The 136,353-nt window shown below is 32.5% G+C and overlaps 13 protein-coding genes and 1 pseudogene across 21 annotated transcripts; 12 read left to right on the top strand and 2 right to left on the bottom strand.

Annotated features, from left to right (window-relative positions):
• Positions 1–4,980: 4,980 nt before the first annotated feature.
• On the top strand, positions 4,981–8,881 carry LOC114711705 (transcription factor JUNGBRUNNEN 1-like). The gene is made up of 3 exons (XM_028896125.1): positions 4,981–5,289; positions 6,112–6,405; positions 8,785–8,881. Coding segments are annotated over exons 1-3 (576 nt in total). The 5' UTR covers positions 4,981–5,009; the 3' UTR covers positions 8,787–8,881.
• Positions 8,882–10,066: 1,185 nt separating this feature from the next.
• On the bottom strand, positions 10,067–14,653 carry LOC114711700 (switch-associated protein 70). Of its 2 annotated transcripts, none has more exons than XM_028896120.1 (10): positions 14,494–14,653; positions 14,306–14,413; positions 13,656–13,717; positions 13,480–13,563; positions 13,328–13,359; positions 13,135–13,216; positions 12,388–12,616; positions 11,575–11,802; positions 11,151–11,443; positions 10,067–10,679 (listed from the first exon to the last, which is right to left on the bottom strand). In XM_028896120.1, exons 1-10 carry the CDS (start codon positions 14,515–14,517, stop codon positions 10,340–10,342), a joined length of 1,482 nt encoding a protein of 493 aa, XP_028751953.1. In that variant the 5' UTR covers positions 14,518–14,653; the 3' UTR covers positions 10,067–10,339. The 2 variants fall into 2 exon arrangements, with proteins under 2 accessions (XP_028751953.1, XP_028751954.1); XM_028896121.1 differs by having other exon boundaries at positions 14,306–14,417; positions 14,498–14,653.
• Positions 14,654–18,615: 3,962 nt separating this feature from the next.
• On the top strand, positions 18,616–29,321 carry LOC114711699 (anaphase-promoting complex subunit 5). Of its 2 annotated transcripts, none has more exons than XM_028896119.1 (20): positions 18,616–18,951; positions 19,393–19,552; positions 19,712–19,833; positions 20,967–21,216; positions 21,916–22,048; positions 22,148–22,226; positions 22,316–22,401; positions 23,460–23,586; positions 23,701–23,733; positions 24,512–24,760; positions 25,495–25,572; positions 25,674–25,936; positions 26,084–26,143; positions 26,273–26,340; positions 26,651–26,756; positions 26,848–26,989; positions 27,297–27,395; positions 27,642–27,906; positions 28,478–28,545; positions 28,851–29,321. In XM_028896119.1, the coding sequence occupies exons 1-20, from the start codon at positions 18,781–18,783 to the stop codon at positions 29,004–29,006; spliced, it is 2,715 nt and encodes a 904-aa protein (XP_028751952.1). In that variant the 5' UTR covers positions 18,616–18,780; the 3' UTR covers positions 29,007–29,321. The 2 variants fall into 2 exon arrangements, with proteins under 2 accessions (XP_028751952.1, XP_028751951.1); XM_028896118.1 differs by having other exon boundaries at positions 21,871–22,048.
• A 5,817-nt stretch (positions 29,322–35,138) lies between these two features.
• LOC114711701 (aspartyl protease family protein 2-like) lies at positions 35,139–37,323 on the top strand. The gene has a single exon (XM_028896122.1). It carries the CDS (start codon positions 35,479–35,481, stop codon positions 37,126–37,128), a length of 1,650 nt encoding a protein of 549 aa, XP_028751955.1. The 5' UTR covers positions 35,139–35,478; the 3' UTR covers positions 37,129–37,323.
• An 8,536-nt stretch (positions 37,324–45,859) lies between these two features.
• Positions 45,860–47,984, top strand: LOC114711703 (cytochrome b561 domain-containing protein At2g30890-like). The gene is made up of 4 exons (XM_028896124.1): positions 45,860–46,175; positions 46,371–46,532; positions 47,036–47,184; positions 47,306–47,984. Exons 1-4 carry the CDS (start codon positions 46,041–46,043, stop codon positions 47,619–47,621), a joined length of 762 nt encoding a protein of 253 aa, XP_028751957.1. The 5' UTR covers positions 45,860–46,040; the 3' UTR covers positions 47,622–47,984.
• Positions 47,985–48,734: 750 nt separating this feature from the next.
• Positions 48,735–50,844, bottom strand: LOC114711706 (uncharacterized). The gene is made up of 3 exons (XM_028896126.1): positions 50,640–50,844; positions 49,906–49,977; positions 48,735–49,093 (listed from the first exon to the last, which is right to left on the bottom strand). Exons 1-3 carry the CDS (start codon positions 50,815–50,817, stop codon positions 48,798–48,800), a joined length of 546 nt encoding a protein of 181 aa, XP_028751959.1. The 5' UTR covers positions 50,818–50,844; the 3' UTR covers positions 48,735–48,797.
• Positions 50,845–54,774: 3,930 nt separating this feature from the next.
• LOC114711656 (dehydrodolichyl diphosphate synthase 2-like) lies at positions 54,775–56,934 on the top strand. The gene is made up of 3 exons (XM_028896075.1): positions 54,775–55,191; positions 56,190–56,257; positions 56,461–56,934. Exons 1-3 carry the CDS (start codon positions 54,775–54,777, stop codon positions 56,906–56,908), a joined length of 933 nt encoding a protein of 310 aa, XP_028751908.1. The 3' UTR covers positions 56,909–56,934.
• Positions 56,935–58,167: 1,233 nt separating this feature from the next.
• Positions 58,168–60,401, top strand: LOC114711655 (dehydrodolichyl diphosphate synthase 2-like; annotated as a pseudogene).
• Positions 60,402–63,388: 2,987 nt separating this feature from the next.
• On the top strand, positions 63,389–87,108 carry LOC114711702 (dehydrodolichyl diphosphate synthase 2-like). The gene is made up of 3 exons (XM_028896123.1): positions 63,389–63,807; positions 66,272–66,339; positions 86,611–87,108. The coding sequence occupies exons 1-3, from the start codon at positions 63,391–63,393 to the stop codon at positions 87,053–87,055; spliced, it is 930 nt and encodes a 309-aa protein (XP_028751956.1). The 5' UTR covers positions 63,389–63,390; the 3' UTR covers positions 87,056–87,108.
• Positions 87,109–88,800: 1,692 nt separating this feature from the next.
• On the top strand, positions 88,801–91,297 carry LOC114711617 (dehydrodolichyl diphosphate synthase 2-like). The gene is made up of 3 exons (XM_028896040.1): positions 88,801–89,226; positions 90,344–90,411; positions 90,853–91,297. Exons 1-3 carry the CDS (start codon positions 88,801–88,803, stop codon positions 91,295–91,297), a joined length of 939 nt encoding a protein of 312 aa, XP_028751873.1.
• Positions 91,298–92,802: 1,505 nt separating this feature from the next.
• On the top strand, positions 92,803–95,627 carry LOC114711714 (GDSL esterase/lipase At4g10955-like). The gene is made up of 2 exons (XM_028896139.1): positions 92,803–92,981; positions 94,476–95,627. Exons 1-2 carry the CDS (start codon positions 92,836–92,838, stop codon positions 95,542–95,544), a joined length of 1,215 nt encoding a protein of 404 aa, XP_028751972.1. The 5' UTR covers positions 92,803–92,835; the 3' UTR covers positions 95,545–95,627.
• Positions 95,628–102,874: 7,247 nt separating this feature from the next.
• LOC114711687 (callose synthase 7) lies at positions 102,875–122,675 on the top strand. The gene is made up of 42 exons (XM_028896104.1): positions 102,875–103,189; positions 103,510–103,610; positions 103,879–103,991; positions 104,126–104,213; positions 104,312–104,422; positions 104,535–104,696; positions 105,511–105,597; positions 105,710–105,822; positions 106,019–106,142; positions 106,652–106,786; positions 106,879–106,955; positions 107,059–107,146; positions 107,781–107,906; positions 107,999–108,116; positions 108,242–108,573; positions 108,680–108,732; positions 109,343–109,403; positions 111,159–111,243; positions 111,331–111,380; positions 111,499–111,585; positions 111,835–111,939; positions 112,318–112,412; positions 112,498–112,579; positions 112,676–112,839; positions 113,156–113,279; positions 113,696–113,799; positions 113,898–114,018; positions 114,103–114,254; positions 114,698–114,807; positions 114,889–115,011; positions 115,096–115,164; positions 115,264–115,450; positions 115,543–115,654; positions 116,429–116,551; positions 116,635–116,753; positions 117,371–117,454; positions 118,355–118,467; positions 118,542–118,771; positions 120,098–120,895; positions 120,985–121,035; positions 121,612–121,797; positions 122,347–122,675. Exons 1-42 carry the CDS (start codon positions 102,976–102,978, stop codon positions 122,590–122,592), a joined length of 5,823 nt encoding a protein of 1,940 aa, XP_028751937.1. The 5' UTR covers positions 102,875–102,975; the 3' UTR covers positions 122,593–122,675.
• A 2,406-nt stretch (positions 122,676–125,081) lies between these two features.
• LOC114711720 (uncharacterized) lies at positions 125,082–127,751 on the top strand. Of its 7 annotated transcripts, none has more exons than XM_028896152.1 (4): positions 125,095–125,158; positions 125,264–125,365; positions 126,144–126,214; positions 127,025–127,751. In XM_028896152.1, exons 3-4 carry the CDS (start codon positions 126,186–126,188, stop codon positions 127,560–127,562), a joined length of 567 nt encoding a protein of 188 aa, XP_028751985.1. In that variant the 5' UTR covers positions 125,095–125,158; positions 125,264–125,365; positions 126,144–126,185; the 3' UTR covers positions 127,563–127,751. The 7 variants fall into 7 exon arrangements, with proteins under 7 accessions (XP_028751984.1, XP_028751985.1, XP_028751986.1 ...); XM_028896153.1 differs by lacking the exon at positions 125,264–125,365 and adding an exon at positions 125,744–125,830 and having other exon boundaries at positions 125,099–125,158; XM_028896148.1 differs by lacking the exon at positions 125,264–125,365 and adding an exon at positions 125,744–125,886 and having other exon boundaries at positions 125,099–125,158.
• A 5,771-nt stretch (positions 127,752–133,522) lies between these two features.
• Positions 133,523–136,028, top strand: LOC114711719 (WRKY transcription factor 71-like). The gene is made up of 3 exons (XM_028896145.1): positions 133,523–134,001; positions 134,508–134,657; positions 135,163–136,028. The coding sequence occupies exons 1-3, from the start codon at positions 133,577–133,579 to the stop codon at positions 135,587–135,589; spliced, it is 1,002 nt and encodes a 333-aa protein (XP_028751978.1). The 5' UTR covers positions 133,523–133,576; the 3' UTR covers positions 135,590–136,028.
• The last annotated feature ends 325 nt before the right edge of the window (positions 136,029–136,353 follow it).

Here is a 136,353-nt window from a genome sequence, read left to right as displayed (position 1 = left end):
ATAATAAAATTTCTTGTTTTTTTCTTTTCTAACATGAGTTAATTTCTCACAATATGATTAATTAATATTTAAATATTTTTAAGGAAAAGTGTTAAACATTTAACGCTTTGAATATGATTCCTTTAGATAAAAGGATACATGTGTTTAGTGTGAAGAAATCAATTTCATTTTTCGGCCTGAGCATGAACAATTTTATCCGCTTGCCTCTTCTGATGATAAGAGAGGGTTAGCTTTTTCTTGAAAAAGAATAATTTTGAAATTTTAGTTAAAAAAATAACAGTAGTTGAGAATGAAATGAAAAAGACTTAATTTTCTTTAAGTGAAATCAAGAATTCCAACCTTGTTGAAAAAAAATTTGCTGGGATAGGAGAGTGCTGTGAATTAGATTTGATAATGATCAACGGCGGATAAAAAAGATAATGATCAAATTTAATTTAACCCAACAACATGTTAAAAAAAAGGGGGGGCAAATGCAAAGTTCTTTTGTTTGTCTTAAAGTTCAGTTCACGCAAGAAAAGGAGAAAATATGTCTGGCAGGACTTTTTTTTATTTGTAAAAAAATTTCTTTTATACACTAATTATATGAAGTCAAATAATAACATCACACATTACTCATAATATTTTCAAATCTCAAATTCAAATCAAATCAATTAGTGTCATAATATGAAGCCGCCACATAAGAATCAACCGCTTTTTTATTAATTTAAAAAAAAAAGTGATGTGTTCTGGCACACGTACGCTTTAGAATTTAAACGCCAATACTCAAAGGAAAAATCTAATTAATATCCTTACGAAGCACGAACAATGGAAATTGTTAGTCTATAAAATATTAAATTAATGATCTTTTCACATCTTATGTTCATCATTCAACAATCATTCATCCTTAACTACTCCTCCGGTCCTTATTATAAGACCCCATTTGACTTTTTATTTCGTCCTAATTATAAGACCCCAATCTATTTTTTCTCTTATATTTATGCATTTTTTCCAAGATAATCCTTCTAATAATGATAGTTTTAGCCAATATACTTAATTAGCAAGGATATTTTAGGAATGACAGCACTTATTTATTATAAATAACCAACTTAACTTACTTCCTTAATCTCCTCAAATAAGTCAATTGAGTCTTATAATTAGGACCGGAGAAGTATAACAACATTTATATTAATTATATGAATTATATATATATATCCGTCTCTTGACCTCGAATCCCATATACGAAAAAGAAAAATGGATCCTGATCTTCAAAATTAAAATTATTAATCACATGAATAATCTTTAATTTCCCTTATTGGGAAGGGGACAAAGAATGGAATTTATTGTGCAATTGTTGTTGAGCAAAGTTGAATATTCTCTCCGTTCTCACCAAAGATTCTTATACATTAATCACACCAAGGAAAGGAAACAAATGGAAAAAGAAAAAAGATTTTCAAAGCTACTTTGTCAGTTTCACATTCAAGAACTGGCCTTACTCACAGAATAAAAATTGAAAAAAATACTACTACCTCTGATCCTTAATATAAGACCTCATTTAGTTTTTATTTTAGTTCTAAATATAAAATCTTAATTCATTTTGTCTCTCATATTTATTTATTTATTTTTAAAGATAGTCTTTTTAATAATAATAGTTTTAGCCAATAAATTTGATTAGTAAGAATATCTTAGAAAAAACAACACATATTTATTGTAAATAACTAATTTAACTTATTTTCTTAATCTACTCAAATTATTAATTAATTTTTATATTTAGAACCCAAGGTAGTATAAGTAATGAAATGTCAATATGAAATATAAATATAAAACATGGGATTAACAATATTTACAAATTGTAAAAAAAAACGACTAATCTCAAACTCTATTAAATATATTGAATCCACTCTTATTTAATTTATTATTATTTATACACTGGTCCTTGATATTATACTTCAGTTATTTGTTGAAACTAATGAAATTACACAGAGGTTTGAATTTAGTGTCCCAACAATAAAGCCGTATTTTGTGAAGTTCTTGTAACTTAATGACGCCAAACGCTTCTTTTATTTTTTATTTTTGGTTTAACCGTTAGATTGTGAGTACGAATCTTCTGCAAATACGTACAATAAATGCATGAATTATAATTAAAAAAAAAAGATAATAAACTCTTATTTCAGATACTAATTAGGCGTTAATAATTGCGGACGTTGAAGACATAAGAACTTGAAAATGATTACATATAATATAGTTTGGTCTAATTATATAATTATTGGCATGAATTAACGATTTTCTATTGATTAAATTAGATACCTTTGAAATGTTTGTGTATCTCGTTGATGTTTGAAAATGTGCTTTCACATTTCTTCTTCTCATTCGATTCACATGTATATTCAAAAGTTAGTGCCCACTCAGAAAGACTTTCTTAGGGTTTTGGCTGTGAAACTCAATATTTTCAAAAATTCCAATATATCATAATTATTACTCTTTCGGTCCTTAATATACGATCTAATTGTTAAATTAATTTTTGTCCTAAATATAAGACCTATTTCTCATATTTATTATTTTTTTCTAAATTACCCCTATTGATACTCCCTCAACCATAATCAAGTAAAAGAATGAGAGAGAGAATATTAAGAAAGATGATTATGGTGTTTTAGGAAAAACATATCATATTTCTTATAATTAACTAATTTACCTAACTTTTTTAATATAATCAAATTAGTTAAATATGTCTTATATTAAAGACTAAAAATATATTTTTTATAAATACAAAAAATTTCAATGTCGGTAATTATTGGCTTCTTACCTTCCATCCTCAATCAAGCCTTCATTTCATAATTAGGTCAGAAACATGTCATAAAGCTAAGCTAAAAAGTAAACTTGTCAGGTTTTCTAAGAAAATATAGTCTGGTTTTGATCCCTTACGAATTAAGAAATTGAACTTTTTATTTTAGGTATATCTGATACACAACAATTCATTTTTGAAATAGTGTTGACTTCGGCTAATTAATGACATGCTTTTTTATATTAATTATATATGTTTTTATATGTATTGTAAATATATTTTGTATATACACTTGTCAATAAACAATGACAGATCCAAAATAGAAGTCATGAGAGAGCCAATATTTTTGAAATATCTATTAATTTTAAATTTTATTAAGTATAAATTAATATAAAATTTTTAACCAAATAAGTGAAATTCAAATATTTTTATTTTCAATTGACGGCAATTCTTTCAATATGATTTTTTTTATATAAGATTCGCAACATTGATAATATTTGAAGAAAATTAAGTTTCTTATACTCAAGTAAGATCAAAACCATATTTTTAAAAGTATTTTTACAGTATACGAGGTAAATATATAAAAGAGTTTGTCTTGATTTACGAAAAAGTGCTTCTAAAAAGTTGTTATTGGGGTATTCAAACACCCCTTCAATCCATCCACCATTGTATTAATGAAAACACTGAGACATGCTCAAAATAATTATGGTCAATATTTTATGTAAAATAGACATGTTCTTTTTTCATATATTATAGTAAATTTAAACAATAAATCATATTGTTTATTATTTACAAATATTGCGGTTCCTTTTCTAAATTTTGTGCAAAGCATACGACTTACACAAGTTTTAAATTTGATTATTGAAAAATTAAACTAAAATCAATTATTTGGAAGAGATCAAATTAAACTCACTCATATATTTAAGAGCGGCCAAAGCAGAATTTATCCACAAAAAAAGTACAATTACTATACTATTCCGGTTCTAAATATAAGACACTATAAAATGGGTTTTATATTTAAGATAAAAGGAAGTATATGATGTTCCCACAAATATTACATATGGTGGGAAAACTACACTTTTTTAAAATTTAAAAAGTCAACATATATTACTTCTGATCTTTGATATAAAAGCTTGTTTGACTTTTATTTTAATCCTAAATATAAAATCTCAATCCATTTTGTCTCTCATATTTATCCAACTTTTTCAAGATAATTCTTATAATAATAGTAGTTCTGGCCAAAACGCTTTATTAGTAAGAATATTTCTGAAATGACAATATTTATTTATTACAAATAACTAACTTATATAACTAATTTTTTAAATTTACTCAAATTAGTCAACTAGCTCTTATATTAAGGACTAGAAGTAAAAAGGCAAAACGATTTATTAGTAAGAATATTTCTGAAATGACAACATTTATTTATTACAAATAACTAACTTAACTAATTTTTAAATTTACTCAAATTAGTCAACTAGCTCTTATATTAAGTACCAGAAGTAATAGTTTGGCAAGGACTTGAGGCCATGAGAGGGAAAATTTTTTTTTCCCTATGATTATCAACTAGAACAATTAATGGTATGGGTTTGAAATTTGTGCGGCCATAAAGAAAGCATTGAAATGTTAAAAAAAAAAAAAAAAAGGACACGATGAAACAAATATTCTCCGATGTAAATAGGAGTTGTATGGGACAATAAGTATAATGTTACATTGACGATCAAAATTAATTAAAAATGAAAACACGAACAATTATAGTATAAGAGCTAGTTGAAAGATTTAATTTTAAGATTTCAATTTATTTTGTCTCTTATATGTATTTATTTTTCTTCAAAGTAATACTCATGGTGATATGTACGATATGTTAAATAGTTTTCATCTTAATGCATATAATTAACAGATGTATTTTAGAGAAGACAATACGTATTTATTATACAAATAACTAATTTAACTAATTTGTTAATATTTATAAATTAGTTAGTAGTCATCAACCACTGGATATTAATAATGATGATGTGGTGACAAATTTAGTCAACGAGAGTTTTAGGTAAGAGAAGTATTCAAGCATAACGATGTCACAATCGAAATTTTTGACTTGACTGCAGGAGGAGGAGCCACAAGTCATGGAATGACGCTCGGATATTTTTCAATTATATATTATTTTAGTTTGAGACTCCACTCTGAAAGTGTCTTTTAAAGAGGAGAGAATACATACAATCACAGAAGAAGCTCAGAAGAAGAAGAGGGGAAAAAAATGGAGGATGAAAGCAGTAATATTATTAATACTGATAAGGTAGTGATGAATAAGAACAACATGATGAGATCATTAGAAGAAGATATTGAAGATCATCAGGGAGAAGAAGAGGAAGACGATGATGATGATGAGAGAAGGATGCTTCCTGGGTTCAGATTCCATCCAACAGATGAAGAACTGGTAGGGTTTTACCTGAGAAGGAAGGTCCAGAAGAAGCCCCTTCGTATCGAACTCATCAAACAAATTGATATCTACAAGTACGATCCCTGGGATCTCCCAAGTAAGTTCACTTGTTATCTCCTTTCTTCTTCACAAATAATTCATTCCAATTTCTATCTCTCGCTCATCTGTTCCTCTAATCATGGAAATATCTCCGCCAGATCCTTCGAACTTGAAGTTTTTTAACCTCTGTCGTCTGTGTGAATATATACATATATATAGAGAGAGAGAAAGATCAGAGAGATATCTCCATGAAATATTTAGAACTCAAAGCTTTTCAAGTTCTGGGTGTGTGTATTTTTTATAAACCCATGTGATCAAGGTTAGATTCGAGCATTGTCAGACTATAACTGTGAAAGATCTCCCAAAGGCTTTTTCTGCATGTACTCAAACTCGAACCAGAACTTGAAACTTTCTACTCAGAGATAGAGAGAGAGAGATCCAAAAATGATCTCCATGAAATCGTTAAAACTTAAATTACAATTATATACGATCCCTGCTGGGATCTTCCAAATAATAATTAACACCTCTTTCTTCATTTCCATATCCCAAGTTCCATTTATTTTGTGTGTGTGTGTGTGTGTGAATAATTTGCAGAAGCAGTCCAGCTAACAGATTAATAAACAAGTACAGAACCTTAATTTCATCAAATCCTTAAAACTAGCTTGAACAGATCAATATATACTATGTAGTTGTAATGATTATGCAAGACTTTTTTGTATTATGTCTTGTGTAAAGGAAGTAAGGAACCCTAGCTAACTGAATTATCATCTCACGTATGTATATATTAATATTAATTAGAATTGAGGAGATCATCAATTGAGAAGTAATTAACGTGAAATGGTTTGTTTGGATGGTGGGATATGGTATGACGAATGAGCAGAGGCAAGCGGGAGCGTGGGGGAGAAGGAATGGTATTTCTTCTGCAAGAGAGGGAGGAAGTACAGGAACAGCATCAGGCCAAACAGGGTTACGGGGTCAGGCTTCTGGAAAGCCACGGGAATTGACAAGTCCATTTACGATAATGCCCTCACTCACTGCATTGGCCTCAAGAAGTCCCTCGTCTATTACAAGGGCAGTGCTGGCAAAGGAACCAAGACTGATTGGATGATGCACGAGTTCGCCTCCCTCCTAATAACCACCCTACTACCCCACCACCAGTCATCTTCAAGAAGCTGTAAGTTCCCTTCCCTTCTCCTCTTTGATTAGCTCTCTTTTATGTATGTGTGAAGTTACATGTATAGCCCTAGTCATCTACAAGAAATTAACTACATTATTATGCATTCCCATGCATAATCCCATGAAGGGACGGAGAGAGAGAGAGAGAAAATGAAATAGACTTGGCCTTTATGCACGAGACATAGATATAAAAAATGAAAAACTTGTTCCCTAGTTTTTCACTTCACTTTCAGTTGAAATAATACTAGGGTAAAAGGTGTAACTTTACCTCCGATCTTATTTCTCAGGTTTACCAATACCTCAATCTTTTTAGTGGTGTAATTTTATATGATATTTTTTTTGCGGTCTAATTTTACCTATGATCTCATGTTTTTAGGTGCAATTTTATCCCTGATCTTTGAGTGCCAAAAAAAAAAAGATAAGTAAATTAAATTGTATAGCTAAAAAAATAAGGTATTGAGTGCACATGAGAAATAAGATCGGGGTAAATTTGTACCTTTATCCATAATACCATGCAGTGAATACTGTTGATATTGTTATTTAATAGTGTGGCCAAGAAAATTTTTTTCAAGAAGCTCCATAGAATGTCCTAATTGTTATGAAGTAAATTTTTATAGTGTTGTGTATAAGGGTGCCTTGAGTGTACTTTAGAATGTTTTAAATTGAATAATTTATATTCATGCATTCTTATATTAAAATAAAGAAGAAAAATATAGTTGTGTGTGAAATTCATCTTCTTTGTTTTGATACTGAGGAAACCATGCAAACAACAGGAAAACTAACTAGAAGCCTTTGCCATAGGCAAGTCTCCATCTGAACACAAAACATTTTCTTTCTAGCTATGCCTTTTCTGATATTATATAAATATTTATATATGTATAGTTGTTGAAAATTTGAAGCAAATAATTTCTTACCACTGAGTTTTAATTTGCAGAAAACTAAATTTCTTATTTGGATGATGTTTGTGTACCGAAAATCCTCCTGTTGAATTTTCTTCTCTTTGAAAACTCTATATAAAATAACTGAAAGTAAGCCCATCTAGAACCATTTATTTGTATAGAGTACAAACATTTATTTTTTTAAAAAAAAGAAAAAACATAAATTCAAATGATGACAATCGGAAAGATTTTGGGTCAGAAACACGTTATATACAAGTGACTTTTTTTTTGGGTCCAAAATATTACAATTGACTTTAATTAGAGTTAATTTACATTATATATTATAGGTCAAAACCATGCTTATGATTCATTATACTTGTAGACAGCAAACTATTATCTGATTATATAAGAATTATGTTTTCGGTTTGAGATTTTTTTTTTTTAAAAGCAAGTATTGATTATATCTAAAAATTTGTATTAGCTAGGACTTATATTTAGAGACCAAGAAAAATCAAGATCGATATTTAAGAAGGCGAAATACATAAAAGATTTATGCATAAACAACTTTTTAGCATTCATCAATTTAAGATCTGAGTAATACCTCTTTTCATTAACATAAGAGTGTGCATGTGTGGGTATTTATGTAGAGTCTTCATTAGAATTTTGAATCGGAACTTTCTTTTTCCATAGCTTCTACAGAGTTTTTTTCATAGCTTCTAGAGATAATGAATGAAATAATTTTCAATTTAGTTGACAGTGCTTACCAACCGTCCATTTTGTATTTTTATAGTTTAAGCTGCAATAAATTTCGCCGATTTTGATGATTTTTTTTTTTTGGGGTTATAGCAATTCAAATTAATAAAAAGTCATCAATATTTGGTTTCCAAGTCAACTCTGTTGAATACTCACACTCTCAATGAATTTTAGTGCTATGTGCACAGATGTAACTTTCAACATATACCAGCTTTTCTCTGAATGGTCCACTCCCTTAATTTCTTGTCGGTGATTGCATCAAAATGGTGCTTTCATGTCTTTATAGAAGTCTGTTTATTGAAAATATATTTTTTTATTTTATATTTTCTATGTAGAATCTTCTAAAAAGATATAAAATAGATCATTTGAATCTTGCTAAAATAACATATTTTATTTTCATTTTTAAAGCCTACTTATTTTTTTAAATAAAGAATAAATTACATACTCCTCCAGTCCTAGATGTAAAGCCCATTTTGTAGTATAAATTACATTACAAAATAGGTCTTATATTTAAGGCCCGAGAAATACTATGACTTGGATATAGTGGGAACGGCTTTGGCCATTTAAACATGAGATCTCAAATTTGAGTTTATATGAATGCCAAAAATGCCTTTGAGAGAATAACTGACATTGTCCGGATCTAGCCTACTCAAATAATCATATTAAAAAAAAACTATTCTGATCATATTTCCTGATTTAGTTTAATTATTTAGACTAATACCAATTTTTCGTTAATGCGTTTGCAGGAGGTTTGGACACTTTGTAGAATATTCAAACGAATCCCGTCCTACAGAAAATATACACCAACTTCCAGAGATACAAAAACAGCAACAAAGACGGATTCAAGCAATCCTAAAACATTAGAATTCGACAAATACGACTTCAACAACAACAACATGCCTTACAGCTCCACTTGTTTCAGATCATCATCAACAGACTCTATTACTCATCATCTTGAAAGGAAATTACCAGTTCTTGATGAAAGAAGCCACTTTTTTCTGGGTCAGTTTGCTGCTTATCATCATCAAGCTCCTTCGTCAATGGTCACTAATAGTTATTATAACCACAGCTTTTTGAATCCTCATCATCAGAATATGGAAGATGTGCTTGCTAATGGTAATTGGGATGAACTCAGATCTGTCATTCAGTTTGCTTCTGATCATTCCACTGATTGTACATGATGAAAATAGATCGATCATATATAGATCGGATTTGGATTTTGTGAGGTCTTTGGATTTTTAGTTTAATCCTGTTGAGAAAATGATGATTAGTCAAAATCTTTTCAGCAAGATTATATTAAAAACCAATAGGTTGCACTAAATTCATATGTTACTGTTGCTCCTGAAATATTATTGATTTTTTAGTTTGATCCTCTTAAGCGTAAGTAACCCTTTTATTTAAATATTCTCTCGATGATTTTTTTTTTTGGTGGTTTCAATCATTTTTGTGAATAGATGGAGGGACAAGAATGATTGGAAAAGAAAAATTTGAATGATTAAAAGGAGAACTTAGACTTTAGAGGATCATTTTGAAATTTTAATTTTTTTTCAGGAGCATATATATAGAGCTTACCCTTGACATGTTTATGTGTAACTTGATCTATTCATTGGTTTTTTAACTTTCAGAGCATTATGACATACACAGAGATATGAATGTATCTCCCAGCCTGCATCTTTTCTAGGGCTGAAGTGAGAAAGTACTTTGACAAAATATGTTGTAGTCGTTATTCCTAGACTTACTATTTTGAATATTATTAAGTGTGTCTTTCACTAGCTAACTATTCCTTTTCATTATGTTTAGTGCATGTCCTTTCTTTTTTTTTTATTATATGTAAATCTTCATTAGTTTGTCGCAAGATAGTATCAAAATGTACTACTGACATATTGGCGGGTAAATTTTCCTTAGCACAAGTGATCTTAGATTCTACTCACACAAGAGTAGTCTTCCCAAAACTAAAGTACGTTTAAATTAAGGGCATTTTAATAAATATAGACCAAAATTTTATCTACAGTCAAGGCCCTGCAATAATTTGATGATTTTAAGCTGACATTGGAGTAAATTATTTATTTCCCACAAGCCTCTGGGAACGAACTTGCTGGGTTAGATCAAACTTTACACATCACTGTGGAAGTTTACAAGAGGCCAGCTCGTTGTATGGTAGAAAAGATACCCTTCGCCAGGGCAGGCCATATTAGGGAACCAGGAAAATGAAATCAAATAAGTTTACATTCACATACAAATAAAATGGTATAATTACAATTCCCCCCGGGAGAAAAATTCTATATGGCCAAAGATTTGGGATCAGGGCTGATGGAAAGAGTTTGATCCTTGTTCGTGATGATCAGAGCCAGGTTGACTAACCACCGGAATATCCAAGCTGTTTCCTACAGCTTCAGACGATACTTCCCTTACATCAGCTACCCTTGCCTCAGTTGCCTGAATATCGCTCCATTCGTTGTCTCCGACTGGTCGGACGTTCACCTGATCTGTTGCCATGTGAACTACACTCTCTGCAGGGACAGGAACTGCTCTGGAAACACTTAAGCAAGCTTTATCCACATTCTCTTCTGTTTGATCAACATGCTTCATGTCTGAGCAAGACTCTGTCTTCTCAAAAACTTGAGTTGTATCAATGTGTTGTCTGTTAACAACAAAAATTATCTGCTTCATTAGCATTAAAAAAAAAGCCCGCTCAATGAATCAATAGATGACAGTATGACACACTTAAGTATAGCTGTTCTTTTTTGGGTCCCAGCTTCACTCCGAGACCATTTGATCTGTTACAGGAAAATGAATCTTCGAAAATTTGGTAGTGCTTATTATTATATTCTCGTAATCATTGTCTGTCAATGTCTGTCAATGATTTGTTTTCTATCCTTAAAAGTATCCTTTGATTAATTCATTTCATTGTTTATTTTATTCTTCTTTTTATTTTATTTTATTATTTTGTGTACTGAACGGGCTATCGCTGTAATGCCTGACATACAGTACTACAAGTTTGGTTAATTAACTCACTTCAGAAGGGAAATATTGGCCCATAGTCGCAACTTGATGAGAAACTAAACTTAGTTAAGGAAAGTATAAGCAAGTGCCAAAGATTGAGATATCGAACCTTTGAAGTTGTGCTTTTAACATGTTGACATAAGCAAGAAGCTCCTGCTTCTCTTTTACGGTTTCTGATTCTCTCTGCACAGCTTCCTTTATCCTAGCTTCAGCATTTGACTCGGCAACCCTAACCTTCTCTTCTGCCCTTACAACAGAAGCTTCTAAGATCACATCATGCTCTCGAGCTTTCCCCAACTCAGAGCGCCACATATTTGCTTCCCGAATAGCTTCATCTCTCTGATTGATTAATTGCTCTCTTTCCTTGCTCAAGCTCATAATCTTTTCTTCAGACTCTTTCAGCTATAAAAAGGATTTAAGGCAAATGAACAAGAGAAATGTCACAGCAAGTTATACCCACTGCTACAGCTTGGATATCACGGTTCATCATATTTTACTCAAAATCTTCAAATTGATCGAGAACAGTAACATACCTTCTGCGCATACACCTCCTGATGCTTCTCTGAATCCTTTTTCAAACGCTCAATTTCAGCAAATGCGATTCTCCGCTGCTCATCCATAGTATAAGCAGCTGATGCTGCTGCCCCGGCAGCTTCAGCAGTCTCAGTCAGTTTCTCTGATATATCATTTATTGTTGAATCACGGGCACGGAGGTCTCGAGCCAAATTCTGTAGCTCCTCATCCTTAACTCTCAGTGTTTCCTGGAAGAAAAGGTTCTGCTGTTAGAACCAAATCCGACAAAATAAAAAACGATAAAGGCACAAGAAGAATTTGGAGGGCATGGGTTAAGTGTGACCACTGGATTTGTAGCGTATCAATACTTCAAAAAAGTTTGTTAATTTTTTAATGTTTAACCAAACCTACTAGCATATAAAAAGCAAAAATATTTATTCTTGTCTGTTGTTCAAGTTCTTCCATTACTAGCATCGTGCGATAATAATTCTTCCCTCTATGCATATGAAAGATTTTGAAAGGACCAGCGAAGATAGAACTTCAGAGGGGTGAAGCCCTCATAATCTCACAAAAGTCAAAGCAGTCAACGAATAATTAAGGAACAAAAAATAAGGAAGGCTCCTACAAACAAAATCCGAGGAACCCAATAGAACAAAAATTGACCAGAAAAAGAGGGGACCCAGGAAAAGGCCTGCTCCAACCCTGCCAGACTGAGTTAAGTAGCAGAATAGACCAGAAGAAGACAGAACTAACAAGGATTCGACCATACTTGAATGCTAAACTGTCCATCGGACAGAGATAAAAGATAACAGGACTAGACTGTAGTACTGTACCTTCATAATTGTCATATCATCCAAAGGACCGTCAGGAGTCTTATTTGTTATCATCCCCAGAGCATTTCGCAGAGAAACCTGCATTGCTGATTCAATTTCTTTGGAACTCTCCATGGCTGTTGAATTGGCTGCAGCAACAACTGTTGCAACAGTTCCTAATTTTGCAGAACCGTTGCCACTTAAGGAATTCACAGCCTCCTTATGGGCTTTTAGAACCAACTGAGTTGCACTAGTAATAAAATCATCAAACACTCATAAACTAATGGAATTTCCAAGGACAGAATAAAATTACCAGTGTAAAAATCATAGCAGCAATGCTATTTATAGTGAATGTTGGGCATTGAAGGGATAACAACAACAAAATGTAGGTGTAGCAAAGATGAGAATGTTAAGATGGATGGGTGGTTATACAAGTAAAGAAAAAATCCCAAATGATTATACATGAGAAAAAATTGGTGTAACAACTATTGTAAAAAAAAAAATAGTAGAAAATTGATTAAAGTAGTGTAGACATGTGCAAAGAAGGATGCAAGAGGCACCAATGAGGAGTTAAGCAGATGGACTCTAGTCTTATTGAACAAGATCTCATAGTGAATGATATTTCTGATTCTACTTAGCAGGATAGGGCTTATTACTGTTGTTGTTGTGTGAAAAACTAAAAATTAGACTCAACTATTATATATTCAATAGATACTAATATTGTTGGGAAAAAGGATGTGGGGAAGCAAGTGGGGCTAGAAAACTTACTGCAAAGTTGACACCCAAGCTCTAGCTGCGCCAGGAGTCTCCGCACAGAGAAAATAATCGTTTTTCTGCGGTGTCCCAATATCTAAAGAAGATAGTTAAGATAAATGCAAGCAGAGTTGTCTCCGATAGACACCTATGAATTGATAAATCAAAGCGCTAAAAAATAGTGGGGGCAGTAGACAAACTAGGATACAGATACAACATCCATCATACTTTGGCAGTCCACTGTAACACACAGAAAGATGGCAATTCAATTTTAATGAGCATAAAGAGCCAGCTTCGTCCATTGGAAACTTGTAACAGAAAATTAATCATAACAAGCTTGCCTAACAACACCATTCTTACTGGAAATTCACAGGAGATACAGTAATTGTGCTATTTGCATCAAATATTATGGTCCCCTTTATAGTTGGTTCATTCCTCCTTGTCCTACATAAAGAGAAATAACAAAGAAGATTAGTAGCCAAAGAGTCTCTCCCACAAAATGAGAACTCAAAAGGAAGAAATGATAAATAACATACTTGTACTCCATCCTCCCCGTTGTCGGGTCCAAGATTACCCAACGCTCATTCCATTTTCTTAGCTGTAAACACAAAACCATTTTCATGAGCTAGCAAAAAGGAATCTAATTAAAGAGGAAAGAGCTTGCCATTCTCGGAAAGCCTCAACAATAACATATTAAGAGTTTAGGACATTCTTCTAAAGAAAATAGCACATGCTATCAAAAAAATAACCAACCAATTGTCAGGTGATAAAAGAAAAACTTGGGGGGAGTCAGAAATGGGATGCTAATAGAATTGGGGAGACAAGATAAACTTGTGATAAAGCAAGTCCTGATCTTTTGCCCAGAATGAAAAAGATGAAATTGTGTTAAAATTAACCGCAAGAAGCTGCTTCCTTGATCCAAAGAACTTTCTGGTCAACGTCCAGTTGGGATGGAGATGCGGATAAATTTTTACAGATTTCTTTAAATTTTGGTTCCAAATTTCATGATGTTCCCTCACATCTTAAAGACTTATTGAATGCAGCAAACTTATAATTCGAATAGTCCAGGGAGATTTCCCCCCAGAAAATCGAATAATTCCCGAGTCAAGAATTATTAATTCTATACGCAATCGATAAAACTCGAACAATACTCATAAACACAGAGACTACATGAGAATCGAATTACAGTTTCAGATCGCTTGAGAAGTGGCCCCTGCAGCAAAGTTCTGCCAGAACCAGAAGCTAACTGCCTCTTGATCTTCTCCAAGCTCTTCTCTGTATCCGCGGCCACTGTCTGAAACATTGCAATTCAGCTGAATATTACAACCTGCAAAATACCAACGCACGCGGAGAGATGAGGGAGGGATGACTAACCGCGGAAGCACCATTGGAAGCCATGAGGGTGGATCCAGAGCTGTCGTAAACTGAAGCAAAAGGGTTTTGGGTGATATTTGTAATTTGTAAAGATTTGCTTCTCTTTCTGGATTGAAGAAGAATTAAATTAAAATAAAAAATAAATAAAGGGGACCGGTAGGTACGTTCACTGGACTTGCAGTTATTGAACAAAAACAGAATTTTCATTTTTTGTCACCAAAACGAAATCATTTCTCTCATTGATACGACTATGAAGTTTTGTTTTCTTCCCTGTAGTGAAATCTAGTGATTTTCACGAGGGTTTCCAATTCCCATCCACGTCCGTCCACACCAGGCATTGGATTGGGCCTGAGCTCGCTCCGATGTCCCCCCTTACATGACATATAACATGACAAACAAGAACAATCATGATGATAATAATTTATGTATGTGCAAAAAAATAATGTTTATAATATATCATTATTTTTAAAATTTAAAATGATATAATATTAGAATTAGCCAAGATATCACTGGAAACTTAAAAATAATTGCAAACTTAAAAATAGTTCATATTTAACATTTTTTTAATATTAAGATATTCTTAAATAATTTTTTTAATATAATCTTTAGAGTCAACAAAATTAGCCCATATGGACTCAGGCAGATAACCTTGTTTACATCAAATTCAGATATTTCCTCAACTCCTGGGCTATTGATTGGGCTTAGGGCCTACCCATAAGCTCACATTACACTAGTGCATGATCCCATTTCTGGCTCTCTCATTATCATGGGGTATGATGAGCTTACTAGCCTAGGGATTGAAATAGGCCACCTAGTCTAGGTTTTAGCTAATAAGTTTGGTCTATAATAAATATCTAAAACATAAGTCTGCATATAGGCTTTTTGTGGGCTTGAGCTTGAGTTTTCAAAGGCATATAGACACTTTTTTAGGTTTAAGTTTAAGACTTCAAATGGCTTGATAAGGCTGAAACTAGTTTAAAAGCCTATTTAAAATATAGGTATTTAAATAAACTTAAAAATCCATGTTTTTAAGTTTATATATAACCCTTCAAACTTATTTAAAAACATGTTATGTCTTGAAAGTCTATAATTCATTCTCACTTGAAATACAAGAGTCTATCAAGAAAAAGAAAAGAATGTATAGTGACAATAGTTGTTGGATCAAATACGAATGAAAAAAATAAATAGGTATATTTTATAAAATTAATTAAACACAACAAGTGGCATATAAAATTGCATTTTACCTCTTTTGGTTTACGTGCATAAATTGTAACAAAGTCTTCTTTATGAGATTATTGCATTTCATTTACACACCATTAAAATAAACTTACAACGACTATTATACTTTAACAAACAACAAAATTAAGGGAGAGGAAGTGAGCTAACATTGTCACCGAAAATAAAAAAATAGATGCAAATAATTGATGAGTAGAAGGGGGCTAATCTTATGTAGGAATGTTGTGATGTGAAACTCATGATCAAACCAAAGTTTGTAATTTTATAAGGAATTTATAAAATTGATTTATGTCATACTCCTCTTATTCTATTTATAAGTCACTTCCAACATGTTTCATACAAATCAAGGAAAATCTTAAACTTTATTAACTCTAATTTAAAATGCAACAACTTTTCAACTTTATGCTTATTTAATACTCCTCCGGTCCTTATTATAAGACCCCATTTAACTTTTTATTTGGTCCTAATTATAAGACCCCAATCCATTTTTTCTCTTATATTTATGCATTTTTTTCCAAGATAATCCTTCTAATAATGATAGTTTTAGCCAATATACTTAATTAGCAAGGATATTTTAGGAATGACAACACTTATTTATTATAAATAACCAACTTAACTTACTTTCTTAATCTCCTCAAATAAGTCAATTGGGTCTTATAATTAGGACCGGAGGAGTATATATTATATATTTGTCAAAAAAGTTAACATAATAATAAATGAAGGAAAAAATTGCACATTCATACAAAAAATTTCTTTCAATGTCCCGTAAATAGGATAAAAAGTGTTTTCTCTCTTTATCTTATAAATAGGATTAGAGGAATATATAATAATGCAATTTAAAAAAATAAATGGATAAGTCAGGCTTGTAGGCTTATAGACTAGGCTTTTGTAAAAATAAAATGGAAATAGCCATGAATATAAGTTCTTATTTATTAAATAAATTAGGCTAGGCTTTATGCAGGTATATGTCATGGACCCTTGATAGGGGCATATTCTGCTTCCATCCCAAATGAGTTTATGCTAGTGGCTCTGCTTACAACACTATAACGGAGAAGAGAATAGAATCCATGTTAGATATTCTTATTTCTTAAATATTTGAATACAAGGTCTCCTTCCGAATGTGATCTGCATTTATGCAATTGTAACATACTACTTCCGATTATTAATATATGACCTTGTTTGATTTTTATTTTGGTTCTAAATATAAGACCCTAATCCACTTTGTCTCTTATATTTATATATATATATTTTCTAAAGTAGCCCTTCTGATAATGATAGTTTAGTTAATACACTTGATTAGTAAGGATATTTTAGGAAAGACAACATCTATTTAGGACAAATAACTAACTCAACTTACTTCCTTAATCTCCTCAAATGAGTCAACTGGCTCTTATAATTAGGACGGGAGGTAATGTTATTCTACCCAATTTATCATGTGGGATGAGATGATAAACTTCAAATATCCCAATATTCTATTTTCTTTTCTTATTTATATGAGTAAATATTAATAGTTTGGAGTTACGAAAGTATTAAATCTACTTTTTTCCACTCACAAAAAAAATTTCATACTATTAAGCTATAACATCATTGACCTAAGATTCTAAACACTAAAAATGAGAGATAAGGATTGTGATTGAGATTGAAAAAAATTATTAAAAAAGTATTTAGTATAGGAAATTATTTGTTATTTAAAATTGGACAAACATGCAAATGTGAGATTGGAGAATATCATAGGAAGAGGTGGTATTTTCGAATTCTACCTATATGAGTTTGCTTAGTCTCGTATAATAAATAATTACTTATACTAAATACTTTTTTAAAGATTTTTCTGAATCTTAGTCACAATCTTGGTCTCTAATACTCCTCCGGTCCTTATTATAAGACCCAATTTGACTTTTTATTTGGTCCTAATTATAAGATCCAATCCATTTTCTCTTTTATATTTATGCATTTTTTTCCAAGATAATCCTTCTAATAATGATAGTTTTAGCTAATATACTTAATTAGCAAGGATATTTTAGGAATAACAACACTTATTTATTATAAATAACCAACTTAACTTACTTCCTTAATCTCCTCAAATAAGTCAATTGGGTCTTATAATTAGGACCGGAGGAGTATAAGACCTTTCTAAAAAGGTTGATTATCCTTCCATGCTTGACTTTGATTTCAAACAATTGAAATGAGATGCTTGGAGTCTCTTGGTTCACCCTCACCCAAGAAAAAACTGGCACACTTCACACACACACATGTATGATAATTGATTTGCGAGGTATGAGTTCATCAAAGACTTGATAGTCAACCTTATTCGTACTACTTGAGAAAGCAAATTAACCTCGATCAAAACAAATTTTCTTTTGTCAAAATAGGGTTAATACAAATGGAAAAGAATGTGGAAAATGCCTCACGGTCTTAACCTATAGGTATGGCTTTGAATCCTCATGAAATTGTTAAAACATTGCTTGATTGTTATTCTTCCCTGAAGAAATCATTTAGTGCCCGTGATCAATTTAGTTCCTCTTTTTTGTAAAATGAAAAATATTGGTTTCTTTTAATTTTTAATCATCTATAAAAATAAAATAAAATATGTGATGCTTAATTTATTTTCTTATTAGGGAGTTGTTAAGCCCAAGTCAAACTGAAATATATCTCCCTTCTTAACTAAAAAATAAAAACCATGTTGAGAGAGGTGTTCATATTTAGTACCGGATAGTATCTCGAATAGAATTACTTTTAAGAAGATATGAGAAGTGCCCATATTTAATACCGAATAGTGTCTCGAATAGAATTGTTTTTTAAGATAGCTATGCTTCAGTAAAAATAAATAAATAAAAGCCCGGTCTCTCTGGCCAAATAGTTCATTTTTCTTCTCCCACTTTTGCAAAAGAGAAGACCTCCCTGCTCAGTTCCAGGCAAGCCGGACGAACTTTGCCAACCAGACCGTAGGAAAGAACACCGGACGAAGTCGTAATAGTTGAAGTGCAATCGACTAAACATTTTGTGCATAGAGAGAGCGACCACAAGATATATTAGTAGAAAGTGTTACTGATAATGGCTGGCATTTTCAAACAGCCAAGTGCGTTTGCAATCACACCGCACAAAGTTTCAGTTTGCATACTCCTTAAGATCTATGCTCCACCAGGACAAATATCGGTCCCCTTTGCTTTCTCTTCCGTTGCTCAGCACAACCGGCTTGGGTTGTTCTTGTTGGCCCTCACCAAGGTGCGCCTTTGCATCATAAAGTTTCATTCTTCTTCGCTTTTGAGTTATGGGAAAGTGTAGAAAGGGTAATGCATTTGAATTTGGAGATATTTAGCAGTTCTAGTCGGGAGTCAAAGGGTGGTTTTAGTGTAATGAAAGAAATTCCGAAATTCTCAGCTTCTGGAAAGAGAAGTGTGGGTTTTGATTGGTACAAATGTTGATTTTGGCTTCCCCCTGCCATTGTTACCCTGAAATATCAAGGTGGGATACCAGAGATAAGTGTGTTATTCATTTGTTTAACTTTTAACTGGTTGTTAAAAACTATGAGCTATCTTGGGAGAAAATGAAATGAAATAGGTGTGTCTTGTATAAAATCCTTTGTTGGGTTGTAAATTGCCTTAATGTTTACCAGTCAAATATTTTTATGTGTGCTTGTTGCGTGAAAGTATTGTTACATTGCAGTCATGCGATGATATCTTGGAGCCGAAATTGGATGAACTCATTCATCAATTAAGGGTGGTTGGTGGCCTCTCAAATCATTGGTTTATTGACCATTTGACAAGTAGATTATCGTCTTTGTTATCACCTGATGATTTGTTTAACTTCTTTACAGAAATGAGAGGTTAGTTGATTTGCGCAATTGTCATCAGCCTTCACCTTCTTTACACATTTTGTTTATTGTGCTCCCTCCTTTAATGTTGTTTTACTTATGTACCTGTCATGATTGCTGATTTAATAGTTTGACTTTTTTATTTTTTGATTTTATTTTATTTCTGTTCAGGAATACTTGCAGGTCCTGATTCAGGTGTTGTTGAGGACGACCAGGTGATATTGGACCTAAACAGTAACCTGGGGATATTTCTTCGACGTTGTGTACTGGCATTCAATTTGCTATCTTTTGAGGTATGATATTTTCGTACTTCCTGTGGGTTGAAGCAAACATGGTTGGTTTGTTTGAATGTTCACTTTTTGTAATTTTGCCAGCAGTTGAAGGTAAGCATAGGATACTATTAAAAGGGTTGAAGGTCGTATATTAGTATAAGTAGGTGGTTTGGATGTATTCTGGATGTTAATGTTAAAGTAACCTTTTTACGTGCCTCATCTCTAAACAAGTAAAGATTATGTTGGCATAATTAATATTCATGGGGTGATGACATTTTCTTTTGGCAGGAATTTTTCTATTTGGAATTTTGCATTTAAATTTTGTTCTCTGGTGGACTTAATTTTTTTCCTGCAACTTGGAAGCAATTCTCTCAATCAATGTTCCTAAGCAAGTCTCCCTCCCTCCATGCCTTCTTTCTGTATTTCCTTTGATGCGTTAAAAAGTGACCTTTCTTCTTTAGAGTAAAATTTTACATTCCCAGTAGGCTTCCTTAATTTCTCTTCGTTTTTCCCTTTTCCTCTTTGTGAAAGATATCTCCATTTTTCACTCTCTTCGTTATCCACACTTGCAGGTGCACATACAATGTAGCTCTCAAGTATTTTCTTAACATCAGATAAGAAAATTGCATGAGACAGATAAAGCTGAATTTGTTGATCTTCTGTTTCTTGGCAAATGGGATTGTGAACCATCACATTTCTGTATCTGCTTGCCAAGTTTTTAATTGTGGACCATGTGTTGCTTATTTCTCATATACATTGAGTGGCATAGATCACCTTGATTATCCTTCTGAAATGGGGTAGAGTGGGGAAGACAGAGGTGGTATAGTAAACTGTCTACAGGGGTTTCAGTTATCTATCTCTTGGAATTAGGATGATAGGGTATTCCAGAACGAGCAATATTCTTAATAAACTTCCTTCTTATTACAGTGGGAAGAATAGATTGGAGTGTGCAGAGAGTTAGACAGAACTTGAAAGAAATCATCAAACAATTACTTTTTCTTTGCATATTCTATAAATTACATTTTCTTTTTGCAAAGTAGACATTTTGAACCTTCTATATTCTGTGCCTCCTTACCTTGCTGTCACTAAATAAAATTTTCTTATAGATGAATTTTCTTATTATGTGCTTATTTGTTTTGGTTTTGAATATTCAGGGTGTATGCCATCTTTTAACAAACATTGAGATATATCGTAAAGAAGCACCATCAAGCTGTCCTCCTTATGAGCAACCTTGTTTAGATGACTCTAGTAGCAATATTGAGACATGTTCAGAATATGAGAACATGGACCTGGAGAACTTTGTGTATGAGAAGGTTTCAGAAGAAATTGAGGCAAGAAAGGAGGCTAGTGAAAAAGTTCCATTTCATCTTCATGCACCAAAAACACTTTTGGATTTAGTTGATGGTATAGGAATTTGATTTCATTCTCCTTTTGACATTGTATATTATTTGTCCTTTTGTTTAAGAAGCACAACTTGTCTAAGACTCATAGAATGAGATTGTGAATATATCAGAAAATTAAATTGGGAATTCTCTTGCTACTTGCCTCCTAGAAAAAAGTGGTCTATGATTGAGTTTAATAATTAGTAAAATAATAAATCACCCTCTTCATTCTCTGATCTCTGTTTGTACCATTAACTTAGAGGCTAACCTAAGAAAAAATTGCTTCAAATCTGTTCGTTCATGCAAAATCACTTTCTTGATTCTTTTATCTTTGACCACGCTACTGACTTAGATACTAATTATAGGGTCAAAATTGTAGTCCTTTGGCACATATGAAATAGAGATTTGACTTGCGTAACTTGACATTGTTAACCTCTTTTAGACTCTAACGGTCAGTGAAGCCTATTACAGTTCCTCCTTTGGTATGGGATTTTATCTTCTAAGCAAATCCTAGTCTCCTCTATCCAAATCATCTCCAAATTCTCTTTTGGGTCGTTGCTCTGTGCCTACACTTTCAGATCCCTGTTTAACACAACCGTGTAACTGGAACTTTGTTGGTGTCTGGTACTTTCTGCTCCATGAAATTGATAATGATATCTTGAACTCACATGCATAGATATTGATGTTCCTCCTAATTTGGTGTCCAAACATACTGAGAAAGGCAGAGAAGCTGGTTCTTATGGAGATCCTTCGAGTAACATGCTGCCAGATATTGATCCCAGTACTGGGATATTTCTCCGAACAAACTGGCAAGTACAAGGTTACTTACAAGAGCAAGCTGATACCATTGAAAAGTATGCATCTTTTAGACCTGGAACTTAATCAATTTGTTCATAAGTTTGTCTTAGAGCACCTGTATATTAACTGCAGGTGATATTATTGTCCTTTTGCAGGGATGGTAGCTCTGTCTCATTGAATGGGTTTGAAATTGTTCTCCGGCAGCTACAAAAGATGGCACCTGAACTACATCGGGTATGTTTAATTGATTGACCATATTTATTCTACAAGTCTTTTCCCCTTTTCTAGAAGTTCTCTTTGATTTGAGCGATCATTCAGTGCAGGTTCACTTTTTGCGCTACTTGAACAGTCTTTCCCATGATGATTATATTGCTGCTTTGGAGAATCTTCATTGCTATTTTGATTATAGGTAATTGAAAAGTTAGTTTGTTTATCCCATCTCTCGAGGTATTTGACAGTGTCTGGTTGTTATTTAATCATTAAATGTTTGATCACATACAAAACAAGTGGAAAGAAAGCATCAATGTTTTGCATATTCCCGTCTCTTCTGGTTGAACGCTGCCTCTCAGCGAACTTGGTTAATCCTATTGCAACTTGTACTGGGAGTGCTGGAGGACTTGATGCAATGCTATAAATGAACTATTTTCACTTTATCAACAAAAAGCTTTGCTTTGTCCCAATTATTGCAACTTGTAATTCATAAAGGAAACTAGATAGAATATAACTTAGGGCTGGAGATGACTCAATTTTCAATGTTTTATATTCTACCTCGTCTTCATTGGTATTTAATTGCTAGATCAATCACAGCAACTTGCTGCCAACGTTGGGAGCATGACCTCAACAGTATTCAGTTGCCGTTGTTTCTGACTGCCACATTCCTGCCTTATCTATCAACACTTCATTCCCTATAAAGCCGTATTCTGAAACTCCTCAGAAGTTTTTCAAAAAATAAAAGTTGTTCAATAGATTTTATGTGAACAAAGAACTAAATTCACTACTAATTATTCTTTGCTGACTTTTTTTATTCAATGAGTCATAGCTCCAAAATCACCTGGTCACAGCATATGAGGATGCTCACACTAAACAGCTTATGATACCTTGTAACCTGCCACATGGATTATCAAATAGTCACTGAGTTTTCTGTTGGAAAGTCAAGTAAAGTATCTTTTGAATGAAAGATATTAAATGTGCTTCAAAAGTTGCATTTTCTTATGGTGGTCTTCCACATTTTTGCCATACCCCAGGATTGCACTATGAATTTTTATTTGCTTAAATGTTCATGCTTAGACTTATTATTACAAGTGAAATTGTAAATCTTTTACTTTGCCTTGAATTCTAGGTCTTGTTGAAATCAGATTACTCTGGCCTCACTCACCCCCAATTCTATAGAGAGAATTAATAGCAAAGAAAAATTGGTGAAAGTTGATATGCTTCTGTTGAACTTATTTGTGATTTGTGGGACAAAAGTGCAGGGACTGAAGGATTTGATTTTGTTCCCCCGGCTACCAGTAATAGCTTTGGAAGATATGAGATTGCTTTATTATGTTTGGGGATGATGCATTTTCATTTTGGGCATCCAAAGCTAGCTTTGGAGGTAAAATGTTCAAAGATGCTCCATATAGCTAAATTTTAAGCCGAAGCCTTTTAGTTCTACTTTTTATTACTTCCTTTGTGCAATGCTGATTTTACTTGATTATGTTGTGCTTAGGTTCTGACAGAAGCCGTTCGTGTTTCTCAGCAGGTAATTATCAGTTACATGTTTTTCCCCATAAAATAATATGACATGATGATTATAATTGATTTTGATTATGTCTCAACGTAAATACAGTTGCATGACAAGGTTAATTTAATATACTCATTATACTTGTTAATTGCTAACGTCCTTTCTGCTCATGTTTTCTTCACGTCCCTCATTACTTTTATGCCTATATCTAATTGAAACCTGTCCAGGGTAAAAACGAATTAAACAATGTCCACCTGATTTCGTTTTGAATCTTGACTTGGTCTTTGAAGCAAGATACTTGGTAATTTGTGACTTTGTTGATAGAGGGGTTGTTTGGGAACACTTTATGAGATAACTCCGCTCACATATTTACCTCATACAGTGCAAAATCACTTAAAAGTAAGTTAAATTGAACTCCCATTATTCATCACAGATTGTGTTCTTGGCATCCAGGGGAAACTGTTCAGAAATTTAGCTCTTTCATGATGATTTGATTCCCTGCTTCGGTTACTGGAGCTAATCTCAGTCTTGTTTTTGTAGCATTGATTAGTGTCAATTTAAAAGCTTGTTGACTGCTTTACTATTTAGCTATACATATTTAATGTTCATTGAAATATTTGTTGACTGATTCCTTGGCTACTAGTTATATATAATCATTGTTTTTGGTGCATGCTGGTTGCGGAGATTTAACCTAAGAGCTCTGAAAAACTGCTTAGACTTAGACGACTTACTTATATATATATATATATATATATATATATTTATGCAGTGAAAACTGACTGTTTTTGTCATGCAGCAAAGTAATGATACCTGTCTTGCGTACACCTTAGCAGCTATCTCAAACTTGCTGTTTGAAAATGGCATCTCGAGTACATCAAAGATGCTAGGATTGTCCTACTCACCTTTGACAAGCATAGGCATTACACTCTCAGTTCAACAACAGTTATTCGTGCTCTTGAGAGGTTCTTTGAAAAGAGCAGAAAGTTTAAAGTTAAAACGTTTGGTGGCTTCTAATCATCTAGCAATGGCCAAGTTTGATTTAACGGTAATGAAATTTTCTGTACATAGAACACTTTTCATTGCCGGTAATCTATTTGTCTTTCGATTTTCCTTAAATTCCTAATCAGTGGGCTAAGTTATATTTTCCACCTGCTTGGACCTTTGGGAAATATAGGATTTCACACCAAATCAGCTGGCTTAAGCCTCATATGGGACTCTTTGTATTTTGTAAAGGGGCTGATATAGATCATAGGAGGAGGAGAACCAGAGGAGGAAGTAAAATAAAGTAGATGAATTTGTATCTTTTACTGTCCACGAACAAATTGCAGCTCCTTTTTTTATCTCCCTGAATGCAACTTTTTAGTATTCGGTATTATCGGGTCATATTTGAACATTTTAAGGATTATAATTGTAATAAAAAACCAAAATGTCATTACCATTAAACTAAATTCCTAATCCTACCACGTCATTATTTATATGATATAATATAGAGCATCATTAATATTTGTATTATTCAAGTTGCTTTAACAACAACGATAAACCTGATCTCTTTAGGTGGGGTTTGTTACATGAATTACATAACGCCATTATGCTCTATCAATAACTAAATCTTTGGATATTTTGTTATCAAAAGGTCCCACTCAACAACTTCATATTTAAGTCTCTTCAAGTACAAGTAACTTTAAGTTTCTTTGCATCTTGAATCATGTTAATCTAAACTGAAAATTCAAATTGTTTCCAATGCATCTTTACATTGTAGTGGTATCTCTTGCATTGCAGCATGTACAGAGGCCCTTGCTATCATTTGGTCCAAAAGCTTTTATGAAGCTTGGGACATGCCCAGTTAATGTATGCAAGGTAGGAGGATTCTTTGTGATTGTATTTTGATCAGTGGCTGTTTTTCAGCGCATTCAACATGAAGTATTAGTAATTTTGTTTGGTTCTTTCGTGGTTGGCAGGAAATCAGATTGAGTTCTCATCTGATTAGTGACTTTGGCTCAGAGAGTTCTGCAATGACAGTTGATGGTGCTTTTAGCACAGGATGGCTTAAAAATTTACAGAAGCCGACGGGTTCTCTAGTTTTGTCACAAGAGAATATGTCTAGTAATAGTTCTAACATTTTTCAGTTCTGTGCACAACCCACATTTGTTCCTGGATCTGTATTGCAATTGTTGGGTTCATCTTATCTTCTTCGTGCAACTGCATGGGAGTTATATGGCAGGTAAATTTTCTATGCGTTGTAGAGGTAATTATATTCCTTAAAGCTGATTTAATTACTTTTCAAAGAAATTAAACTTTAATAGAATATATTTATTGGAAAAGCATTCTGGTATGGTTCTCTCATAATCTGATTGTTTTCTGTCATTAGCGCTCCACTCTCTCACCTGAATGCGCTGGTGCATGCAACTTGCTTTGCTGATGTATCAAGGTAGTTTCAGTGCTAAAAGTGTACCTCAGATATACCATTTTCAGTTTGCCAAATCTGTATGACCTTTTTTCTCTCTCTGTCTTCTCTCTTCTTTTTTTTTTGGGTTTGACTAGTTCTCGGTTTTTCCAGCTCATCAGATGCAGCATTAGCATACGTAAAGCTCATTCAGCATTTGGCAGTCTTTAAAGGATACAGAGGTTTGATTGCATCCATAAATTTGATTAGAATCCTCATTATATATTTTTCTGGGTATAATATGTCTCCAAATGTTTTGCCTTTAATTAGTTTGTTCATCACCATGGTAATCATACAGCTTGTATATAACAATAGGATATTGAACTCAATGATGATTATTAAATCTGCGAGTTGGCATTCGTAATTGTAGATAGAGTAAATGGTCTCTGTCTCTCCTGCATAAATGTATAAACAAAAAGAGGAGTCCCCTCCCTCCAACCATAAGTATCTTCCATTTTATCCTTGTTAATTTTCCCCCTTCTTTGTTTCTAGAGGCCTTTTCTGCCCTTAAAATGGCAGAAGAGAAGTTTCTGTCTGTCTCAAAATCACAAATCTCACTGTTCAAGTTGCAGTTACTTCATGACCGTGCTTTACATCGGTAAGTGGCCAGTGAGATTTGCTTTCAGTATTTTGATTTCTGTTGGCGGCTGTCATGTCATCAGAATAATGACTTATTGAGCATCATGTAGAGGGCAGTTAAAGCTAGCTCAACAAGTATGTGATGAACTTGGAGTTCTGGCATCACCAGTAACTGGAGTAGACATGGAGCTGAAGACAGAAGCTGGCCTACGCCATGCTCGCACATTGCTTGCAGCAAGTCAATTTAGAGAGGTTTATTTTTCTCTACATGCTAATAATTATCCCTTTTTTCCCAAGACAAATGCTGATTTGTTAGTCAGAGCTTTGATTCGCTCATCTATAGTTCATATTTAATTGTTACTCCTTCATGGGAATTATGGAAAGTTAAAGCATCAAAATCTCTCTCATTGAATCCTAGCAAATCGCAAATGGGACTTTTCATGCTTGTATGTCCTTTCATGACCTTTATATAGCATAACCAGCTGTTTACCCTTAATTTGTACATAACCACTTGATTATATCTTATCTTCACGTGTGGGTGTATTTTTCCAATTTACAGGCGGCCACTGTAGCACACTCCCTCTTTTGCATGTGCTACAAATACAATCTGCAAGTTGCGAATGCTTCTGTTCTCCTGTTGCTTGCTGAAATTCATAAGGTACCACACATTGACATGCTTAGCAGGTCATCTAAGTTCAGACACTGGATCAAGCTATTTTTTGTGTTATTTACTTGCAAGTTGCCGATGAGTTTTAACTTGTGATGATGACAATCCCTGCTTCACTTCATCTATACATTTCTGCATATGTAGAAAAGTGAAGTCGTCTGTCATCAGTGACTGTTTGCATCTGTAAACTTTCATTTAATTTATTCTAAGTAAACCATCATTTATTTATCTTGTCAGAAATCAGGGAATGCAGTTCTAGGCCTTCCATATGCATTAGCAAGCCTCTCATTTTGCCAGTCATTTAATTTGGATCTTCTCAAGGCCTCTGCTACTCTTACTCTTGCTGAGTTGTGGCTCTCATTGGGATCAAGCCATGCAACAAGGGCTCTGAACCTTATCCATGGGGCCTTCCCCATGATTCTGGGTCATGGTGGTTTGGAGCTCCGCTCTCGGGCCTATATTGTTGAAGCAAAATGCTATCTCTCTGATCCAAACTTCATTGGTATGTTAAAAATATGAACTCTGTATTCTGGAATTATCTTTTCACATGTGCTGTCTGCTACTTTACGCCTATGTTTACTTGTGTCTTGCAAATTACCTCTTTAACATCAACATCTGTGTTGTTTTTGGAATTCTACAAGTGAGCTCATCCTAATTGAAAAATGGGCGGTGGAGGAAAACAATATGAGGTGGTTTGTTAAATAGTTTTGGTGAAAATGATGTGGATCAGTTTCAATAAACGTCGAGGTTCAATCCTTGTGACTCTTGGTCACTGGATGCTTGGGCATTACCTTGGGTTTGGATCTCCCTCTCTGTTTTCTTTTTTTTTTTTGGGCTGAAAAAGTATCATGTTGGCATAATGCGACAACAACAAGTCTTATCTTATTAAGTGGGATCAGTTACATGAATCATACAACGTCGTAATGTGACCATGAATTATTTTTCCTGTTTGGTTTTTCTCCATCCACCCCCTTCCTTTTCCGAGAAGCTGTATGAAGGAGTAAGACCTCACCTCATCCTACTGGAGCTTTATGTAAATCACCAAATCTCATTTACTGCTTTATCCTTTGCAGTCTCTGAAAATTATGAATTTTTGATTGATTCTCTGAGACAAGCATCAGAAGAGCTCGAACTTTTGGAGGTAAGCTAACTTCTATAATTGTGTAAATTTTTCCAAGTCAGTCAACAGACAGTATTCTGTCGTCAAAGTTGACTCTCGCATGCAATGATAGGCAGTATACCTACCTTGCATAAATCCAATTTTTGACACTTCTTTCCCTTGGCCCAACAAGACCCAACCTGATCCAGTCAAGTTGGGCCTGTTTTACAAGGCATCTAGGGCCTATGCACAGCCCTTATAGAAAGAAAGATGATCTCACTGTTCTTGAATTAACAGTTAACAACAATAACAATAATAACAGCAACAACATCTTGTGTGGTCTACAGTATCATGAAATGGCGGCTGAAGCTTTCTATTTGATGGCCATGGTATATGACAAGCTGGGACAGTTAGAAAAAAGGGAAGAAGCTGCAGTTTCATTCCAGAAGCATATTTTGGCCCTCAACAACCCTCAGGATGAAGATGATGATCCTCTTGTTTAGCATGTTCTTTAAAACGCCACTACTCCAAGGTTGTTTTAGGAGGTTGGCTTGGAAGCAATCTTACTAAACTGTAACTTTTGTTTATATATTTATCAATCCATGAAATGGATAAATCATTTGTTGCAGTGTGAATCATAGAAGTGTCTGGGAGGTCTAGTGGTGTGACCTGTGAGGAGCACAGAAAGTTTACCAGAAAGGTCTTAGGCTGAAACCTTATTGTGTACTAAGAGAAGTCCTATTTGCATTTGGCAACCTTGTGCGTGTTTGATTGAAAGTGCTAATAGTAATTGCGTATCATATTCTCTCATTCAAATATGCACTTACCTTTCCTATTAGAAGAGGTCCCCCCCCCCCCCATGTCATAGAAAATTTCATACTAGGAATTGGATTGAATCAAACGGTAATGAATAGTAATCTGGGAAAAAAAAAACCTCTCCAATTGAATTGTAATAAGGAGAGGTTTGAACTTTGAAGAAAGACTTGCATTTACAATCTCATCAAATAATCAAAATCAATCAATCAATTTAGTTATTAGCATTAATATGAAATAAATTTTACAATAAATCATACTGTTTATATAAGTCAGAAATAATGTCATTTAAAGTTTTACTTATTTTTTTTTCCTTTAATGTTCTGAATTCAATAGTTTTTGTCATAGGAAAATAAAATTTAATAAATATGTGTTGCAATTCTAAAGTTGCCCCTTGATTAACTGTTGGAAAACGAATATAATCATTTGCTTTGACATTAATGCTGCCGTCCATGTTTTTTATTCACGTATTTTGAAGTTGTATAATTAATTAGAAACCTCTGAAACATTAAGCTTGTATCATGAGTGCTTCTTTTTATTCCAAAAACGTTAGAATAATCTAATTCAAAGGGACTCGAAGTAAAGGAAATAGAATTCAAATAAGGAGGCCAGAGTGGATTTGTTTGATAAAAAATAAAGTAAACGACGTATGAGTTTTTATTGGTAAATTTGAGAAGATATGTGAGTATAACTAAATAAACTATACCTAACTAATAATTATTATGTACTATAGTTTAAATGACATAAAATTTTTATTAAATTTTATAGTTTAAAAATAAGTATTTAGATTAATAAATACATTTTTAAAGATAAAGTTATGGCAAAAATATATATAATGTGTGCATTTGTTTAAATTTAACAAAATTCACAAAGAACATAATCTTTATGCTGGATGCACTGCCATGCACTGTGTGAGATCTGAAGAAAATGAAATATATTTTTCATAACTTATTAAAAAGTATGATTTATTATAAATTTTTATATTTTATATCGATATTAATTAATAACAAATGATGGTGAACAAGTCAACATGAGTGACCACTAGGATTATCTTTAGAGTTTGAATGAGGCTAATTTTCTTAGTCAGTGAAATGTGTTAAGAATTTTAAGTCCAATTTTAGAACTTCACTTTTCAATTGTATTAATCTTCCAAGCAAGGAGGGAAAAATTGATATCCAATTATATTCTCAATTTTTTCATTCTCAAATTTTTCCTATTAAGTATGCATTCAATTTAATTTAACAATTAACATATGAGAGTTAAAGTAAAATACTACCTCCGGTCCTAATTATAAGAGCTAGTTGACTAATTTGAAAAGATTAAGAAAAGAAGTTAAGTTAATTATTTGTAATAAATATATGTTGTTTTTTCTAAAATATCCTTGCTAATTAAATATATTGGCTATAACTACTATTGTTATGAAGATTATCTTAGAAAAAAATACATAAATATAAGTGACGAAATAGATTGGGATCTTATATTTAGAATCTAAATAAAAGTAAAATAAGATCTTATATTAAGGACTGAATGTAGTATGATAGTATTAATTAATGAGAAGTCATAAAATGCGATTCGTTTTCATCAATTTAAATTATGACTCTAATATTTTGAAGTCCTGGTCAATAATATTTGCAGTCACATCAGAAAACTTTTTCTTTATATAATAATAATAATAATAATAATAATAATAATAATATAGATATGCTTATTTTTGAGGTTGAGTTTCAAGCATAGAAGTCATAAGCGCACGATTAACGTGTCACAAAGCTGTGGTAGGGACGAAAGTGATTGCCGCCAGCGTAGTTCTTTGGTTTTACAAATTACCTCTTATCCTAATTATAAGAGTTAGTTAACTGATTTAAAGAGATTAAAAAATAAATTAAATTAGTTATTTGTAATGAATAGGTGTTATTTTTCCTAAAATATCATTGTTAATCAAGTATATTGAGTAGAATTACTATTATTAGAAGGACTACCTTAAGAAAAAAATACATAAATATAAGAAACAAAATGAATTATGGTCTTATAATTAGAACTAAAATAAAAATCAAATGAGATTTTATATTAAGGATCAGAGGTAGTATAACATAATTTTATAAGGCAAAATAAATTAGAGTTGGATATTCTTATTCATATGATAATTTACAACCTTTGAACAGTAATTAACATATATGTGGGGATGACAAAAGAGACCATGAAATTTATAAAATCCCAAAATTTTTACAAAAACATGTTGTTCTTTACAAATAAAGTACTATCAAAACCTATTAAAGTGTGATAACCAATCCTAATTTAGGACTTAGTAATTTTTAAGATTTTTATTTGTCATTCTTCGTAATTTAGGATTGGTTAAATATAATTATTTTTTATTTGTGTAAAGTAGGTAAAATTATCATGTAAATAAGAACAGAGTGATAGTTTTCTGATCATAGTTTTTTTAAGTTCATCAAGTTGATTTTTTTGGCGTTGCTTGAACCTTGAAAAATTCGAACTTTAAACAAATTAATAAGATTGGGGAAGTGGGTTAAAAATTTGAGAATAAAGATAAATGAACAACAACAATAATATAAAGATACTCCTCCAATCCTTAATAAAAAACCTAATTATTAAGTTTATTTTGATTTTAAATATAAGACATATTTCTCATATTTATTAATTTTTTCTAAATTGTCTCTATAGATACTTCCTCAATCATGGTTAAGTAAATAAGAGAGGAAGGATATTAAAGAAGATAATTATGATATTTTAGAAAAAACATGTCATATTTCTCATAATTAACTAACTTATCTAATTTTTTAATCTAATCAAATTAATTAAATAAATCTTATATTAAGAATCGGAGGAGTAATAAATATAAAAGGTGATTTTCGATTTTAGTGGGGACGGGTGTTTTCGATGAATAGAAAGTCAAACACATGAAGTTTGACTAGGGCCCCACCACATCTACTCGACGCTGACCGTACCCAGCTAGTTGCATGAGAACCCCGCCTTTTTGACTTGTTATTATACGTTTTCGTTGTTGGTTGTTCACATTTATTTTTATTTTTATTTTTTTATTTCTTTAAAATTTTTTTATTTAAAATATTTGTTTTGGAACTTAATCAATACTCTTTCCATCCCATTTTATAAACAATAACTATCATTTTTTTTATTCCTAAATATAAACAACATCTATAAGTTGTCTTAAATTTTTCTAGTGAATTCTTTATTTTATCCTTATTAATTATTTATTTTAATACTCAATATATTTATTATCTCATTTTCTAAACTATCATCTCTCTATCATATATTCTCTCTCTTCTATAATTCTTTTTATTGTAATAATTTTATACTCTTGCATTATTGTGAAAGAACTTTTAATTTTTATATATTTATTATCTTTAATTAATTTTAATTAATATTTTGATATACATGATGAGCTCTAATGTTACTTATAATCTGAGATGGGGGGAGTACCAATCAACACTTGGATGATTTTATCTTTTGAGGAATCAAAACACATGATTTAAAATTTAACAGATCAAAATTAAAATAAAAATAAATTTAAGACACAAAAAATTATATTAACCCTCTTATTTTCAAGTTTTTCATGTCATATTTCATAGAGAATCGGTCAACAAGGACATCAATCTAATTCACAAGGATTTGATGTTTCACATCAAGATGAGTTTAACTTTTGTTATCAATACAAAAGTCTCATTGTTGAATAATTTGTAAATAATTTTAATGAAATCTAAAATTTCATTTATTTATATTTATATTTTTTTCTGTCCTAAACATAAGAGTCTTATATTTAGCATCAGAAATAATATTTTATAATAATGTTTTAGAAATCAGACAAGATCTTGAAAGTCAGCCAATTTATTGAATCGCCATACTTAGACTTAGCTGGTGTGACTTAATAGTTAAATGAAAATTTGATGAAAAATGATTTTATACGGATCAACAATTCAACATATATGATAATATAAGAAATAAATCTATTGATTTTTTGAATTGGTGTGACCTCATAATAAAATTTTCTAAAAAAATATAATATAATAATATCACAATATATGAAGTTTTCACTACAATATGGCTACAAATAATTTGAAAATATATTAATTTTTTTAAAATGGTCAATTCTAGTTATTTTTTTGGTAAGATTTTTATACTCCTCCGGTCCTTAATATAGGACCTAATTGTTGAGCTGGTTTTAATCCTAAATATAAGACCTATTTGTTATATTTATCAATTTTTTCTAAATTACCCATATGGATACTCTTTCAACCATAATTAAGTAGAAGAGGGAGACTGGGTATTAAGAAAGATGATTATGATGTTTTAGGAAAAACATGTCACGTTTCTTATAATTAACTAATTTACCTAACCTTCTTAATCTAATCAAACTAGTTAAATAGATTTTATATTAAAAATTGGATGAGTATTTTTTTGTCCAGCATTTCGTCATCAGGCCTAAAACTCATCAAGGTTTTTGAAAATTGTTCCACTTCTTGATACGATTCCAGATTTTGGTTTATCGGTGGCTCAACTTTTGTCCAACCCGCCTCAATTATGAAAATGAGTTTTTGGTCCAAATCAAGCACCTAGTGAATCCAAGTCAATTTTTTTGTTTTACTCTTCACATATTCTGCTATTTATAAAACTTTTTTTTGAAAAAAAAGACTTTTACATATTAATATCAATTATTAATGTATTCCTCTATTCCTATTTATAAGATAGAAAGAGAAAGTTTTTCTTAATCTTATTTATAAGTCATTTTATTAAATTTTTAAAATGAATGTATTATTTTGTTTTTTATTTATTATAGCGTAGTACATAGTTATTTTTTTGAAATGTTTATTGAAAGATAAATTGTTTAGAAACTTGAATGGGACAATTATTTTTTAACATTGGGTGTAGTAAATGTGGGACTTTCAATTAGTGTTTTTTTTCCCTTTTTTTTTTTTTGGCCAAAAGGGCTTTCGTTTAGTTGGTGGCATTGTGATAATACCGTGGCCATGGGCTGTATTAATTTGATTCATGTAATTTTTTTATATGTTTTTAAAATCATATCTTCCTTTTTTGTTTTTTTTGTAGAACTACAAATTTCTTAAAACACCATATATTACCTCTGATCCTTAATATAATAATTTGTTTAATTTTTATTTTGATCCTAAATATAAAATCCCAATTCACTTTGTCTTTAATATTTATGCATTTTTTTTCAAGATAATCCTTTTAACAATGGTAGTTCTAGTCAATACACTTGATTAGCAAGGATATTTTAGAAAAGATAACACCTATTTATTACAAATAATTAACTTAATTTTTTTTAATCTCATTAAATTAGTTAACTAGTTCTTATAATTAAAACTAGAGGTAGTATTTCTTAAGACGAAGAGTTAAAGTATGAGGCTTAGGCACCTGAAGCTAGGTGAAATGAGATATGAATATAGCTTAAGAATTTAAACCCTCTTAATATATATCATATTAAAATATAAGTTATTAAAATGAGGATTACTTTTAAAATATAAAGAATAAATAATTCAAAAAGCCTCCATTTTCGTGAACTTTTGCCTTTTTCTTAAAGCCGGTATGAAAATGGATGAACTGGAGAGAGCAAGATGAAGAAGGGAGCCAAGTACGATTATGATTTTCGTATTTATTATAAAACTGTATTTATTTATTATCGTTAAACCGCGTTTCTGGGCTGTGTCTTTGACACTGTGACTTTGAATTTCATATATAATGGTTTCATTCAACTTGGACTTCTTCTCTTAAAAAAGTTCTTATTTCTTCTTCTTGTTCTTCTTCCCCTTTTCATACGCCTCAACCTCTGAAGTTGATCTTTCCTTGCCCCTTCCTTCCCTCCTTCTCTCTCTCATTTTCGCAGCTTAAATACTTGTCATTTTGCAACCACAAACATTTCCCTCCTCAAAATTTCTTCTTCTCCTCATTATTTTCCCCAGATTTTGATTCTGGCTCATTTGCTTTCTGGTTTTCTGAACAACTCCTCTCTCGACTTTCTGCAGCTGTAACTTTCATTTGAGAGCAAGTCATCAATTTTCTTCTTCTTTCTCATAGATTTTTACTAGAACCTTCTTCTTTCTGGGATTTTTCCTTTTTAGCGCTTTTGGGACGATTTTCCCTGGCCCCAAACAGGGGCAGATCATCATTACAATGGTTCTCAAGGGCTGTTTCATTCTTATTATCCTTATATTAAATTTATTTTCTGTGGAAGTCGTTTCTGGAAATCTTGATAAGAATGGCTCTTCTCTAGCCGCCATTAAATTACCTGACCACCCAAGCTTTGAAACCATTTCGTCTTCAAATTCTGGGTGTGCCTTCTCCAACCAGGAAAATTTTGGTCATTCAGAAGACGACGAAGAAGATGATGGGAAGGTTTTTCATTCACTGAATCCAAACATGGAATCAGTGAAACTCCATTTGAGGCACCAATCTAGAAGCAAACACGCAGAGCCCAAAAAGTCTCTAGTTGATTCTACAGCGAGGGACTTGATCAGAATCCAGACAGTTCACAAAAGAGTCACGGAGAAGAAGAACCAGAACAGCCTCTCACGGCTGCAGAAATCCCAGAACCAACCACAACAACCCCAAAACCCGGTGGAGATGGCGGCAGCTTCACCACCGGAGTATATTTCAAGTGGGTATTCCAACCAGATGGTGGCAACATTGGGATCAGGAGTAACATTCGGCTCTGGAGAATACTTCATTGATGTTTTTATTGGTACACCTCCTAAACACTTTTCTCTCATACTTGACACTGGCAGTGACCTTAATTGGATCCAGTGTGTACCTTGCTATGCATGTTTTGATCAAAATGGGCCTCACTATGACCCTAAAGATTCAGCTTCTTTCAAGAACATAAACTGTCATGACCCTAGGTGTGAACTAGTATCATCCCCAGATCCTCCTCAGCCTTGTAAAGAGAAAAACCAGACATGTCCTTATTTTTACTGGTATGGAGATAGTTCAAACACAACTGGTGATTTTGGATCAGAGACTTTCACTGTGAATCTCACAAGTCCTAATGGCAAATCAGAACTGAAGCTTGTGGAGGATGTGATGTTTGGTTGTGGCCATTGGAATAGAGGACTGTTTCATGGTGCTGCCGGGTTATTAGGACTGGGAAGAGGGCCATTGTCTTTTGCTTCTCAGCTTCAATCACTTTATGGCCATTCATTTTCATACTGTCTTGTGGACAGAAACAGCGACACAAATGTCACAAGCAAGTTGATTTTTGGGGAGGATAAGGATCTTCTGGGACACCCAGGTTTGAATTTCACATCTTTTGTGGGCGGCAAAGAGAACCCAGTTGATACATTTTACTATGTACAGATAAAATCATTGATGGTTGGTGGTGAGATTCTGAAGGAGATACCAGAAGAGACATGGGCTTTATCTCCAGAAGGTTCTGGGGGGACAATCATTGATTCTGGAACAACACTGAGTTATTTTGCAGAGCCTGCATATCAGATTGTAAAGGAGGCTTTTGAGAAGAAGATTAAGGGGTACCCTAAGGTTGAAGGATTCCCTCCTTTAGGGCCATGCTATAATGTATCTGGGTTGGAGAAACTGGAGATTCCTGATTTTGGAATCTTGTTTGCTGATGGGGCTGTGTGGAATTTCCCAGTGGAGAATTACTTCATACAGATTGAACCAGAAAGTGTTGTGTGTTTGGCTATTTTGGGGACTCCCAGGAATGGGCTTTCCATAATTGGGAATTATCAGCAGCAGAATTTTCACATACTGTATGATACCAAGAAATCCAGGCTTGGGTATGCACCAATGAACTGTGCTGATTTATAGAAGAATAAAGCTGTAAACACAGCAATTCAAAGGGTAGATTCTTTTTTTTTTTTTTTTTGGGGTTAAAACAATTGATTTTGTTTAAGTTGGTATACTTACAGATTATATAGAAGATGTAAGGATTTTCTTGATTGATTGTAAAATTTTTGTATAGTTCAATGAGAAAGTAATGCAAAGTTTCCAACTTTTTATCTTCGCTCAATCTTTTCACTCCTCTTTCTCCAGAGTCTAGAAATAATATTTACAAAAGAATAAATCTTTAAAAGTCACAACCTTGTAGAAAATACAAATATTCAAATGGCCATGGTTGATTCATATGTGTCCAGTCAAGGTCAAAAAAAAAAAAAAATCATATGTGTCCGGTCAAATATATTTTAGAAAACCCACGTGGCATGTGGTAGGCGTGTCACAATTTTTCAAAGAAAGCCTCCAATTGGGAACCAGAAGGAACGGGTCAACTTTATTGTTAGGCGTGTCTCTCTGTAATAATGTAATCTGTATAATGTATTTTTCATCGCAATCGATTTAGTTTGGTGATCTGAAAGCAGACGGAAATAATAACAAATAAGATATAATATTTAAATTGGATATTGAATCTTCTTGTTTTGACTTTGGTGAGATCAGAGCTGTAAATGTTCAGGTGGAAAAATATTATACTACCTCTTCTTCTAATATAAAAACTAGGTAGCTAATTTAAATAAATTAAAAAAATTAGTTAGATTAGTTATTTATAATAAATATGTGTTGTCTTTCTTAAAGTATCCTTACTAATCAAGTGTTTTGACTATAACTACCAATATTACAGGACTATCTTAAAAAAATAAATAAATATAAGAGAGAAAATAGATTTGGGTTTTATATTTAGACCAAAATAAAAGTCAAACGAGTTTTTATATTAAAGATAGGGTAGTATTTGACATTTAAATAATTGTCTAATTAATTTAAAGTTACTGAAGTGTCTATTTTCTTTGAGATTAAAAATGATAGACATACATAATTTTGGGAAAAATTAATTTTTTTCAATCGCTAAAATTTACCTCTTTTTTCAATTTGGTCAATATAATTTATATTTTTCTCCCAAATTTCTCCCCAAAGTATTATGAATTCCCCACAGTATTATGGACGGGCTGAAGGACTAGCTAATTTACAAACATTTCCAAAGCGACCAACTTACAATTGGGAATATTATTTAAGGATTTATTTGAAAATAATTGCAAATTAAAGAGACTAAAACATGAATTTCCCTTTTTTTTTTTTTTATATAACATGATTTTTTTAACCCAAATTTTATGAAGTCAAATCAAATTGCTATTGCTCTGTCAGTTCATAATTTTTTGGCAACGCACGTTAGCCATAATTAAGATTAGAAATAGATAATTAAGGATCCTTTTAGAAAGTGGCCTAATTATGCTAGTCACTCTAATTATATATATACTACCTCTGGTTCTAATTATAAGATATCATTTAAACCGGAGGTAAAGTGTGTGTATATATGAAATGTATATAAAATCATTTAAAGAGGGAGGTCAAGTTGTCTGGCTGCGGATATGAGGTGGCCTTTGGTGGGGATATATACCAAACCATAATAAATGACCACAGCTCCTCCTTCTGTTTTATAGTTTCATTTTGTATTTTATTAATTAATGTACCTTTTTTATTAGTTAATATTATCATCATTCTTATGTGTGCTTTCTGTGTGAGAATATGACTTCATTGGTTGTCTTTATCAGAAAAATATTTTCCTTCAATCCCACCATATGCCTTTTCTCTTCTTCTTGTTTTTTTTTAAATTTCTTTTAATTGTTGGTCAAACACCACAAGCCCCCTTCTTTTGAAATAGTTTTTTTTAAAAAAATAAAATGTTGTTTCTTGATTATGAATATGAGCTGGAAAGAATTTCATCGATTTATAAATTTGAACATATCTTCCAAACATGTTGTCAATTAAATTATTTAATTATACGTATAATTATTAAGCTTTATTTTCGCCTCATGACAAAAACAATTCGTATGATACTTACCAGGTATCAAATTAATGATAAAAAGTAAGAAATTATCAACTTTCATTATGTTTATAGAATAAAATGTAATTACTAACTAGGGTTATTCAAGTCTAAATTAGTTTGGCAAAAAAAAAAAAGAGTCTAAATTAGCTGTTAATTTTAAGTATTAATTGATCTGTTGAAAAAAGGGATTATTGCTTAAAAGTATATTAAACGTTCTCATTAATTAATTGATTGATGCTCATTCACGTAATTGTTAAATTTAAAAAATTTATCTAACACTTTGTGCATTGCCAACACGTTTTTTAAAAAAAAAAACTGTAAATCATAGCTTTAAACTACCGCCTTCTGTTTTTGGAGGACGAAAACAGATACCTTAGTTTCAAGAGGGAACTGGTCACACAAGGCCACAACATGTTCTCTGGGCCTTAAAGCCTTTCTATTGTTGGGCTTCAAAACCCCTTTAAAGCCCAATATTACATTTATTACCTTAAGCCCAATTTTGCTTGACCTACTCACTAATGCAAAAATAGGGTCTCAATATAGTCTGTTGAATCTTTTTCTTAAAAAACAAAATTTCTTTATGTTCTTAATATGCCACATCTCTCCTAAGTCTTCTTTATTTTTACAACATTTACTATGTATCTTCTAATTTGCACTTTAACTCAATTTTTTTTTAATAAACTCACATTTTAATGGCTTTTTTCCCTTAATAAGAGAATAATTTAAAAGTTAAAAAATTATTTTAATAATATCAATACACAATTTTTACAATTAATTAACTATATTAAATTTTTTACAATTAATTAACCTCTACATTTAGAACTAAAGTATTTCTTAATGTTACCAACAAGTTGTTTATTAAGATGGTAAACGGTCTCACCCTCATAAGGAGAAGAACACAAGTTCGAATTCCGAGAAATACACTTGTTGGGAAGACTTTAACCTTAATATTCTTAGCTTGACTAAAATTAGTTTTAAATTTAAAATAACTTAATAATACTTTGAGTGACAACAAAAAAATAACATTTCTTAATGTTATCTTTCAATAACTGAAAAAGGAAAAAAAATTATCTTTTAGACACCAGTTATCAAATAGGGTGATGGCCACAATTGGCTCATAACAAAAAAACAAAACCCTATGAACCAAACAAAATAATAGAAAAGGGATAAGAAGAAACCGAAAGGAACATAATTGAAGGTTGAGTAAGAAATAAGATGGGTTGTATATGTCAAAATGCTAATTTTCTTGCCACAAATGATTAGTACTGTGACTTCAATTTCTGGGAAGTTTCTTATTTCTGTCCTGATTTTAGTGTTTTGTTATGTAAAAAGCTATAATGAGACATAAAGACATCCATATATAGTCAAGTTTTTGAAATATGAGGTTTGTTGCAAGGTTCTGTCAATTTGATCTTATGATGTTCCTTCATGTGGGCACATCAATTTGTTGGAACTGTTCAGAAATTTTGGCTACTTAATCTTTTTTTTTTTTTTAATGTTTTGTTACCTCAAAATATTTGAAGAATGAGTATTTTCTTACTTAAATTACAATTTAGATTTAAAAACTAGACGGCTAATTCATGTTAATTTTTTTTTATAGATATTATATATTAATGTATTGATATTGGTGATGCTGAACTTATCATAAAATTTATGTTAAGTTAAATGGAAGGGACTGGTGCGTTTAATAAGATAACAATTTTACGAATAAAAAATAAATTACTCCTCATGTTTTTAATATAAGATCTAATTAGTTAATTCGAGTAAATTAAAAATATTAGTTAAATTAATTAATATTATTTTTTTCTAAAATTCCTTAATTATCTTTCTTAATTTCTTCCCTTCCTATTTTATTTGATTATCGTTGAAGAAATATCATTATGGTTAATTTGAAAAAAATTGATAAATGTGTGAAATGAATCTTACATGTAAGATCAACATCAACTCTTAAATTAAATTCTATATTAAGAATTGGAGTAGCATGTTGGTAAAGATTCCTCATAATTTACTTAAATTTGGTATCAATTATCACAAGTAAATAAAATAAAATAAAAATATAGTTAATGATAAAAGATTACATGGCATTACGTCATCAGGTAACCTCTCATATATATTTTTTATCGATACCATCTTTGCTTTAAGTAAAAAAGGAACAAAGATCAATGATAATTTTTCCATCGTTTATTAGTAGGTCAGGATAATCTAATTTACACACACACAGTTTTTGTTTTCAATCATTATATTTGGATGCATGATTAAACGATCATTTTTATCCTATATCTCATGTAATATAAAATATTAAATTCTACACACACAAAAACTATGATGAGATCTAAATAAATAAATGAATGAATGAATAGCTCTATGCTACTTTGTCCCGGAAATAAAGAATCATAACTAGATCCTTGTTAATGAACGAATATCAATGAAGTGAAAAAGCAACCTCGTTTCTCACAATTAATTCAATTCTCATCTTTATATTTTAAACCAACATTTTTAAGGTTAAATTGTAGTACAAAACTCCCTTAATATTATGTCATGTGTAAATAATTAATCTCTCCAACTTTTGAAACTTTACAAAAACCTCTTTAAACTTTAACATCTATGCAGACAATTCTCATATTATTAGTTATATTCATTATTTATCCATAAACAACTTTAATTGCTTTATCTGTCTATAATTTAAAATTTGAGGGGGTACAAAATAAAGTTTAAGGAATATAAATTGATCATTCGTAATTATTTGGATAAATGTAAAAGTTCAGGGAAATTTATTAGAAAATTTTAAAAGTTAAAAAAATTATTTACATATGGCATATAATTTGGAGTTTTTATATATAATGTATGCATTTTTAAATACGCAAAGATATAAGTTTCTTTGTTAGGGAAAAAATTGAACAGGAACGGTGGATGAAATGTCTGTGAAGGGGAAATATGATTGTGCAATTTATTTGATTATAATAAAACCTTTGACGTCTCAACCACCTTTTGAGAAATTATGACAGGCTCATGTGGGTGGGTTGTCTTTAGCTATGATTTGTGTTCTTGACAAAAATGTTCTACTTTTTGTTTAATTTAGCTTTTTTGACTTACACACAAACTAATTAAATTAATTAATAATGTGCAATCACGGGTCCATCAATCAATCTAAAAGCTGAAGTCTGCTAACAAAATTGAGTGCAATGTAGAATTTGGATCCTCTTGTGTTGAAAATTAATTCTGACTTCTACTTCTGCTTGAAATTAATATGGTTTGTTTGTTTAATATGTTCAAAGAATTAATTAAGGAAAAAAAAACAACTGGATTTAAGAGTTTTTTTTTTACCGGTTTCACATTAAGAAAATGCTTGAATTTTAAACATGATTTATGCCTCATTCTACTGGCCAAATTTGAAGTAGAAGAGGCAGAAATAATTTTAATAGGAAAGAATATTTTTATTTTATTTTCCTTTCTTTTATCTCACAACTAGATGTGTGGAATCCCTTAACACGTATTAGAGGATCAAGTCTTAACTAGATGTGAGCCACCATATATAACTTATTCATAATACCTTAATACTCTTCCGGTCCTTAATATAAGACCCAATTGTTGAGTTGATTTTAATCTTAAATATAAGACCCATTTATCATATTATCAGCTTTCTCTATATTACCCTTATAGATACTCTTTCAACTATAATCAAGTAGAAGAGAAAGATGAAGTATTAAGAAAGATGATTATAGTGTTTTAGGAAAAATGTGTCACATTTCTTATAATTAACTAACTTACCTAATTTTCTTAATCTAATTGAATTAGTTAAATGGGTCTTATATTAAGGACCGGAGGAGTATAAAATACTCTTTCAGTCCTAAATATAAGACCCTTACATATACTGTATATAAGGGTCTTATATTTAGGACTAGAGAAGTATTATTAATTTGTTATGTTAGATTTAACTATTGTCATATTCAATTGAAAGTAATTTTTCTAGCTTGTTTATATTCACAGGAACTTGAATCTAATATCAATAGAAATTTTATATTGATATTGAGGTTGCTTAATGTCAACCATGAATCGAATAGATTTGGTTTGCTTTCACAACGTTATCGTTAAGGAAGCAATTATGGCGATTACCAAAACTTATTAGGTAAAAGATAAATAACGTATATTGTGGGGGTTCAGGTCCGTCCTTTCTGGGTTGGACTATTTGATTGAAAAATTTAAGAACATCCTAATGAAATAAAATAATCAACTACGATTATATTTTGATTGATTGGATCAGTTAATCAAGAAGATCACTCGATTAAATATAATATAAATTAAATAAGTTATCTAAATTATATTATCCAGATAATATATATATTAAATGAACATATATGTATGATTATAATATCTATAGATTAAATCAAGAATTCAATTCAAAATGAGCTGAAATTGAGAATATATGATAAAGATTTAAATTATTTTTAAATTCAAATTATTATCTTACCGATTGATATAAAAGGATATTAAAAATATATCCAAACAGATAGATATTGTGGATATTTTATCTTCCCAAAATGTTCCCGCCCAATAATGTCAACAGAGGTCATCATCTATTAGTTCAACTCGCTCCATATTCATTGAGTTTTCCGACTACCTCTTCTCTCTCATATTTTCTCTTATGCGATGTTCTTAATTTCTGCATTGATCTAGCCCGGTACGTACTTCCTTATTCATATTTATATTTCCAACATATATAAAAAAAGTTACGTGATAGTAATATGATAGCAACGGGGGTAGTGGAATGGCAATGAATGTGGGAAAGGGAATTACGTGGAAAAGAGAATTGAGTGTCATTCTCACTCAAAGGGACAGATAAGTAGAAGATAGCTTTAGTGGGTAACACATGTTCTGATTCGGAAACAAACAAAGTGCTTTCCTCAAATTCAAAGTTGAATTGGCTATTCCCTCTCAATTGGTCCCCCAACTTTGCTTTTTCTTTCATGGTTCTCCTACGTACATTCCCCACACACACACATTCTACTATTTCTTAATGTTCTCCCTCCTATCAATGTAAGCTGGCAATTCAGATCAACGAACCAGTTTTTCAATCAGTCTTGGTTAAGAGTTTTAGACATATCAATCCAGTTATTTTACATTATTTTCCCTTTGGGAGAGAGAAGTCTGGTAAAACTAAATTCTTTTTATATCAATTTAATGAATTTCTTAACACGTGAAACTATGTTACAAGTGACTTATATTAAAAGTCAAAACAGTAATTCAAAGCTAAAAAATAATTCAGTATTAGTCAAGTATTTATGCACCATTAATTTTGACTCGTTCCACCAATTCTTATAATCAATTCTCTTTTGAGACAATTTACCTCTTTGTTCGGATTGGACAAGTGATCAGTTACTATTTTTTCAATCTAACCAGCTAGTTTAGTCCAACTTAATCATCAGTGTGCGTGACCAAAATATTCTGGTCACATTAAATAACTTTAATTTTCAACATTTAGTTTAAAAATAAATGATATATAAATAAAAATTATTAGATCTAAATTGTAAAATGCAGAAATACATGAACACCAACATGAAAGCACACAGAATAATATGTCGGTTTATTCTCAAGGGATTTTTGCGGGACACCTGTGCAGGTTCGCTCTTTTGTTCTCTTTTAATTCTCTTTGAATTTGTCCTCTCTATGCTAAGAAGAAATCAGTTCAGATCTCTCACATTTACAAAATTATTATATAAACTTACACGATACATGCAAAGAGATCTTAAGGAAATAAATTATGAGTATGTATCACATGAAAATTAAGAAATAACGAGAAGACATATATGGGACGACGCAGAATGTACAGAAAAGAGTATTAGACAGGATTATTGACTTGATGTTTATCTTTTTAATGATTCATTTGTGTCTGAGAATTGACAATAATATAGTTTCCTTCAAAGTGTAGTTAAGTGTACAGTTTAAAACCAAAATTTCAACGTACGGTTATGGCATAAAGCAGAAAGTAGGAACAAACAAAACGGGAAACTCCATGTTATATCGGAACAAAAAGCAATCATGTTTTTAACAGAACTTGGTTTTAATTATTGAACTTTCGAACATAGAAATTAAAATTTATGAAAAGAAGAGAGACGTTGAATTATTTGGTTGGTGGAAGGAGCATTTTATAGTATAGTGGTGTGTATTCAATAGTGGGCATCAGAAGATAATGATTTTCCAGGAAAATCTACGAACATGATAGATCCACTTTCTCTTTTCAATCTGAACATAAAATTTCACTCTTTTTCGAAATTTTATGGAATAGCCACACTTGTCTTTTTTTCCCTCTGAAACTCCACATTTTCCTCCACAATCTCAAAAAAACCTGCAAAAGTAGTTAACCCCACTACTTTGAAATCTTTCCCAACCTTCCTCTTATACCCACTTTACCTTTTTCAAATCTCGTGCACTAACATTACTTTTACGGTATGAGTGAATTGTCTTTTTAAGGTTAATCTCTGTCTAATCTCATAAGCTCACGGGATGCAAAGGGGAAAAAGGTGAATTAGTATAATTATGAGATTTTAATCTCATACAGTCATTTTATTATATAATTCTCTTTTCAAAAGCATAGATATAGGGAATCCGCCTTAGTTTCCAAAGGTCGATGGTATATAATTCAGAGCTGTAATTCTCTTGAATATGGTAAAGAAGTTGGCACTGTAAGATAATATGATTATTTCATGGTATATCTTTGTATCAGGTAAGCAACAAAGATAAAGTGCTTAGAATCCTCACCCACACATTGAGTGAGAAAGGGACAATAAGTACCTGGGCCAGCAAATGGGGAAGCACATTCAGTTATGAAAATTCCACAGTTTTTGCTTCCTTCTTCAAGCTTCATCTTCATTGAAGATTGAGTCTGCAAGTGGCCATAGAACAAGGAAGCATGGAGGTTCAGAGATATCTTCTTATTTCCTTCTTTCATGCAAGTCTTGCTTCTCTCATTTTGCCTTTTGTTTCCTCATCTCAAGAACATGAACAAACTAAAAGCTATTCAAGAAACAAAGACGACAGCTTCAAGGTACTCCATTCCTGTTCTTTGTATGACCATCACAAAACTGAAAAATATGCGGTCTTGTGCCTGATAAGAACATTGTAGGACTCCATAGTTGAAGTATCTGTGTTTAACCTTTTTTTTTTAAAAAAAAAATTATTTCTGAAGTTATTCTTTATATTCCTTTGAATCTAACTTTTGTTGGTTGTTGTTTTTGTGAAGATGAGTTCCAGGTTGCTGTATGAAATCAAAGTACATGGTTTTCTGCTATGGGCTTCAATGGGGTTCTTGATGCCTGTTGGTATAATTGCAATCAGACTTGCAACCAGAGAAAGGAATCAAAGAAGGCGAAAAATTATATTCTATGGTCATGCAGTTCTGCAGGCAAGTACATAATCTGAATCTCTCTTATGTGCAAGTGAAAACTAAAAGATTGTTCTATAGCTTCATGTTTGTGATATAGATTTAATTTCTCTGATTAACTTTTAATGAGGGCGAAAGGAAGACAAGAGTGCCAAAGATTCCAGTTTTCATCTTTTTTATTCTTATTTTCTTAATGGGCCTGAAGTTTGCTACTTCCTACTTAACTGTTAACTTGAAGTTTGTTAAGACGGACAATAATTAATGCTTTGCGGATGAGAGAAGACCTTATTAAGAAATTACGTTGTAAAATGTTGTGTTCATTCCTTTTAGATCATCTAAATACGATTTATGTACTTCAGACTTTTAACCATAGTTTATTGAATTCTTAAGTGAAATCATCGTTATCTTTTAAGTGACAGTAAAAAAAATATTACATCCATTCTGCATTTTCTACTTAGTTCAAAATGAAAAACATTAAATTTTGTTTTAATTAGTTAAAAATCTAGACTTTTTATATTCAGCAGCACGTTGCAGTTATTGTTGCCACAGCAGGAGCAATAATGTCCATAAAAAATTTCAACAACTTATTCAACAATACTCATCAGAGAATAGGAGTAGCATTATATGGTATTATCTGGCTGCAGCTCCTTCTTGGTATTTTTCGACCTCAAAGGTGTGTCCTTCAATTTTCTTCTTATCCGCTAATACCAAATGTGTGTGTGTGTAATATCATTATTCTTTTCAAATCATCCTTATTGTTTCTGGAGAGTTCCGACTTTCTGTTCATGTTACAGGGGATCCAAAAGAAGAAGTGCATGGTACCTTTCACATTGGATAGCAGGAACAGCAGTTTCATTTCTGGGTGTATTGAGTGTATATTTAGGACTACAAGCCTATGAAGAAAAAACATCAAAAAGTGTAACAGTTTGGAAGATACTTTTCACTGCCCAAATATGTTTGATTGTGGTTTTGTACCTCTTTCAAGACAAATGGGTTTATTTACACAACCAAGGACAGGTTTTGGACAGTGAATTGCAAAATTCTACTGCTCCAGAGATTTGTCCTGATGAAAACCAACAGAAGAAGGAATTGAAGCCTGAATCTTGTTAAGGAAGATAAAGTATGTTGAAGAGTCACAACATTTTGTGACTTGGCATGTGCTGGACATGAATACAGCTTTTTCACACAGTCTTGATACTTCATAGTTTGTTTAGTAACTTTGGCTTCTTCTATTATAGGAAAAAGGAGTATAAAATGTGCAGAGTAATTATTTAGAGATTGGTAAGAACTTCTTTTAGTTTTACTTTTATTTTAAAAAATATCAAGTATGAGGCTCACTTGTAGCCTTCATAGAGATAGAAGGGAATAAAAGTACAGTAGAACAACCAAAGGCAAGTTAAATACCGTTGCTATTCAATGGGGTTTCATTTGGTCTTCAAAGGATAAATCAAGTTAATTGCACAGCTTTTTTAAGATTTGCTGTTGACGTGACGTGTTTATCTCGCTGATGGATTCTGCCATAATTTATAGATAGAATCGAACGAATCATTTTCATTGAAAGAGCAAAGGATCTGAAAGGCATTTGTGAATGAGAACTGAAGTATGGGTTATCCCTGCAACTAAGAATTACTTGTATTACTCTGAAGTCTGAACCAGCCATACTATAAAGAATTGGAGTCGAACAGAACATATTCAAATATAAATGAATGATTAAGTGTATAGATGGGAGTCCCATACACAATTACTCTTTTCCTGCAACACACTGAATAAGAATGCATAAACGTAACTGATTCTGATTTTTTAACCATTTGATTCAGGGTAAACTGGGATGTCATGTTTTTATGGCTGTAATGCAACCTTCTAGTCTGAGTACTCTGCTTTTTCTGGCACTTGGAAATCAAATGAAAGTCCATTTTGCATTTGAATTACGGCTAATCACTTGTTCTCATGTCACTTTGGAGAAGTTACCTTCAAGTTAAATTCAAAAAGATTAAGCAGACCAAGCGAATTATCAACCGACACGTAAGCCTGCAATTGCACCTACATTACATCACTGACACGCTTAAATGTATATTTATAACTGGCTTACTCTACTTATTTAATATTGAACCGACCAAGTCTATTTAAGAATGTTTTGGGGGGGGGGGGAAGTAGTGTTGTATTATTTCTTATTGCCGCTTGCTAAGTAAGATAAGAGAAGCGACAGTCACTATACAAGACTAGAGAGGAAAACAAGTCATTATCTTAGATATTCTATTATGTGGCCGTTCTATCATATAACACATATCATGGAAAAAGCTGTACATAACCAGTTAACACAGCAATTCCTAGTATTATAAGAGGAGGAAGAATCACAAAAGCTCCTATAGTGGCAAAGAATACCGAATCATTCCTTTGAGAAACTTCATTTAGGTAAGCTTGTCTCCTGATATTTCTCTTTTGTGAAATGGTCAAGAACCTGGCGCTCACTTTCTTCAAGTTTTTACCCAAAGGAATACTGAAATCATCATCTCTGTCTCCTACCAACTGTGCGAGCTGCTCACGGATAGTAAGTTTGCCAGAGCCGCCATCACTTTCATAACCTGGAAATCAGAAATGGCTCCAATATCATTCTTTTACCCAAACATTAAACAATGAAGAGAAACCAGATTTGTAAAGAAATTTGATTTTATCTCGCAAGTCATTGGATTTAACATATTAAGTTTATTTGGTGTCGCTCAATTTTTAACTTTTCTACATAGTGAATGCTCTACTATGGTACTAAACAAGTCATCAAGACTACAAAAATTGTACTACATTACCCATATACTATTTTAGAAATATTCCATGATTGAAATGTGAAACACAATTGACACAAGTGAGTTAGTTTAGGCAGTAAGAGGAGATGGCATCCCCCTTAATCAATATGGGTTCAGCTCCTATGGAGAGTAAAATCTTGAACTCATGGAGAAAGAGTAGCTTTACTTTCAGGCATAACCCAAAGACGTCTCAGATGCTAATAAAAAATAATAAAAAGATGGGAAAAATGTTTATGGTGTGGTGTGCACGTTTTTCCTATACATGCCATTAAGGGTATAAATGGCATAAATTTGATCTTTAGCAACTCTTGGTCTCTTGACAAGTTTTCCTTTTGAATCTTGATATCGATAACTACCTTCTTAAGACATGTACGTATATTTTGCACATTTCATTTAAGATGACAAGATAAAACAATTCAGAAAAGGAATGGTTGATAGGAATAAAGTGAGATTACAAAACCAGAGGACAATCAATCTGTATTCGCCTATACGTATTATTCACATAAAAGAGACAGTAGTTTACATACCACTGACTGATATCAATCTGTATTCGCCTATACGTATTATTCACATAACAGAGACAGTAGTTTACATACCACTGACTGATGAGCTAGTTGATGTAAGTTGCTCCAAGAGATCGAGCTGTGAGCGGGCAGAGGACAAAGGTCCTAATGATAGAAGTCATAAAAGAATATGAGGGACTTCTGTGAGAGGGCATAAATAACTGCATCCGATAACATTCAGGACATGAACTAGTTGATTAGTAGAACCAGGCATAAACATAAAAAAGCTCTGGAGCTTGATGAAGCAAAAAGTAGCTTTCTTCAGCAAGCTATGAGTTCCTTTCATTATTTTCCCTTTTCTCTATTGCTTTCACTCACACTGAAAAGAATAGCATAAAATTTCCTGCAAATGAATCCTGTAAAATATATATGTTCCTTTTATCAGACTTCATACACAATTCATGTAAGTACATCTAGCATTGGACTCTCATCATTTTTCTGTCCTCAAGGCGTTTGTGTTCAGCTGAGCCACAGAATCCAGATCAAACTACTTTTGCTTTCATATAAGAAACTCAGAAACATGGCTATATACATGAGAAGCCAACAAGACTAACCAATTAAAAACAAAAGAAGTATATTCTGCAGCTCAAACAGCTCACAAGTATATAAAGCTTATCGATATTCTTAAAAGTAGAATATAGAGCTGATCGGTCTTCTTATAGAACGAAGTATACTCTGCAACTCAAACAGCGCACTTGAAAATTCATGCTTAAGATTTGAATTCAACCCAAAGCAAACAAAAAGCCAAATAAAAATGAAAGACATACCCGCCGGGGAATCTTCCTCTGTAACTCCAGCCTCAGCCCCTTGTGACTGAGCAGGAGTTCTGGTTGAAGAATAAGGGTAGAATTTGAGGACGGAATTGTTTTTCCTGAGGAGAAAGGAAGGTGCAGGGCGAAGAGAAGCGGTGGAACTGAGATTGACGGCCATGGGGTTCTGATTCATGTGATGTTCGAAGGTACGATTGCCATTGATTCTGGTTTTGCTTTAAGAATCGAATTTCCATATTCAAATTGGTTTTTGGGAGCCACTCACCGCCACAAATAATGCTGGGTTTATATTACATTATTCGCTGCATCCAGGTGATTCGAGACGGTTGGCCGCTCTTTTTTTAAAAACAAAAATGGGCTTGTCTGATTTTATTTTTTATTTGTATGTTTTTAGTGCATTAATTAGTAAATGGTGAAAAAATAATATGCTTTATTAGTATAATTTTCATTATTACTGTATTCTAATTAATTTTGTAGAACATAAAGTAATAAAACTTTAGAAAGATATAATAATTTTTTTTATTTTTTAAAGCAAATTTTAACCTTTTTTTTTTCGTTTTCAAAGCACATAACCAAAAACAGATTTTAAACCATATATTTTTATTTTTTGTTTTTCAAAATAAATATGGGTTTAAAAACATAAAGCCAAACAGACCCTTTCTTTTTCTTGTTCTTTTTTTCTTTTTGGGCCAGGATTAGCCATTCTCAACATGTGCTGGATGGATGAATGATAATTTTAGACTAATGTCTTAAAAATATAATTTTCTTTTATGTGATTTTTAAGGAATTCAATTATAATATGAAATATATTTTGAACGGATAAATTTATTTATAGTTAGAAATAAATTAATGTACTACATCCTCTACTTTGATTTTTAATTGAATCTTAAATACAAAACTCCAATCTATTTTATTTTTCATATTTAACTATTTTTTTAAAGTAGTCATTATAGTAATTACATATTTTAAAGATTCTATCAAATAATAATTTTAGCCAATACACATGATCAGTGAAGTATTTTAGAAGAGATAACACATATTTATTATAAATAACTAATTTAGAATTTTTTTAATATACTCAAATTAATCAATTAACTTTTATATGAAGGATGGAAGATAGTATATATAAATATATATATATAATTCTTATTGGAAAAAATTAATTCAACATGATTCTATATTACCTATATTGGGCCAAAAGACGTGGGATATCTTTTTACATCAGCATTTAGCTTTTTTTAGTGAGAAATTAATCTGCAAAACCCGATATGACCTAACGTTCGGCCAGCTCTGGGCGGGGCAAAAAGGTGATGGTTCAAGCGGCTAGGCTCACCGGGCGTAGTGGGCTGGAGGAGCAGCAGCCTGTGATCCTTCCACTGTAAGGAGCCAGAGGTTGTCGCTGCTCTGTGAAACCAGCCTCACGCAGTGCCCTCTCGTCTAGGAACCATGAATCTCAAGCCTTCGCTCAGGACCCATGGCTCAGCTCTTCACTTGGAACGGGCAGGCCAGCAAATTGCCTCCCCCGACCCAACCAGGCGAAACCAGATCCGTGTTCCATCACCTTGATGCCCCCACTTGGGTTACAAGCTGACGTTACCCAGCTCGGCGAGCTGCTGTTTGTGTCAGTGTTATATATAGTGCACTTTCTTATTCATTTTAGTCGATGTGGGACTTCTGTTCAAACGTATCGATGATGATCTTGTTAGCGAACCTGTGATTCCAAACATACAGGTGCCTGTGATCTTGTATCAAGTGGAAGTTTCTTATTGCAAGGAATATCGATCGATTGATATGAATCGAGAGAGAGAATCCAGAATCCAAAGAAGATACGTTGGTAATGCTCTAGCCACCGAGCTGTACGTGGACGTTCCACCCAGCTGCAAGATGAAGCCCAGAAAGAAACCCATCATGAATACTGAATACACGTGCCTGTGCAAAATTATCCACACGTGGAGTAGTATTTGCATCCCAAGATTTTCACCATTAGTGTCAACAATATAATGCTAAAACATGCTATGAAGTTCAGATACTTACTACTGAAGCTGCGAATTCAGGCATCTGTGTTTGTTTTTGCCTCGCATATGGTTATTTTTTCATGGGAAGCAATCTGACTTTAAGGTGCCATGAGATACTAAACATGACTACCTCTTTTAATGAAGATTCAAATCCTGATAAGAACTAATTCCTTCCCGACTAGACCCGTCGCTATTAGAACAATAAATTCTTCTACTTTGTTGGGGTAAATCGTCCATTTGGTGATGAAGAGTTCAGAAAGCATTATTGCTTCAGGAAGTTGAAAGTGAACGCCTAATGATATGTTGCTCTTCTGCAAAAACATACACACGCCATGTTCCTGCACAGGCTATTCCCATTATATATGTGTGTGTGTGTGTGTGCGCCCGTGGAGAATACCAGATAAAGTCACTCAGATAAAACATTACTGATTAAATCATTTCAATTTCAAATTTTCAAATACGTTTAGTTAATATGATACTAAACTTTGTTATCATGTGGTTAAATGTAACGGTTTATACTGTTTTATGAGTATTATTCTTTCACATGGTCAATTTAAGTTTACTACGTACCAAGGTTCAATATTATCTTTTTAATATTAAACAAATTCAATTGCATCAAAGATAAATCATGCTTTGTAAATATGTTAAGACAACCTCTTAAGGCATCTATTCAGATTGCGTTTGAATAAAATGGACACAATTTTATCTTTCGGTTGAATGTCTCATAATGAAAAATAAAACAAAAAAATTCGTGCCAAAAAATGAAAAACTAAACAAAAAAATGGGGGCAAAAAAACTATGGGTAATTATCCAATTTTTGTAGCCACCATGTTATTATCCCATCTATAATACCCTCTCTTCAACTTTATTGAAGAAAGATCAGTTTCATCTTTATTGAATAGTATCTTCGGTCCTTAATATAAGACTCTATTTGATTTTTATTTTGGTCCTAAATATAAGACCCAAATCCATTTTGTCTCTCATATTTATATATTTTTTCCAAAATAGCCCTTCTAATAATAATAGTTCTAGTCAATACACTTGGTTAATAAGGATATTTTAGAAAAGACAATACCTATTTAGGACAAATAACTAACTCAACTTACTTTCTTAATCTTCTCAAATTAGTCAACTGGCTCTTATAATTAGGACCAGAGGTAGTAGTTAATTTGGAAACTTACGTGTTAAATTCCAAAACCTTTCAATACACTTTAGCAAAACATGAGCAAATTGACCGGTTAATAATTAAGTTAATTTGGTGTCAATAACAAGAATGAAATTAAAGTACTTGATTTAAAATGTCTTTGAAACAATTAGGGGGCGGGGGACAACGCAATTTGACAAGTCATGCTCATGAGATTGATTTCAAATTAATGGCTTAGAAGGTTTAAAAAAAACAAATACTCAATACATTGACCACTTAATATCATAATAAACAACCTTTAAATGCATTACTTCCATATTAAAATAATTCTATCATATAACATGTTCATGTTTCTTCAAATGTCTCCTGGGGAGAAGTTTCTAGTTTTACTTAAAAAATCGTACCTAATTGCTCAACTTCATATAATCATAACTTTTTAATTTTTACTCCATTCTGACATAATTAATAAAATATCTTTAAAAATTAAGTTGAGTTCAATTCTAAACAAAACAAGTTTCGTATCAAAAACAGTTTATAATTTTTAAGAGTAGAAAATATAAAAGTATCAATTTATAAAGTCAAATATAACTGTATTAATTATATATATAATGTTTGGAAATAAGGAATAAAAAATTTTTTAAGGAAAGCATTAAGCAAGATTTTGCATCATTGATGAAATCAATTTAAGTTGATTACGCAACTTCTAAATCTAAATTATTTAACTAATAGCACCGTTTCAATAAATAAATGACAACCGTCAAAATAATCAAATTAAACTATTAGCAAGTTACGTCACATAGAAATAGAAATTTTGAATCTAAAAGACAATTCGGCCCTTGCGGTAGACGTGTTCCCAGTCAATTTCCTTTTTTTTTTTAACCAGCATAAAGGCTCTTAAACAAATTCAAATCCCAGCCGTCTGCGTACGGTGGCGCCAAACACACATTCTCTCGTATTCCGTAACCGGAGTAGCATGTTCCTGCACAGGCTTCCTATTCTCGTGGAGAATACTGTAACTCTATTTCCTCATCCTCATAGTCTTACTTGTCCCCGTTACCAAACACACCGCCGTTTCTCCTCTCCTTCACTCTTTCCCAGTTTTCAGAGTCGCAGGACCGTACTTCATTCGCGAGATGTGGCTGTTGTTTCGGGATCATTGGCGGAGCCGGAGCCGTTGCCGCCCGAGCTGCGATCGGATCTGATGCCGAAGCATGTGGCGGTGAGTATGGACGGAAATAGGAGATGGGCTAAGATGCGGGGGTTGCCGCCGTCGACGGGTCATGAGGCCGGCGTTCAATCGATGATGAAGATAATCGATCTGTGTTGTAGTTGGGGGATTAAGGTTCTGACGCTTTTCTGGTTTTCTTGCGATAATTGGAAACGCGCGAAGGTTAGCCTTTCGTAGCATTAATATAACTGTGATCAGTGACTCTTCTCGGATTTGATCATCTCCTAATCCTTTCTTTCCTTTTCTTTTGTTTCCAATTTAATTCACAAGGAAGCAATTGCAATTTACAAGACCCAGCCTGTTGTTTATACTACTCCCTCCGTTCCTTATTATAAGAGACATTTGATGCTTATGGCATGTTCCTATATATAAGAGACACTTAAAAGTTGTCTCTACTTTTTTGTGTTGATTTCCTATTTTATCCATATTTATTGTCTTCAACTCACACTCTCTCTCCCTCTCACTTCTCTTTCTTTCAATAATTTAATTATTCTCTTTCATGCTCTCTCTCCTTATTAATGAGGGCATTTTTGGAAAAAAAATTATATTGATTGTTCTTAACTAATTTTAACTTATTTTTTGATCAACGTAATTCGGTTATTCGTCTCTTATAATAAGGAACGGAGGGAATATTATTTAGAATCAAAACTAAATGTTTAACAAGCTCTTATACTACCTCCGGTCGTAATTATAAAAACCAGTTAACTAATTTAAAGGGATTAAGGAAGTAAGTTGAGCTAGTTATTTATCCTAAATAGGTGTTATCTTTTCTAAAATATCCTTACTAATTAAGTGTATTAACTAGAACTATAATTATTAGAAGGATTATCTTGAAAAAAATTGAGTAAATATGAGAGACAAAATGGATTAGAATCTTATATTTAAAACCAAAATAAAAGTCAAATAGGATCTTTTATTAAGGACCGGAGATAGTTGCTAGTTTAACTTTTAATTTAGTCCTAAATATAAAATCCCAGTCTACTTTATCTCTCATATTCATACATTATATTGTTTTCAAAATAGTCTTTATATTAGTTGTACATGTTAAAGATTCAATCAAATAATAGTTTTAGCTAATATATATGATTAACAAGGATATTTTAAAAAAAAAACAACACATATCTATTATAAATAACTAATACATATTGATTGTGATATAGGTGGAGGTTGACTTTTTGATGCAGCTTTTTGAGAGTACCACGAACACCTTAATTGAAACCGGCAACAGGTAATTCACTCCACTGTGCTAAACATCTACTAGCCAAGCTTCTTAATTATAACTTAATTTCAATATCAATCAATTAGTTTTCCTAATCTTCTCTCATATCCTTCTCATAAGAACTTTCAACACAATTCATAATAATATACCAATTGCTTCATAGCCTAGCAGCATAAAAACTCTCCGATCTTTTTGGTGCATGGATATTATAGGGAAGGCATAAAAATATCGGTGATTGGAGACACATCAAAGCTCCCACTGTCTTTGCAAAGAATGATAAGCAACGCAGAGGAGAGGACGAAGCAAAACTGTGGACTGCAACTAATCATAGCGATTAGCTACAGCGGCAAATACGACGTCGTGCAAGCCTGCAAGGCCATAGCTGGGAAGATTAAAGATGGCGTTGTGGAAGTGGAAGACATTAATGAAAGCTTGATTGAGCAGGAACTGGAAACCAAGTGTAGCGAGTTTCCAAATCCAGACCTAATGATTCGAACCAGTGGAGAACTCAGATTGAGTAACTTCTTGTTGTGGCAACTTGCCTTCACAGAACTTGTGTTTGATCCTCATCTCTGGCCTGATTTTGGCAAGAAGCAATTCGTTGAAGCCTTGGCTGCGTTTCAGCAAAGACAAAGACGCTTTGGTGGGCAACACTCATAAATTAATTACTCTCTTGGCTCCTTAATGTAGAAGTTAGACAATTAACTTGCAGCTATTCAGAAAATTAGTTAAATTAATTATATATAATAATTATATGTTGGTTTTCTTAGAATATTTTTTCTAAAGACGTTATTGTTACAACCCCTTAATGAAAACCTCTTATTATATACAAATTATAAATTTAAAAAATAAATTGGATTAATGTCTTATATTTAGAATCAATACAAACTTATTATTTAGATCTTTTACTTAAAACCAGAGGTAGTAAGTTAATTTGGTGTCACCCACGGGAATAACATTGAAAAGTAAGCTCAAGACTACTCCGTTTAAAATGTCTCTTTGAAACAGAAAGAGGGAAATTAAGAACAGAATTTGAAAACTCATGGTATTTACTGATTGTTTTGATATTAATCAGTTAGAATTTTTATAGAATTAGCACATACTCAACGCTATGACTTACTAGCATCATCATAAATAACTTCTGAATGTCATCACTCTTTCAATTTAACTCTATATTTTACGAAAGAAATGTCATTAAAAAGCTCTACTATCTAGTTTTTAATGAAATAACTAATAAGTTTCACTTAAAAATTCATAACTCATTACTCAACTTCATATAATTAACCATAATTTTTTGCATTTAACTCCATTTTGATCTAATTAATAAAATATCTCTAAGAAGTAATTTGAGAGTGTTTTTTTAAATGAAAAAATTTCATATCAAAATCATTTATAATTTATGAAATGTTATAAGATATGGAAGTATCAGTTTGCAAGGCAACTATATATGAATGAACTATTTAAATATGTTGTTTGAAAGTAAGAAAAATAACAAATATTTTAATAAAAAACATTAAGGAAGATTTGCATGATCCATGATAGCTACATATCATATTAACTAATCAATTTAAGTTGATTAAGCAACCTCTAAAATATTTAACTAACAAGGTTTCAATAAATGGCAACACATCAATAAATTGTCAAAATAATCAAATTAAACCATATGTCATCTCGAAGGAATTTTTTTCTTTTAACAAAAAGGCTAAGAACAAAACTTGAAAGTCAATACCCACATGCGTTGAATCTAGGAGAAGGTGTTTTATAGGCTTAAAAATGAGGTCTCATTCAAATTCGAGTGTTACCTAAGCCTCATACTCCTGCTTCTGCCCCTTCCCGAATACACCGATTCTTCCCCACTTCATTCTTTCCAAATCTTCAGACTCGCACGACCGTACTTCCTTCACGAGATGTGGCTGTGATCATCGCTGGAACCGGAGCCGTTGCCGCCGGATCTGCGACCGGATCTGATGCCGAAACACGTGGCGGTGATTATGGACGGAAACAGGAGGTGGGCCGAGATGCGGGGGTTGCCGGCGTCGGCGGGTCATGAGGCCGGCGTACAGTCGATGAGAAGGACTATCGATCAGTGTTGCAGTTGGGGGATTAAGGTTCTGACGCTTTTATGGTTTTCTTCTGATAATTGGAATCGCCCAAAGGTTAGCTAGCTTTTCATATGTAGCATTTTGATCTGTGGGTTGTAACTGTTTTCTGGTTCTTTTCTGGGCAAGGCGATCACATTTCTTCTCAAGTGATGAACTATTGAATAGGGCTTTAAACTTTTTTCAAATATAAATATGATGAATTCTCCTATCTATAAAATGGGAGTCCAGTTTTTTACTTGTTATATATATATGTATATAATATAATGATAAATTGGTTTTTCACTTGCTCAAAAGAAAGAAAAAAACAAACATTGTCCCATATATAGCCATATATATCATTGCAGCGGTTCAAAAATTTTCATATGGACCCCATAATAAAGTTAATGTCAGAGCAGAATTTTTTTAAAAAAAAAATTTCAGTACTATAATAATATAATATGAGAAATTGAATGACGAAATCTGGGAATTTAAATCGTGAAAAATCCTGATTTGATATTATTTTTTAATGAGGTATTAAACTGTCATTCTACTAACGATTTAGGGTAAAAAAAATGTTCTAGCACCGGAGGTAACAATTTAATGATGAAGCTGTTAGTTTTGACCTTTAAAGTAGTCTTTTTGTTTTTTGGTCAAGACTTTTAAAGTAGTCTATTGACAAATTTTTTGTTGGCTGTAATGTGGTCTTATTACAACAAAAACTTAGGCATTTTTATCAAAATACTGTAAACATTAAAACTTATTACACAAATGCTACATTATGAAAACTATTTCTCAATATGCTGTATTTTTTAGAAATCGTTCATGCCGTGATGAACTTTCAATCTGACAATTTTTTTCATTTTCGGCAAAAATTACAGCTAAATACCCTATTTCATCAAAGGTTGTCCTGTCTCTGTCTGCCTATTGAATTTTAGAGAAAATTACAGTTATACCCATCCTTCCCATTTTCCCTGTGCTCTGTCTCTTTCTAAGATTGGCCCCAAAAAAATCTCTACAGTGCTGTTTGGTACGAGGAAATAGAGAGTGACGGAGGAGAAAGAAAATTTTACTGAACTATATTTAAAAAATCAGATAAGTAAGATTTTCAAATTTTAATAAAGAGATGAAGTAATATATAATAGTGTAAAAATTAATTAAAATTTTTTAATCCCGCTATTAAAATTTTTTCTCCAATATCTTTTTTTTTCTCATACCAAATAGACTCTAAATAAAAACATATTTTGTAGAAAAATTACGCGTTGTCATTTTATAAATTACTACTCTTTCGGTCCTTATTGTATAATACTACTTCTGATCATTAATATAAGAGTTTGTTTGACTTTTATTTTGGTCTTAAATATAAGATATTAATCCACTTTGTTTATCATATTTATCCCTTTTTTCAAGATAATCCTTGTAATAATAATAATTCTAGCTAATAGATTTGATTAGCGAGGATATTTTAGAAAAGATAATACTTATTTATTACAAATAACTAACTTAAGTTATTTTCTTAATTTTTTCAAATTAGTCAACTAGCTCTTATATTTGAGACCATAAGTAATACTTAATTTGTGAATTGATATTAGTTTTATAAGTAAAACCTATGTTATATGTTTGACAGTAAACACATCAAAATATCAGTAATAGGGGACACATTAGAACTCCCAACCTCTCTGCAAAGAATGATAAGCAACGCAGAGGAGAAGACAAAGCAAAACTGTGGAATGCAACTAATGGCAGCGATTAGCTACAGCGGCAAATACGACGTCATGCAAGCCTGCAAAACCATAGCAGGAAAGGTCAAAGACGGCATCATGGAGGTAGAAGACATTAATGAAGGGCTGATAGAGCAAGAACTGGAAGCAAGCTGCACCAAGTTTCCCAACCCAGACTTGATGATTCGAACCAGTGGCGAACTCAAAGTGAGCAACCTCTTGCTTCGGCAACTTGCTTACACTGAACTTGGCTTTGATGCTCATCTCTGGCCTGATCTTGGCAAGGACCAATTTGTGGAGGCCTTGGCTTTGTCTCAGCAAAGACACAGGCGCTTTGGTGGAAGACGACATTGATAATTTTTAACTATATTTATTATCATGAGCTGTTGTCTAATTTGGATTAACTTATTTAAATGATTTTATACTACATATAATATTAATATGTGAAAAGAGTTTTATATGATAAAACGCGAAATGGTTATAAGGTGCTTGAGTAAGCTTATTTCAGTTTGTTGATTGTTCATGTCAAATACTATGCCTGATCCTTAATATAAGTGTTAGTTTGACTAATTTGAGTAGATTAAAGATATTAGTTAAGTTAGTTGTTTGTAATAAATATGTGTTGTCTTCCCTAAAATACCCTTATTAGTCAAGCATCATTTGATAAAATATTTAATATGTGAAACTATAACAAAGACTATCTTACAAAAAATGGATAAATATAATAAACAAAGTAGATTGGAGTCTTATATTTAAAATTACATTATAAAACAAATAAGCTAAAGACTTTGAATTCCATATAGCATGAATGCAATATATTATGCTCAAAAATTTAGACAATTGACTATGTACCTGACAGGGTGGAGCATGGTTTGCGTACCTTTCATTACTTCGCCAGCTATCCCATACCTAACACTAATAATTATGTATCTTTATTTTTTGTCACCGATATGTATTTATGGTGGTATTGGTAATAGTTTACTCCGGAAAACGTATGGTTGAAAATCAAATATACTTGTTCTTTTTTTAAAAAAAAATAAATTTTGATATTTTAAAACTTAACACCTTTTTTCTTTTTATAAAGTAGCAAAAGTACAAGTGAAAAAAAAAAAAGAGAAGCACATATAACAACACGCACCTGACACTCACTTGCATATAAGAAAGTTTGCAAGACTTAACATTAAAAAAAAAACTTTAAATACAATTATTAAATGGGGGCTTACTTGGAAGCTACGCAAGATGAGCTAAGTTTTATATGTGAAAAGGGTTAATTTATTAAAAGTTGAGAAAAAAATGAGAATTAAGTTTTAATTAAGTTAAAAGTTGAGTGACTGAGTGATAACTAATTAAACTTTACAGGATCAACAGATTAATTTTTTTAAAAAATAAATGAATTGTCCATTAGTGCTTGTTCAGAATCATTTAAATAAACATTTATACATACATAGTTTATCACCTAAATCAGTCTCAGATATAACATTCTTAATTTGGTTTAATTAGTTTTAGTTTTCAGCGATAATTTCTTTAATTAACCTATAATTAATCTCCTCTTCAAATTAGTTACCCACGTACTGACGTCCCTTTCAGGCAAAGGGTACGTACGTGGCTGGGGTGACCCGTGATCCTACCCCTAGCTAATTCCCGTGTATAATCTGACAATTTGGTCCCTTAGATTCGTTAAAAGTGCCTATAAATTTTGTCAGCCAAAGGACATGAATTTAAAGGAGTGCGACTCATTTTTAAGCATGTGAAATATATTTTTAATTACGTACAAATGACTTTTGTTTTGAAAACTTTTGTACATAATCAAAGATACATTACACGCAAGCGGAAAAAGGTAACTATGGAAAATGTTACCCATATCTATCTTTTTAAAGGCATGATGCAAAATTGTTATTATCTAATCCCATGTGAGAAAGCCTTTAAAATCAATCATCCTTGATGATGTTTATAACTAGGAGGACGATTAAGAGGGAAAAATTCATTTCCATAAACTTGAAAATGCTTATGCTAAGTCACCGAAAATGTTAAAATTGATTTCATACAAAATGCTCATCACATGCACTTGTTGTGTGTAAACTATAAAACTTATGGAGACGTTGTTAAATTAGGGTACTAAAAGTTGAACCGGTTATTAAATAGGTTGAAGTAATTATTCAAGAGTAATTCGTCTAATCATTATTAAATCAAGGTCAGGTCAATCATAATTAAAATAATACTGTCTCTGGTTCTTAATATAAAAGCTAAACAACTAATTTGAAGAGATTAAAAAATTAGTTAATCTGATTATTTGTCATAATGTGTGTTGAACTCCCCAAATTATCGTGGTAACATCTTATAATCAATAAAAATATTTTGAGAAAAAAAAAGAAATAAATAATATATTTAGAACCAAATCTAACTCTACAACTAGCTCTTTTATATATTAAATACAGGAGGTAGAGTAACGTAATTAAGATATATAAAAATAATCATAACATATAATTATTTAAATAAAAAATACATTATATTAATCCATAGTAAATGGAAAATCACATGCTATAACTAAATCACAAATCCAGCTTACTGCTATTTTTTTCACACAAAACAATATCATTTCATACATAGTCAAGGAAAAAATATATATATAATTAAATTATGTTGACCGATTTACTGTTTAATAACTTGAATTAAATTTTTAACAGAGTTTAAAGGTATGTTTGGCTCAATGAGAGGAAAGGAAAGGGAGGGATTTTAATGGAAGGAAGGGGAACGGAGGGGAGTGGAAGGATTTTAATATTATCTTGTTTGGATTTAAAAAAAAGAGGGGAGGGGAGGGAAAAATATTTTAATATGGATAATTTTGCTCTTATTTTATTTAAGCTGTGGGCATAATGGTCACAACATGACAAAATATAGACATAATGGTCACAACATGACAAAATATGAGAATAATGGTCATAATATGACAAAATATTGCCCTTTCCCTTCAAATCCTCCCAATTTTGGAGGGGAGGGGAGGGGAAATTTTAAAAAATTTTCCCTCCCCTCCTAAAATTTGTGTATTGCCAAATAAAGAAAAATGATTAAAATTCCTCCCCTTCCCTCCCCTCCCTCCCAAATCCCTCTCCTTCCCTCCCCTCCCTCCTAAATCCCTCATGCCAAACACACCCTAAAGATTATGCATGTCCTCCCCTCTCACCACCACGTGCCCTCCTACCTCAAAAATTCTGCCCTTCTGATGATAGTTTGTGTCTTGAACATAATTTATTGCTACTCTAATTTTCTTTATATAAATCAAAGTCCCCCAAGTCCCAGCGTCCCCCGCTGCGCCTAACACTGTCATATTCCAGACATGAACACTATGTTCCTGCACAGCCTTCCTATTCCGGTGAAGAATACTCTAACCCCGCTTCCTAATAAGCCTCGCGCTCCCACTAATGCCCGTTCCCAAACGCACCGATTCGTCCGTCGTTTGCTCTTTCCCGATTCCCGGAGTTGCAGGACGGCACTTCCTTCGCCGAATGTGGCTATCGTTTCGGCATCTTCGCCGCAGCCGGAGCCGCTACCGCCGGAGCTGCGGCAGGATCTGATGCCGAAGCACGTGGCGGTGATTATGGACGGAAACGGGAGGTGGGCCAAGATGCGGGGGTTGCCACCGTCGGCGGGTCACGAGGCCGGCGTAGAGTCGCTGAAGAGGGTTATCGATCTGTGTGGCCGCTGGGGGATTAAGGTTCTGACCGTTTTCGCATTTTCTGTTGATAACTGGAAACGCCCCAAGGTTAGCTTCCATTAGCCCCCCCCCCCCCACCAACCTCTTTTTGACCAGCGGTTAGTTTCTATTAATAAACCAAAGAAGTTAAATACTACCTCCAATCCTAATTATAAAAATTAGTTGACTAATTTAAAGAGATTAAAAAAATAAATTAAGTTAGTTATTTGTAATAAATAGGCGTTGTCTTTCCTAAAATATTCTTGCTAATCAAGTGTGTTTTGGCTAAAACTATAATTATTAGAAGGATTATCTTGGAAAAAATTACACAAATGAGAGACAAAGTTGATTGGGATATTATATTTAGGATCAAAATAAAAGTCAAAAGATGTCTTATATTAAAAACCAGAGATAGTATGTCACATTACTTAATTACATATGACATATTTTTTTCGAAATATTATTATGTATGTGACATTGAATTATAGATTAATTTATCAAATAATAAATATAGGAGTATATGAAATTAAATGAAAATGATATGAAAAGGTCAAAAAAGATAATAAACATAAAACAAAGTGACTTTTCAGTTTTCATGTTAAAATTAGTATATGTATCTTGGAATAAAAATATGATAAAAATTATTTTATTATTGCTGAGTAATAATAATAATAATATAATAAATAATATTTTTTTCCTTTCATGCCATAATGTTGTGGTATTACTCTGAATTGATCAATATTATTATACGAGAAGAAGCCATCCTATACATCAATTTTACATTGCAATTCAGAGATAATTATAGATTACTGGTCTCAGTTGTTTTTATAAGAGATGAATAACTAGTGATAATAAATGTAGTTAAAGTTAAGTGAATTATTAAATATGTTAAAAATTTAAATTTATTTTTAAAAAATACTTGCAATTAATAATTACTCCTTTAATCCTATTTATAAGTTATTTTCAACATATTTTATACAAACGAAGAAAAATCTTAAACTTTATTAACTCTCATTTAAAATTCTATAATTTTTATTTTTATCCTTATTATACATTATACCTCATGTAAATAAAATCAATACAATAATAAATAAAAGGTAAAATTGTACACATATACAAAAAATTTCTCTCAACACCTTATAAATAAAAAAAAAATATTTTTTTCCTGTCTTATAATAGGACCAGAGGAGTATATTGATTAATGGTTTTGAATAATTGACATCATTAATAAGTACTCATTCTAATTAGAATATAAGCAGAATTCGGAAAATTCTGAAAAAAAATCTCTTACAAAAAGTACTGAAGAACAAAAAATATTGAATAGTACCACTCTATTCTTATATATAATATAAGTAACTTGTATATCATTCTCATACATTAAGAAATATATTAAATTAATGAAATTTTTTACATTTATCTCTATTGCAGAAAGAATATTGGAAAAAAAAATATGATGTACACTTTCTCTTATCTATTTTCTTTATGGTATTCAATAGGTATAAAATCTGAGAACGTTATTAATTACCTTACAAGTAATTTATATCTTCTCCTGTCTTAACATAAAAACTTATTGACTAATTTAAGTATATTAAAAAAATTTGATAAATTAATTATTTATAATAAATAGATGATGTTTTTCTTAAAATACTATTACTAATTGAGTATATTAGTTTAGCATTTAATGTATATATTAGAATTTTATATTCAAGATCAAATTAAAAATAAAACTAGTTCTTGTATTAAAAATTTAAAAAGTAGTCTTTAAAATAATACTGCATGATTGTACGCTATCGCATTGATTGTCCTCCAGCTAGAGGTTCGCACACCATAGTCATCACTCTTATGCCCAATTGCCCATGGATAGAAAGACAAAAGGAAGCGACTTTTCATATAAAACCTATTATTTGTGTCCTGCGCTAAAATATGATAAAAATATATAATTGTTGCTGAGTAATAATAATGGAAATATAGTAAATCTCATATGTCTGTTCTCTCTTGGCTGTATTATATTTAATAAATAAAATATAATTTATTAATTTTTAAAATATTTTATCATTAAATATTATTTTTTAATGAAAAGAGACTCATTCTTAATTCTTTTTTGGTTAGAGAGGCTCATTCTTAATATTCGTATTACAGATCTTGATCTTTTCTAATAAAATTTTATGTCATGAGTTATTATGACCAAGTAATTTCATAAGTGCAGATTTATTGTTTATTATTTAATCTGGATTTAATATTAATTAAAAGTAGTTTAAATGTATATTGATTTGCTTTTTTTAATAAATAATTGAAGATCTATTCTATTTTTGGTGCAGACTATGACATTTAAGAATGAACAAGAACGTAAAATTTTCCATTAATTATAATTTTGAAAAATATAACATATAATTTTACACATTTTACCATTGTCTAATGATATTTTTTAAATTCATAAAAGCATCTCGAAATATAATTATATAAATATAGAAGCCATAAATTCAAATAAAATTTATAAATATATATTGAATGGTATTTACTTTTTCATCGGCAGGTGGAGGTTGATTTTTTGTTGAGGCTCTTCGAAAGAATCATAAACACCGAAATTGAGGCTTTCGCAAGGTACCTCCTGAGCTGACTCCCCGGTTTTTTTTCCTTCGTTTTTTTGGACTGAAAGAGCTGACTCCCCGGTTTGAATTGCCCTGCTAAGTGCTAAGTACTTCATTTCAATATCAATTAATTTTGGAAAATCACATTTATATCCTACAAATATCCAAGTTGATGACAACTTTTGATTTTTGTTGGGAGAAAGATGTATAAAGGCTTATCTAGTGATTTCTCCCTTATTTCTATTTAATTTTTAGGGGTTCTTTTAAAATATTTTTTTTTTTTTGCGAAATAACCTAATTACCCTCATTGCTTGAGCGTTTATTATTTAATATAAGTGGAAGTTATTACTTGTTTTTCAATTAAAGGGTTTGACATTAACAATTAACAATTTGGATCTACAAATATAATCAAACTCACAATTTCAAGGTATATTTCATATGTTTATGAATTGATGATGTTGGTCCTATATACAAAGTATATTTCATATGTTTATCAATTTTTTTTAAATTAACCCTATTGATATTCTCTTAAAAATAATCAAATAGGAAAGAGAGAAAATTAAGGAAGATATATACTTAATATGTTTTAAAAAAACATATTATATTAACTAATTTAACTAACATCATTAATTTACTTAACATAGTTAATTAGGTTTTATATTAATGACTGGAGGAGTAAAATGTTATTGGCAAAGTCACTACTCGTTAAACTGTGGTTTTTCAAATTTTCAATTGAGAGTATTTAGACAAGTTTGCCACAAAATTTACTCACAAACGAGTCTCAGGAGGCTTCATTGTGATTAGACCATTTCAAAAATTATGAATAGTGATTTACATTACATATTTGAACGGTAGTTTTGTACCTCTCTGCCACAATAAATGGGCAAATCCTTTTGGTATTTTACAGGGAAGGCATTAAATTATCAGTAATAGGAGACCAATCAAAGCTCCCAACCACTCTGCAAAGAATAATAAGTATCGCAGAGAAGAGGACGGAGCAAAACTCAAGACTGCAACTAATCATAGCAATTAACTACAGTGGCAAATACGACGTCGTGCAAGCCTGCAAGGCCATAGCTGGGAAGATGAAAGATGGCGTTGTGAAAGTAGAAGACATTAATGAAAGCTTGATCGAACAAGAACTGGAAACAAACTGCACCCAGTTCCCAAACCCAGACCTGATGATCCGAACCAGTGGCGAACTCAGAGTGAGCAATTTCTTATTGTGGCAATTAGCTTACACAGAACTTGTCTTTGATCCTCAACTCTGGCCTGATTTTGGCAAGGAGCAGTTCGTGCAAGCCTTGGCTTCATTTCAGCAAAGACATAGACGCTTTGGTGCAAGAAATAATTAATGAGTAAAAAGCAGTAGCCAAAACCCCGATCTTTTTATGGTACATTTAGCATCCCTGTCTTATTTTTTAGTTACATCAAGATCCTAACCTTTAGAGTACTTGATGCACAAAAAAAAAAAAAAGATCAGGATGTTGTATGCGTTATAAAAAGATCAGGGTATTGGATATTATAATCTATAATTAATTAGTGAATATTGCACCAAATGTCTTACAAATCTTTTATACATATATATTTTGTGTGTTTGGTCGATATTCTAATTTTATTTTGGTCCAAACATAGCTTTGCAGTCTCCAATGCCTAGTCGATTTGTAGTACCTAACATAAATTAGTAACATTTTTATTTCTAGCAACCAGCAGATCGCAGTAAGTTTGCACTATTATTTTTTCTTCATTTTTTTATGTTAGTTTTTTTTTTTTTTTTTTGCAATTCTCTTATAATACTGGTTATCCCAATGTTGGATGGATCTTCAATTTCTTTTCATCTTTATTTTTTTTCATTTTCTTTATTTTCGAGCACTTGGAGTCAGGAAAATCGTGGTAAATGACTCCTGGAACTCACCGTTTGATTGAGAAGTTATATTTGGCGCAGAAATTGAGAATTAATTTATATGCTTCACTTTCAAGTTTAAGGGGGAAAAAAACATAGAAACAAATATCATAAAAAATATATAAATGCTTTACATATATGAATTATTTTTTTAAATAAATATCACTAACCTTCTCATCCATTTCAAATTTTTGTAACCCCTATTCCTCCTATCTATGAAATAATTTTATTCATAGTAATAATAATGCATGATTAAAAATTACATTGTGTCATTATTAATGATCAATTTTTAAAACATTACCATGAAAGAATACGTTTAATTAGTTCATGGAATCACTAAAAAGGTAATGGAATGGAATGGCTGAGAATGTAATGTAATTGAGATTTCATGAATTTGTTTGATATGAGATTTAAGAGAATGATAATCAAATTTATTACACACACCCACACACCACACACACACAATATTAAAATAACAAGAAGTATTAAAAAACACAAACACTCTCCTAAACAAACTTCCTACTTCACCATGATCGGCTTCCTTCTTCTTCACCTAAATCTGAAATCGTCTGGCGAAGAAAAAGAGGACGATGATGTTGAAGAGATGGAGGAAGGGAAAGAAAATGAAGAAGTCATATTTGCTATAACTACAAGTTTTAATACATCTTCCTACGAACTGTGTCAATATTAAAGGAGGAATAGGGAAAGGAGAGTAGAGAAAGGAGAACATCAAAAAGGAGAGAAACCAAGGGCATAAAAATAAAAAACATACCCGCTGGGGGATCTTCCTCTGTAACTCCAGCCTCAGTTCCTTGTGACTGAGCAGGAATTCTGGTTGAAGAATAAGGGTTGAATTTGAGGACGGAATTGTGTTTCCTGAGGAGAAAGGAAGGTTTTGGGTGAAGAGAAGCGGTGGAACTGAGATTGACGGCCATGGGGTTCTGCTTCATGTGATGTTTGGAGGTATGATTGCCATGGATTTCCATATTCAAATTGCTTTTTGGGAGCCACTCACCGCCACAAATAATGATCAGTTTATATTATATTATTCGCCGCGTCCGGGTGATTCAAGACGGTTGGCCATTCTTTTTTCTTTTTTTTGTGAAACAAAAATAGTCTTGTGTGATTTTATTTTTTTATTTGTATGTTTTTAGTGCATTAATTAGTAAATGGCGAAAGAATAATATGCTTCATTGGTTTGATTGTCATTACTACTGTATTCTAATTAATTTTGTAGAACATAAAGTAATAAAACATTAGAAAGATATACTAATTTTCTTATTCTAAAGCAAATTTTAACTTTTTTTAGTTTTCAAAGCACATAACCAAAAACAGATTTTGAACCATATTTTTAATTTTTTTTTCAAAATAAATATGGGTTTAAAAACATAAAACCAAACAGACTCTTTCTTTTTCTTGTTTTTTTTTGGGGCCAGGATTGGCCATTCTCAACATGTGCCGGATGGATGAATGATAATTCTAGTTAATATACATAATCAGTAAAGGTATTTTAGGAAAGATAACACATATTTATTAGAAATAATTAACTTAACAAATTTTTTAATATCTTTACATTAGTCAGTCAACTCTTATATTATAGACTAGAGGTAGTATGTATATATAAAATTCTTATTGGAAAAATTTAATTCAATAAACACACTAAAAAGCAAGGATATTGGCGTGGAATAAGAACAACGTGAGCGTTGGTTATCAGGGTTCAGTTTTAAATTCTGCAAAAATGAAAAGGTGATGGTTCAAGCGGCTAGGCTCACCGGGCGTAGTGGGCCGAAGGAGCAGCAGCCTGTGATCCTTCCACTGTAAGGAGCCAGAGGTTGTCGCTGCTCTGTGAAACCAGCCTCACGCAGTGCCCTCTCGTCTAGGAACCATGAATCTCGAGCCTTCGCTCAGGATCCATGGCTCAGCTCTTCACTTGGAACGGGCAGGCCAGCAAATTGCCTCCTCCTACCCAACCAGGCGATGTCAGAACCGTGTTCCATCACCTTGATGCCCCCACTTGGGTTACAAGCTGACGCTACCCAGCTCGGCGATTAGTAGCCTGTGTCAGGCTTTTATATAGTGTATTTTCTTTCTCATTCTAGTCGATGTGGGACTTCTATTGACACGTGCTTATCCTCAAACATATCAATGATGATCTTGTTAGCGAACCTGTGAGTCCAAACATACAGATGCCTGTGATCTTGTATCAAGCGGAAGCTTTTCATTGCAAGGAATATCGATCGATTAATATGATCAACAGAGAGAATCCAGAATCCAAAGAAGATATGTGGGTAAGGTTCTAGCCACCGAACTGTGCGTGGACGTTCCACGCAGCTGCAAGATGAAGCCCAGAAAGAAACCTGTCATGAATACTGAATACCCCTACGTGTGTAAAATTATCCACATGCGTCTATCACCATTAGTGTCAACAATATAATGCTCTGTCTACAAACAAAAAATGCTACGAGGTTCAGATATTTACCACTGAAGCTGCGAATTCAGGTATCTGTGTTTGTTTTTGCCTGGCATATGGTTATTTTTTCATTGGAAGCGATCTCACTTTAAGATGCCACGGGATACTAAATATGACCACCTCTTTTGACGAAGATTCAAATCTCAGGAAGGCATTAACTAGACCTGCCGATATTAGAACGATTAATTCTTCTACTTTGTTGGTGTAAATGGTCCATTTGGTGATGAAGAGTTCAGAAAGCATTATTGCTCCAAGAAGTTGAAAGAGAACACCTACTGATATGTTGCTCTTCTGCATAAACAAACACACGCCATGTTCCTGCACAGGATATTCCCATTATATATATATATGTCCGTGGAGAATAACCTGATAAAGTCACTTGGATAAAACATTACTGATTAAATAATTCCAAATTTTCAAATACGTTTAGTTAAGATTATACTCCTCTGGTCCTAAATATAAGACCCTCATACACACAATATAAGGGGATGATATTGAACCTTGGTATGTAGTAAACTTAAATTGACCATGTGAAAATATAATACTCATAAAACAGTATAAACCATTAGATTTAATCACATGATAATGAAGTTTATTATTCCTCCGGTTCTAAATATAAAACTCTTATACTCTCCTAAATATAAGACTTTTATACAGTCCTTTTAATATTAAATAAATTCAATTGCATCAAAGATAAATCATGCTTTGTAAATATATTAAGACCAACTCACAAGGCATCTGTTCAGATTGCGTTTGAATAAAATGGACACAGGTTTATGTTTAGGTTGAATGTCTCATAATGATAGTGCCAACATTTGCAATACTCAGAAAACTTTAGGACTTGAAAAACGAAACAAAAAAATTCGTACCAAAAAAGGGAAAACTAAACAAAAAAAATGGGGGCGAAAAAAACTACATGTAACTATCCAATTTTTGTAGCCCCATGTTATCACAAAAAATGACACAAAAATTATACTTGAACTTGAAAATACCAAAATAGTCACCTGAATTTGCAAAATCCCAATTTAGTCACAAATGACTAATTTGACATTTATAAATTTACTGAAATGATCATATTGCTCTTTATTTTATTTATTGTTTTTAAAAATTCAAAGCCCCCACTAGCCAGCCAGTCACCGGAGCTCTGGCGATTGGTTGATCCGGCAACTGGAAATAATTTTTTAAAAAATTTTTACAACTTCTGTGTAACGCTATTAACAATTTTAGTATAGCAGTCAACAACAGATTTTCTGAAAAATTTAATAATTGGTTGTTGGAGCACTGATGGCTAGAAACAATTTTTTGAAATTTTTTTACAACTTCAGTATAACAGTTAATAATTTTTGTAACGATATTAACAATTTCAGTATAGTAGTTGACTTCATATAATCATAACTTTCTTCATTTAACTCCATTCTGACACAATTAATAAAATATCTTTAAAATTAAGTTGACTTCAATTCCAACAAGACAAGTTTTATATCAAAAACAGTTTATAATTTTTAAGACTATTAGAAAATATGAAAGTACCAGTTTATAAAGTCCAATATAACTGTATTAATTAAATATATATAATGTTTGAAAACAAGGATCGGAATAAACAATCTTTTAAGAAAAACATTAAGCAAGATTTTGCATCATTGATGAAATCAATTTAAGTTGATTATGGAACTTCTAAATTATTTAACTAATAGCAACGTTTCAATAAATAAATAACAACAAATTAATAAACCGTCAAAATAATCAAATTAAACTATTAAGAAGTTACGTCACATAGAAATAGAAATTTTGAATCTAAAAGAAAATTCGGCCCTTGCGGCCGTTGTGTTCACAGTCAACTAAGGGTGGAAACAGGCCAGGCCAGGCCTGTTTTAGAGCCTATTGGCCTGAGCCTGGCCTGTGGCCTGTTACAGGCTTATTTTTTAGCCTAAGCCTAGCCTGTATAAAGGCCTGGCCTGGCTTGAAGCCTGTTAAAAGAACTGTATTTTTAAAAAATTCAAATTATAATAATTATTTTTTTAAAAAAAAGCTAAGATTTAAAAAAACGTACATAATAATTAAATTTTTAGTCTTGTCTTTTATTTAAATTTTAGTATCATAAGTACTATTTAAAATCTTAATTATAATTTATAAGAATATTATTGAAAACTAATTGTAATTATATGTTAAAATTTGGAATAAGACTACGTTTAAGTACACACAAAAAATTAAAATTAAGACAAATAAATAAAGAGGAAAAAAAATACTAATTTTATAATGAATAAAGAGGGTATCATACTTAAATTAACATAATACGTAAGTTAGTTAATTTATCATTCCTGGAACAAAATTTTTCTTTCCTATTTTCTTTATATTTTTAAGATTTAAAAATCACATTATTTATTAATATTATTATTTTAAATTATATTTTTATCATCACTTGTCATCTAAACTTCAAGATCTAAGAAAAGATTAAGTTATTAACTATATATTAAAATTAAAAAATAAATTAAAAGAGCACATTAACAATAATAACATTAATTAATTTTTTCATATATTATGATTATAAATTCCTAACAGGTTCAGGCCGGCCTAACAGACTTAACAGGCTTTTCAAAAAGCTTAAGCCTGGCCTGTTTAACTAAACAGGCTTTCAAACAGGCCTGAACCTGTCTTTTTTGGAAAACAGGCCAGACCAGGCTAGGCCAAATGCAGGCCAGGCCATAGGCCCCTGACGGGCCGCCTGGCCTGTTTCCACTCCTACAGTCAACCTATTGCACCAACAATTTCATAATTAAATAAATAAAATTTCTGTAAATAAATATATAAAGGTCGCTTCTTAAACGAATTCAAATCCCAGCCGTCCACGGTGGCGCCAAACACACATTCACTCGCATTCCGTAACCGGAGTAGCATGTTCCTGCACAGGCTTCCTATTCTCATGGAGAATACTGTAACTCTATTTCCTCAGCCTCATAGTCTTACTTGTCCCCGTTACCAAACACACCGCCGTTTCTCCCCTCCTTCACTCTTTCCCAGTTTTCAGAGTCGCAGGACCGGACTTCGTTCTCGAGATGCGGCTGTTGTTTCGGGGTCAGTGGGGGAGCCGGAGCTGTTGCCGCCGAAGCTGCTTTGGGATCTGATGCCGAAGCATGTGGCGGTGAGTATGGACGGAAATAGGAGATGGGCTAAGATGCGGGGGTTGCCGACCTCGGCGGGTCACGAGGCCGGCGTAAAATCGATGATGACGGTGATCGATCTGTGTTGCAGTTGGGGGATTAAGGTTCTGACGCTTTTCTGGTTTTCTCGCGATAATTGGAAACGCACGAAGGTTAGCTTTTCATAGCATCAATACTACCTCCGGTCCTATAAGATCCCGTTTACAATCTACCAACGAAGTCTTATAATTGTGTATTCTTCTCGGATTTGATCATCTCCTAATCCTTTCTTTCCTTTTATATTGAAATTGGATTGTGACATAGGTGGATGTTGACTTTTTGATGCAGCTTTTTGAGAGTACCATAAACACCTTAATTGAAACTGGCAACAGGTGATCAACGCACTCCACTGCATGTGTTAAACATCTACTAGCCAATAAGCTTTTAAATTATAACTTCATCTCAATATCAATCAATCAGATTTCCTTAAAACGCTCGCCTCCTATCCTTGTCATAAAAACTTTCAACATGTTTCATAATATGGCAATTGCTTTATAGCCTAACAGTACAAAACTCTTGGATCTTTTTTGGTGCATGTACATTACAGGGAAGGCATAAAAATATCGGTGATTGGAGACATATCAAAGCTCCCAATGTCTTTGCAAAGAATGATGAGCAACGCAGAGGAGAGGACGAAGCAAAACTGTGGACTGCAACTAATCATAGCGATTAGCTACAGCGGCAAATGCGACGTCGTGCAGGCCTGCAAGGTCATAGCTGGGAAGATTAAAGATGGCGTTGTGGAAGTAGAAGACATTAATGAAAGCTTGATCGAGCAGGAATTGGAAACCAAGTGTTGCGAGTTTCCAAATCCAGACCTAATGGTTCAAACCAGTGGAGAACTCAGATTGAGTAACTTCTTATTGCGGCAACTTGCCTTCACAGAACTTGTGTTTGATCCTCATCTCTGGCCTGATTTTGGCAAGAAGCAATTTGTTGAAGCCTTGGCTGCGTTTCAGTAAAGACAAAGACGCTTTTGCAGGCAACACTCATAAAGTAATTACTCTCTTGGCTCCTTAATATAGAAGTTGGACACCTAGTTTGCAGATATTCAGAAAAATAGTTAAATTAGTTATATGTAATAATTAGATGTTGGTTTTCTTAGAATAATTTTTCTAAATGTGTTATTGTTACAACCCGTTAATAAAAACCTCTTATCATATGTAAATTATAAATTTAAAAGACAAATTGGATTAATATCTCATATTAAGAATCAATACAAACTTATTATTTAGATCGTTTACTTAAAACCAGAGGCAGTAAGTTGATTTGGTGTCACCCACAAGAATAACATTGAAAAGTAAGCTCAAGACTACTCCATTTAAAATGTCTCTTTGAAAAGTCATGGTATTTATTGATTGTTTCAATATTAATCAGTTAGAATTTTTATAGAAGCAAATACTCAATGCAATGACTTACTAGCATCATCATATATAGATAACTTCTGAATGTCATCACTCTTTCAATTTAACTCTATATTTTACAAATGATCTGGCATTAAAAACCTCTAAATATCTAGTTTCCAATTAAAAAAATCTTACTTAAAAATTCATATCTCATTACCCAACTTCATATAATCATAACTTTTTTCATCTTAACTCCATTTTGAGCTAATAAAATATCTCTAAAAAGTAATTTGAGAATATTTTTAAACGAAAAGGTTTAATATCAAAATGAATTATAATTTATGAAATATTATAAAATATGAAAGTATGAGTTTGCAAGGTAAATATCACTGAATTATTTAAATATATTGTTTGAAAGTGAGAAGAATAACAAATATTTTTAAAAAAATTAAGGAAGTTTTGCATGATTGATGATAGCTATATATCATATTAATTAGACAATTTAAGTTGATTAAACCTCGGAAATATTTAACTAACCAGGTTTCATTAAATGACGACACATCAATAAATTGTCAAAATAATCAAATCAAACTATTAAGAATTTTTTTTAATAAAAAAACTAAGAACAAAACATATGTTGGACCTAGTCGAAGGTGTTTTTAGCGGCTTAAAAATGAGGTCTCATTCAAATTCGAGTGTCTACGCAGAACATTTTTAAGAAAATCAATTAGACTGAAGATACTTGAATTTGACCTGATTAGATTGTCATATAAAAAACTTGAAAGCCAATGCTAGCTCAAGGTAGTATATAAATTAAAAGTGAGCAGACTACCAATCAAGAGCAAAAGCCAAAACAAATTATTAGTTCCGTAATTGATATAAGAGTTTGTTTAACTTTTATTTTGATCCTAAATATAAGACTATAATCTTTTTTTCTCTCATATTTATTTATTTTTTTCAAGATAATTTTTATAATAATGGTAGTTCTAACTAATATACTTAATCAACAAAGATATTTTAGTAAAAACAACACATATTTATTACAAATAACTAACTTAACTAAATTTTTTAATTTATTTAAATTAGTCAATCTACTGTTAGGATCAGAGGTGGGAGTTTGGAACTAAGAAATTGATCCAACGAAAAAGCTGGGGGCTTTCGGAAATCTAGAGAGTCGAGAGGACATGAGTGATGAGTGAGACAGAACCACAATCAATCTGACAATAGCACATGTAAATCCTCCAAAAAGATTAAAAAACTCTTTTCATGTGAATGCAAAATCTCAACGCCCCAATTCAAAAAGATTAAAGAACTCATCAACAATCTCATTTCACAAGAGGTGAGATGGACCACAATATACTAATAATAAATGTAAAGCCTTGTCTGCATACTTGTGGGTTATAGCCGAGCTCGCATAGCTCAAGTTGCGCGGCGGTTGACGGCGGCAAGCAAACACGCACAGTCGCCTTCCGAAATCGGAATACCATGTTCCGCCGCAGCCTTCCTATTCTCGTGGAGAATATGCTAACTCTGTTCCCTAAGCCTCATACCCTTGCCTGTGCCCGTTCCCAAACACACCGATTCTTCCCTCCCTCATTCTTTCCAAATCTTCAGAGTCGCACGACCGTACTTCCTTCGCGAGATGCGGCTGTTGTTTCGGGATCATCGCTGGAACCGGAGCCGTTGCCACCGGATCTGCGACCGGATCTGATGCCGAAACACGTGGCGGTGATCATGGATGGAAACAGGAGGTGGGCCGAGATGCGGGGGTTGCCGGCGTGGCGGGTCATGAGGCCGGCATACAGTCGATGAGAAGGATTATCGATCTATGTTGCAGTTGGGGGATTAAGGTCCTGACGCTTTCTGGTTTTCTTCTGATAATTGGAATCGCCCAAAGGTTAGCTAGCTTGTCATATGTAGCATTTTGATCTGTGAGTTGTAACTGTTTTCTGGGTTCTTTTCTGGCAAGGCGATAACGTTTCTTCTCAAGTGAAGAACTATTGAATAGGGCTTTAAACTTTTTCAAAGATCAATATGATGAATTCTCCTATCTATAAAATGAGAGTCCAGTTTTTCTACTTGTTTTGTGCGTGTATATATATATATATTAATTTTATAAAATATAAAGAGAAAATTAATCTTTTGGTCCCTATAATTTTCACTCATTTATAACTCAGTCCCTATATTTTGACTCGGTACAACTCAGTCCTTCTAATTTTGACTCGGTTGTAACTCAGTCCTTGAAGTTTAACTCCGTGCAACTTGGTCCTCATAGTTTTGTCTGTTTTATAATTTAGTCCTTGTGTTTTTTAAAAATAAAATTATATATCTAACAAAAGGAGGGACTAAATTATAAAATGATTAAAATTATAAAAACCGAGTTGTAGGGAGTCAAACTTCAAGAACTGAGTTACCACCGAGTCAAAACTAGAGGGACTGAGTTGTACCGAGTCAAAGTATAGGGACTGAGTTACAAATGAGTGAAAATTATAGGGACTAAAAGATTAATTTTTCCAAATAAATGATAAACTTGTTTTTCACTTGCTTGAAAGGGGAGGAAAAAAACAATGAATATCCACATTAAATGAATTTTTGAACTTATTTTAGTATGGACTGATACGGTTTATTCTACCTAACTCATGAAAAAACCAACTGGCCACATATAATTGATAAATAAAATTACTTAATTGATGTATATATCATGAATACATAATTTTAATGCACTTAATATTTTTTTGGTTGCACTATAGATTTGTTTCCCCAAAAAAATGATTGGGTTTTTTATGTTGAAAGTTGGTATTGTGATGCAGGTGGAGGTTAATTTTTTGATGCGGCTCTTTGAAAGTACCATAAACACCTTAGTTGAAACTTGCAACAGGTAGTTGCCTCCGCTGTCCTAAACCCTGAGTGATCTGGCTTTTAATTATAACTTCATTTTAATTATCAATTACTTTTAATTAACAGTTAAGAGTTACTTTTTGTCGTGAAAAACTGCAATATTCGAAAATTTTATTAGCTCAATATCATTCCAAAAATATTAAGAAAAGAGTATTATTGCCTTACCATTAAAAAAAATAATCATAAACATTAATTTTTTGACGGTGATGGTATCCATTACTCTTTTTTTAACAATAATAGCAAGGCAAAAAAACTTGTAAACTCCTACAACTTACTTTAGAAATCACGTGTTGCCATTTTATAAATTACTACACTTTCAGTCCTTAATATATAGTACTATCTCAGGTTTTTAATATAAAATCTCGTTTGACTTTTATTTTGGTTCTAAATATAAAATTTCAGTATATTTTTTTCAAGATAATTCTTCTAATAATGATAGTTCTAGCCAATAATTTTATTAGCAATGATATTTAAAAAAAACAACACCTATTTATTACAAATAACTAACTTAATTTTCCGTAATCTCATCAAATTAATCAACTAGATTTTATATTTAAAACTGGAGGTAGTACTTAATTTAAGAATTGATATTAGTTTTACATGTAAAACTTATTTTATATATGTTTGACAGTAAAGGCATTAAAATATCAGTAATAGGGGATACATCAAAACTCCCAACCTCTCTGCAAAGAATGATAAGCAGCGCGGAGGAGAAGACAAAGCAAAACTGTGGAATGCAACTAATGGCAGCGATTAGCTACAGCGGCAAATACGACGTCGTGCAAGCCTGCAAAGCCATAGCAGGAAAGGTCAAAGACGGCATCATGGAGGTAGAAGACATTAATGAAGGGCTGATAGAGCAAGAACTGGAGACAAGCTGCAGCAAGTTTCCAAACCCAGACTTAAAGACTATATCCGGTCATAATTATAAGATTTTGTTTATAGTTTATAAATGAAATCTTATAATTAAAAATAGAGGTAATAATTAATTTTGAAAATTAAGAAAATTAATTAAGTTAATTATTTGTCACAAATGTGTACTGACTTTTTTAAATTACTCTTTTTAATCATGTGCATTGGAATTATACTTTAATATAACCCCTTGCAATAAATAGAAATGTTTTGGGGAAAAATTATATATTTAAAAGACAAAATAGATTAAGGTTTTATGGTTATAATCAAATTTGATCACAACTAGCTCTTATATATATAGACAAAGTAGATTAATATTTTATATTTAGAACTAAATTTGATCACAACTAGCTCTTTTATATATATGGATAAAATATATTAATGTTTTATATTTAGAACTAAATTTGATCACAGCTAGCTTTTATATATACGTATATACACACACATTAAAGACTCAAGGAAGTATTAAACTTCCTTTAAAAATCTCTTCTAATAGTAAGACATTGAGTCCTAAATTTACAAGCAAAGGAGAGAATTTGAATTCCACATATCATGAATGCAATATATTATGCTCAACAATTTAGACGATTGACTTTATGCCTGAGAGTGGAGCAGTGATTTACATACCTTTCATTACTTCGGCAGCCATCCTATACCAAACACTAATAATTACTCATCTCTAGTTTATAAGGCAATTTCAATATATTTCATACTGACTAAAAAAAATCTAAAAATGCATTAGTTTTCTATTAAACTATAATAACTTTTTAACTTTACTCTTATTTAATATATATATATATCTCTTCCAAAAAAGATAGTTATCTATACTATAATAAATAAAGGATAAAATAGTATATTCACGTTAAAAATTTAATAAAATGACTTATAAATAGGATAAAAAACTTCTCTCTATCTTGTAAATAGTATCAGAGGAGTTTGTATCTTTATTCTTTGTCACATATATGTATTTATGGTGGTATTAATAGTGTATTCTGGAAAACGTATGGTTTAAAATCAAATATACTTTTTCTTTTTTTCTAATAAATTTTCATATTTTAAAACCTAACACCTTTAATATAAACTAGCTTTTTTCTTTTATAAAGTAGCAAAATTACAAGTGAAAAAAAGAGAAGCACATGTAACAACACGCACCTGACACTTACATATATATAAGAAAGTTTGCAAGACATGACATAAAAAAAAATTCAAATACAATTATTAAATGGGAGCTTACTTGGAAGGCATGTAGGATGATTATGTGCTGACCAATGAAAAAAAAACTGGACCAGACCGGCCAATTCACTGGTTTTACTGGTCTTTGATCCGGTCTGGTTCAAAGAAAAAACCGGACACTGTTCAAACTGGGGAAAAACCGGTTCAACCAATAAGAACCGGTAAAAACCGAGTAACCCATCGGTTAAAATGGGTTGTCCAGTTTAATGATTTCAATCTTCCACTCTCAAGAATCGACATCATTTTATGTTTAAAAAAATTTTAAACACAGTGAATATTTGGAGAAAAAATTGAAAGAAAGAAGAGAAACTCTAAATCTCTCCGTTAGTCTGTCTAGAATGCTAGGACTCATCATCTGTGTTCGTCGCTGCTAAGCCGTGGTTGTGACATCTCACTCTTCACTTCTTGCTTCATCATCGTCATTCGCACTCCATGGTTGTCGGTGCTATCTATATCTTCATCTCAGCATTCGACTCACGACTCAACTCATGTTGTGATGGAAGATAAGGAGAAAGAGGGGGGGAGAGAGACTGTGATTAAAGGTAAGAACGAAGAGAGAAGAGAGGGGAGGCTTGGTGAGAGAGGAGATGAGATCGGCACGCAAGTGTAGAGCATAAAACAAAAGGGATGTGGTGTGTGATTTGATAGATCCGTGTGGCAGAAGGGAAGGAGTGGGAAAGACAACAAAAAGCTGAAAACTTGAAAAAGCAAACCAAATCATGTGAATGAGGAGGGAAGATGTGAAATAAAAGTAAAAAAATAAAACAGAAAAAATTTTAATGTACGAAGAGGAGAGAGAATTAAAAGGAAAAAATTAATTAATTAATTAAATATTGCTTCTTTTTTTAAAATAGGAATATTTTTACACATTTAAATTAAATTAAATTATTTTAATTATTACCGGTCTGATCCCGATCTAACCCATTAACCCTTGACCCAGTGTCTCAACCGGTTTACTGACCGGTCCGGTTTTTTGTTCCTTGGTGCTGACTAAGCTAAGTTTTATATATAAAAAAGGGTTAATTTATTAAAAGTTGAGAAAAGAGTGAGAATTGAGTTTTAACTAATTTGTGGCTGAGTCATAACCGAATCAAACTTTAAAGGATTAAAAGATTAATTCTTTTCAAAAATAAATGAATGGTTAGTTAGTGCTGTTTGGAATCACTTAAATAAACACTAATAAACACGTCTTATAAGTAAATTAAGAGGTGTTTGGATGAATACCAAACCATAATTTTAAAAATAATTTTATAATATATTAAGTAAATATATAGAGAAGTTTACCTGGATTTGTTAAAAAAGTGCTTTTTAAAACATTTTTTTAGTTACTCAAACACGTTCTAAAATAAAGCTTTTCTCACATACTTATATTGTATTCTTTAAATTACAATTAAAAAGCTTTCTATAAGCCATTTTAAATGGGTACTTCCTAACTCATAGTTTATCTCCTAAATTAGCCTCAGATATAACATTCTTGATTTGGTTTAATTAGTTTTAATTTTCAGCGATAATTTCTTTAATTAACCTATAATATAATCAGTCTCCTCTTCAAATTAGTTACCCATACAGTGACGTTCCTTTTAGGCAAAGGGGTTCGAACGCGGCTGAGGTGATCCATGATCCCCACCCCTAGTCAGTCCCCATGTATAATATGAGAATTTGGTCCCCTAGAATCTAGATTCATTAAAAGTACCTATAAATTTTATCAGCTAAAAGATATGAATTTAAACATGTGCAACTCATTTTTAACCATGTGCAATGTATTTTTAATTATGTATTAACACTACAACAAAGTAGGCCATTTACTTCGCACATTAATGACTGTTTAAGAAAACAAATGAGAATGGGCTAATATTCTCGTCTGTTTTGTTTTTAGTAAAATAGACGAGAAGGATCCTCTGATATTTAAAAAAAAAAAATTGTCCCAACTCAATCCGCACCCTAGCTTCTTCTGTACTTCCCTCCCGCTGCTCTAAAACTTTGTGCTCTCAATCTTCATAATTAATATGATATTATTTTTTATCTTTAATATAAGAACTAAATAATTAATTTGAAGAGATTAAAAAAATTAATTAAGTTGCATATTTGTCATAATGTGCGTTAAATTCCTCAAACTATTGTGGCAGCATTTTATAATTAATAAGAATATTTTTGAAAAAAAAAGAGAAATAAATTGAATTGAAATCTTATATTTAAAATCAAATCTAACTGCACAACTATCACTTTTATATATTAAGGACTGGAAATAGTGTAATGTAATTAAGATACATAAAAATACCCATATATATAATTTTGAAAAAAGTAATTAGTTAAATAAAAAAGACATTAATCCATACTAAATGGAAAATCACATACTATAACTAAACCACAAATCTAACTTACTGTTTTCACACAAAACAATCTCATTTCATACATAGTCAAGGGAAAAAAATATATACTGCCGATTTATATATAATTCAATTATGCTGATTTTTCCAAAATGTTTGACTGAAGCAAACTGATTTACCGATTTACTGCTTAACAACTTGAATTGAATTTTTAACGCAGGTTAAAGATTATGCATGGCCTCCCCTCTTACCGCCACGTGCTCTCCTACCTCAAAAATTCTGCCCTTCTGATGATAGTTTGTGACTTGTACCTATTGCTCATGTCTTATTTATAGGATAGAAAGAAAAGATATTTTTCTTATTTACAAGATATTTAGAGAAATTTTTTATATGGATGTATAATTTTACCCTCCATTTATTATTATGTTGACTTTGTTTACTTGAAATTAATATACATTAAATAAAGTTAAAATTAAAAAATTAAATTTTAAATAAAAATTAATGAAATTTAAGGTTTTATTTGGTATGTGTAAAACATGTTAGGAGTGATTTCTAGGAGGAGTAATTTGTTGCACCTCTAATTTTCTTTATATAAATCGAAGTCCCCCAAGTCTCTGTGTCCCCCGCTGCGCCAAACACTGTCATATTCCAGACATGAATGCCATGTTCCTGCACAGCCTTCCGATTCCGGTGGAGAATACTGTAACCTCGCTTCCTAATAAGCCTCGTGCTCCCACCTATGCCCGTCCCCAAACACACCGATTCGTCCGTCGTTCGCTCTTTCCCGATTCCAGGAGTTGCAGGATGGCACTTCCTTCGCCGAATGTGGCTGTCGTGTCGGGATCTTCGCTGCAGCCGGAGCCGTTGCCGCCGGAGCTGCGGCAGGATCTGATGCCGAAGCACGTGGCGGTCATAATGGACGGAAACGGGAGGTGGGCCAAGATGCGGGGTTTGCCACCGTCGGCTGGTCACGAGGCCGGCGTAGAGTCGCTGAAGAGGATTATCGATCTGTGTGGCAGTTGGGGGATTGAGGTTCTGACCGTTTTCGCATTTTCTGCTGATAATTGGAAACGCCCCAAGGTAAGCGTCCATTGGTAAACTAAAGAAGTCACCGTTTGGGTCACACCCCAAACCGTAGGTAAACTAAAGAAATTACACAGACGTGATTTTTAAAAAATATTATTATATATGTGACATTACATTATATATCATTTTATTAAATAAATACAAGAAATAAAATGAATTAAGATTAAAATCACACTATAATTATTTTCTTTTAGGATTTACGCAATTTATAAAAATTATGTCTAGGAGTACATTAAATTAAATGAAAATGAAATGAAAAGGCCAAAAAAGATATAAATGTAAAAAAAAAAAAGTGACTTTTCAGTTTTCATGTTAAAATTAGTATATGTATCTTGGAAATAAAAATATGAAAAATTATTTTATTATTGCTGAGTAATAATGATAAAAATATAATAAATATTATATGTTTTTTTCCTTTTATGCTGTAATGTTGTGGCATTACTCTGAATTGATCATATTATTATACAACAATAAGCCATCCTATACATTTTTTTACTTATTTTTCTCATTGTACTTATTAGGTATAGGATGGGAAAAATATTATTAATTATTTTTTCATGAGAAAAGATATTTTTTGTTCTATTTATAGTTACTGACTTTATTTATATGAGACATATATATAAAAAAAAATTTTAAATAATGATAAAATTAGAAAGTTGTTGAATTTTAAATGAGAATTAATAAAATTTAAACTTTTTCTTAATCTGTATCCAATGTATTAGAAATAATTTATAAATAAGATAATTACACACTATTGCATTGAATGGACTCCAGCAGGCGGGTGGTGGATCCACATTCCCGGGCATACCATACCGAGGTAGACCATCAATTTTCACACACCATTGCAGGTCTCTCGTGTCTACGGATAGAAAACCAAAAGGAAGTGACTTTTCATATAAAAGTTACTCCTCCGTTCCTTAATATAAGACTCATTTAACTAATTTGATTAGATTAAGGAAGTTAGGTAAGTTAGTTAATTATAAGAAAAGTGACACATTTTTCCTAAAACACCATAATCATCTTTCTTAACACCTAATTTCCCTCTTCTACTTGATTATGGTTGAGAAAGTATTTATAGGGGTAATTTAGAGAAAATTGATAAATATGAAAAATGGGTCTTATATTTAAGACCAAAATCAACTCAAGAATTGGGTCCTATATTAAGGATCGGAGGAGTATTATTTGTATCCTGCACTAAAAGATGATAGGGATGCTAGTAAAAAAAAAACTAAAATATGATAGGGATATATAATTATTGCTGAGTAATAATAATAGAATAGAAATATAATAAATGTCATATGTTTGTTCTCTTTTGGCTGTATTATATTTAACAAATAAAATATAATTTATTAATTTTTAAATTATGTTTATCATTAAATTTTTTTATTGATGAAAAGAGACTCATTCTTAATATTTTTTTGTTTTGTTACAGACACTCATTCTTAATATTCACATTACAGATATTGATCTTTTGTAATAAAATTTTATGTCATGAATTATTATAAGCAAGTAATTTCATAAGTGCAGATTTATTGTTTATTATTTAATCTGGATTTAATATTGATTTATTTTTTAAAGAAATAATTGAAGATCTATTCCTTTTCTCTTTTTTTTTTTGGCAGACTAGGACATTTAAGAATGAACAAGAATGTAAAATTTTCCACTACTTATAATTTTGAAAAGTATAACATATAATTTTACCCATTTTACCATCGTCTAATGGTATTTGTTGAAGTCATAAAAGCATCTCAAAATATAATTATATAAATATAGAAGCCATAAGTTCAAATAAAATTTATAAATATATTGAACGGCATTTTTTTTTTCTAATTGGCAGGTGGAGGTTGATTTTTTGTTGAGGCTCCTCGAAAGAACCGTAAACACCGAAATTGAGACTTTCGCAAGGTGCCTGAGCTGACTCCTCGGTTTAAAATGTCCTACTAAGAAGGTGTTTCGAAACATTTAAAAATATTTTTCTGTAAAATGAGACAAATTAATTTACATATTTATTTTGTATAATGTGAAAATATTTTTAAAATTATGATTTTGATTCCATCTAAACACCCCTTAAGTACTTCATTTCAGTATTTAATTTTGAAAAATCATATTTATGTCCTGCAAATATCCAACTTGATGACAACTTTTGATTATTTTTTTTTGGGAGAAAGATGTATGAAGGCTTATCTAGTGATTTCTCCCTTATTTCTATAAAAAAATTTAGGGTTTATTTTAAAATTATTTTTTTTTGGCGAAATAACCTAACTGCCTGAGTTGTTATTATTTAATAAGTTATTACTTACTTCTCCGATTCTAAATATAAGACCCATTAACAAATTTTTTAATTAAAGGGGTTGACATTAACAAATTGAGATTATAAATTTAATCAAACTCACGACTTCAGTTTCAAAAGAGCCTTTATATGCTACTAAACTACTTCTTCGGCCCTTGATATAAAATCTAATTGAGGAGTTAATGTTGGTCTTATATGTAAGGCCTATTTCACATGTTTTCTTAACAATAATAAAATAGGAGATGAAGATAGTTAAGGAAGATACATAGGGTGCTTTAAAAAAACATATCATACTAATTAATTTAATTAACATTATTAATCTATTTAAAATAGTTAATTAAGTTTTGCATTAAGTATGGGGAGCACAAGGTTATTACTCATTAAACTGTGGTTTTTCAAATCCTCAATTAGGAGTATTTAGATAAGTTTGCTACAAAATTTAATCACAAACTAGTCTTGAAGAGACTTTATTGTGATTAGACCATTTTAAAAATTCTGAATTGTGATTTACATTTTATATATATATTTACCTGGGATTTACATTACATATTTGAACGCTAGTTTTGTACCTCCCTGCCATTTTCCTAATAATAAATGAGCAAATCCTTTTGGTATTTTATAGGGAAGGCATTAAAATATCAGTGATAGGAGACCAATCAAAGCTCCCAACTTCTCTACAAAGAATAATAAGTAACGCAGAGGAGAGGACGAAGCAAAACTCAAGACTACAACTAATCATAGCAATTAACTACAGTGGCAAATACGACGTCGTGCAAGCCTGCAAGGCTATAGCTGGGAAGATGAAAGATGGCGTTGTGAAAGTAGAAGACATTAATGAAAGCTTGATCGAACAAGAACTGGAAACAAACTGCACACAGTTCCCAAATCCAGACCTGATGATCCGAACCAGTGGCGAACTCAGAGTGAGCAATTTCTTATTGTGGCAATTAGCTTACACAGAACTTGTTTTTGATCCTCAACTCTGGCCTGATTTTGGTAAGGAGCAGTTTGTGCAAGCCTTGGCTTCATTTCAGCAAAGACATAGGCGCTTTGGTGCAAGAAAATAATTAACGGGTTAAAAACCGCATCCAGCACCCTGATCTTTTTATAGTGTATTCAGCATTCTTTTTCTTTCTTATTTTTTAGGTTACATCAACACCCTAATCTTTATGGTGCTAGATGCACCAAAAAAAAAAAAAGATCAGGGCATTATGCATTATAAAAAAAACCGAGGTATCAGATAACACTATCCATAATTAATTACTGAATATTGCACCAAATGTCTTACAAAATCTTTTATACATATACATGTGTGTGTGTGTGTGTGGTCCCTATTCTAATTTTATTTTGGTCCAAACATGGCTTTGCAGTCTCCAATACCTAGTCGATTTGTAGTACTTGACATAAATTAGTAACATGTTTATTTCTAGCAACCAGCAGATTCGCAGTAAGTTTGCCCTATTATTTTTTCTTCATTTTTTGTGTTAGTTTTTTTTTTTGGGCAATTCTCTTATAATATTAGTTATATCCCAATGTTGGATGGATCTTCAATTTCTTCTCATCTTTATTTGCTTTCATTTTCTTTATTTTCGAGCACTTGGAGTCAGGAAAATTGTGTGGGAAATGACTCCGGGACTCACCGTTTGATTGACAAGTTAGACTTGGTGCATAAATTTAGAATTAATTTATATGCCACACTTTCAAGTTTAAGAAAAACATAGAAAAAAATATCACAAAAAATATATAAATGCTTTACATATATGAATTATTATTTTTTGAATAAATATCACTAAGCTTCTCATCCATTTCAAGTTTTCGTAACCCCTCGATCTTCTTTGTATCCATGAGATAATTTTATTCATAGTAATAGCAAAATGCGTAATTAAAAATTACATTGTGTCAGTATTAATTATTAAAAAATTACCATGAAAGAATACATTTAATTAGTTCATGGAATCATTAAAAAGGTAATGGAATGGAATGGCTGAGAATGTAATGTAATTGAGATTATATGAATTTGTTTGACATGAGAATTAAGAGTACAACAATCTAATTTATTATACATATATACGTACACACTATTAAAATAACAAAAAGTATAAAAAACAAAAATACTCTCCTAAACGAACTTCCTATTTCTTCACCATGATCGGCTTCCTTCTTCTTTACCTAAATCTGAAATCGTCCAATGAAGAAAAAGACGACGACGTTGAAGAAGGATTGAGGAAGGGAAAGAAAATGAGGAAGTCATCTTTACCATAACTACAAGTTAAAGAGTCCCTCTAATTCAACTTTTTATTTTTCTTACATGGTACCATTGTAAAGGGCTATTTGCCAGATGTAAAGAGACTATGCATTAATATTCAGCCACGTTTTGCTTAAAAAAAATATATATTCAGCCACGCGATAGTGCTTAGCTAAATTCGGCCTTCTAGATGGTTGTGTTTTATACTATTCTTTCTGTTCTTAATATAAGACTTATTTAACTAATTTGATTATATTAAAAAAGTTAGAAAAATCAGTTAATTATAAAAAATATAATATGTTTTTCCTGAAATACCATAATCATCTTCCTTAATATCTTTCCTTTCTCTTCTATCCAATTATAGTTAAGAAAGTATTCATATAGATAATTTTAAAAAAATTAATAAATATGATAAATATGTTTTATATTTATGATCAAAATCAATTTAATAATTATCTCCTACGTTAAGCACCAAATGAGTACTATAAAAGCAACCAAAAGGTTCCCTCTTTAAATGAAGCTCAAAATCTTACGGACCTCTCTGGTTCCGAACAAGGAAGGAACGCCATGTTCCTGCACAGCCTTCCTATTCCGGTGGAGAATGCTCTAACTCCCATTCCCAGGCATCATACCTCAAGTCCTCCTCCTACTTACAACCGTTCCCAAACACACCGATTCTTCCGTCTTTCATTGTTCCCCAGTTTTCATACTCCCAGGACGGCTCTTCCTCCGCCACATGTGGCTGTCGTTTCGGGATCCTCGCAGCAGCCGGAGCCGTTGCCGTCGGAGCTGCGGCCTGATCTGATGCCGAAGCACGTGGCGGTGATTATGGACGGAAACGGGAGGTGGGCTAAAATGAGGGGGCTGCCACCCTCGTTGGGTCACAAGGCCGGCGTAGAGTCGCTGAAGAGGATCATCGATCTGTGTTGCAGTTGGGGGATCAAGGTTCTGACCGTTTTCGCGTTTTCTGTTGATAATTGGGTTCGTCCAAAGGTGAGCATTTATTCTCAGGAGAGGTAGCTTTGATTTGACATTATACTTAAATTAATTTTGATTGTAAATATAAGATTTATTTTTTATATTTATTAATTTTTTTTAAATTATCCTTATGGATACTCCGTCAACCATAATCAAGTAGAAGAGACAGGAAGGATATTAAAGAAGATAATTATGATGTTTTAGGAAAACATGTCATATTTTTTATAATTAACTAATTTATCTAACTTCCTTAATCTAATCAAATTAGTTAAATAGATATTATATTAAAGATCAAAGGAGTATTAACTTTTTATGAAGTTTTTGAATTGTCATTTTGTGACTAGAGGTAAGAATCTAAGAATGAAGTTGTTGTTTTTGAGTCTGAAATGATTTACTCACTATTTTTTAAGAAAGAAACGTAATTATCAAAAAAAAAAAAAAAGGGAACAACATGAAGATATTGATATCTCATTTATTCTAGAATTTTTAAATAACTACGTTTTTTTTCTTGAGATTTTATAGTAATTCTTCTTATTTCTATTCAACATAGGAATGCCGATCTTTGATAATTTTGTTATCGGATCATTGTTTTCAAATGGTCCCATTCAACGACGTAAAATATCACAATATGATAAAAGAATCAATTAAAATAGATCCTCTAATTCCAATCAGGAATTCGTTAGGCCCTCTCGTGTCCCTAATATGTAATTGTCTGATTATACATGTTTTAGGGTAAAAACGTAAGTCGTACTGTTAGTATTAGAGCTGGGAATATGAGTGTCAGCTACTAGTGCTCATTTAGCCCATCTAGAATGGTAGCTAAGGTGAAAAATTTTCATCTTATTGTAATGTGAGCTGACGTGTTCACCTGCCTAACTCATCAAGAGTCGCCTGATTCACCGATCAAATTCATTTTTTTCCTTATCATGACTCACGCATCCATCTCAAATGTTTATAGTCAAAAAAATTTCAACAGATACGCTTGATGTCAAGTGACGAGACCTTGTGGGGCTAAAATAAAATGATTTGATTTGATTTATGCCTATATTATGAAGACATAATTTAGTATTATTTTATATTTTCTGGGGTCCGCAGTGGATTATTTAACACGAGTCAGATTGTGATGATGTAGGTGGAGGTTGATTTTTTGATGGCGCTCTTTGGAAGTACCATAAACAACTTAATTGAATCTTACAACAGGTAGGTGATCGACTTCACTGTGTTAAACACCCTCGCTAGTAATTTATAGCCAACCTTTTTTTGGCTTTTTGGTTAAATTAGAATAACTTCAGGTCACCACTTTGAGTTTGAAACTAGTTTTTACCATGCTGTTAAAGTCCTCCCAATACGTATGTTTCTGGAGATTCGAATTTTGAACTTGAAACTAATCATTATCGGGTTGTTAAAGCCCTATTAACAAGTATGCTTCTGGGGATTCGAATTTGTATTCTCCTTCTTCTTATGGGTAAAACCATTGTTATCTTAACTAACAACTTGTTGGTGCCAAACTTTTTAATTATAACTACAAAATTGATTTTAAAATATCAATTAATTTTTATAAATTATTATCAATATATCATTATTTTCTGAATAGCCAAACGAAATCCCTTTTGGTGCATATATATATAATTATTATTACAGGAAAGACGTCAAAATATCAGTAATAGGAGACAAATCGAAACTCCCAGACTCTTTGCAAAGAGTCCTAAACAACACAGAGGAGAGAACGAAGCAAAACTGTGGACTGCAACTTATCGTGGCAATTAGCTACAGTGGCAAATACGACGTCGTGCAAGCCTGCAAAGCTGTGGCTGGGAAGGTCAAAGATGGCACTATTGAAGTAGAAGACATTAACGAAGGTGTGATGGAGCAAGAACTTGAAACCAGGTGCAGCAAGTTTCCAAACCCGGACCTAATGATCCGAACCAGTGGCGAACTCAGAGTGAGCAACTTCTTGTTGTGGCAACTTGCTTATGCTGAACTCTTCTTTGATCCTCACCTCTGGCCTGATTTTGACAAGGATCAGTTTGTGGAGGCCTTAGCTTCATTTCAGCAAAGGCAGAGGCGCTTTGGTTCAAGACATTGACCAACTAAGAAGAAGGGCTAATGTGTAAATCTACTATAAAAAGCGAGGTTAGAGAGAGAGAGAGAGAGAAACTACTGTTGCAGTTTTTTTGTTCTACTTATTGTACCTAGTAATTGTCTTTCTATCTATGTTTATTTTATGTGACTTGGCTCATTTGATAAAGTATAAAGTATTTTATTTGGTTTAACGACAGCTATTCAATATTTCGGAAATTTTTTTCCTGAACTCGTACATGTTTCTGTAGGTCTTTGCGTAATCCACTTGTTTGTAAATATGTATTATCTGTAAATTCTCACCTGATACTATAAATTTAACATGAGTGCAAAAATACACACGGATCCTTTTAAATTAAGTAAAAATGTCACGATTGTTAATTTAATGTAATATTCATTATTTTTATGAGTGAATATGTAGCTTCACCACAAAATTAAGTTAACTTTTAAGGGTATACTTTTTTGTGCCAAATCAATAAAATATTACATGTGATGTTTTAAGAAATCAATAAAATATTATCATAAAATATTTCTTTTTCTTATCAAAATATAATATTCCAATACCCTATATTTTAATGCATATGAATTATGTATAAGTTTATCTTGATAAATACAATGAAATGTATTTCAGCTACACATCATGGGTTAAAAACATGTGTTCATAAAAATTAATTAATATAATAAATTAACTTGATGGCAAAAAAATTAATATAGTAAGCTAACTTTTTCCCCCGGTGTGCACTCTTACATCTATTTGTATGACATCGTAACGGAAGATGCACAATAACAACTTGAAATGCCTCATGACATTAATTATATATATATATATTGCATTAGAAGTCATATAGATATCTAAAAAAAAAAAAAAAGCCCGCGACTCTCTTATAGTTGCATTTGTATAATTGATTATCCATACCATGAATTAAAATTATCATACATCAATTATATATAATTTAGGGGGTGTTTGGATGCAACCAAAAATATTTTTTAGAAACACTTTTTTATAAAACAAGACAAACTCTTTCATATATTTACTTCGTACACTATAAAAATATTTTTAAAATTATAGTTTTGATTCTATTCAAACATTTTTTTTAATCTTAAGGTACAAATGCAACTGTGAGAGGGTCCTGGTTTTTTTTTTTTTCCCCTTCTCCCTCCAACGCTCCTGATGTGATTTTTTAATACTATATTTTCGTAATAACGTGATAACCTTGATTGTTTTCCCAGGGAAAAGGTGGAAAGGAATAAACAGGGAAGGATAGTTTGGTCATTTCAGTTCGATGAAAAGTTGAAAACGGACGACTCGAAAACTGAAACAAATATAGCCGTTGGAGCGAGGCCATGGATATATTCTTCAAGTATTTTTTCTGATTAAAAAAATTCTCTGAAAATGGCCACGTCGAATCGGATTCAAAGCATCAACATAAGGTTTTTCAACAATGGAAAGCCACCAACTTCTCATAAATTCGCTCTCTCTCTCCCCACTCTATCATGTAAACAAACCAAGTGAGAAACGAAGAAGGAAAGAACTTCGGTGCTTTAATGGCGAAACTGGTTTCTGACGGTGAGATTTCAAACCAAAACCAGGTTGCCAAAGTCGAAGCCGAAGCTCACCCCTACGCTTTTCATGTCTCTGGTCCTCGCAATCTCACCACTCTTAATTGGAGAGACCTCATCAATTCTAGTTGGTAAGTACTACCAATTTCACTGATTTGTTGCGAATTTAGCGTTTCGATTCTGGATCTGATTAGTTCTTGAGTTCTTTAGTTTCGATTTTCACCTTAGTCCATGAACATTGCTTCTGTTTAAGCAAGTACGAAACAGAGCTCTGTTTGGGGGGTTTCTGAATATCTGAGCAGAATCGGTCTTCGCTTGCGAACGTTATTTTGAAAGCTTTTGGAATAGGGTCTCTTACGTTTTCTTTTGCTGAATTTGGATCAGATTCTGTCGATTCAGCAGAATCCGTTTTGAGTTATCGACGTATAGTTGAAAGCTTTTCACATATTTTTCCAGTTATGCTTAATAACCTTTTCTGCTGTATCTATGAGGAAGTGGGAGAAGATAAGAAAATTTATGAACTAGGTTGGATTTCAAATGTAATTAAATTTTTTGAGTTTATTGGCTGCTTTGACTATTTCAGAGACTAATCTAGCTATGATATCTCGTTTAACTGGATTTCCAAGTCTGATTGTTTAGTTATATGATTGTCTTTCTTTCTGTGGTTGATTTCTGTAATTTTTTTAATTGGTTTATGTACCTGTTAAAAAAAAAAATTGTTCTGGCCCTTAGCTGCCGTAGTATTTAAGCATTCAGAATAGAACTTTGGGGACCCTAATTTACTGCATTTCCTTAACTGTTATCAACAATTTGATTTAATGTGGTAATTTCCTACTTGGATTCAAGAATAAGCTTACCTTTGCGTGGGTGAATATAGTCAAAGGCAAGATAATGAGAGATTGAATTTTTGTATTATCTGTTTTCTTAATTTGAAAATTATTAATCAAGCAATTGAAATTAGTTGAACTGCATGTATCATCTTTTCTTGATACTTGGATATGGTAGGCAGTGTAGATAGTAGAAACCATATGTTTTTCTATAGCAAAATAAGTTTTTTGGCAAATTTAATTACATTATCATCTCCCGGATCCTCCTTTAAATACAAATCTGAATTTAATTTTAGATTTTATGCTAAAAATATAGTGTCACATTGTTTCACAAAATACTTTAATAGTTAAACGAATCCCTTGATGCAAGATCTAAATTTCAATTTAGTTTAGAAGTAAATATAACACAGAAGAGTTTATTGACGGCAAAATGACAATAGTTAATTGTATTAGTCAATAACATTCTTATTATTGCATTTTTGTCTCTGTTTGAACTTGAAAACAGGGAAATAGGATTACCATAATCTTATGCATTAATCTCATTGCATTTGATTACAGTCCATTTTGTTTTCTGGAAAAAAAATTCGAAGATTGGAAGATTTGACAAAAACCTGTGGATTAACAAGAAATAACTGATTAATGCGTTATTATCCCGAACCAAGATACACATATCTCTGTTTCAACACAAAAACAGAGACAGACACTCATCACTACAATTCTATAAATTCTGGACCCAGATTTTCACATTATTATTCTTCCAATAATTCAATCTTTAACCTCATGAAATTTTCTTTACAGGAAGGATCCGAATTACAAGAAAACAGTGATAGCTTGCTTCATCCAAGCTGTGTACCTTCTGGAACTGGATAGGCAAGAGAATCGATCACAGTCAAACGCTCTAGCGCCACATTGGTGGATTCCATTCAAGTACAAGCTCACCAAAACGCTAATTGACGAACGTGACGGATCCATCTTCGGAGCAATCCTCGAATGGGATCGATCCGCCGCCATGGCAGATTTAGTCCTCATCAGACCCAGCGGAGCTCCCAAAGCCGTGCTCGTTCTTCGAGGAACACTCCTTAAAGGCCCCACCATCCGCCGTGACATCGAAGACGACCTCCGATTTCTCGCCTGGGAAAGCCTCAAAGGATCCGTGAGGTTTAACTCAGCCTTGGAGGCCCTCCGATCTGCTTGCGATGCCTATGGGAGTAGCAATGTGTGTGTAGCAGGGCATTCTCTTGGAGCTGGTTTTGCTCTTCAGGTTGGAAAAGCTTTGGCCAAAGAAGGGATTTACGTGGACACACATTTGTTCAATCCACCTTCGGTTTCAATCGCCATGAGTTTCCGAAACATCGGAGAAAAAGCTGAGTTTCTCTGGAAAAAGGTGAAGAAATCCTTCGTCTCAAACTCAGATCCCCAGGATGATCCGAACAATCCAAATGGCGGACCCGAATCTGGATCCGGATCCAACCCAAGCAGTTGGATGACCCGGTTTACAAGTTGGAAGGATTCGGGTCGATGGGTTCCACATTTGTATGTGAATAACAGTGATTATATTTGCTGCTCTTATACCGACCCGGATCACGGCGGGGATAATGGCAGAGCAAGAGGAGGAGATGAAGACAAAGAGAATGTGAGGCCCGCAAGTGGCGGTGGCAGCAGCAGCGGGCAAACGGCGGCAAAATTGTTTGTGGTGACAAAGGAGAAGCAGAGGTTTCTTGAAGCTCATGGGTTGGAACAATGGTGGTCGAGTGATGCGGAGCTCCAACTAGCTATACATAATAGTAAGTTGATAACAAGGCAACTGAAGTCTTTATATAATGCGGCTTCTACACAAATAACACAGGGAAAAGGGAAGCCCAAGTGAGAGTATAATTGTAGATATTTATTTGATTTTTTTTTTATTCTTGGATTTGCTTGTTTGTTAAATAACTCGTTTTTGCTTCAATACATATATGTTGTATTTTTTTTCATTCTTGTTTCATCAATTGGTTTTGTTTTATGCTGTTGCATTATATAGTTGAATTTAGTCACATAAAAAAAATCATGCAAATTTAAAAAAATTGGAAATAAGTTGTTCTGTAGCAGCCCATTCAAATATTGGACTACATGTCCTAGCATTAAACTTTTCTCATATTTTCTTTCGGCACCAACGTTTAGTTATTCAAGCGTCTATATAGATTTATTTGTCTTCAAGTTCATTCTCTCTAAGATTTTTACATTTGCAAATATTTCTAATCATGTTGAGACGGTTGTATTTGGAGGACAAAAAATACTCCTCCGGTCCTTAAAATAAATCATAATTAACTAATTCAAATAGATTAAGGATGCTGGTTAAATTAGTTGACATGATATGTTTTTTCTAAAATATTATAAGCATCTTCTTTAATTTCTTTCCTCCCTCACCTAGTTGATTATTGTAGGGGAGTAATTATAGAATTAATTTGAAAAAAATTTGGCAAACATAAAATAAATTATATATATAAAACCAACATCAACTTTTTAATTAAACCTTATATTAAATACAGGAGGAGCGGCAGTGAAGGATCTGGGGTACCCATTTGCAATCTTATATAATCATAAGAAGCCGGGTTTTCTACAAAATTTGAGCTTTACGGCTCACACTATCCAAGCACATGTAAACAATTACTTTCTTTTTATTATTTATAACTCACATTCAACTAATTTACAGAAAATTAATTAAAATTCATTGATTTTTTTTAAAAATCATCTTATCTTTTCACAAATATCCTCAATCGATCATCTCTATCTCCATCATAATTCTATAACAATATTCGTTCCAATGAACTATCAGTGTTAGGTCATGGACTTATATTTTAGATTAAGGGGGTATTTAGATAGAAACCAGACCATGGTTTCAAAAGTGCTTTTATAGTTTACGAAGTAAATATATAGAGAAGTTTGTCTCGTTTTATGGAAAAGTGCTTTTGGATATTCCCAAACACCCCTTAAACCAACTTGCAAAAAAATTACTTATATTGCGGAAGGAAGAAATATAAAATCATAAATTTTGAACCTGCACATACATGAAATTTCTATAAATTATTATATCCTCAAGTCGTTATACATTAATTTTGTTGCCTCTCCCCCCCCCCGGGGGGTTGTTGAATAACAACAAAAATGAAAGCGGTAGAAGGACTTAATAGGCACGCCATCCATCATTCAAGGGTTTGTCTTCTTTCTGCCCCTTTCAGATTTCGTCTTCATTCTTAATTTTTTTTGTTTAAAGAAATTAATTGACAGGTGACATATTAAACTAAATGAAACTGATTGATTGATACTGATATATATACTGGAAAACTTGGCCTTTTTCTCAGCTGGAAATATATATGAATCTGTTAAGCCTCACGCAATTAATTAATAAAAGTATTACTGAAAATAAATTGTGATAGTCATCAGCATAATGCTAACATTATTCATTAATCAACCGTTCTTCCGAACTTTAAAGTCCATTGTCTGATCACTTACTGATCAGAGTTTCAGATCATCTTCTACGAATCTGTATAGCTCTAATCACAAATCCTGAATATATATAAATATATAAGCAAACAGAGAAGGAAAGCAAAAGCATGCAAGCACACAGTACAAGATGAATGGACATAAAAAAGTGGATTTTATGTACAAAAGAATACGCTTAAAAATAGATACAATCTCTGATACGAATACGATGACATCTGTGTACAATAATCGAAGGTATATACATATGAACAGGCTGGAAAAAGTAACTCAACGTATGAACAAAAGTAGTACATCAACCAGAAAGGCTAGCATGCACATATATATGTCGCTAATTAATCAATCCTGAAAAGTCATAATCGTAAACACTGATCTCTGCTGGCTGAGTGATCTGTGCGTAGAAGGGATCAGTGATCAAGGGTTGTTCAACAACAGCTTGGTGATCATCATCAAAAAGCAGTGACTCCAGATAATTAATCTGATCATAATCACACGCCAATATATCTTCAAAGGCTGTGTCGTTTTGCACCATCTGGTTATTAGTGCTTCTGCAGAAGAATAATCCATCAAGGTCTTCATCTTCTGTGTACATCGCCCTGATGAGTTCATCGGTATCATTCATATAATTATCATCGCTACGACAGAACTCTTCAGATGAAGTTGTCGTTGTTGCTGTTATGGGTGCTGAAACCGAGGGCTCACCACTGAACTGAACCTGATGATGCTGATGAAGATCAGGATCATCATGAACTTTGGAAGAAGAAGATGAAGAAGTTATTGAAGAATTAGGGCTTCCATTATTATTATTGCCAGTGAGGTCTTGAACGAGCTGCTTGAAGCTTGAGGAATCTGTGATGTACACCTTGGGTTTCAGATCGTTGATCAAGCTGTCGAACTCTTCAAGAAGATGATGATGTTGATGTTGTTGTTTGTGAAGTTTACTTTGATGATGACGGCGATGATCTTTCTTTGATATCTTCGAGGATGCTTGTTGCTTAATCACTGTCTTTCCCATGATAATCTCGATGAAGATGAAGATTACGATGTGTGTGTCTGGAAAACCTAGGAATTACACAGCTGGCTCTTGGTTATCTCCGAGGATTCAATAAAGTCTTTATATATATGTGTATGTGTGTGTATGTGTTTATTTGCGTGTGTTAAGGGATATATATGAAGATATGCATGAAAGTGAGAGGAAAATAAATTGACGAGATGCCAAGAATGATGTTTATTCACTTCGTTTTTATTTTATTTTATTTGTTAGAAATCCATGTCTGTATTTCTATTCGAGTTTCGTGTAATATACATACACTTTGTACCATTCATATTTTATTTGAATGGTTTAGATTTTTTATTTTTAATTAAGTTTTAATGTTAATCTTCTAATTAATTAACTTAAATTGTCTTCATGGTCTCTATAAGAGAACGACTAATATTTATATAATCATTTCTGAAACAAAGTTGAAATTTCAAATCAAAAACCATATGCATAATACTGCGTACTATATATATGGGGTATGTTTTCATTTTCAGAGAAAGCGCTGACGAATTACATTCCTTAAAATGTGTGCATTCGATATAAACTTCCATGCCGTGTACCTCCACTGTTTTTAATTTATATGTAATTTCATTTATTCTATAAATTTTTTTAACAATTTTTAGGCCAATTTTAAACTAAAGTTTTAAAATATAGCATATATCATTACTTTTAAATAAAATTATGACATTGCATACATTATTTAAAAAATGATTTTTACTGCATATCATTTAATTTTAAATCTTATAATATATTAATAAAAATGAAACATTGATTGATAGAGTGACAAATTTAAAAATTAAAAATTAAAAATAAAAATTCAAAGTACATTTGAAAGGTCAAGCTATCTATATATAACGTTGTTATGTTCTACTTGGCACTCTTTTTTCTTTGGGTGTCAAATTAAAAGTAAGAGAGTCCATCAAAAGAAGAAAATGCTGTGTTTTGGATTTACGTTGGAGAAGTGAAAGTTGGTCAATTCAATATGGTTTTCAAGAATGAAAATAACTTGCAATTGTAGTATATTTAATAGGAGGGCATGAAGGGCACGCAGTTTACTATTTGCTAAATATAAATTATTATAATATAATAAGATAGTATTAACCAATTAATGTTGGTTGCTTTGCCATTAATTAGCATCTCTATTCACACACATAATTATATTAAAAAAATTATAGTTAGACTTAGCCTGAGGTATAAGAAGAACCAAGCTCTTGGTATATGCTAGCTTATTAATTATGCTTTTCCATATGGCATTTCCTAGAAATTAATGTACTCATAGATTTTTGTCTCAAATATACATATAGTCTATAGATATATAAATTAACTTCTACTGGGGAGTATGTAAATATATAGATGGCATAGCTAATAATTGAGAGGATGGTATCTAGAGGGAGGAAAAAAACAAATACCAACATTTGGGATAAAAATATTTTAATATTATTTTTCTTTTTTTCCTACATGGATTGAATTTGAAGCTTCAATATATGGCTATTGATTAAGGTTTTTTTAAGTCATCAAACTTCATGTTTATTGCTATTATATATGTCATAATTTTAAAATTTTAATATAAGAAAACCCCTTCTTGTAAAGGATCATCCTTTAGTTTTAAAGAAATCATCATTCATATCCCTTTGGAGATCTTGTTGAGAGGATATTAGTTCATAAAGATTGATAGATATTGATTAATCATACTCATGCACATATTAAAAAAAAAAAATCTCACCGATGCCGCACATAGATTAGGCATTAGCAGAGAACTTCTGTTTTGTTGTTGTTTTTTATGTTTTGAATTAATGAATTTATGTACTTATTGAAAAAATCATTACCTGTATTTTTGTTTTCTTCTCATTCTTTTTAAAATATATATATGTAATTATATATAATGAAAATGATTGATTGATTGCAGCATGTACATGAATTTGAGAGTAAATAAAGCATCACGCACACACAAGGAAACAAACACACGGTAGCCGGATAGTATGAACCCTCTCGCGCACATAATCTCACTATCATTATGTTTAAATCTATTTATAATATCTTATTCATATTTATTTGTATGGTTTTTTGGCATTGGCTGTCCATACTGTGGTATGAAAGTAACCCCTATGTACCGTTCATTATCACTATCTGCCATTGTTGAAAATAGCATTTAAAAAAAAAAAGAAAATTTTTCAATGCTTAATTATGATTAGAGAAAATTAATTACTCTTAATTAGTACAGACTTGACAAAGCATCACCATCCATCCAAACAGGCTTTGGTGCGTGGTAGACAAGATTTTAGAATGTGTTTGCTGTTTAGTTTCATGTGAAAATGCACACTAAGATACCATGTTAACTAATAGTTGTCTTTGAATATGTTTAATTAAAATCATTACGATATGATATCAATTTATTATAAATAACTAATTAAATTAATTTTTTAAATATTTGTAACTTAATTATCTGGCTCTTATATGTCAAGGATCAGCAATAGTATTAATTTTTATCCTTAACATAAAAACTAATTAAAGGTTGAATTTGGTCTCAAAATATAAGACCTTAATCCATTTTGTTTCTTAAATTTATATTTTTTCTCTAAAACATCCATATTAATTGTAAAGAGTTCCTACCAAAAGGTAACTCCAATACATATGATTAAAGAAAGTAGTTTAGGAAAATCAACACACATATCTTATAATTAACTAACTTAACTAATTTTTTTAATCTTTTCAAATTAGTTATTTAGACTTTATATCAAGGAAGAGAGGTAATATTTCTTTTGTTATCCGTGTTTTAGATGAAGTTATTACTTGTGGTATATATGTTCGCTGAAAATATTTTGCAATCGTATGTATGTATGGCACTAGCCATGACCCGAGTGAACAAATAATTGAGTTGGTCTTATTTGTCTTACTTTTACTTTGCCCCTAACTTTTTTTCTTATTCTTTTTATAAAGCGGATGGGTGTGTTGCTTTGCTTATTTTTGTTTAATTGCTTAAAGTGTAAGGCTTTTAAAAGAGAAGGTCTATTATTATACGAGCTTGCCTTTACGGGTTAGGCAAAGATACAATTGCTTTAACATCTTTATAATGTGCACTTATTTTATTTAGTTATATATATAATTTGACACAACTTTGTCTCATAGGTCAAAACTAACTTTAACATATAATAAGGTGCTAAAAGTTACTAATTTACCCTTCCCCCCTTTTTATTCCCTGTGTATTTGTTTTTTAAAAGTAAAAGCAAGATGACTACTCAACAATAATCACTTCAATATTCATTTTGTAGATATTTATGGTGTTCTGCATAAATTAATTTTTCATTTTTCATTCACTTTAGTATTTATATTTCTTTAAACTCTAATTATTCAAAATTATTGGAGTTACTGAAAAAAGTTAATTCTGAATTCTGATTAGGTAAACTTAAATTTCCCCTCAATTGAATGCTTCCAGAGTCTGATCTTTTTTGTAGTTTTAAAGGAAAATAAATAAATTATAATTTACATACTTATTATATTTTTTTATTAAGGATTTTTTATTTTTGTTTCAAGGTTACATACTTTATATTTTGGGACAATGATACAAGAAGCTAGAATTTTGTAAATATCAAACAAGGATGTCAACAAAATTTGTTATCATTTGCAAATTTAGACTTGTTAATACCAAATAAAATTGTGTTACCAAACCTAATTTGATATTTGTAATTTCTAACTTTTTTTGTCATTCTCTCTCATATTTTTTAGATCATTACTTTTTTATTTTTTTACGTCTTGTTCTAAACACAATTACTAATAAATAAGACTGAAAAGTGTCAGAATCTCGTGTGAAAAGAAAAAGTGCCAGAACCTCTTAAAAACACGCATAAAAGTGATTAAATGATTACAATGGGAACAAAATTTAAAGAGGTGTTTGGGTAGTCTTAGAAACACTTTTCAAAAACATTTTTTCGTAAATAGAGGCAAACTCTTTCATATATTTATTTTGTATACTGTAAAAACACTTATGAAACTATAATTTTGTCATCATCCAAACATCCCCTAAATCTTTTTATTTCCCTTAGATAGAAAGCCTGTATTTAAATCCAAGTGCTAGTTATGATCATATTCTAACTAACTCTTTGAATCAATTTCTGTACACTCTTTGTAATACATTGTCATTAAATTCACCAGTCAAAGAGTTAAATTATAGATTTGTACTCAACTCTTTATTCAGCCCAGGCCCAAAAAAAATCTTTATTTAAGCGGACCTGTATAACGTGTCAGGATTTGATTAGCAAGGCTCCCGCGTTCTCCTTCCTTAGGTAGAAAGAAAACCTGCAGTTTCCTTCCCGCCCTTTGATGTCACTGATAACAAAACACAGGACACTGATAAAGCAAAAGTAAGAAGCAGTGCCGATTATAAGTCATACTACCTTTGGCTGCTTCCTCGAAAAAGCACATTGAAGGTTCATCGTTCATTTGATTATCAGTTTCCTTTCGTTAAAAAGCAGAAGCACTCACTGCAACAACACAACCCAGACCAGCACACGTACCATTGTTGCTCTGATTTTCCATTCAAAACCCTTTTGCCTTTCCTCAATTTTATAACTCTAAAGCTTCTTCCTTTGGCCCACCCCGCGATCAAAAGTTCGTAATCTATCCTACCCAATCTGCCTTTCTTTTTCCCCTCTACAAAAAACCAATGTTGCCTTTCACTTCATCAGACTCGAATGCTGGGTTTAAGCATTTGGGTACTTGTGAAATTTTCTGGGTAAAAACTGAAGAAACAAATTTTGTACTGGTGGTGGTGGGATTGTTGGCGAAATGGCGAGCACGAGTGGCACAAAGGGTGTTGTGCCCAGTGTCCCTCGGCTGCCTTCCCGGCGGATGACACGGCTGCCGACGAGTGATGTGGAGTTGTTGGATGAGAAGGGTGCTACTGACAGTGAATCTGTGCCATCTTCCCTTGCAGTTATTGTTCCAATCCTCCGTGCAGCCAATGAAATTGAGGAGGAAAATCCCAGAGTTGCTTATCTTTGTGAGTGTTTGAACGCATCTTCTTTTACTTTGCTCATGGGCAGATAGCCTTTCTATTAAAACATTACTTTGCCTTTGTTCCCTACGATTAAGCGCTACAATTTCCTTTTACTTGTATTAAAAAGTTTTGCTTTCTGTTTATGAATTAAGTTGGTGATTACTTAATTTTCAATGTTGTCTTCTTAAAAATTCAAACTAGTCAATGAAAACTGTCATCTATATTAATGTTGCACATGAAGTATAGTTTGTTTTCGGTTCTTCAAAGTTTTGAGTGACTATATAGGACATTAATAATATTAATTTCTTTTGTTTGTTTAATAGGCCGCTTCCATGCATTTGAGAAGACTCATATAATGGATCCAACATCAAGTGGGCGTGGTGTTCGTCAATTCAAGACTTTTATGTTGCACAGACTGCAAAGAGTAGATTACTAATCTTGTTTGCTTGCAATTTCCTTTTTTTTTTTTTTTCCTCCCCCTGTTTAGGTTTTTATTTTCTTACTTCTTATTGGTGTCTATGAGCACCTAGCAAAGATTTCTGTCCTATGGATTTATATTTTAACCAGTCTAATTAATATTCTTTTGCTTTTTTAGTTTTTAATCAGGAAAATCGTTAGCATCAGACAAGAATTATAACTGCAGTTATTTCTCAATTTCTCTTGGAACTTTAAAAAAAATATATTGATTGCAGGAAGGGGAATATACTAAACAGTTTAGTAAAAGAAGTGATACCAGAGAATTGCAGTGGTACTATCAAACATTCTATGAGCAACATGTCCGGGGTGGTGAATTTACAAAGAAACCGTGAGGCTTCATCTTAAATTCTGCTCCTGCAAGTTCTGTCAATGATAGCTTTTTTTTCCTTTTTTTTTTTTTGCTTGGAAATGAGTGATGCCATTAATTTACCTTGTCTTATTCTTCTCATATTGCTATTGAAGAGAGGAGATGGACAAGATTCTTCAGATTGCCTCTGTATTGTATGATGTTCTGATGGCAATGGTACCTCCAAAAGATATTGAAAATAAGGTTCGATTTTCTTGATTAGATTACTATGAGTTTATTTTGAGGGTACTTTCTATTCATTGTAAGGACCCTGAATAAGGATTTCCTTGTTTCATCACTAGACAAAAGAATATGCAATGGATGTTGAGAAGAAAAGGGGACAATGTGAAAACTATAACATTCTTCCACTGTATGCTGTTGGTGTTAAACCAGCAATCATGGAAGTTTCTGAGGTTTGTATGTTTGAAAGTTCATGCAATGACAGTTTTATCTCTGCTGATATGATACTCTTCCTGAAATTTAACTTTTTCCTGTGACTATCTTTTATTTCTTCTGAAAATATAGATCCAAGCAGCACTTAATGCTCTTCGCAATCTGGAAAATCTTCCATTGCCTATAATTCATTCAAGAAATGATTCCTCTCCTGGTGCTTCTAGAATCCCAATGGAGAGATTTAAAGAAATTAATGACGTACTTGACTGGCTGTCTTCTATTTTTGGGTTTCAGGTAATAAATATTTTTCGTACTCCTCTGGTTTTATTTATAAGACACTTCCAACATGTTTCACACAGAACAATGAAAACCTTAAACTGCATTAACTTTTCATTAAAATATAGCAACTTTCCAGCTTTACCCCTATTTAATATATACTCTTTTTAAAAATAATAACTATCTACACTGTAATAAATGAAGGACAATATGGTACATTCATTGTAAAAATTTAATGAAGTGACTTATAAATAGGACCAAAGAAAACCTTTTCTCTCTGTCCTATAAATAGGACCAAAGGAGTATTTGTTTCTTTTCCTAGGTTCTTCTAAGATTGAAGTTGAGCTGGTTAATTATGTAGGAGAGAGTTAGGGCCATATATCTTTCTTTCTTTCTAATGAAAGAACAAAACATCAATAGGAAACAAGAGATAATAACTTTTCAAATGAATCACTTATTTATCAATGTCATCCGTCATCTAAGCACTATCTATTTTCATCTCAAGAGTCATTGAAATTTTGCGATGGATCATAGGATCATAGGCTTTTTACGATTAACTTGTTTACTGCTTCAAAATTGTGAACCTGATTCAATCATAAAAGCTAAACTTTTGTGTCTTCTTTACAGACACTCTCTCCATTTAAAATTATGAGGCATTTTCAACTAATTTACACCCCCAGTAAATCAGTTAATGTCATTAAAAAATACATATTCCTTTCATGTTTACCCTCATTTAATATGGTGTCTCACATGGGAAATACAAGTTATTTTTGTGCTAGAAACTTCTAGTGACTTGTCTGACCAAATCTCTCTTTTCTTTTTGGACATGAAGAAAGGAAATGTGGCAAATCAACGAGAGCACCTAATATTATTACTTGCCAACATTGATATAAGGAACACAAAACCTGAATTTCATGAGGTGAATTAATGATTCTCGCTAACAGCTTCATTTTCTCTAGTTTTCTCATTCTTAAATCTCTATTATGTATTAGATTGCTATATAATATCATACTTTTATGTTTGATTTGAAGACTAATGAGAGATTCTTGCGGCTTCATGAAAATACTGTACCACATTTACTGGATAAAATGTTCAAGAATTACTATTCATGGTGTAATCATGTGCGCTGTAAACCCAATCTTAGGTATGTGAATTTATTATTGGGGGATTGTTATTTGAAGTCTATGAGACGTTTCTTGTAATAAGCTTTAATCGTGTTTTAGAAACAAGGGCGGCTTGTATAATTTTCCTTTGTGCAATTTCTTTTCTTTTCTTTTGTTTTTTGTTTTTTTTTTTTTGGGATAACGTTGCCAAAATTTTGCTTACTTTTGCTACCACAGGTTTCCAGAAGATGGTGACAAACAACAGCTAGAGCTGATATGCATAGCTCTTTATCTTCTTATTTGGGGAGAAGCTTCAAACATTCGCTTTATGCCTGAATGTCTTTGCTACATTTTTCATCATGTGAGTTTTTTTTTTTTTAATTCATATTTATATGGTGAGCCTTGCATCAAGCACATGTTCTAATACTCAGTGATTTATACATAAGTATGTTATGTAAAAACGTTTCTTGTGTTTCGTTTATTACACTATCATATATAGCTACGTTGCTGAAAACATTTTGACTTTGAAATTGTTCTTCTTAGAGCATATGAAATATTAAAGTTAAGAAAGACATCTTACCTTAGCCAAGTTAACCCTTCTATAAACCGTACCAGATTCAATATTCCTGGTGTAATGATGTGACTATCAACTGCATGTAACTGTTAGAAAGTTCCCCCCACAGCATTCCTCTTCCTTGTAAGACTCTAGTACAATAGTATTTTGCAAGACTAGTAATTAACCGGTGTAGATAGCTACTAGGTTATCACAGATTTTTTTTTTCCCTTCCCCCTTTTGCTTGAGATTGAAAAATGCAAGTTCTTTAATCAATGAAATTATGATATAGCTCTTGATTACTTTTTTGGTCAAAGATGTGCTGTCATGTCTATGATATTCTACAAAGTAATGTCCATCCTGCGAGTGGGGAGAATGGCAAAGGAAAAGCTCCAGGTGAAGAAACCTTTCTGAGGGATGTTATAACTCCTATTTATAATGTTTTAGCAAAGGTGAGTTTGATACAGTAATAATTGTATTAATTTTGCTACATTCTTATGAAACATGTGTGCCTGAAACTCTTACTCTGAATTTAATGAAACAGGAAGCTCAAAGGAACAACCAGGGCAAGGCCAGCCATTCCAAGTGGAGAAATTATGATGATCTGAATGAATACTTTTGGTAAATGTTTTAATGAGTTTATAATTATTTCAATGTTGAAAACAACACTAAAACCCTTTTGTTATCGATGTTTTACAAGATGTCCAACTCTATGTTTTCCTAGGTCTGACAAATGCTTTAAGCTGGGGTGGCCAATGGACCCAAAAGCAGATTTTTTCAGGAATTCAGCTGAGTCACTGCCAGTAAATGAGGTCTCTCTTTATGCCTTTCCCCTTATCTTCCTTATTTCAAGAGTTGTGGTTTTGAACTTCCAAATGCTAGTCTCACGAAGCTGTTCTTGTATATGAAACTGCTTAATAGGAATGATTTTAAATGAGTATATATATCTTCTACTCCTTCATGGTGTGTTGATATTTTCCACATGTTATGAAATGCTTTATTTATGTGGCTTTGTGTCAATATGCAAGTGTCAAACTTCTGCGCTTCTGTATGGTGACCTTTCTACAGCGAGCTTTGTTCACTACTAATCTTGCCACTGAGAATAATGAAATTGTAGACTAGAAATAAGAAATAGATGGTCAAATACATTGATTAGCTTTCTTTCTTTAAGAAATTGTCAAAAAGAAATTAAGTAAATTCTATTCCTTAGCTATTGGATGAATCATCTTTTTAAATGGTATTGAAACATATTTCATGTGGTTCATGTTTCAAAGTTTATTTGCCAATCTATACAGTTATATTTCTTTTTCCATGACTGTCTCCAGAATTCAGGAAATTTTCTTTGTTAAGAGGGGAAAAAAATTGTATTTTCATTTCCTTGTTCTTGGTCTCAGTCGTTTTTTATTCCTGAAATATCTGTTGTTGAATATCAAATGCCAATGTTAGGGTCCTAACCAAGCTAGCACTGGAGCTGGAAAGAAGCCCAAAACAAATTTTGTGGAAGTTCGTACATATTGGAGCCTCTATCGGAGTTTTGATCGAATGTGGATCTTCTTTATCTTGGCTTTACAAGTAATCTCAATCCATGATGGTTGGAATTATGATATAGCTTTCAAATTTCAACAAAAGAAGTTTGTGTCATTTGTGAAGATACTGCTTTTCAGGCCATGATTATTGTTGCATGGAGTTCCTTGGGACCTTTTGCTATGTTTTATGATGCAGATGTCTTCAGAAGTATTATGAGCATATTCATTACACATGCCATTCTCAATTTTCTGCAAGGTGCTTGATTCTATGTGCTTGAAATTTTCTGTGCTTTATGTTGGGTGGGAATAAGTGCTAATGGACTGCTTGCTATTATTGTTAGTGTTACCATTCAAACCACTTCTCATAACTTCTATTTGCAGCTTCTTTGGATATTATTCTGACTTGGAATGCCTTGAAGAATATGAAAATTTCCCAGTTGCTATGGTATCTTCTGAAATTTGTTGCCGCAGCTGTTTGGTTTGTTGTTTTGCCAGTCAGCTATTCTAGTTCTCTTCAGAATCCATCAGGGCTTCTAAAATCCTTAACCAGTTGGGCTGGGGATTGGGGGAACCAGTCACTATATACGTATGTTGTTGTGATTTACTTACTGCCAAACATTGTGGCTGTAATACTATTTTTCCTTCCACCCATACGGAGAAAGCTGGAGCACTCAAATGTGCGAATTGTTACCCTTCTGATGTGGTGGGCTCAGGTAAACAAGACCAGCATTTGCTAGACTTACAGCTTGCTAGGTGATTGAATTAATTCTTCTATGTCTCTAATATGTTTTCTCTTCATGAACATCAACCTTTCTTCAGCCAGAACTGTATGTGGGTAGGGGTTTGCATGAGGACTTGTTATCACTACTGAAGTAAGTGAAAAACTTTGGTAACTTTTTATTTAATCACCCGATTTTATGTGGTAATTGGCTTCCATCTGTGTTTAGCAAGAAATTATTTTTAGATGATTGGATAATTAATAAGAATGATACAGAGAATTCCAATTTTAAATTGGCTAGATTTTCAGTCTCAGTTATGTACATGGTGATAAATGTATCTTTAATTGCAATTTACTGTGCTGGTGAATGTATCTTTGATTGCAATTTCCACAATGTTTATGACCTGTTTGGTAAGCAGGAGGAAAGTGACTCTCTCACTCTTGCATGTGCGATTTTGCTATCTTCTTATATTTATAACTGAATGCTCTCTAACATTATTTTTTAAAGTAGGGACATGAGGATCTTTTCCATTATCAAAATTATTTTTATATTAGATCATCCATTCCATTATGTGTCAGTCACTACATACATATTGGTGTTGTCTTCAATTTTGAGCACTCATATTTCTCATGTTCACTTTTTTCTCATGTGAAAAGTATTCCTGCTAGGTTTTTGTTATTAAACAAAACGTTTCAATCATTGGCACAATTGAATCTTCTAAAAGTTCCTCTTTAATTTTGCATCAACATGTCTATTGTGGCAGGTACACCCTGTTTTGGATCCTGCTTCTAATTAGCAAGCTAGCATTTAGCTACTATGTGGAGGTAAAGTCTCTAGGTCAATTATATGTGGCTTTGCTATATCATTTACATTTTTAAAATGTCACACCTGAGTTTCTTGTTGACAAAGTGATAATGTTACTCTAAATGCATATTGAAAAACCTCAGTTGCTTTGCACACCACTATGCACATAAATCTCTCATTGCCGCTCTCCCTTGGTCCCACATGTGGGCTCTTTTTGCCACATATGGTCAGCCTCTGCTTGACACTGCCTTTTCTTATTTTCCTGGTCCAAATGGATTTTCTTGCCATAAGAGAAGAAAAATAAAAAAAATAGAGGGGAAAAAGGAAGATAGGGCTGACAGAAATGGAGGGAAGAGAAAAGTATATGAGAAAGGTTGTCAACATGTCTTCCCTCAATTGATTCCTTAACTCTAGCTCTTTTAATTACCTTCCATATTAGACCCATGATTCTAGGAAGTACACCGTGGTTATTATGCTTAATTAGTTGAAACCATTATTCTTCATTAAACAAAAATAATAAATTAGGAGAAAAATAGAGCAGTAATAATTTCAAAACTAAAATAAATGAGGATGCTTCTTTGTTTGTTCCATGGGCTTGCTGCTGGATTGTGACTAGTGCAAACTTGCCTTTCTCCTGATGATCTTATATAACACAGAAGAGCTCTAAACTTTTTTCCAATAGTTAAGAGTATAATATAGCCGAAGTCATGATTTATCAATAATTAAGATTTTTTTTATAATTCTAGAGTAAAATACATTAACCTCTCTTTTATTTAACCTAAATTACAAAAACTTCCCTCTTATTTTGAAAACATGCATGGACCTCCTTAAAACTAAAAATATTATGTTTCAGAATCGTTTTAGAATATTCTTTAACTGTATTGCTGTTCAGACTAAAATTTATGTTTTCAAAATACAGGGATTGTCTACGTAATTGATGCAAAATAGATGGGTGGTTAGAGTATTTTACTCATAATTTTATAATTATATTAATATGCAAGTTATAAATCTTAAAAGTTGTAGAGGAATTTAAATAAAATGATGCGAAGTCATAGTTTTTGGTTCCTGCAGATTAGTCAACTTGGGTCAAGGCCCCTGTAATTTTTCATTGAGGAATCAGTCCTTAGAATCATGGCTGACTTTGGTCAATGTCCTTAGAGATGACGTGCACTGATGTGGCAATGATGTAGTGTAACAATAGGGACTTTGGACCACCTTTTAAGACTAAGAGCAAAAACCCCCATAATAAAATATTATAGCATTCCTTTCCAACTAAATACAACTATTCACGCATTTCCCCAAAAATTTTTGTCTTCTTCCTGCACAATTACATACTGAATCAATATAAATTAATCCCTATTTTCTGGGCAAACTCAAATCTGCCCGAAGATTCCCAATAACTTGTCCCAAAGCAAAGTAACCACAGTACAATGTAAGAACAACTGAACAAACTGTATAGTTATTTTAGAAATAGTCCTATGCAAGGAACACTTGTTAGAGAAAAGAGGAAAGAATCCTATTTGGCCTTCAAATTTGTAGCATATCATTGGTATTTATTCTGTTGAGTGCCAATGTCCTACACAAGAAACAAAGATGGACCCTTCAGTTGTAAACTAAGGGATCAGAGATAGAAATCAACAAATTATTCCCTCATAGTGTAAATTGTTGAGATCTTGCCATCATGTTGCTTGCAGTTTCTTCATTGTCCTTTATGTGTGTGACTATGTATCAACAACTTAATTTTCTCATTGCTCTACAAAACTATTTTTTCATAGATATTGCCCCTTGTTGGACCCACAAAATTAATCATGGAGATGCCTATAGATAACTTCCAGTGGCATGAATTCTTTCCAGAAAATGGTAACATTGTACTGCATATTCTCATTATCTATACTGTAGTTTCTGCGGATATAGTTGGCATCAGCTCACACTATGCAAATTCTACAGATACTCATAATATTTTTGTTGTCATTGCAATATGGGCTCCAATTATACTGGTGAGTTGGGTAAAACGGAATTTCTTGGGTCACTGACTTTACCTTGATCTATTGCATTGGCTTCTACTTCTTATCTTCATGAAGTCATGCCTTTATTATACATTTCATTAATATCTAGGTTTACTTTATGGATACTCAAATATGGTATGCCATTTACTCTGCTCTACTTGGCGGGATTATTGGAGCCTTTCATCATTTGGGTGAGGTTAGTGGATTTTAATGTTTTCTTTGTTGTTCATTTTGCTCCTCCAAAAAAATTTCCTCTCTCTCTCTCTCTCTCTCACACACACGCGCGCGCGCGCGCACACATATTTGCACTTCAAACAGATGTTCTGTGCATGCTTTTACTTTTCAAAATATCTATAAATTGCTTTTATTGTGGTAATAAGGTTATATTACTGGTGGTAAAAACTTTTCTGTTGATTATCTCCTTGGGGCATTTTTAATCTCTTAGATAAGGACACTTGGGATGCTGCGCTCCAGATTTGAATCTATACCATCAGCTTTCAGTCAGTGCTTCCTGCCCGGAAGTAACAGTGAGACTAAGCCAGAGGATATGGTACTGAACTTCATATTTACAATTTCAGAAACCTTGTATGTGACGCGATTATTTGACCCACATGATCCTTGTAATTATTTAGTTAATCATGCAAGACATTTAACTCTACTTGTTACATTCCCTACGTACTGCTTTTTTAACGGTTCTCATATTATATATACATGTAAAATTATAGTCATTTGCATGCATTAGCAGCGATATTATACATAACACTATCGCTCAAGCTGAGAGAGAGTGAGAGAACTTGCGTAATATCCCATGACTTATGAGTGTAGAAAAATTGCCATTATGTCATTAGATATAGAAGGATTCGCTGACTTATTTGTTTTGTTTTTTTTTTTTTTTTTATATGAGGCTAAAGAATACTTTTTGTTTCAGATTGAATCAAATGAACGCAGAAATATCGCATGCTTCTCTCAGGTCTGGAATGAGTTTATAAACTCCATGAGAGATGAAGACCTGATCAGCAATAGGTCCAAATTATTTACTTAATGCTCCTTACAGCTGATGCATGGATTTCAAGATTCTGATTATTATTTTTATCTTTAAATTGTGCAGGGATAGAGATCTGTTGCTTGTCCCCTACCGCTCAAGTCATGTTTCTGTAATCCAGTGGCCCCCATTTTTGCTTGCTAGTAAGGTATATGTTGTGAATGAATCTGTATAATTTTTTTTTTTTTTGGCTGAATTCCCGTGACTTTTACTTATTTCCTTTTTTTCCTTTCATACATGATAGATTCCCATAGCACTAGACATGGCAAAAGATTACAAGGGGAAGGATGACGCTGAGTTATTTAAAAAGATTAAGAGTGATGAGTACATGTATTCAGCAGTCATTGAATGCTATGAGACACTCAGGAGACTTATATATCACCTCCTGCTAGATGGAGAAGATAAGGAGTAAGTAAGAAGCAATTTGATAGTCTTCCTCACCCTGCCTTCCATCCCCAGCTTAGAAAATTGAGAATTATTGAAAGAGACCATGGGGTGATGATGTTTAAGAAAAACGAACTATCATAGGTTTAACTACACTCATGGTTAATTGATCTTTCACTACATTTTTCAGCCCATGGATCTTTTTCTATCTTTTCTCTCAATCAAATTGTATGCTATTTGTGATGAATGAGTTGAGAGAGAGGAAACTTGCTCGTGCCCCCTGCTTGCCCATATATTTTCTGCTTATAGAGTCCTTTGTGGTTGGATGGCCATGAAACAGGGTTGTGAAAAAAATATGTCAGAGAGTTGAAAGCAGCATAGAACAGCACACATTTGTCAAAGAATTCAAAATGCATGGCTTGCCCTTACTCAGTGAGAAGTTGGAGAAATTCCTAACTCTAATGGTATCTTGTTTCCATTTTATGTTTTTTTACATGTCTGATTCTTACTCCCTCTGTTCCAAAATGCAAGTCCTTTTCTCCAAGATTTTCCTAGTCCAAAATATAAGTCCCATTTGGTAATATCTAGCGTATTAGATTTTTCTTTCCCTTGGTTTACCCTTTTATGTATATAATTTTTTTTCCATTAAAATTAATGTCATCTTTGAATTTAATAAATGTTGTTTTGGAAGGTGTTATAATTTTTTGACAAATTTGATGAGTTAACTTCCATTTGACTTCCTTTGCTGGGCTGTGCGTTGGTAGGTAAACTAGACTTGTATTTTGGACCATAGGGAGTATCATACTTCTCAAAATCATATGCAAGGCATTTTAGAGCAAAGTTCAAAGCTTACAAACATTGATATTTATTCCATTGACAGCAAACTGATGATCACAAAATTGAGTCATTGAGGCCCCAGATAGTCAATGTAATGCAGGATATAGTGGAAATTATTGTCCGGGATGTTATGGTTGATGACGATTCGTAAGTATGAAAATGTTTCATAATAATGCATTATTTCCTTTTAACATTAATATGATTGTCCACCCATTTATGCCATTGGCTTGGCTTTGCTCTTTCAGAATCCTGCATGCTTCCCACCGTAATATTGTAGATGATAGTATCGTAGATAATGACGTGAAAGGACAGAGGTTTGTCAATATTAACATTTTACTTGCACTAGACAAGTCATGGAAGGAAAAGGTAGGTCGTGACAACCACGCTTAACTGGTCACATTCCATTATTATTTGTGCATGCCTCTTGATACCTTCGTTCCCTCTCTATAGGTTATTAGGCTTCATTTGCTTTTAACCGTCAAGGAGTCTGCCATAAATGTGCCGCAAAATCTGGATGCTCGTCGGCGTATTACATTCTTTGCAAATTCTTTATTTATGAATATGCCAAAGGCTCCCAAAGTGCAGGACATGCTGTCTTTCAGGTTGGTCGCTGTGATAGACTAATGTATTGGAGTAAATTACAATATACATGCAGCCAGAAGATAGATACTTTATGTCCAAAATGTGTTGTTTTCCAAAAGGGCAGTTTTGGGAGCTGCTTTTTTCCCCAGTTACAAAGGTGGCGTAAGGCCTTGGGGAAAAGGAAAGTGACGAGGTAGGGATCAAACCCAGTGCCTCTGGTCCCCCAAGAATCAAGCTGCCAACTGCTATAATCAATTAAAAGAGAAAAGTAACTATTATGCTTACCATTTTTTTAATTATTGTTTGTGACTATAATGGCTGTCTTTCCCAATATACCTATTATTTAAAAAGTCATGTGCCCTTATCTACAGTTTATCAAGTCTCCCGAAGATATAGATGGTTGTTTTGCTTTTTCACCTCTTGCTTCTGTGATGTGGAACTTTTCTGAGCTTTTCTTTTTTAGTGTTCTTACCCCATATTACAAAGAGGATGTGTTGTATTCTGACGAGGAACTCAATAAAGAAAATGAAGATGGGATTTCAATTTTATTTTACTTAAAGAAGATATATCCCGGTGAGTCTTCTGTTGATTTGCTCCCTTGTCCTTTTTAACACTTACTAGTTGTGCTCATTGTACTTCCTAAATGCACCGTAGATGAATGGACCAATTTCCACGAAAGACTTGAAGATCTAAAACATTATTATCCTGGAGAAGTAGATGAGGGTGAGTTAACACGTCAGTGGGCATCTTGCAGAGGGCAGACACTCTATCGAACAGGTTAATATCATAGTGTATATATAGCTTTCTTTGTTAGATTTTTATGTACATCTCTATTTATTTTAATTCCGTTTCTTTTTCTAGTAAGAGGAATGATGTACTATAGGCAAGCTCTGAACCTTCAATGCTTTCTACAATATGCCGAAGACAATGGTTAGTTTCCTATTATGTCTGCTTTTTGTTTTTTCAAAATCAAATTCCAAAATGTGGCAGAAGCAATCCATTTATAAGTGAAATATGTTCCTCGTGCAGCCATCTTTGGTCGCTACAGGACTGTAGATTTCAGTGAAGATCAGAGAAACTCTTTGGATCGTGCCCAAGCTTGGGCTGATTTAAAGTTCACCTATGTTGTTTCATGTCAGATCTATGGTTCTCAAAAGAAATCAACAAATTCCCGAGACAGAAGCTGCTATAATAATATTCTCAATCTTATGTTAACGTGAGTCAATGTAATCATTTGGAGAATTGTAAATAGTTGCATAATATATGATATCCATGGCATCCACAATAAAAATGTAAGTTGCCATGCAGAAATCCGGCTCTTCGCGTCGCTTACATTGATGAAAAGGAAGAGATAGTGGATAAGGAAACTCAGAAAATTTATTACTCTGTTCTTGTCAAAGGAGGGGACAAGTATGATGAGGTATGGACAAAATAATTTAGTTTGATGTTTCCTCATGATTTCTGCTTTATGCAATTTTTCTAAAAGAAGTTATGTGACAAGTCATTGTGAAGTGGGGAATGAGATTACCGAACAGTATCCTTGGGGATCTCATTTTTCTAATAGAGGCATGTAATTTGGTTCTGTGGCTATTCTACGGGTATAATTTGGTTCTTTTAGTGTCATGTTTCTTCCGGTCCTTAAATGTCCTTGATAGAGTCAACCTTTTTAGCCAGACCTATAAAAGGAAAGTCAAGAGACACTAAAGATAGTTGACTGAAGGGTAGGGTGGCTATAGACTGTGGCAACTTAGTAGGTCTCTTTTGGTTAACTTTTACCGTTGCTTATATTAGGAGAAAAGCCTTCTTAGGGGGATACGAGGTTTTCTTTTTTGGAGTGTGATACACTTGTGAGGACTGGTGCTCCCAGGGGCCAGTTGGACCTTGCTTAGGCTTGGTTGGTTCTTCATTTCGATTGCTGAGTTTGTATTGGGGAATAGGATTTTGATCTGAATCATTGAGAGTCCATTGTAACACTGATTCAGTTATTTTGTCATTAATATCAAAATCTCAGTATTTCCCTACTTCCTTGTGTTGTTTCTCTATTGTTTTGCTCGGTCATTGGACTATATTTTCTGGGTCCTATCAGTCCTCATTATTCTGATCCATCTGTGATGGTTGATGATTAACTGAATGTCAATGTCCTTATTTGTAATCATGTGACTCTAGTATAAATGATTTTCCGTTGCATTATTAGGAAATATATCGGATCAAGCTTCCTGGTTCTCCCACAGCGATTGGTGAAGGGAAGCCTGAAAACCAAAATCATGCTATTATATTTACACGTGGAGAAGCTTTGCAGACCATAGACATGAATCAGGTAGCTTTGCTTGGGATATAAATGTAGGATGCATTTGATGCTCTGTAATTCAGTCTGCTTACTGTCATATTCTCTTTTATAAGGACAACTACTATGAAGAAGCTTTCAAAATGAGAAATCTATTGGAGGAATTCCATAGAAATCACAGTGGGCAGCGGAAACCCTCCATATTGGGTCTAAGGGAGCATATATTTACTGGAAGGTCAGCCCTGTGACAATGTATTCAATATCAGTTGAATAAGCCTTTTTTTCCCCCTTTTTCCCTCTCTATGGGGGGTGGGGGGTGTTTAACCCTAAAACCTGTATTCTGTGGTTAGTGACGAAAACCACTTGAAATGTTTAAGTTATCAAGTGAAAGCCCATTATTAGTTCTTTTAGTTTATTTGGCATGCCCAATAACGTAAAATCCCTTTGGGCTTGAAATGCGGACAAGACACTGGATTGCTGTGCTTATGTGGGAAATTTTAATTAAGAGATCTGGGTAGCAACAAGGTACGGTCTCTAGACCATTTGATCCTGGAGTCTTTAACCAATGGTAAGGATAACTCTAGTTAAAAAACGCAAGTTATAAAGTGAAAATTTATGATTGGCTTCATGATATTGATACAGTCACTGACAAAAAGGACGAGGGAAATAGTTCTTGATGATTTCATTGAGAGTTTGCTTGAAGTATTTATTTTAAAAAAAGGGAAAATAAATGCTAGAAGACAAATTGCTAAACTAAAGGGATAGAATCCATGATCTTATGTTTGCATCCTACTGTCAGCTAATAATTACATAATCAAATAATTATGATATCTACAATATCTTATTTTGCAGTGTTTCATCACTTGCTTGGTTCATGTCAAACCAAGAGACGAGCTTTGTGACCATTGGCCAACGAGTATTAGCAAATCTTCTAAGGTTGGTACTGGTATGCTTGTCCATAACTATGAATGTCATGTTGCATGTAGTTCATAATATGGAATGAAGGTTCTTGAGTATTTGTCCTTGGCTATCTCCTATCCCTTTATCATCTTCTTTCTTTTCCACTTGATCTGCCCAAAAGGGGGGTGGTACTTGCAAGTATATCTTGGCATTTCCCCACTTCTCCATTTCTTTTTTCTCCTTTATTTATCTTGAGTCTCTATTGTCAGGAAACCATTGAACTACGCAACCTAAAAGCTTGTGATGTTAGGGCATTGCAAAAGCATGATTTTCTATCTCTCTGGAATGGCTCTTTGGGCAAAAGCCCTCTGGACTGACACCCTGTCAACGGATTTGTTGCTATTTTTTTTCCTGAAATTAAATTAAATCAAATACGAGAATGGAGATATGGAAAATCTAACCCTTAACACTTGGTTAAAGATGATTTATTAGCAATTCAACAAATCATTATCAGAGATATATATACGTGTTAAAACAATCTCCGGGCATTCCTCTTGTAGATTTGTTGTCCTAACTTTGGGACTGGAGGACTTTTATCCGTTTTTTCTTCTTTGATTGAAGTAACTTATCCATAAATAATCTACAAAAGTCATTACTTTAGAAGGACATTATTTCTTTTCATTTTCTCTCTTTTCTTTCTTTTATAAATTATTACTTTCATTAGGGGACATTGAAGAACCACAACTAACTTTTGTGGATTCAACTACTAATTGATTTAATCTAGTTCCATCAGAAAAATGATAAAGTATAAGGGAAATTTTGAAAAATTTTAGATCAACGATGTGACAGGATATGCAAGAGTCTAATGCTTTTTTTCCTTGTTGAATATTATTTGAGTCTTCATTGTTTGAGTTTTCTATATTGCTTAATTTACAGGGTACGATTCCATTATGGACATCCTGATATATTTGACAGAATCTTCCACATAACAAGAGGCGGCATCAGTAAAGCTTCAAAAGTTATAAACTTAAGCGAGGATGTTTTTGCAGGTATTTCAAGGTTCAGCAGAAATTGTCTGATTGATGGATGGAACGTGTAAGACTAATTATTCTTATATTGTTAGGGTTCAATTCAACTCTTCGTGGAGGACTTATCACACATCATGAATACATCCAAGTAGGTAAGGCACGTGATGTAGGCATGAATCAGATATCACTATTTGAGGCTAAGCTTGCAAATGGAAATGGAGAGCAAACACTCAGCCGTGATGTTTATCGGCTTGGACGACGGTTTGACTTCTACAGAATGTTATCCTTCTACTTCACAACAGTTGGTTTCTATTTCAGCAGCATGGTAATCAATTTAAGTCATTATGGGAAGTCTTTTATTTGATGGCTATTACTAATAGGAGGTTGCCTTTTTTGGCCACATAACATGTTGCTTGAATAGATTAACTGAGGACTTGTGATTGGACCGTCTTGTGATTTTGAGATGAATTTAAGTCCAATTATTCTGAAGTAAGGTCCACCATGATATAGACGATACAGATGACTTAGTGAACCCCGAAGGTATTTGCTATTTAGTTCAAGAACAACATAGGGAAGAAATTTTTTGAAGAACCCAATCATTTGATCATGAGTCGGAAAAATGTCCACTTATCTATCATTTTTATTGGAGAATATGACCACATAAAACTGCACATATATTTTACCACACAGGAAACTTCTCAGTAGGAATGGTATGAAACAGATAATCGAAGGATATTTTGGTAATTTCTTATCATGCTGACGGAGCCCAACCAAATAGATAGAAATCTAACACGGAATTTAATCCAATACCCAAATAGTATGAAAAAACAGAGTTACAGTAGAAAATAAGCTACTGGAAAGTATAGGAAGACACTCACACTCAGAACTTACACTGAAAACAGAATAGAAAATGAAGAAAGGAGCCCTTCTCTCCTAACCTGGTGTTCGGAAGACCCGGCACTCTCCTTTACTAAACGGCAATCTGCTCACATCCTCACAATCCTCCACGCCCCAAACCTCCCCAATCCCAGTAGTACACTTTCTCTCACGCAGCTCACCACACTCATGATCCAAAAGACGCTCACAGCTGTGATACCCTTTCCCGTCCCTTTGGCCAGGCCTTCATACACTCTTTTGTCTTTTCCCTCTTGCCACAGTCCATTAACAACCTAGGCCCTGAAGCTACAGGTTTACGACGAGCACTTAACCATGGCTGTCAAGACGCCTGTATAGCCACTTCATATATTGACCTCATACCAAATATTTATAACTAATAATAAATGAGGTTCATTCATGTTGATATCAGGATCACTTGAGACAGTGTTCGCTGCCTGAGTATGTTGAGGGTGGACCAAATTTATATTGCCCGTCAAAATCAATTCACTCATGTGGGCTTATGTATGAAAACGACGCAGCTTAAATTGAAGGGTGTTTAAGATAACCTACTTAACCTTTGAGTGGTGTTATTGGATACCACCGAAATGACACACACACACACACGAAAAGTGTAGTTTACAAATCATGATAGATGCAATGTAGACCCAACTAGGTGGAACTAAAAAGATATTCAGAAAACAGAGAACCCTGCTTTCATGAATTAAATGGTGGCTAGACAAATGGTTGTATTTGAATGTCATAATATTTTTTTCAGATGAGCGTGTGGATTGTCTATTTGTTCTTGTATGGACGTTTATACATGGCTTTGAGTGGGGTTGAAAGACAAATACTTCAGAGTCCAAACATGATTCAGAACATAGCCCTTGAAAAGGCCTTGGCAACCCAGTCTGTCTTTCAGTTGGGCTTACTGCTGGTACTACCCATGGTTATGGAAACCGGCTTGGAGAAGGGTTTTCGCACAGCCTTGGGTGATTTTATCATCATGCAGCTCCAGCAGGCCTCCGTCTTCTTTACCTTCCATCTAGGAACCAAGTCACATTATTATGGAAGAACTCTCTTGCATGGAGGCTCTAAATACAGATCAACTGGTCGGGGGTTTGTTGTATTCCATGCAAGATTTGCTGATAACTACAGGTTGTACTCAAGAAGTCATTTTGTGAAGGGCCTGGAGATTCTCTTACTTTTGATTGTATGTGACGTCTACGAGATGTCATATCGTAGCTCAAACGTTTATATGTTTGTCACATTCTCAATGTGGTTTTTGGCCACTTCATGGTTGTTTGCTCCTTTTTTGTTCAATCCCTCTGGCTTTGATTGGCAAAAAACAGTGGATGATTGGTCAGATTGGAAGAGGTGGATGGGGAACCGTGGTGGTATTGGTATCCCACCTGACAAAAGTTGGGAATCTTGGTGGGATAAAGAAAATGAACACCTGAAATACTCGCATTTCAGGGGAAAAGTACTTGAGATAATTCTTGCATTTCGCTTCTTTGTGTACCAATATGGAATCATTTACCACCTGGATGTAGCTCATCACAGCAAAAGTTTGCTGGTACAAAACTCAATTATGTGTTCTTCAGTCATATCAATAACTGCTAGGTTTAAATGGCTCCATCTCACAACTTGGACTTTTCCTTACAGGTCTTTGGACTTTCTTGGATTGTTTTGGTTGCTGTTCTTGTTGTTTTGAAGGTATGCAAATGCTATTTATAGATCAGAGCTAATTGCTTTCCAATGTCTGAGACCTCTAATCATAGTCTTCATGCAAAGTGGAGTAAAATTTGAAAGATGAGCGAGTTGGCTTGTTCATGGCCAAAAGATCGATGACATCAATTTGATCCTTTAATCATTTTTTAACGTCACATGAATTTATAAGCTTCATTTTTATATCAAATAAGTCCTTTTATTGTTTTTTGCGTTATCCTATATCTTCCCATTTATGATATACTTCACAGTTATAGACAGTGCCTCAACACGGAGATCATAAAGGGTTGTATCAAGAAATGTTAAATCTGATTTGATAGAATGAAGGAATATGTAAAACTGAGAATTTGTGTATTGAGGTGATGTAAAATGTGATTGAAGAAGCAAACTGATTTGGGACATGATTATCCTCATAATTCAAATTTAAGATGTAAAGTAGGGCCTTCTTTTTTAATCAGAGAAGCACTTAGAACTGCCATTATGCGTTCTGAGGTTTTCTTACTTGTCTAATACGTATTTGCATTTGGTCTGCTGTTATTTTCATAAATCCGATGTGGCTGTCAGATGGTATCCATGGGCAGACAAAGATTCGGCACAGACTTTCAGCTCATGTTTCGTGTTCTTAAGGCACTTCTCTTTCTTGGCTTCATGTCAGTAATGACTGTATTATTTGTGGTCTGTGGGCTCACCATGAATGATCTATTTGCTGCAATCCTTGCCTTCATGCCCTCTGGATGGGCTATTATTCTGGTGAGTTAAATCTATACCTTACCCAAAGCACTATCTAAGAATATCTTATTGCTTTTTATGTTTAACTAGTTAATCTTCGATGTCTCCTGGGCCAATTGAAGTTTTATTGCTTTATATTGCATGTGCTTCCTGTGATCAAACCAAGCCAAGGGGCAATACCATTGCATGGGATATAGTTGTTCCTTTCCTGGGGAACATCTGCCTTCTAGAAAGTAATTGGCTTCACCTCTGATGAAATAAAAATTACTGGAAGTTAAATATTAACTTTTTAACTGGTGTAGTGTGGACAGAACTTAGAGAACAATGCATTTTTCTCAGAAGAAGCATTTCCAGGTCTGCATGCCACTTTTGTCCTTGAACCTTTTGACATGAAGTAACTATACACATATCTCTGAAATCTAAGGAATGAGTCGCGCTATTTATAAATTGGAAATAATAACGCATGGTTTGTTATATTATGATTTAATTAAATATTCTCAAAACTTGGAAATAACTTTTCTGTTTTGCACTCCAAACCACTGAGGTGTGTTTTCTTGTTGAACTGTGAAGATTGCACAAGCATGCAGGGGATTGTTGAAGGAATCTGTAGTGTGGGATTCAGTGAAGGAGCTATCCAGAGCATATGAATACGTAATGGGATTCATCATCTTCATGCCTGTTGCTGTATTGTCATGGTTCCCATTTGTATCAGAGTTCCAAACAAGGTTGTTGTTCAATCAAGCATTCAGCAGAGGGCTACAGATTTCAATGATTCTTGCCGGAAAGAAGGAGAAGGACCCTGATAAATCAGCATGAGGTTGATTAGCTAGCTGAGTTTTTCACCCCCTTTTGCCAACAAGTTAGCTGAGTTAGTCTTCGGCTACTTATCTACTCTGTATATATAAAGTCGAATCTTATCAATGCTCTATAGAAAGTTATGTTTCATTTGATAGAAGGATTATTTTTGGGAAAAAAATGAAGAGAAATGTAAGGTGGAATGAAAGAGAAAATGAGATAGAAATATGTAAACAACAACGGTAGTACTATTGTATATAGTAATCTTATCATATTTCTAATATTTGCTGCAAATTTTCCAATGTTAACACTATTCCATCATTTACCAAATGTAATTTTCAGGCATTGTCATTGCCATGGTATTCCTACTCCCATTCCAACCATTTCTTAGGTGCTCTACATTTGGGTACTTTCGTCTTTTCCTACTCATCCTTGATTCTTAAATAGTTAAATATACAGTAGAGTTAAGGTGCAAATTTATTCCAAAAGCTTTTACCCTACCCTGGAAATTTTTTTTGGGTTCAATATTTTCCCAAAAATTTTAAATTATAGCAATTTTACATCCTATCGTTAAAAAACTAACATTGCTATTAAAATATTAATATTGGCTATTAATATTTTTAACGGTATGGAGTAAAATTGTTAGGGATTTAAACTTTTCTAAGCGCCTGATATTCTTAAGTAAAAGGTTTCGAAATAAATTTATACCTAAACCCTGTATTAGACGGATTTAGTTTGCTTAGTTAACTTATTTTCGTAAGTTTCAATATTTCTGTTTCTGCCGTAACTCAATAATAAACCCACTAAAAGTGTTTCTAAACCTAACATGATTGATTGAATTGAAATTGTATGCGTAATCTTTTTTTGGTGGGTGTTTTTAATTAACTCCTCTTTAAATTTTAATTGACTCAATAAAAATTGGATACATAATTTATTTTAATAAATAGATTGTAGGGATAAATTGATAGTATTTCAGACCTAAAGAACACTATAAATATTTAAAAAATACTAACAACTAGCAACTTTATTTTTTACATTATATAGGTGACGTCAAAAATAGATAAAAAATGATACATACATATAATTTTTTTTTTAAAATCAAAGACGGAGTTCCTTACAAAAGGCCACCAATACAAAGCAAGACCTGGTATTCTCTCTCAACCTCCCCTACCACAATATGACAATATGTCCCAACAAAGGTGGAGACCATGAATTATGCCAAGTAGTTCTGCAATCATTGGTTGCACAAAGGTATGTTTATAGCTGAATCTGACTAGCCATTGGTCATGACTGCTCTAAACAGCACCTCCATATCCATTTCTGCCATCCTGCAAGATTGAACCATCTACTTTTAATTTAACGAAATCATGTCAAACTTGAGGCGTGAAGTCTTTCCCTAGGCGGAGACTAGAATAAAACTTGCAATTCATCATCAAGTCTTTATTTATATCATGTATGTTTTACCTGCAATCTTTATTGTTTTTTTATTTTTTTTAATACCACCCTCTGTTTTTTATACAAAAGTTAGATGATTTATTAAAATTAAAAAAATTAGTTAAGTCATTTAGTTATAATAAATCGATATTTTCTTTTGCTAAAATATTCTTATTAATTATATATATTAAAACTATTCTTGATGAAAATCTCATAGGGTTACTTCGAAAAAAATAAATAAATATCGTAAATAAAATATATTGAAATCTTATATTTAGAATAAAATTGAATTTCCAACTAGTTGGAGGTGTAAGTTATCCACATTATTATCAAATTCGTGAGTTGACTCTATAAGTTTAACATTTTTACATTTTTCACTTGCAAAATCATGTCGACTTATTGTTAAACTCATGTTAACTGTAAACTCATTTCGATTTATGAGTTTACTAATCGAATTTACTTTTTTTATATTTTTAATTTACAAAATCGTATCAACTTACTTTTAAACCCGTGCTAAATTTTTAGATTTAGTTATGTTTAGAACTTTATATATTCCGTAGAATTTTCTTTGTTGGACATAATAAATTGTTAATGTTGATAGATTTAATTTCAATTATTTTAATTTAAAATATATTTAAATAAAATTGTTGTCATTTTTTATATTTTGATTATTTAATTATATATTTTTAATACTAATTTATTAATAAAGATAAACTCTTATGAGTTTTTTATGATATGAGTTTACATTTCTATTATAAGTTTACTTAAACTCACAGGTTTGACATCGTTATCTATACAATTACAAAAGAAGTAAAAAAATTTTTTTTTTATAGATTTTCAGTTTTTTTAAAAAAATCCCAAAAAAAATTATAATTATATTTTAAAATTTTAAATTAATATTGGTTACTGTACTTTTAAAAAAATGACTGCAGTCAAAAAATAAATAACAATATATTTTTAAAATAATTTTTTTAAAAAATTGTAAAATTTAACTGTTATTTTTTTTTTAGATTTTTTTTTTCCGGGCAGTCACATTTTCCCCCCTCTTTATTTCCTCTCACTGAATATTGATTTCTTGCTTTCGAGTGCAGGATTCCGGACGACTAAGCAGTAAGCACTGTTCCAAATTCCAATCCAAATTGAAATCTGAGAGGTAATCTACACAACGATGCTTCCTTCTATTCTCTGATATTTCTTTGTTGGAAATCTTCGAAAGCCCTCGTGATCTGGTTTTGAATTTTTGTGATTGTTGTTCAAGTTGTGGTGCCCTTAAGATTTTGCGATTGAAATGGAGTTCATAAAGGGCATTGCAATCCAATTTTTGACTACTTGGAAGCAAGTTTGCTGCTTTGGATTGTTGGCAAGTTTCTTCTTCCCCTTGTTTTGTGGTGTTTATTTTTCCTTTCATCAAAAATATCAAATTTCACTAAAATTTCTGGTGAATATATTTCGTTATTGTTCTATAAAACTGGTTAAACCCTTGATTCTTATATTATCTTCCAACACTCTGTCATCGAGCTATATTTGCTTTCGTTTTCCGCTTTACTTTCCTAGTCAAGGAGCAAAACCTTTTGCTCTCGTATTGTTGCAATTGTGCTGGTGTTTTATTTTTTTTTTTCTTTAAACAATTTTATTTCTATTTCTTAATCATGCTTTCTTGAACAAGTTTTAATATCCTTGTTAGAAGTGATCAAGTTATTACAATGATAATTGAATATTTTATTTTACATTAAAACAGTTCAAATAGTTGCTATCTGGGTAATAGGATTAGGAATGCCCCTGGCAGATGCAAAGAGGATGAGAGAAAGAAAGTTCTTTGAGTTTGGTACTGCTTTCTCCTCAACAATTTGGCAAAGCAGAACCATGAAACCGAGTCATTTCGTATGTTGTATTCTTATATTTGTTTATGACAACAATATCTTCGCTCTTTACTTTTGTTAGATAACTTTCTCGATTTTGTTCATTGCAGCAGCCCTCCTGAGTGCATATTCATGATGATATTGTTATGAGTGGGAACTTCTATAAATTTCTTACTGCGCCAACAACCTTTTGAAAATTTGAACATGCTGTATCTTTTATTAATAATAAAGTCTTGTGTAATCTTCACGAAAATATTATTTCAAATTTTAATGTTCCAGGTCTGAGTTGAACCGTGTCTGTTCATATTAAGAACTGTGACAATGGTATTGATAAGCGGCAATAACAAAAGGTAAGCTTCAAAATCCCCTAGTACCTATGCATTCTTTAAATATTTGTAGTTTTATTTATATCAGGAATGTGTTCATTAACCAACTCTTAATGGGTTGTATTAATCTCCTTTTCTTGTGTCTGATTTTCCTCACTCTGTTTTCTTCTTAAATCTGGCGTTTCTCTGTTATAAGAGGATTTATGTGATCTTCGTATTCTGTTTTTCCATTTTGATCGTAATAATGTCTTTTCTTATTCCAACCGATAGGAAAAGGACTGTTTCCTCTATGGGAGTTGTATATTGTTTGTAATGTCTTTTATTAAATCAATTGTCACATGTCTCTTGAAAGTCCCAGAAAGCATAGGAAATAATATAAGATGACGTTAAAAAAAAATACCAAATATGCATTAGAAGTTACCTGGAAATTTAGCCATCTGGCATTAATACATCAGAACTTAACAGTAAACGTCCTTCGGTGGAAGGGTGGACCGTTTGCAGCCACAAAAATAGCTTCATTGGTGTCTTTAGAGCGAGGTGGAGGAAGAAAAGATGATGGCTGCAAGGAAGGGAAATGGTACCTATGTGTAGTCACATTGTCGGTGCATGTATGGGTGCGTGCATGTGTCTCAATACATAATTGTATGACTCTAGAGGATTTGATTTAGAGAACTTCATTAGCGGACGTCATTTTACAATTACATATGAGCTCTGTACATACCATGCCTTTCTCTTTCCAAATTTGAAATTTCCTTTGAAAATGAGGGGGAACCAAATCTCAATGGAACATCCATACTAATCAAACTTTTAATGGTGGCTGTTCTTCAATTGCAGTATTTTACAACACCCAAATGATGCGAGGTCAAAGGCATCGGGTGTAACGGTGTTTCACAATCCCCATCATCAACAAGGAAGCAAGAACATTGAAACCAGGCCATCCCACAACGTGGTCAGCTCAAACTTGACCAAAGGAATGACAGCATTAGATGAATTCAAGTATGGTTTTCCGTCGGAAGGCCTTTCGACTACTTCAAACAAATGGTGGGGAAGCAGTGGTCCTGATGATTCTGTTGGCAAGAAGGCAGATGGACCTGATGTCGGCAAGCACGGGAAGGATCGAATCGAGGGGACGGAAAAGGAAGAAGCCGATACAGAGATGTCTGAAGCGGGAAAAGAAACCATGAAAACTCCTGAAGGAGCTGCTTTATTGGCAGACATAAGGAAAAGAGCTGTGCAAGAAGGCCGAGAAACACTTAAACTAGGTGTTTTTCGAGGCTGTGGTGTGAAAAAGATTGGGAAAAGAGAGAAAATTATGCTTCTCCAAATATTCAGTTCTTCATTGCCAAGTTCATGGATACATGATTCATCATAAGTTAGGGTGAGTCTGCAACTGTAAAAACTCAACTTGGAATCATTCCAATCCAAATCTGAGAGTTCCTCCTTGCTTCTGCCTTCTAAATGCCATAACCATCCTAATTCGACTTTGTTACGGTTAAAATCAATGGGTAAGTCGGATTACTATATCCACGTAATGTGAGTGAAGGGTTTATTGTAATGCTACTTAGATGTTTGCTTTATTATAAGTAATACTAGTTTTGTCCTAGTTATAAGACCTTATTTGTAGTTTACAAACAAAGTCTTATAATTAGGGCTGGAAGTAATAATATTTAATTATTTATAACAGTTGTGTGGGCACACCCGAGAGATGGGAGTTTTTTTTTTGGTCAAAATATCTTTCAATACGAGATAATTCTATTTGAGATACTATTGAATACTAAATGTAGATTTTTTTTAAAGCAGAATTCAAATTTTGGTTTAATATGTTGTAGGGGGTTAGTTGTTTTCGTTAAATCCAACTCCTGTTGGTGGAGACAGGAGAATTGAATCTGACTGGACTGGCATTAATGTTTTTTTTTTTTTTGGTATGCACCAGGGTATCCATCAGAGCGAGCCCAATGACTAATCCTTCGAGTACTGTCAGGCCCATGATGGGGGTGACCCTCCCAGGCACACTTGCTCCATTCCCATCCCTCCAGGAATCGAACCCCAGAGATGATGGTTAAGGGAACACGACTCCCTTACCAGTCGTGACTGGCATTAAATGTTACTCCGCCAAGATGCCAATATACGAGTTGGCCCATTTACAAAATGAGTGGGGTTGGGTTAAGCTTTGGTGTTCTATTTGGGCCAACGCACCAACACACATTTTGTTTTTCTGAAAAAAATTCAAATCTTAAATATGATTCATAGGCTGTATGATCTAGTTTAAGCCCATATATTACACGATCCAATGATTTAATCTAAATTTTCTTCTCAAACATTTGATGCTTTCGAAAGCTAGAATTTTAATACTCCTTTGGTATAAAATAGAGAAAGGTTTTTCTTGATTGTAATTATAAGTCATATTATTAAATTTTTAATATGAATTTATTATTTTGTTGCTTATTTACTCTCTCCTGTTCTAATTATAAGATCTCGTTTGTAGAACGAGATCTTATAATTAGAACCGGAAGTAATATTATAATGTATACAGTTATTTTTTTAAAATACGTATATTAAATAAAAACAAAATTAATATATTATAATGTTTTAAGACCGAGGTAGTACAATTTGAGAACAGTGTGAAAATGTGTAACAACTAGAAGCGGATGCTTTTGAAACGAAAGGGTGAGTGCGTATAGTGGTGACGTGGCGAAGGGGTCATTTTCCAAGGGAGAGGCGGGAGGTGGGGTACGTGTTGATATTTGGGACCAACCGGGGTTTTGTTTGGTATTGAAAAGCTGAGGCAATAACCGTGGCACTAACTCCGCAACCCTACCCTTTTTCTCTCCCTCTCTCATCATGCCCCACACGGACCCCCACAAACAAACAAACATAACTCATTATTAATTAACATATTGATATGGTCCTTGGTCTATGATATATAAACTTGGTTAACTTTTTTTAAGCATAAAAAAAAAAATTTAGTCATTAATTTTGTCCTAGAATGATAAAAATTTTACATTTTATCCTTAAAAATGACAAAATTACCTTTAATACTACCTCCAGTCCTAATTATAAGAACCAGTTGACTAATTTGAAAAAAATTAAGGAAAGAAGTTAAGTTAGTTATTTGTAATAAATAAGTGTTGTCTTTTCTAAAATATCCTTACTAATCAAGTATATTGGCTAAAATTATAATTATTAGAAGGACTATCTTGAAAAAAATTGAGTACATATGAGAGACAAAATGAATTGGGGTCTTATATTTAGGACTAAATAAAAATCAAACGGGATCTTATATTAAGAACCAGAGGTAGTATCATGTTTTTATTATTGCTCATCTCTTTCTTCTATCTCTTATATTAATACGAGCAAAAATTTAAAAAAAAAAAATCACATTGATCATCCTGACAACTTCTTATATTTTGAACTATAATTTTTTTCTAACCAACACATTATGAACTAAAGGGAGCAGGTTCTAGCATTCTAGTATTATTTATCATGTGCATTTAATATTCTTATTTTATTTATAATATATACAACATTCTAATTTTTTTTTTTTTGTACATCCAGTACTTTGAATATTAACATATTAAATGTAACTAAAAATATAATATCAAAATAATAAATAAATCAAGAAAATAATATCAGAATACTAAATGTGAATAATCACTTGGTGTTAATTACGTCTCTGCTTTTTGTACATACAATACAGCCTATCACCTCTTATCAAATGAATGGTCTGGTAAAACATTGAGAGCGCGGGCGAGGTGGCGGTTCGCTGCTGGATGTCGTGAGAAGTCTACAGAAGCTTATCATTTGGAGTAAAATCAGCCACATCATCCTCATATTCGCCGGTCCTATTAGGCGTGCTCTGGCACGTGCCTTACGGCGGTCAAATGACGGTGCCCCTCTTCCCCCGACATCTTTCTCACTTTTCTTTCTCACCTCCCTCCTTTTCCCCTTTTCAATTCCCTCTTTCTTCATTTTCCAAAAATTTTATTATTCATTCTTCAACGGCCGGTCTCTATGTCTCTGCGTGCACGACTCCTCTACAATATACTACTCTGGTCCTTGATAGTTTGGTACAGAGCATTGAAAATAAGGGATTGGGATTGAAATCGCAATTGAGAAAATTCAATAAAATAGTTTTAATATGAGTAATTACTTGTTATATAGGATTAGACAAATCTATAGATGTGAGATTGGAGAATATTACTTTTTCTCATGGTATTTTCTAATTCTATATACATGGGTTTGATTAATCTCTTACAACAAAGAATTTCTTATGATATACTCTTTTAATAGATTTTCTTAATTCCAGTTTCAATCCCTACTCCTAATTTTCAATACTTTCTACCAAACATAACCTAAGATGTTGTCTGACTTTTATTTTAATCCTAATTATAAGACCACAATTCACTGTCTTTCATATTTATATTTTTTTCCAAGATAGTCCCTCTAATAATGATAGTTCTAGCTAATAAACTTGATTAGTAAAGATATTTTAGGGAAGATAACACATATTTATTATAAATAATTAACTTAATTTATTTTCTTAATCTCTTCAAATTAATCAACTAGCTCTTATAATTAAGATCAGAGATAATATGTGTGTGTGTGTAAAACATCATCCCAAGATGCTACATGTTGCGTAAATAAAAGTAGGTTAAGATTTGTCTAATACCCTAATATCATCCCAATATATCAAAACAAACTAATTAATGGGTGCACAAAACCTTAAAACAAGCACATTTTTTAACTACGCAATTTAATTTGTTGTAAAGTATATTTACAGTCATATTTTATTTTGTTATTGAATGGTTATATAAGTGTCTTTTTTTTTAAAGTATATTTGTCACATTTTGATTAACAAATTTTCCAATAAAATAAAAAATTATATACAAGGCTTTGTATGTATGCAGAAATTTTTATTTAATTTGATTGAAATATAAATACTATATCCTTAGATTTTTATATATAACATAATACAATTTTTATTTTTCTCAGAATATCCTTCATAAAAATATGTAAAAGTGGTCATTATAATATTTATTTACTAATTAATTAAAAAATATCTCAATATAAATTAAAATTAATCTAGGGTAGTGAAATCGAGGAATATAATATATATATATATATATATTAGAAATATATAATATACATCCATAAATATAACTGACTTTATTTTAAAATTACAAATGATGCGTAGTACAATGATTTCGTAATACTTATTTGTGTCTATGTTATTTTAGAACATGCATTGGTTTCCAATGGTCTTGTGACTTAGTAGTATGAAAAAAAAATTTGTGAGTAAGAAATTATGTATGGATTGGATCATATTTGTAATTTCAAGATACTTTTCTTCCATTAAATATAAGAATACATATTGTTTATAAATTTGAAAAATATTATGCATTTTAAGTTTAATGTAATAAAAAGACCTAATAATTTTATCAACCAAAATAAAGTAGAACCACTTCCTAGGTCAAAAATATCAAAAATAATTGTAAAATATCTGCGGCAGCCGTAATTGGTCAATAATGGATCTGGCCATTTTGAGCCTCACATTCACTTGTCATAAAAGTTATTAATTCATAAGATTCTTCAATTATTAGGGAAAAAGATTTGTTAGAAAATTACAGTTACAGAAAAATTATTCATAATGCCAAAAATAAACTTATTTAATTAATCTGCAGGTTCATCATTGTCATTTTAAAGTTGGACATAAATTATTTTCCCTAATTTTACACTTGCTGGTTAACATAAATATTTCATTATATTATGCCGAACCAATTGAATATTTAATATAAAAATAATCATATGCAGTACAGTTAAAACTATATGAAGAGAAACCTAAAAAATTAATAAATAATATTCAATATTTACTAATTTTTCTGAGATTATTAAAATATAAAGCAAAATTAGAAAAACAGCTGAATCTGAATACATGACCTGCCTTCCATATACAATGGGCCCAATGCTTTGTCATGTATCATAATTAATATCTTAATACAAATTGTGTTTGTGTACCTAAGGCTATATTTATTTTTAATTTTTCGTACAAATTGATACTAAGAAATATATATTTTTAATGCTTTGAAAAAACTTCCAGCCGATTGAAGGCGCCTTTATTGAAATTCAAAAATATTTTTAACCAATTTTATGACAGCTCAATCTACAAAGTAATAATAAACAAACATGCAAATATTTAACGAATATTCTTTTTTTTTCATAGAACAAATATTCAAATGTTAATTATCTGCACCAGTTTAAAATTTTTTATGAAATTTACAGTGACATGTAACTAGTAAAAGGACATACTCCTTCATATCCTACATGAAATATTGAAAAAAAAATTACATTATTTTTTTTTTGTGTCAATGTTTTCAAAACGATCATTTGAAATTGAAATTTAAGATTAAAATAAGGAACAAAAAATAATTTACCGTAGATGTTATTTCCCTTGACATCTTTGATTAGACGTCGCTATCGATATCGGCTAAATATGCAATTAGTCTTCCAACCAATTGACAAATAATTCTTTAACCAATGGCGTGACAAATACAAAATCAACTAAATCACGCTTCAAGCTAAGCAGAAACACCACAAAATATTCCATTTCTTTCCCTTTTAAAATATGAGTAGTAATTAAACAACAGGTAGAAATACACTTTTCTCCTTTAACTTCGTTCAAATTTCATTCCGGTCCCTTAATTTTGCAGAGAGTATTTTTTTCCGTCTCATAATTAACCAAAAAAAAAATATTGATACTGAGATTTTAAATATTACTACATTCTGCCTTAATATAAATCTCATTTGAATTTTATTTTATTATTAAATATAAAACTCCGATTTTCTTTATTTCTGATATTTATCTATTTCTTACCAAGACAGTCATTGTAATAAAAATTAGTTTGGGCCAATACACTTAATTAACAGGCATATTTTAGAAAAGATAGCACTTATTTATTACAAATAACTAATTTAAATAATTTTGTTAATTCACTTAAATTAGTCAACTAGTTTTTATATTAAGGACCGGAAGTAGTAATAAAATATTCTCAAAATTGTTGGTTGATTAACTTTTAACTTGTTAGAATTAAATGAATTAAAAGATATTTTATAAAATTAAGGGATGAAATTAAAACTTTTGTATTTATTTAACAAAAAGTTCAAATCATATATATACATGTATAAAAGGCGCTGTTCATTTACCTCCCCAAACTCAAGAGTGTGAAAGTAGAAAGAAAAAGCCAACGAAGTTGTATGCACCAAAAGCCTCCTTTCCCATAACAATCAAACAAAGTCTTGCCTGAAATTTCTCTCAAAACTCTCCATATCTTTCTGCTCCTTCTTCTTCTTCCTCCCTCCTCCTCCTCCTCCTCTTCTCCTTCTTCTTCCATGGCGAATGAGAAGGATCATTATTACGATCAGTATGATCTTAACAATTTCTATTACAACCACCACCAGAACCTTGTTCAAGGGTTTGATCATCCTTCCTCACACGGTAGTACGAGCTTCACAGATTGCTTGAATGGTGGATTCATGGACTATAATACTCTCTCAAGAGCCTTTGACTTGTCTTGCTCATCAGCATCTGAAGTGATCTCGCCCTCCATTAACGATGAGCTCAATCCAAAGAAGCCAGCTGTAGTCACTAGTCCGACGACCACTGTAGGAGATTCTCAAGTGGGGCTCAATTCCTCTGTGTCCAATTCGTCTTCTAATAATGAAGCAGAAGAAGCTGTGGTAACAGAAGAAGACTCAGCCACCAAAAGCGTCAAGAAAGAGAAGGACCAAGATGCAGAAGAAATGTCTAAGAAAGAGTAAGTTCCTTTGCTTCTTCTTCTTCCTCCTCCTCTTCTTTTCCTTCCATTTGCTGAGATGTTTTCGCCTGATCCATCTTCGATATTTGATGAGTAGGATCTGATTTGTTCAATGTATATACCTTCCATATCAGTTCTCTGTGGGAATTGTACTTCTGATTTTTCTTTGAATAGTTAAGTTTTCGGATAAAGTATATGCCAATCAACTCAAACCTATATCAGTATTAGCCTTTTCATCCACAGATTTATGATTTTCAGTGCCTCAGTGAAATGGGTTTTTTTTTTTTTTTTTTTTCCAGTTTTTGCATATCTTAGTACTTGCATATGTGAATGCTATAAGCATCTATACTGATTTAAAACTATGCAACCAAATTAAAGTGTTGTAACATGGAAATAATGGCACTGAACCCTAATAACTTCTCTATCTCAGTATTAATTTGTGTTGTTGAAGTGATTTGTGTGAAACTGTGTAGATTCTTGTTATGAAATTGGTGTGAAATTGTCAGGAACAAGCCAAAAGGAGGGAATAAGAAAGAGAAAAAGCCAAGAGAGCCGCGTTTTGCGTTCTTGACTAAAAGTGAGGTCGATCACTTAGAAGATGGATACAGGTGGAGGAAATATGGGCAGAAAGCCGTCAAGAACAGTCCTTACCCAAGGTTAAATATTTATTCATTAATACTCACAAATTATTATTATTATTATTATTATTATTATTTTCCCCATATTATTTATATCCTCTTGCTAATTTTAAAACCAAAATGATTAATTAAACTGTGCAATATATATGGGGTTCCAAATTTGATGCAATAATTCAGTCCTAGCTAGTATAAGCAGGCAACACTTTAATTATTTCCAAATACTTGGTGTGAAAACTGTTTTGCTTATGATCATATCAAAATAGTTTCATACAGATTCCTCTCAACCGTTTCATATCATTATATTCATTGCACCTGATTATATATATCATCATATATAGTTTTTCTTTCAAAAGATTCTTGGATTTTCATATTGCTTGAGAACTACTAAATTCCTTTTTTATGTTATCAAAAGTATACTCTTGTGCATCATTCAGAAGTTTACTTTCAAAGAAATCAAATCCGTGTAATTAGAAAGTGATTGGTACTTTTCACTTCATAACATATGATGAATACCATATTGCAGGAGTTATTACAGATGCACAAGTCAAAAGTGCAATGTGAAGAAGAGGGTGGAGAGGTCATTCCAGGATCCATCAATTGTGGTCACAACATATGAAGGACAGCACAACCACCATTGTCCGGCAACACTTCGCGGCAGCGCCAACGCTGCCATGATGTTATCATCGGCGGCGGCAGCACCGCCATCCCTTTTTGGTTCTTCACAGCTGGGAAGAACAGCCATGTTTCCCCAGGAACTTCTTTCTCAGTTTCTTCCAAGTTACCAGGGCGATGATCATCATCATCCTCATCACCACCAAAACCATCCCATGTTCCACCAAAACCCTAATAATAATACTCATCTTCACCAGCAGCAAGTCCCTCACGACCATGGCTTGTTGCACGACCTGTTACCTCCTTCTTCTTCATCCTTCCCTGGTAGACAACCATGAATATATATATATTTAGATATATCCATGGAAGAAAACCCTATTACTATATCTTGTACTGATCAACTGTCGCTGTACTGATGCGAAAGATGAACTAAGCGGATCGATCATGACTAGATGTAGACCGCCTTAGCATAATGAAGGTACCTGAAACCATTATTGACTCTCTCTCTCTCTCTATGAAGAGTTCTATATGCTTCTCATCAGGACACTGATTTCACTATTAAACGCATTGTGAAATTCTGAGATCAGTTCTGGGTTCTGATTTTCCTACGATGGATGAAAATTGAACCCCTGAGAAGTAAGAGATCTAGTTTACCGCTGAAGAAAATGTTTATTTGAAATACACATGTATTACATTATTACATGTACGTCCCTATATATCCACTGACTGGATCTATATATTTCTTTATTTTCCGTAGTCTGCCTGATTAGAACATCTCATTCCTTTTGCATTATCCATTTACATACACAGTATTGCGTCTTGCACTGTATATATATATACACAGTTTTTATCAATTGCGATTACTTATTAGGTTCAGAACAAATCGAATTTAATTTTCTTCTTTTTAAGGACTGCGCATATATATGTGTGTGTGTGTGTGTAGAAAATACTATATATAGTACGTACTCTCTTTTTCCTACGAAATACACACCAATACATAATTACCAACGGCCATGACTCTAAACTCTCAATTTCAGAGCCATGTGTACTTGGACTTCGACTATACAATTGAAAGAAGTTGGTGCTCACTAATAATAACAAC

This window comes from Neltuma alba, unplaced genomic scaffold (genome assembly GCF_004799145.2).
Source record: "Neltuma alba isolate B1F8T4 unplaced genomic scaffold, ASM479914v2 tig00011304_pilon, whole genome shotgun sequence".
NCBI lineage: Eukaryota > Viridiplantae > Streptophyta > Magnoliopsida > Fabales > Fabaceae > Neltuma > Neltuma alba.
This window is presented reverse-complemented; position numbering and strand designations above follow the sequence as displayed.

Bases quoted from the DNA above. Each gene is read 5' to 3' on its own strand.
- LOC114711705 (XM_028896125.1), top strand. From the start codon at position 5,010: ATGGAGGATGAAAGCAGTAATATTATTAATACTGATAAGGTAGTGATG. The intron at 5,290-6,111 runs GTAAGTTCACTT...ACGAATGAGCAG, and splicing joins CGATCCCTGGGATCTCCCAA to AGGCAAGCGGGAGCGTGGGG.
- LOC114711700 (XM_028896120.1), bottom strand. From the start codon at position 14,517: ATGGCTTCCAATGGTGCTTCCGCG. The intron at 13,217-13,327 runs GTATCCTAGTTT...TATCTTCTTTAG, and splicing joins GTATGATGGATGTTGTATCT to ATATTGGGACACCGCAGAAA. The intron at 11,803-12,387 runs GTACAGTACTAC...CTTTTCTTCCAG, and splicing joins ATGATATGACAATTATGAAG to GAAACACTGAGAGTTAAGGA.
- LOC114711699 (XM_028896118.1), top strand. From the start codon at position 18,781: ATGGCTGGCATTTTCAAACAGCCAAGTGCGTTTGCAATCACACCGCAC. The intron at 22,402-23,459 runs GTAATTGAAAAG...GTGGGACAAAAG, and splicing joins CATTGCTATTTTGATTATAG to TGCAGGGACTGAAGGATTTG. The intron at 26,990-27,296 runs GTTTATTTTTCT...TCCAATTTACAG, and splicing joins CAGCAAGTCAATTTAGAGAG to GCGGCCACTGTAGCACACTC.
- LOC114711701 (XM_028896122.1), top strand. From the start codon at position 35,479: ATGGTTCTCAAGGGCTGTTTCATTCTTATTATCCTTATATTAAATTTA.
- LOC114711703 (XM_028896124.1), top strand. From the start codon at position 46,041: ATGGAGGTTCAGAGATATCTTCTTATTTCCTTCTTTCATGCAAGTCTT. The intron at 46,176-46,370 runs GTACTCCATTCC...GTTTTTGTGAAG, and splicing joins ACAAAGACGACAGCTTCAAG to ATGAGTTCCAGGTTGCTGTA. The intron at 46,533-47,035 runs GCAAGTACATAA...TATATTCAGCAG, and splicing joins ATGGTCATGCAGTTCTGCAG to CACGTTGCAGTTATTGTTGC.
- LOC114711706 (XM_028896126.1), bottom strand. From the start codon at position 50,817: ATGAATCAGAACCCCATGGCCGTCAATCTCAGTTCCACCGCTTCTCTT. The intron at 49,978-50,639 runs GTATGTCTTTCA...TTCTATCATTAG, and splicing joins AGAGGAAGATTCCCCGGCGG to GACCTTTGTCCTCTGCCCGC. The intron at 49,094-49,905 runs GTATGTAAACTA...TCTGATTTCCAG, and splicing joins AACTAGCTCATCAGTCAGTG to GTTATGAAAGTGATGGCGGC.
- LOC114711656 (XM_028896075.1), top strand. From the start codon at position 54,775: ATGTTCCTGCACAGGCTTCCTATTCTCGTGGAGAATACTGTAACTCTA. The intron at 55,192-56,189 runs GTTAGCCTTTCG...ATTGTGATATAG, and splicing joins ATAATTGGAAACGCGCGAAG to GTGGAGGTTGACTTTTTGAT. The intron at 56,258-56,460 runs GTAATTCACTCC...TGGATATTATAG, and splicing joins TTAATTGAAACCGGCAACAG to GGAAGGCATAAAAATATCGG.
- LOC114711702 (XM_028896123.1), top strand. From the start codon at position 63,391: ATGTTCCTGCACAGCCTTCCTATTCCGGTGAAGAATACTCTAACCCCG. The intron at 63,808-66,271 runs GTTAGCTTCCAT...TTTCATCGGCAG, and splicing joins ATAACTGGAAACGCCCCAAG to GTGGAGGTTGATTTTTTGTT. The intron at 66,340-86,610 runs GTACCTCCTGAG...GGTATTTTATAG, and splicing joins GAAATTGAGGCTTTCGCAAG to GGAAGGCATTAAAATATCAG.
- LOC114711617 (XM_028896040.1), top strand. From the start codon at position 88,801: ATGTTCCTGCACAGCCTTCCTATTCCGGTGGAGAATGCTCTAACTCCC. The intron at 89,227-90,343 runs GTGAGCATTTAT...GTGATGATGTAG, and splicing joins ATAATTGGGTTCGTCCAAAG to GTGGAGGTTGATTTTTTGAT. The intron at 90,412-90,852 runs GTAGGTGATCGA...TTATTATTACAG, and splicing joins TTAATTGAATCTTACAACAG to GAAAGACGTCAAAATATCAG.
- LOC114711714 (XM_028896139.1), top strand. From the start codon at position 92,836: ATGGCGAAACTGGTTTCTGACGGTGAGATTTCAAACCAAAACCAGGTT. The intron at 92,982-94,475 runs GTAAGTACTACC...TTTTCTTTACAG, and splicing joins GACCTCATCAATTCTAGTTG to GAAGGATCCGAATTACAAGA.
- LOC114711687 (XM_028896104.1), top strand. From the start codon at position 102,976: ATGGCGAGCACGAGTGGCACAAAGGGTGTTGTGCCCAGTGTCCCTCGG. The intron at 115,012-115,095 runs GTTAATATCATA...TTCTTTTTCTAG, and splicing joins GCAGACACTCTATCGAACAG to TAAGAGGAATGATGTACTAT. The intron at 116,754-117,370 runs GTCAGCCCTGTG...CTTATTTTGCAG, and splicing joins GAGCATATATTTACTGGAAG to TGTTTCATCACTTGCTTGGT.
- LOC114711720 (XM_028896151.1), top strand. From the start codon at position 126,186: ATGGTATTGATAAGCGGCAATAACAAAAG. The intron at 126,215-127,024 runs GTAAGCTTCAAA...CTTCAATTGCAG, and splicing joins ATAAGCGGCAATAACAAAAG to TATTTTACAACACCCAAATG.
- LOC114711719 (XM_028896145.1), top strand. From the start codon at position 133,577: ATGGCGAATGAGAAGGATCATTATTACGATCAGTATGATCTTAACAAT. The intron at 134,002-134,507 runs GTAAGTTCCTTT...TGAAATTGTCAG, and splicing joins GAAGAAATGTCTAAGAAAGA to GAACAAGCCAAAAGGAGGGA. The intron at 134,658-135,162 runs GTTAAATATTTA...ACCATATTGCAG, and splicing joins AAGAACAGTCCTTACCCAAG to GAGTTATTACAGATGCACAA.